At 47.0% G+C, this 109,990-nt stretch overlaps 1 protein-coding gene across 2 annotated transcripts; it reads right to left on the bottom strand.

Moving 5' to 3' along the window:
* Nucleotides 1–2,961: 2,961 nt before the first annotated feature.
* On the bottom strand, nt 2,962–97,165 carry SORT1 (sortilin 1). Of its 2 annotated transcripts, XM_038748945.1 has the most exons (20): nt 97,095–97,165; nt 44,124–44,183; nt 39,283–39,356; nt 32,751–32,853; nt 31,050–31,214; nt 30,464–30,537; nt 28,289–28,338; nt 27,330–27,460; nt 26,742–26,886; nt 25,737–25,892; nt 24,491–24,597; nt 21,111–21,213; nt 18,091–18,259; nt 17,321–17,511; nt 12,727–12,916; nt 11,152–11,268; nt 10,243–10,351; nt 9,376–9,482; nt 7,639–7,762; nt 2,962–4,152 (listed from the first exon to the last, which is right to left on the bottom strand). In XM_038748945.1, exons 3-20 carry the CDS (start codon nt 39,312–39,314, stop codon nt 4,138–4,140), a joined length of 2,088 nt encoding a protein of 695 aa, XP_038604873.1. In that variant the 5' UTR covers nt 39,315–39,356; nt 44,124–44,183; nt 97,095–97,165; the 3' UTR covers nt 2,962–4,137. The 2 variants fall into 2 exon arrangements, with proteins under 2 accessions (XP_038604873.1, XP_038604872.1); XM_038748944.1 differs by lacking the exon at nt 97,095–97,165 and having other exon boundaries at nt 27,330–27,457.
* Nucleotides 97,166–109,990: the final 12,825 nt, after the last annotated feature.

Raw genomic sequence — 109,990 nt, forward strand, 5'->3', positions numbered from 1 at the left:
CCAATTGCTAGTTAAGAGTGGCAGATGGGACAAAGCAGGTACTTAGAAAATACTATATATAAATCTTTATCTATACACATATATAGGTGTCCTTTGTACTCCACGATGCCACTGATGTCATGTATATGCAAGCCATCTTTGAGTACAAAGGATACCTCTATATGTGTATACAGAGGGATTTGTCTACACACATACAGATGGTGAAATTGGGTGTACGTGTGACCGACAAGGACAATATGGACCCTACAGTCTTGACTTCACTGTGTACACATTAAGATTACCCCTCACTCGGCTGTCACGTTTGCCTTCTGCAACACTCATCGGTGCTTCTGTGCGTTTCCTCATCCTCGATCCTCAAAAAGCTTCTCCTCTCAAACAGCTTTCCCCACTTTCTTGACTGCAGTCCACCAGACTGATGGAGCTGCAGCCTTCAGCCGGGATGCAACGCTGCCTGAGGCTTGGATGTGCTGGATCCTTAAAACTCTTCTTCCTCCGTTCTCTTTGAGGTTTCCTGCTTTCAGCTCTCTGCAGAGCAGCTGCCATCCTCGGTTCTCCTCATGCATCCCATCCAGCATAGCTGTGCTGTGGGGGGCCAGAGCTTCGGTGCAAAAATTAAAGGCTGAATCAAGTCGGGCAATTCTAATGAACACTTGGTGCCACACATATAGCAGGGGTGAAATCAACAGCATTTAATCCTAGTGGTTGAGTAATGCTACAGTCTAAAAGGTGCAACAGCTAAATCTTGGGGTGTCCATGGCATATTTCTCTTGTTCAGTAGTGGAAGGTGTGGGAAGTTGCAAGCTCCTGAGCTGGGACAGAACATTGCCACTTCGTTTTCCAATTCTGTGTGGCGTGGGATTTTTTTCCTCCACATTCCAGCAACACTGCCTACCCGTGTGTAGGAAAGGCCCTCGTCCCTACAGGCGTACAGATGTCGGCCCTCTGTTGAACATTCTGGATCCAGATCCTTGTAGAATTTTCTTTCTCCTCTGAGTATTCACCATGGCAGGAGCCCAGATACTGACAGATTGATGGTGATAGAGTCTTAGAGGGAAAGCACAGAGCTGTGAAATTCTCATCGATGTGTCCGAGCAAGTCTGGAAGCCTCGAGGCTAGTGACTGAAAAGCCAAGTCTGACGTGTGAGCGCCTTCACTCAGCGGGGACGCCTTCGCCCGGCGACAGAACCAAGTCATCCTTCCCACGAGCTGCCATCGTGGAGTCTTGTTTTACTCAGTGCCTCAATCTCACATCGCTGCATGCGGCTTGCTCGCCTGCCTCCAGAACCTCTTCCTTTCCTCTGCACAACCTTCGGTAGCACGGACTAGCCTGATGTTTCACGACACAACTGTTCATGTGCATTAAGCAGGTTATCTTTACTGGTCTTTGCACCAAGTTAAAGCTTACCAGGTGAAGACTATCTGAGAGCCTGATAATTTTCAGGGTGCCTATCCAAGCCTCTCCTCCTTTCAAGGTGAGCAGCATGTCCCTAAATAGGAAACCAGACATCTAGAGTACTGCAGAATGGTTCGGCTACTTCCTCATCAACCACATGACTAATATCCTGGGCCACCTACTTGCACAGGTTTTTGGTTCTTTTTTTTCTTAAACAGTATCATCCAATAGTGGTGATGGGCATTTCTCTCTCTCTCTCTCTCTCTCTCACACACACACACACACACACACACACACACGCACGCACATGCATGCTCTCTCTGTGTCACTAGGGCTACAGCACACATCACTGGATGGAAGGCCAAAGCTTGGGATGTAGTCTGTGGCCCTAGGACACAATTATCAGTCTTCCCTCCTCAACAACAGTCACCGCTCTGCCCTCATTTGCTTCATAATGCCTTTGTGGAGTGCTATCACCGCTATGATAACACTTGAGTGTTTCCTACTTATCATTTATAAGTATCAGGCACTACTAAGCACTTATATCCTGCTTTAACTACTCTATCAGCCTCCTCGCTGACCTCCTTCCCTCCTGTCTCTCCCCACTCTGGTCCATACTGCACTCTGCTCTTCAAGATCATTTTTATAAAAAGATGTTCAGTCCGTGTCTCCCCAATCCTCAAAAACCTCTAATGGTTGCCCATCCGTCGCCATATTAAACAAAAACTCCTCACCATAGGCTCACCATCTACTATCACTCAACCCACACACTCAGCTCCTCTAATGCCATTTTACCTTGATCTTGTCTATCCTGTCGCTGACCCCTTACCCACAACCTCGCTCTTGCCTGGAACTCTCCCCTCAATCAGGGCAGGTGCCCACAAGACCCCTCCCACATTTGTCCTTACGGCAGCCGCCTCTCAGGCCCACCCAAGCCCCCTGAGCTGTCCCCAGGGCAACAACTCTCCCCTCTTCTCCTCTCCCTCTGATAGGTTTCCTGGGCCACCAGATATATTAAATCTTGCCTCAGCTGTGGGAATCAGGGAGGGATGGGCCAGGGGACGGGAGGGGGAAGAGGCGTGACTCCTCTGTCTGCCTTCCCCAAACAACCAGCTCTCAGGACAGTCCTCCCTCATCCTGCAACCAGAGGCACAGTGGCATCCCAAAACATCAGTTCCTACAGTTCTACAAAAATTCATTTGGCACATTTCACCTCAACTGTCTCCTCAGGCCATGGTCCATCAGTTAACAGGCAGCACCCCAGACACCTGTGTCCCCTCAACTGAGAGACACTGAGGACAGTGAGCCCCTATGACAGGCACAATCCATCTAACTTTTAAATGTACTAGAATCATGAATATCAAGCATTTATGCTAAGCTAGAACTGGTAACTGCAGTTCCTATTACTGAAACTCCTAAATACACCCTAGTAGAGACTGTTGCAACACTTAATACGCAAGTGTCACAAAATGGGAAGAGCCCCTAGGTGCTTTCAAAATAACTGACCGCGCCCACAGTGTAACCGGTTAGCTAGAAGGCAGCAAACTTCCAAATGGAAAACATTATGTCCAACTTTCCCTGCCGGGCCACAAATTCTTTGGGAAAACGGAAGAAGAGCATTGGCAGGGGAGCTCCCAGAATAAAGCTGTGGTTTGGTTAAAGCCTAAAACACCCAGAAGCCTGGGAGTCCGGCTGAACCCAAACCAACCTAGGTGGTGAGTTTAGAGAATGCCAACAGGTTGATCAGAGCAATGTGCGGCGTCGGGAGACAAAGATACAGCTTGCCCGGCCTTGCCCCCTGCACTGTGCCCACTCCTCTCCTGCCAAATCAACTCACATACAAAGGAAGTCAATTGTTCTGCTCAGAGGATCTCATCAAGCACACAGACACACACACACACACACCATATCCTTGCACAAGAGGGTCATAGCCAACACACATATGCACACACACAACCTTGTATTTGCCTTGATTAGAAAAAGATTTTCATTTGTACCTCATCCTAACCCTACTCCTATCCCCACACAGATTGAGATTTGCTTAATTTGTTTTTCCTTTGAGAAGCTAAGATCCAGTTTTTGTAAGTTTGGGGTCCAGAAGTCAGAGGCTCACTTCAGCCCAGAGGGAGACACACACTACTTCTCTGCCGATGACATAGGGAGAAGTGAAAACCAATTTAGCCTGGGAACTCCGGGAGAGTCCCCCATCTCCCCCAAACTGGGAAGACTGGGAGCAGCCACCCAGTGGCACCGGAGGCTGTTCTTCCCCCTGCTGCACTTCAGTGGTGCTTGCTGCAGGCTGGACCCGGCTTAGGACACGGGGCAGAGAGTTGGCACCGGCACTCGCGGCAGCCTTAGGCAAGAGGGTGAAGCAACCAGAGTGACCCTAGCTTTAGCGAAACGTCCCCTTCACATTTTAGTCCATTTCCCTTTAAGAAACCCACCACACTCAGCAGGAGGACAGAAATTAAAATCAAGTTAAAATGAGTTAAGAAGAATGTTTTCTTTCACTTCTCTGAGCCTCTACATCTTGGCAGGGTGCCCCGGCTGCCGCCCGCACACCCTGTGGTTCTGTAGCATCTGGGTCCTCTCAGTCTCAGTGGAAGCGGCAGAAACAGAGCTGGGCCCCTCAAAATGGAAAAGGAGGAATGTATTTCTCCGTTTCAGAGGAGCAGGCACCAGGTGGGAGGCACTGGGTTCCGGTCATCAGTGCTCAGCCAGTCTGTCCCAGCTCCACTGCCCAGCTATTCCAGGAGATCCTGAAGTGGGGGGAGTTGGGGAAACAACAAAATAAAGATCACTTTCTGTCAAATCAACTGCTCCTTAAGACCTGGGCACTGTTCAGGGTGCTGAAGGAGTTATAAAAACCCCAGAGCCGGATCCTGTCCTTTTAGCATTCACAAGCAATCCATCATCAGTGGCATTTACTGGGCACTTACTGTGTGCAGAGCACCATACTAAGTGCTTGAGAGAGTACTGTACAATAGAGCCAGTAGATACGATCCCTGCCCAAAGGAAGCTCACAGCTTATAAGCTAAAGAGGTGCAGGGATACTAGATATAACAAGATTGTTAACCCCTTGAGGGGCAGGGTCCATGCCTAATTCCCACTTGCATACTCTGGGATAGATAGAAGTACTCTTTCTCACTAACATCATCATCAATCGTATTTATTGAATGCTTATCTTTAGTAGCTGCTGCTCTCCCTAACCAGGAACTGATTTTAGTGTCATCATCATCAATCGTATTTATTGAGCGCTTACTATGTGCAGAGCACTGTACTAAGTGCTTGGGAAGTACAAATTTGCAACATATACAGTCCCTACCCACCCAACAGTGGGCTCACAGTGTCCATCTCCCCCGCTAGACTGTCAGCTCCTTGAAGGCAGAGATCATGTCTACTCACTCTATCACACTCTCCCGAGCTCTTACGGTGCTCTGAACACAGTAGGTGCTCAGTAAATACTAATGACAGACTGACATCCTGAGTCAGAGCAGAGGAATCCAGGAAGGAAGGAGGCCCTGGAGGTAGGCACCAACCAAGGCGCGATGGAGGTAAGGGCTGAGCTAGGGACTGGGAGTCTCTCTTCCATTTCCTCCTCCTCCTCTTCCATCTCAACTCTGTCTTCGTTCCATGCTCTGGCCCCCTTCTCAGAGTTCATTCATTCAATCGTATTTATTGAGCGCTTACTGTGTGCAGAGCACTGTACTAAGTGCTTGGGAAGTACAAGTTGGCAACATATAGAGACGGTCCCTACCCAACAGTGGGCTCACAGTCAGAGTTGTACAGAAGCAGTGTGGCTCAGTGGAAAGAGCCCGGGCTTTGGAGTCAGAGGTCATGGGCTTGAATCCCAGCCCCACCAATTGTCAGCTGTGTGACTTTGGGCAAGTCACTTAACTTCTCTGGGCCTCAGTTATCTCATCTGTAAAATGGGGATGAGGACTGTGAGCCCCCCTTGGGACAATCTGATCACCCTGAAACCTCCCCAGCACTTAGAACAGTGCTTTGCACATAGTAAGCACTTAACAAATGCCATCATTATTATAAGCAGAGTTAGAGGAGGAGACGGCCTGTGGTCTCCGCTCCAGGGCTTGAATAATAATAATAACAATGATGGTATTTGCCTGTTTACTTGTTTTGATGTCTGACTCCCCTTCTAGACTGTGGCATTGTGGGCAGGGATTGTCTCTATCTGTTGTACTTCCCAAACACTTAGTACAGTGCCCTGCACACAGTAAGCACTCAATAAATACAATTAAATGAATGAATATTTGTTAAACACTTACTATGTACCAAACAGTGTTCTAAACACTGGGGGAGATACAAAGTTATCAGGCTTTCCCAGGTGGGGCTCGTAGTCTTAATCCCCATTTAACAGATGAGGTAACTGAGGCACAGAGAAGTTAAGTGACCTACCCAAAGTTTACACAGCTGACAAGTGGCAGAGCTGGGATTAGAATCCTTGACCCGACTCCCAAGCCCGGGCTCTTGCCACTAAGCCACCCTACTTTGCAGGGAGACTGTGACGGGCTGGCGGAGGCCTGAGGGAGGGGGTGCACTGCTCACGCCCCACCAACTCTGCACCTCTTGGCCGCTGCCACTTTGGGGTTCCCCTAGGAAAGTAACCACTGGTGGGAGATTCAGCAAGGGGATGGGGTCAAGCTAGGAGACCCCCATCCTGAACCAATGCCACCCGGCCCAAGTGACTTTCCCAAGCCTGCGGTGAGCCATGCAACCAGATGTTGAGAAGCAGTGTGGCCTAGTGAATAGAGAACGGGCCTGGAAGACCGAATGACCTGGGTCCTAATCCCGGCTCTACCACTTGTCTGCTGTGTGACCTTGGATAAGTCACTTATCTTCTCTGTGCCTCAGCTACCTCATCTGTAAAATGGGGATTGAGACTGGGAGCCCCACATGGGACATGGACTGTGTCTTCCTCCCTTAAAAGCCCTACTGAGAGCTCACCTCCTCCAGGAGGCTTTCCCAGACTGAGCCTCCATTTTCCTCTCCTCCTCCCCATCCCCGCCGCCCTACCTCCTTCCCCTCCCCACAGCACTTGTGTATATATATATGTATATATATTTGTACAGATTTATTACCCTATTTATTTTACTTGTACATATTTACTATTCTATTTTGTTAATGATGTGCATATGGCTTTAATTCTACTTGTTCTGATGACTTTGACACCTGTCTACATGTTTTGTTTTGTCTGTCTCCCCCTTCTAGACTGTGAGCCCACTGTTGGGTAGGGACCGTCTCTATCTGTTGCCGACTTGTACTTCCCAAGCGCTTAGTACAGTGCTCTGCACACAGTAAGCGCTCAATAAATACGATTGAATGAATGAATTAGCTTGTACTTGCCCCAGCACTTAGTACAGTTTCTGGCCCATAGTAAGCACTTAACAAATATATATATATATATAGGTATATACACCTATCTATCTATCTATAAAGTCAAATCCTCCCACCCCTCTTCTACCTATCCTTGTTTGCCTTCCATTTTTTAGAGGGCATGGAGAGGCGCAGAGAGGCAGGAAGTGGGAATTGCAGGATGCAGGGGACAGGAAAGAAAGGGGAGGCACAAGTATTTTTGGTTGGGGGGGGGGGGGTTTCTGCCCCTCCCTGTGCTAGAGTATGAAGACACCATCTCTACTGGCTTCTCTCGCTCCTTGCACTGGTAGCAGTCAGCTCCAGTGATAACAGCCCCATCTGTTGCTACTGAGAGGACAGATAGATACCAATGGGATAAAAAACAGCGAGGGCTGCATCAAAACCACCAGATCTCCCGTTTTTGAGCCTCCATGGTCACCACACAGGCTGCACCCCTCTAAAACCTGGAGGATTCCTGTAGTGCCCAGATTCAAGGGGTTACCCTCTCAGTAGTAACCACCCTGTCCCACTTTGCTCCTCTTCCTTTTCCCAGCTGACAGATAAATGTGAAGAGCAGCGTGGCCTGGTGGAAAGAGCCAGGATCCGGGAACCAGGAAACCTGGATTCTAATCCAGGCTTTGCCACTTGTCTGCTATGTGGCCTTGGGCATGTCCCTCAACCTTTCTGTGCCTCAGTTTCCTTATGTTTTCCCTCCTACTTCGACTGCAAGCCTCATGTGGGACAGGGACTGGGTCCAATCTGATTGTGTTTTACCTACTCCAGCACTTAATACAGTGCTTAGCACATAGTAAGCACTTAACAAATACCTCAATTATTACAATTTTTAGTCAAGCAATAAGAGCCGGCTTCACCTCATCCGAGTCATCGTGGTATCCGCTTTTACTGGTATGGGTGACTGAATCCAGCGTATCCACTCCCTCCACGCCATTGGCCTCAGCGTGCTGCTGCAGGACAGAATAGCGATGCACCAGGAACCTGCAGGGAGATAAACACCCACCTCGATCAGCACTCTTGAGCAGAGAGGCACATTAGGCCTTAGGAATTTTATCTCGAGAAAAACGCAGAGGGAGAAAGGGAGCAGGAGGGGGTTAAGTGCCTTGGAGGAGACCTGAGCTGAGGGGAAGCTTGTCACTGTGACAGTCAGTGCATCAAGCAAAAACTCCTCACTCTCGGCTTCAAAGCTGTCCATCACCTCGCCCCCTCCTACCTCACCTCCCTTCTCTCCTTCTCCAGCCCACCCCGCACCCTCGCTCCTCTGCTGCTAACCTCCTCACTATGCCTCGTTCTCGCCTGTCCCACCATTGACCCCCGGCCCACGTCCTCCCCCTAGCCTGGAATGCCCTCCCTCCGCACATTTGCCAAGCTAGCTCTCTTCCTCCCTTCAAAGCCTTACTGAGCGCTTACCTCCTCCAGGAGGCCTTCCCAGACTGAGCTCCCTTTTTCCTCTCCTCCTCCCCATCCCCCCTGCCCGACCTCCTTCCCCTCCCCACAGCACCTGTATATATGTTTGTACAGATTTATTCCTCTATTTATTTTACTTGTACATATTTACTATTCTATTTATTTTGTCAATGATGTGCATCTAGCTTTACTTCTATTTATTCTGATGACTTGACACCTGACCACATGTTTTGTTTTCTGTCTCCCCCTTCTAGACTGTGAGCCCATTGTTGGGTAGGGACTGTCTCTATATGTTCCCAACTTGTACTTCCCAAGCGCTTAGCACAGTGCTCTGCACACAGTAAGCGCTCAATAAATACGACTGAATGAATGAATGAGTCAGACCTCTCGGGAGTGGTGTGTACCATGGCTTCGTGGTACAATGACTGGGGCTGGCAGTAGAGATGACACCATCTCAAAGGCCAAGCTCTCTTTCCCTCCCTCTTCCCCTTCTCTGCCCTCTGGGTCCTTCTCCCAACCATTCTAGACTGTGAGCCCGTTGTTGGGTAGGGACCATCTCTATATGTTGCCGACTTGTACTTCCCAAGCGCTTAGTACAGTGCACTGCACACAGTAAGCGCTCAATAAATACAATTGAATGAATGAATGAATGAATTCTTCCCCCTTCCCTTTCTTCTCTCTGATATTCCTCAGGTCACTTCTCTCCCAGATGTTTTGGCCACTGTCTGCCTGGAGCACCCTGGCTGCTTGTTCCTCAGTAATGGTAAAGAGGACTCACTGGGAAATCATGCAGTCACGCAGGCTGGCCCTCCCCTCCCTCTACTTTTATCGGGTTTCCCACTACTGCAGGGGTGGGACGTCCACACCAGCAGCATGGATGCCCAGTCTAGGGCCACCCACCCACAACAACCTGGTCTTCTTGGCTATTATCCAGGTCTTGTAGGGACTGGGTTTTCCAAGAGCAGGGGTGGGATGGAAAGAGGGAAGAAGAGGTCCCAGCCCAGTTGCTTTTCTAGTGGGCGTGCATGTTCTCTAGGGGCTTTGGCCGCAGCAACTGCCAGCTTGTAATTTTCCAGGAAGACCTTGGATGGAGCGGTTTTGACGGCAGCCAGCTCAGGCAATCCTTCGCCCAAGTTCCCAAACCGCTTTCGGTGATGCGTTATAGGCAATACTTTCCCAATCCTCACCTGCCTCCACAGACATACTTCTTGATAACGAGAACGCCTGCTATGGTGGTGATCAGCATCAGCCCCACCACTGCCAGGATAATCGCGGCGGGGTTGGACGAGGCCTTCTTGAAAAATAGAGACATGCGTGTCATTCCTGACTCCGGGCCAAAGCTCCAACCCGCATCCACTTCCACCCCTTTCCTTCTGAACATTGCTCAGTCGGCGGACCCTTCACCAGAAGCAACTCCCCACCCAAGCTTTGGCTGATTCACTTCCATTCCTTTTGGTGCAAGAGTTAAATCATTTTCAGCTCAGTGAGTCCACCATGATTAAACCTTTAGTATATGCTTCCCCACCTTCCTTCAGAACTTTAGGGAAGACCCTCCTTCTTCAGGAAACCTTCCCAATTAGGCCTCACTTAGGACTGGAGACATCTGGCACGCCCCAAGATCTCCATCATTTATCTGTCAATGATGTCGATCACTGGTGCTCTGATGTATGGCACACTTTATTATTATCTTTGTTTCTTATGTGAGTATAATTAGTTGTATTTGCCTTTTCTCCCCCTTGAGACTATAAGCAATTCCAGGATCCAATACGGCCTGCCTCTTTGAGCAAATCACCTAATGCCAAACTCCTCAAGTCCAGCTGTTCACAAATTCCACTGGTCGATGTTTCCCAAATTGAAAGAGGACCAACGTCCATCTCAAACATCCAAAAGGCAGCCTTGGGGCAAGGATTCGGTGCAGAGGATGAGTTTTCTCAACAACTGGACCATTGAGCCTGGAGTTGCCAACAAGTGGCCTTTATGTATTCAATTTGTTTCCTGGCCCTGAATTTCCTGGTTGGCCAACAAAATCCCCCTCATCTTCAAGCTCAACAAACCTGCTTGTCTGGACTCAAGTAGTTGCTTCTACATTTCCTTTTCAGGTCCTTTTCCTCTCGATCCGGACTCATGCCCCCCTGGCACTTGTCACCTGGGATTTTCCGGTACCTGGGATTCCAGGGAAGAAGCCCAAATCAGAGGAAGTGTTCACAGATCTTTCCAGGAGCCAAATTCCTGATCAGGTCACTCCAAGGTTTTGAAACCTGGACCCAATCCCCTTGGGCTGATCCAATGTCTCCAACATTTGGGGATGAGGTTCACTGGAATCTGTCCATCAGAAAACTATGAATCCCCCTCCTGGAGCATCACTAGGCAGCTGTGTCCCCAGCCAGAAGACATGTGTTTGTCTGTCTCTGCCTTTCCGATCAGGGATACTATTCCAAAGCACCGTCAACTATCAAGCATGCTGAGAAGCAGCGTGGTTTAGTGGAAAGACCATGGGCTTGGGAGTCAGAGGTCATGGGTTCTAATCCCAGCTCTGCCACTTGTCAGCTGTGTGACTTTAGGCAAGTCACAACTTCTCTGTGCCTCAGTTACCTCAACTGTAAAATGGGGATTAAGACCGTGAGCCCCACCTGGGAAAACCTGATTACCTTTTATCTACCCTAGCGCTTAGAACAATACTTGGCACATAGTAAGCACTTAACAAATACCATCATTATTATTATTATTAAGTCTAGGAAGCTTCTAGAAAACCTTGAGGCAGACCTATAAACACACATAGCCTCTAGGAAAGTGTTAACCTCTCTAGAGGAAACTTGGGGAAGATGGATTCATCTTTTGGGGGACTTGAACAAGCACTTAGTACAGTGCTCCTCACATAGTAAGCGCTCAATAAATACCAATGATTGACTGATTTGACCATTTCCAACCCCCTATCATTCTCAAGACCAGGGACACTGCTTTACCCATTTGTGGTCAGATGCTCTTCTCTTCCATACAGGCAGAACTCCAGATCGTGGCCCTTCAGTTCTGGCTGCTCCACACATTTGGATTCGTTTTCTGGTCGGAAGTATCCAAAATCACTGCAAGAGACAGAAAATGAGGACCCTCCAAAGGTTGCTAGGAGTGGGGAAGAGTGGCAACAACATATGAAGGCTTAATAGGTTGCTAATGATGGAGATGATACATTCTTGGGCTACTTTCCTCAACCCCTCCCTACCAGCCCTGTCACTTTGGCAGAAGAAACAGGGCCATCTGGATGGACAAAAATGAAGATGGACTACAACTGACCACCACAACTCTACTTAAGAATCACAGAGAACTTAACCAAAGTCTGGAAGCAAGGTTCCCTGGTCCTCTTCAGGAAACTGACCCAACCTCTCTGGCAAACCTGGACAATCTCACTTCCCTCTCCCTGGGACTCTCAGTTCCCTGGGACTCTCAGTTTCTCCCTCAGGAAGCCAAGGAAGATAAGTAGCATGGCCTAGTGGATACAGCACAGGCCTGGGACTCAGAAGGACCTGGGATCTAATCCCAACTCCGTCACTTTACTGTTGTGTGACCCTGGGTAAGTCATTTAACTTCTCTGTCCCTCAGTTACCGCATTTGTAAAATGGGGACTGAGACTGTGAACCTAAGTGGAACAGGGACTGTGTTCAACCCAATTACCTTGAATCTCATATTTAAATTATATATGATAAATTACCCATTTTTTCATATTAATGTCTGCCTTCCCTTCTAGACTGTGAGCTTGTTATGGGCAGGGAGTGTGTCTGCTAATTTATTTTATGGTATTTGTTAAATGCTTATTATGTGCCAGGCGCTGTACTTAGCGCTGCGGTAGATACAAGGTTGGACACAGTCCATGTCCACATGGGGCTCCCACTCTTAACCTCCATTTTACAGATTAGGTAACTGAGGCACAGAAGAGTGAAATGACATGCTCACGGTCACAAAGTAGACAAGTGGAGTCGAAATTAGAACCCAGATCCTTCCGACTTCCAGGCCCACACTCTATCAGCTGGGCCACGCCGCTTCTCCTGCTACTTCTGTTGAACTGTAATCTCCCAAGTGCTCAGTACAGTGCTCTACACATAGTAAGTGCTCAATAAATACAACTGATTAGTTGACTTACCCCAACGCCTAGTACTGGGGTACTAGCACATAGAAAGCACTTTAACAAAGACCACAATTATTACTATTATTAATCATCCCTGCCCCCAGGTTGAAAAGCAGAACACCGCCCTGACATCTGCTAAGGGTTTGGGCTGGCTGGGTTTGGAGAGGATCCACACCAAACATGAAAGGCGAGGAGGGAGAAGGGGGCAGGAAAGCTGGACCCACGACAGACTCCTGGGCAAGTCACTTAACTTCTCTGTGCCTCAGTTGCCTCATCTGTAAAATGGGGATTAAGACTGTGAGCACCCCGTGGGACAACCTGATCACCTTGTAACCGCCCCAGTGCTTAGAACAGTGCTTTGCACATGGTAAGCGCTTAATAAATGCCATCATTATCATTCTTCTTATTATTACTCATATACCAGAGGAAGTCCTCCAGGGTACAGGTGCAGACTGCGGGCTGCCCAGTCAGCCTATAGTCTCGGCCATTCTGACAGACAGAGGACTTGCGCAGTCGCCGGTATTGCTCTTTGTAGCCCAGGATGCAGCCGTCGTTTTGTGCCCCGGGGTCGGTGGAGTGAGCCAGCCAGATGGTGTAATCCTTCTCTTCACCTAAAGATAATGGGGAGGAGGAACAGTGAATAACCTCACCGTGGCCCGCCCAGGCCCCCGGTCAGGCTGGGGGACCAGGACACCGCGCTGGGGAGACTGGACAGCGGGGAAAGTTCTCAGGCCTCGGTTCCCACTTTGGAGAAACAGACCAAAACAATTGGTCAAGTCTGCGCCTGGTTACACTTGGACTGTCATATTCATAACTCCATAAAAGGGACATGCAGAACCAATCAATCGATCAATCGTACTTATTGAGCGCTTACTGTGTGCAGAGCACTGTACTAAGCGCTTGGGAAGTACAAGTTAGCAACATATAGAGACAGTCCCTACCCAACAGTGGGCTCACAGTCTAAAAGGGGGAGAAAAAGAACAAAACCAAACATACTAACAAAATAAAATAAATAGAATAGATATGTACAAGTAAAATAGAGTAATAAATATGTACAAACATATATACATATATACAGGTGCTGTGGGGAAGGGAAGGAGGTAAGATGGGGGGATGGAGAGGGGGACGAGGGGGAGAGGAAGGAAGGGGCTCAGTCTGGGAAGGCCTCCTGGAGGAGGTGAGCTCTCAGTAGGGCCTTGAAGGGAGGAAGAGAGCTAGCTTGGCGGATGGGCAGAGGGAGGGCATTCCAGGCCAGGGGGATGATGTGGGCCGGGGGTCGATGGCGGGACAGGCGAGAACGAGGCACGGTGAGGAGATTAGCAGCAGAGGAGGATTTCACAAAGACGTCAGGTCTTGGTGTGGTTATGCGTTTCGGCTCCTAGTAGATCTGACACTAGATTGGGGTGATTCATTTTCTTGCTGCTAAACGACTTGCAAATTCTGGTCAAGCACAGCAGAAGGAAATCACACTTGAGGTGACAATGCCTGAGTCTAATACTAATACTACTACTAATAATGACAATATGGTACTTGTTAAATGCTTACTATGGGTCAAGCACTGTTTTAAGTGCTGAGGTAGATACACACTAATCGGGTTGGACACAGTCCCTGTCCCACATGGTTCTCACACTCAATCCCCATTTTATGGATGAGGTAACTGAGGCCCAGAGAAGTGAAGGGACTTGCCCAAGGTCACGCAGCAGACAAGTGGCAGAGCTAGGATTAGAACCCAGGTCCTTCTGAATCCCAGGTCCCTGCTCAATAATAATAATAATAATAATAATTATGGTATTTGTTAAGTGCTTACCATGTGTCAAGCACTGTTCTAAGCACTGGGGTAGATACAAGGTAATCAGGTTGTCCCACGTAGGGCTCACAGTCTTCATCCCCATTATACAGATGAGGTAACTGAGGCACAGAGAAGCTAAGTAACTTGCCCAAAGTCACACAGCTGACAAGTGGCGGAGCCGGGACTAGACCCATGATCTCTGGCTCCCAAGCCTGTGATTTTTCCACAATGCCACACTGCTTCTCCTGGGGAGTGCAGCATCGTGACATTTTAGTGAGTTCATTTACTATCTGGATTGACTAAAGTCAGTTCTACCTAACGGTATATCGACTGTCACAATTATCGTATACCGGTCATGGTTTTCTCTGAACTTATTCTTCAAATGGGAAACTTCTTAGTGCCTCGCGGGCCATGGGACTGAATAGGTTAGGTTCCTGCTCTGAAGTTGACTGGTAAGATTTCCTGAGCATGCCTGTGATGCTTAGGTCATTTCTGAAATAATTTTCTGGGCCTGCAACATATGCAGACCTCTTATCTGCAGATATCTTGAGAGTGTTACTGTGGAAATAAAACTACCCTGAAACAGCTACTCAGTAGGCTTTTAAATGTAGACTAAATCTATTCCTGTGGACTACCCTATTAGCTGGTATTTAAACCAGAATATTTTGCTTGGAAAAATATTCAAATAAAAATTTACTCCAAGTTACAAATGATGAATTAGAAATTTCATCCGGTTTCCTTTACTCTTCCCTTCCGAGCCCCATCTGTCTTCTCCAGTGAGGGAATGCATACCAAATTCCCATTCTTTCACAGGACTTGCTGAAAAACGCTCCACTGGAATTCCAGTCCAAACAGAAAGAGAGTCATGTGAAGGGCAATCTGCAACCTTAACTGAGGGAGAGACATCCAAAGTGGCTAATTCCACTCACCCATTGGGCCAAAGTTATTTTTCAAAGCTAAATGGCCCAGTGGGAAGAGCATGAGTGTCAGAGGACCTGGGTCCTAGTCCCAGCTCTGCCAACTGCTTGCTGTGTGACCTGGGGCAAATTACTTGGATTTTTCTATACCTCAGTTTCCTCATCTGTAAAACAGAAACTCAACAACAATAATAATGATGGCATTTGTTAAGTGCTTACTATGTACGAAGCATGTTCTAAGTGCTGGGGGGGATACAAGGTGATCAGGTTGTCCCACGTAGGGCTCACAGTCTTCATCCCCATTTTACAGATGATGTAACTGAGGCTCAGAGAAGTTAAGTGACTTGCCCAAGGTCACATAGCAGACATGTGGCAGAGCTGGGTTTAGAACCCATGACCTCTGACTCCCAAGCCTGGGCTCTTTCCACTGAGCCACTCTGCTTCTCTATGCCTATTCCTTCTCCTATTCAGACTGTAAGCCCCATGTGGGACAAGGAATGTGTCCAACCTCATAAACCTGTATCTACCCCAGCTCTTAGAACAGTGCTTGACACACAGTAAGTGCTTAATATGCAACAACAACAACAATAATAATAATAATTTCAAAAACCAGCAGGCAAATCCAGTTAAATGTCTGTGAAGCCTCTTCTAGTGTGAAGAGGCTAATCAATTTTTCTTCATCACTGGGAAGAAGCATGGCCCATCGGAGAGAGCCCGGATCTGGGATGCTGAGGCCCTGGGACTGAATCCTGGCTACGCCCTGTGCCTGCTGGGTGACGTTGGGCTGGTCGCAACCTCTCTAGGCCTCAGCATCCTCTCGGTCAAACAGTGATTCATGACCAGTTTTTGCTCCCCTTAAGACTGTAAGTCCCACTGGACAGGGACTATGTCCAATCTGATGATCTTGGATCAACCTCTGCACTTACTACAGTCCTTGACACAGAGTCAGCATTTAAACAAATACCACCAATATTAATACTGTCATCATCCAAGCTGAGAACATTTGTTAGAGCCTGGAATATGGCTCTCAGTGTCTGACAAGCTATGTTGAGGTTAAAGGCAAAACACCGCAGCTTTGCCATCAAGCCCATTTGCATTTCACAGCTCTCATTCCTGTGAAAGCTCTCTGCTTTTCTAGGGCCACCTTGACTCGACACAAGGGGATGGTCCCATGGAAGAAACATGGAACTCAGAGTCATGGGATCTGGTCCTACCTCTCAGCTCTGTTCACATCTTGTTGGAGAACCCTGGGTGTCTCCTTTACTCCCTTGGGCTTATTCCCAAACGTGCTTAGAGAAGCAGCGTGGCTCAGTGGAAAGAGCCTGGGCTTTGGAGTCAGAGGTCATGGGTTCAAATCCAGGCTCCCCCACTTGTCAGCTGTGTGACTTTGGGCAAGCCACTCAGCTTCTCTGGGCCTCAGTAACATCATCTGTAAAATGGGGATTAAGACTGTGAGCCCCATGTGGGACAACCTGACCCACTTTGTAACCTCCCAGCACTTAGAACAGTGCCTTGTGCTTAATAAATGCCATTATTATTATTATTACTATTATTATTATTATTATTCCCTCTTCTGGAGTTAATAATGCCAGCTTCCCCCTCCAACCCAGGTATGTTGGAGAGACAAATGAGATCATTAACGGAAAAGGGCTCCAGAAGGTAGAAATAAATGCTGATATTTTTAAAGAACGGCAGCACCGTCATGAAACAATCTCCTTGGTTACGCTGCCTCGTTTGCAGGTGGGGCGCAAGCTGGGACTTCTTGGGCCTCCTGTTTAGTCACAGAACATCATTTAGCTCCGTGACATCTCTCCTCCTTCTCCAAAACAGAACAGGTCATGCTTTGCTCTATTTATGGCTGTGGAGTCTCCCCTCCCCCCGCAGAGAACATGATCAGGTAGTTTCTGTTGAATGGAGAAGTTCCCATGGAAAGGCACTTCCCCAACTGGTTCCTTAATTCCAGGGAGCAGTGTGGCCTAGTGGAGAGAACACACTAATCCTGGCTCCACCACTTGTCTTCTGCTGTGCGACTGGGGGCATGTCACTTAACTTCTCTGGCTCTCAGTTGCCTCATCTGTAACTTGGGGATTACGACTGTGAGCCCCATGTGGGACAGGGACTGTGTCCAACCTGATTACATTTGTCTCAGCGCTTAGAACAGTGCCTGGCACAGAATAAGTACTCAACAAATATTATAAAAAAAAGGAAGACAGGGCTTGTAATTTCTGGCTGGAGGCAAGGAAGAGGAGGAGGAAGATGGGGAGGAAAAGGAGAGAGGTCAGTAGGAGGAGAGGAGGAGGAAAACTTACAGTTTCTGGAAAGGAGATCCTTAAAATCGATAGTATAGGAGACCCATTTCTGGGACGGGAAAGATTTTCGGAAACCCCAAATGCTGACGTTCATAGATCTGGCTCCGGGCTCGGAGGCCAGGCCGGTGAAGTAGATGGGCTCCTTGGAGAAGTTATACCGGTTCCAGCACTGTCCTTCATCCGTGGAGAACCTGAGCACGTGAAAGAATCCGGCTTACCAAAGTAGCTTGGGAGATAATGGCGACCCTAGCCTGGTAGAACTAATGCCACCAGGGTAACCCCAATTTAAGAGAAGGCTCATGCGTCATGCCACCTCACTTCATGTTCCAGACATTCTTTCAGCCCAGGGTTACTACGACGGAACTGGAGGAGGGAATCCCTTTCCCATTGCCAGGTTCAGCTCTCCACTCGAAGGGTGGGGAACCAGACCTGAAAACCAGTTTCCAATCCCCCTCGTCCCCAGTAGGAGTTGGAAAAGCACAATGGAGACTGGGGCACCTACAGTCAGTCGGTCCTAATAGAGGCTGACTGACCTGTGGAGGGGAGGAGAGAGAGGAGGAGGATATTTGGGAAAGTGGGCAGCAGGGAGGCACGGACGGGAAAACAAGCACAGCCTTCTCAATCCAAGGCACCTTCAGGCACTTTGCCAACAGCTCTCTGAGATGTGAGAGCTGAGATGGGCCTCCCAAACCTTACCCGTCTTTCCCACCCCAATATCCCACTTCTGCCCTGTTTGGGGACAGTATGAGGGTAGCGGAGCTCATGCATACTTAATCACATTGATTGGCTGGCTGCCATGCTCCACGGCTACGATGAGGCCCCCCGAATCCAAGATGGTGTAATAGTGGGGCCCTTCCAGCATCCGCACCCAGGAGTAGCCTCCGTCATCGGTGATGTAAACATCCGGGATCATCACCGAGATGGCATCCCCGACACTGCCTGCAACACAGACCGTCCGACACGTGAGCACAAGAGGCCAACTCCAACAAACTCCAACTTCACTCCTCCCTCACTGGACCACCTGTGGGACCCTGGGGCAGTAGAGTAGGAAGAGTTGGGGGTGAGGGGAGGGGGGCGGCAGCAAAATGAATGGAAAGGGCATCAGCCTGGGATTCAGGAGATGCAGGGGGGCCTCAACAGAGAGCAAAACTAAGTCACCTTTCTGACCGGAAGTCCTACCATTCCAAGCAAAGGAAGAAGAGCTGGCAACAGAATGAAAGTTCATTTTAAGGGGGTAGCGGAGTTATGGAAACAGGAGGAAAACTCGAGAAGCAACACTAGCTCTATGGGAAGGAAGGAAGAAATCGGGGGCGACTAGTTGTTTCTCGATGGGAGTTAGAAAACAACAACTCCATGCAAAAGATACAAAGGATGGGTAAAAGACAAGGGAAGACCACTCTTTCACAGCTAGCAGATGGGCCTGAAGAAAAGGGGGAAAAGAAAGGGAGACTTGAATTTAGGGAGGAGATGATTGTGCCGTGTGTGGCATAAGCATCCAGATCCAATGTGCCCCGGGCATCGTGAGAAGCAGCATGGCCTAGTGGACAGAGGATGGGCTTGGGAGTCAGAAGGTCACGGGTTCTAATCCCGGCTCCGTCACTTGTCTGCTGTGTGATCTTGGGCAAGTCACTTCACTTCTCTGTGTCCCAGTTCCCTCACCTGTAAAATGGGTTTAAGACTTTGAGCCTGAAGTGGGACAGGGACTGTGTCCAACCCGATTTGCTTGTATTCCCCCCCATCGCTTAGTAGTGCGTGGCACATAGTAAGTGCTAAAACCACCCAGGCGGAAGGGGCAGGAAAGGGCAGGATGAACTGGGGAGAAGCACTCGAGGGTGGCCTCCAGTGAGCCCTGGAAGGGGAGAGGAGCTGTGGGGACATCTCAAATCCAAAATCAAAAGCTCCTGGGGACTGTCCTACTGAAGGTATAGCAAGGGAAGAGATTAAGAGTTGGCATGGAGACCATGGGTGTCTACCTTTCAGTCAGTCAGTCAATCAATCGTATTTATTGAGCTCTTACTGTGTGCAGAGCACTGTACTAAGCTCTTGGGAGAGTACGATATAACAGTGTAACTGATACATTCCCTGCCCACAGTCAGCTGACAGTCTAGATGAGGAGACTGCCATTAATGCAAATAAATACATTACAGATATGTTCATAAGTACTGTGGGGAGGGGGGATGAATGACGGGAGCTGAAGGAAAGGAAAAGAGGGTTTAATTAGGGAAGGCATCTTGGAGGAGATAATAATAATGATGGCATTTGTTAAGCGCTTACTATGTGCCGAGCACTGTTCTAAGCGCTGGGGATGATACAAGGTCAACAGGTTGTACCACGTGGGGCTCACAGTCTTAATCCCCATTTTACAGATGAGGTAACAGGCACAGAGAAGTCAAGTGACTTGCCCAAAGTCACACAGCTGACCAATGGCGGAGCCGGGGTTAGAACCTACGATTTCTGACTCCCAAGCCCGGGCTCTTTCCACTGAGCCACTCTGCTTCTTCGCGCCTTGAAGGAGCATTGAAGGAGCACTGAAGAAGCATTGAAGGAGATGTGCCTGCAATATGACTTTGAAGTGGGGGGGAGAGTAACGAATTGTCTTTAGGATACGAGGAGGGAGGGAGTTCCAGGCCAGCGGCAGGACATGGGTGAGAGGCTGGCGGCGAGATCGAAGTACAGTGAGAAGTTTAGCATTAGAGGAGTGATATGCGCAGGCTGGGTTGGAGTAGGAGAGTAGCGAGGTGAGGTAGGAAGGGAGCAAGGTAACTGACTGCTTTAAATCCAGTGGTGATTTTAATAATAATAATAATAATAATAATAATAATAATAATGGCATTTGTTAAGCGCTTACTATGTGCAAACCACTGTTCTAAAGCACTGGGGTGGGGGGGAATACAATGGGATCAAGTTGTCCCACGTGGGGCTCACAGTCTTAATCCCCCTTTTACAGATGCGGTAACTGAGGCTCAGAGAAGTTAAGTGACTTGCCCAAGGTCATACAGCAGACATGTGGTGGAGTCGGGATTCGAACCCATGACCTCTGACTCCAAAGCCCGTGCTGAATGTGGGGGGGGGAGTAAATAGAGCAGGGCTTGGGGGGTGGGGACAGCAGGCAAACACTGAGAGCTGATGAGCCAGAAACACCTACTCAGCAGGAATTTGAGATCTGAGGTGAGCGAGATGGGGAGTCCTGCCCAGAAAGCTTTACTTCACCACCCCCCTAAAAAGCCATGGGGGCAATGGTCCCCTTCACTATCAGGAGGACACGTGACATAAGTGAATAAATACGATTGATTGATTGATTGATTGATGGTAGGCTGGGCTCAATCATTAGCAACATCAGTGTCAAGGGATTTACCTGTGAAGGCTTTAAAAAGCCAAGTAGACACTCAAAAAAAGTGCAAGAGGACCAAATGCCAGGCGGCAGTGACGGAGTAAGAGGAAAAACATTCTCACCACATAGAAGTGGAAGTCTGGACGGTTAATCTAGCTAAGCCTGTTGACCCAGATCCCATTTCACAGTTGTGTTTGGAAATGAATTGGAATGGAAATTGGTGAAAGACTGGAAAATGCAGGAATTTCCCCACAGAGAAAGGGAAGAGTGAAGCGGGGGAGGGAGAAGAGCAGAGGGCTTTAACTTGTGACTATGTTGCCCTGCACACAAGATCCTCTTGAAAAGACTTCACGGGGTTACTGACTGCAGTCACTTCTCCCCCCTAGAGAGGCGACCCCAGGGAACCGAGGGGAGCAGAAGCAGAGACAGACAGAAGGGCAGAGCAATCTTCTTCCTCACCGTGAGCGATGACGATTCCGACGGCGTTGGGTTCCGACAGCGGCACCATGGGGACATTCAGCTTCTGGGAGATGCTGTAGGAGGCATGAATGTGAAGGCTGCACTGTAAAACAGATCCAGAAGAACACAAAAATTAGACTGGGGCTAAAACTGTCCTGTCCCTTTCCTAGAATTTTTCAAAAAGGCTTTCAGTTTACCCCAGCCTTTGACAAGACCTCTGCAGGATTTAGGCTTTTCCTGTAACCAGCTTGCTGTCTCCGGGGGCCAAAAGGCTAGAAGCTCCCTATAACCACCTGCAGGATTACCAGCCTTATCCAAACACAGCAAAAGCAGCAGAAGGTAAAAGGAGACTTCTCTTTTCCCCACCCTGGGAGTTGGGGGCAGATGAGAAGCAGCATGGTGTAGTGGATACGGCATGGGCCTGGGAATCAGAAGGACCTGGGTTCTGATGCTGGCTCTGCCACTTGTCTTCTGTGTGACCTTGGTCAAGTCACTTAACTTCCTTGTGCCTCAGTTCCCTCATCTGTAAAATGGGGTTTAAGACTGTGAGCCCCATGTGGGACAAGGACTGTGTCCAACCTGATTATCTTGTACTTACTCCAGTGCTTAGTGCCTGGCACACAGTAAGCGCTTAACAAATGCCATTAAAAAAAATTGGACCAATCGCTTTCAATATCTTTACTAAACCATTCTCTAAATCGATCGATAACTTATCGAGCACTTACTGTCTGCAGAGCACTGTACTAAGCGCTTGGGAGAGGGCAATATGATAGAATTGACAGACACATTACTTGCCCACAACGAGTTTATAGTCTAGAGGGGGAAACAGACATGAATATAAATAAAATACAGATATGAATAAGTGCTGAGGGAGGGGTGAATAAAGGGTGCAAATCCAAGTGCAAGGGTGATGCAGAAGGAAGTGAGAGAAGAGGAAATGAGGGCCTAAACATGGAAGGCCTCTTGGAGAGGATTTAAAGGTGGGGGGAGTGATCGACTGTCGGATACGAAGAGGAAGGGCATTCCAGGCTAGGGGGAGGACGTGGGCGAAAGATTGGTGGCAAGATAGATGAGATCGAGGTACAGTGAGTAGGTTGCCATTAGGGGACTGAAGTGTGCAGGCTGCACAGTACCGGGAAAGCAGTGAGGAAAGAGAGGAAAGAGCAAGGTGACTGAGTGCTTTAAAGCAGATTTTAAGGTGTTTCTGTTTGATGAGGAGGTGGATGGGCAAACCATCGGAGGTTCTTAAGGAGTGGGGAAACCTGGACTGAATGGTTTTGTAGAAAAATGATCTGGGCAGCAGAGTGAAAAATGGACTGCAGTGGGGAGAAACAGGAGGCAGGGAGGTCAGTGAGGCGGCTGATACAGTAGTCAAGGCGGGGGATTAAGACTGTGAGCCCCACGTGGGACAACCTGATCTTGTATCCCCCCCAGCACTCAGAACAGTGCCCTGCACATAGTAAGTGCTTAACAAATGCCATCATTATTATTATTATCAAAACAAGTAAACAGGCATCAATAGCATCAATATAAACAAGTAGAATTATAGATATACACACATCATTAATAAAACAAATAGAATTATAAATACGTAAATATATACACACAGAAGTGATAGACTGTGATTTCTAGATTTCTAGACTGTGAGCCCACTGTTGGGTAGGGACCGTCTTATATGTTGCCAACTTCTACTTCCCAAGCGCTTAGTACAGTGCTCTGCACACAGTAAGCTCTCAGTATATATGATTGAATGAATGAAGTGCTGTGAGGCGGGGAGGGGGGCAGAGCAGAGGGAGCAAGTGGGGGCGATAGGGAGGGAGGGGGAAGCAGAGGAAAAGGGGGGCTTAGTCCGGGAAAGCCTCCTGGAGGAGGTGAGCTTTCAGTAGGGCTCTGAAGGGGGGAAAATGTGCAAGTTTGGCGGATTTGAGGAGGAAGGGAATTCCAGGCCAGAGGTAGGACGTGGGCCAGGGGTCGACGGCAGAACAGGTGAGAATGAGGCACAGTGAGAAGTTTAGCACCAGAGGAGCGGAGGGTGCGGGCTGGGCTGTAGGAGAGAAGGGAGGTGAGGTAGGAGGGGGTGAGGTGATGGCGAGCTTGAAGCCAGTAGTGAGGAGTTTTTGCTAGATATGGGGGTTGATAGGCAACCACTGGAGATTTTTGAGGAGACGGGTGACATGCCCAGAACATTTCTGTAGAAAGAGAATCCGGGCAGCAGAGTGAAGTATAGACTGAAGTGGGGAGAGACAAGAGGTTGGGAGATCAGAAAGGATGCTGATGCAGTAATCCAGTCGGGATAGGATGAGTGTACTAATGAGGTAGTGGTTTGGATGGAGAGGAGAGTGAAGATTTTAGTGATGTTGTGAATGCTGAACCGACAGGATCTGGGGACAGATTGAATATGTGGGCTGAATGAGAGCCATGTGTCAAGCATAACACCAAGGTTGTGAGATAGTGACGCTGTCCAGTGACAGAAAAGTCAGGGGAAGACACGGTTTGGATGGGAAGATAAGGAGTTCTGTTTTAGACATGATAAGTTTGAGATGTCACTGGGACATCCAGGTAGAGATGTGCTGAAGGCAGGAGGAAATGCAAGACTACAGAGAAGGAGAGCAGTCAGGGCTGGAGATGGAGAAAGGGGAATCATCCATGTAGAGAAGGTATTTGAAGCCCTGGGACAGAATGAGTTCTCCAAGGACATGGGTACAGATGGAGAACAGACGAGGACTCAGAACTGAGCTTTGAAGGAATCCCACATTAAGGGGGTGGGAAGCGGAGGAGGATCCCAAGAAAGAAACTGAGAATGAGTTGCCAGAGAGACAGGAGAAAAACCAGGAGAGGACAGCGTCAGTTAAGTCAAGAATGGATAATGTTTCCAGGAGGAGGAGTGATTGTCAGTGTCGAAGGCAACTGAGAGGTAGAAGAGGATTAGGATGGAGTACAAGCCATTGGATTTGGCAAGAAGGAGATCATTGGTGACCTCTGAGAGAACAGTTTCTGTGCTCTACACTTTCAGACTGAGGAAGAGAAGTTCTGAACTTCTCTTCCTCAATCTGAAAACCCCCAGGGTCTTTAACTTTTCTTCCCAAGGCTGAACCAATTTCCATCACATCTCTACAAACTGTCCACATCTGTGTTTTTTGTGGGTTTTTAAAAAAATGGTATTTGTTAAGTGCTTACTATGTATCAGGCAACCTACTAAGCACTGGGGTAGATTCAAGCTAATCATGTTGGACACAGTCCAGAGCCCACATGGGTCTCACAGTCCTTAATCCTTGTTTTACAGATGATGAAACTGAGGTGTTGAGCTGCTGAGTTCAGGGCTCTGATTAGAGGAGACAGGATGGAGCCCGGCCCCACAGTGGGATCTGGGGAACGCTGACCTCTTCCTTATTCTTGGCTGTGGAGTCGCATTTGCTGTTTTCAGGCTTCCTCAGGAGCTTCCACTTTCCTCCCTGGTCAAAAGTGATCACAGACTGGATCGAGTTATCTGTTTGGGGAAAGGCAAGTCTTAAATGCTGTGGCTTACAAGCAACCCCCCAGCCAGCCTGGGCCCCAGGGGCCCCTAGTTCCTTGGCTGTTCGGACAAGAAGATGCTACCTGTCTAAATTCAAAAACAGGAAAGGGGCCTTTAAGAGCCACTCCTCTAACTGGCTTATTCCATCATATGGGACATTTTCCTGTAAGAACAAATAATTTAAAACCAAGGCTTAGTCACCACACATTTCCTCAAGGGAATAATGCAGACATCAAGTGGGCCAGTCAGTCAGTCAACCATATTTATTGAGTCCTTACTATGTAAAAGCACTGTACTAAGCACTAGAGAGTACAATATAACAAACATTCCCTGCCCACAATGAGTTTACAGTCTAGAGGTCAAACGGAGACCTGCAAACAGCTGCTTGCCTGGATGGCCTAAGCCAAACTGGCCACCTGGGACTCTTGCTCCTTTGCTTAGGGCCTCGTGGTGACTCACGGACTCACTCTTCAAACCGTGGCGATCGTGGCAACTGGCTGCAGGAGGATGCCATTCCAGCCCCTTTTGCCCCGGCAGAGCCGCCCCCATCCCGTAGCCCTGGGACGAGTCCCTCGCCACCGCCCCTTGCTCTGGGTGACCAGATGTGGAGCACCCATGTGAGCAGGCATACCACCGCCCCACCCACGTCCCCACTGGGGAAGGACTCCTCGTTGCCTGCGCCTTTGGGCCACATTATGTCTTTAGTCACAAGGCACAGTCAGCCCTGACCTCAGAAAACCCGGTAGGAACCAAATGGGATCTGCCTTCCCTCCTTACTGCCTCAGCCCACTTCAGACAAGAGGAAATCAGGGCTCCCACTTCCCCTGAGGAGCCCTGCTCTATTTCTGAGATCACTACATGTCCCGGGAGAGCTGAGCAGGAGGGAAGCAACAGCTCGTGTTCCCTCTCAACCCCATCTCTGCAGACCAGAGCAGATAATGGGAAAAAATATGTTCCACAGACACTCAACCTGGAAGAAATCGAATTAGACTGCAGCAGCAAGAGAGTTCAGCTAGGTTTGAGGCTTACAGTTGACTCGAATGTCTTTTTCCCAAAACCCTCGCCCCCATCTTTCTCTGGTTGGTAAGGGAGGTGCCGGACTTAGCACCCACCTTCAGAAAGCACGCTGGTCATGTAGACCCCACGGAGAGAGGTCACGTTGGTGAAGTCCGTGTCCCCTCCGGTGGTGGTGTAGAGATGGCGGTCCAGGGACTTGGAGTAGACAATGCCCCGATCGTCGGAGGTATAGATTGTGCCAAATCCAGTGTCTGCAACACAGGAAACCAAGTCATGAAAAGGTAATCAGGTTGGACAGTTCCTGTACCACATGGGGCTCACAGTCTTAATCCCCATTTTACAGATGAGGTAACTGAGGCCCTGAGAAGTGAAGTGACTTGCTCAAGGTCACACAGCAGACAAGTGGCAGAGCTGGGATTACAACTCATGACTTTCTGTCATCTCCCAGGCCCGTGCTTTATCTACCACGCCATGCTGCTTCTCTGACCATAAGGACACGGGAATCCTTCCCCTTCAAACTGAGACTGCTTGAAGTGCAGCCCATAACTCCCCTTCAGAAGTTGTCATTCTTTTAATGGCGAAGGCTAACTGATGCATCTCTAAATGTGCATATTTTAAAAGACCACAACGAATGTCATTCTACCGACAGGCTGAGACATGAAAGCAATATCCAGCCATGATGCTGAGTACATAAGAGGACCTCCACCTCAGTCAATCCACTTTCCCTGCAATAGAACAGCCAGGGTGGAACTGAATTTGAAACCACATGAGGCAAAAGAGACTGGAGGTGGTTCTGTCATATGGCAGGAAACAACCAGAGGGAATCTTGAACAATTTCCCCCGGCACCAGGGATCCTGCATTGATCATTATCAATGATATGTATTAAGCACTTAGTGTGCACAGGGCACTCTACTAAGTGCTTGGGAGAGTACCCCTCAAAAGAGTTTGTAGACAGGTTTCCTGTTCCCTATGCACAGTGAGCTTTCAGACTAGAGGGGGAGACAGACATTAATATAAATAATTTTAAATAAATAATTTATAGATATGTAAGTGCCGTGGGGCTGAGGCAACCAGGGGCCAGTTCCCCACAGGCTCTTACCCCCGGGCTCATCGACGTGCATGAACACCATGTCATCGTTGGCTGCTAGGATGGAGTAGAATTGTTCCTGTCCCACTGACGGAAGCTGGGCCATACTCCATGTCTCTCCTTGGTCAGGGGATACGTGGATCCTTCTTGTTGTTCCCTGGAAGATGAAAAGAACCAGTTGGGCACTTGACTCCTTCAAAGTCCCTCACCATCTACGCCGGGGTACATCCCGTTCACCTGGGTGGAAGGCGACTAGAGGGGCGAACCGGCAGCCAATCAAGATGAGCATTTCAAGTTCTAACAGATCTCCAAGTGCAGTGGGGGCTTGGTGGGGAGGAGTGAAAGAGGTTAATAGGATGAACCACACTCTTCTGAGTCAAAATTACCACACTCTTCTGAGTCAAAATTTCTGTTTTGGGGGGTTATTCTGTTATTTAGGGTTTTTCCTACGACTTGGTATGGTCCCCGATAAGCCTGAGACCCCCACACTCACTCCAAGATTTTCATCAACTTGGATAGATCTACTGGGAAGGGCTTCTGCATCCTAAAACACTTGAAACCTTCGGGCTTCACGCTGTTGGAGGGGAAGGAAAAACACACCTTCTCGGTCATCACAGAAGCAAAAAGAAAACGTCCCCCAAGTCCGAAGGAGTAGATTTTGGCTCCGATGGTCTTAAAGCTCTTGCCGAGATCGAAGGTTCTCCTTAATTCCAGAACCCCAAGGTCAGCTTCTTAAAGACAGAAAATGTGAATTAACATTCCTGCTGGGCCATATCTGTCCAATATCTGTACAGAATTGAGGACTCCCCTCAGCTACACCCCAACAACCAGCTACCGGAGAATCCCAGTCCAGATGGCTCCTAGCCCATTGTTGGCAGTGGCCTTCCCACTGTCACTGGACTCCAGTCCACAGGGAGACAAAACGGGGAAGGAGGACTAATGTGCAAGACTGCAAGCTCTCCTTTTGGGTCTGTACTAGGGTGAGAAGATCTGAGAGACCACCTCTTTCCTTTCCTTTTGGATCATCACTTCATTTGACCCTCATGGCAACATCTCCCAACAGCCTCCTCTCCCAGTCGATTGCTGCTTATTAAGTTTCTTAGCAATGGGGGCCCAAGATGAGCCTGAGGGTCTGAGATAGCAGGCTAGGGCTCACTCACCTTTAAAAGCCCCCCCAACTTTCACAGCAAGTCCAGTTTTGTCCTGCTTGTGACTGGAACAATCTACACCTGTGGCAATTCTATACCAATGCAAGTCTAAGATCTTGTTTCACCCACGCGGTTCCACTTTGGGGAATGAATTCCTAATTCTTAGAAGCATTCACATGTGGGAGAAGAGGAAAAAAACCACAGCAAATAACTTCAAATCACATAGGTATGCCCAGTTCCAGAGTGATCCATTGCACTGTATTTGTTTTACTCTTCAGTGTGGGGAGATCTTAGGTCCTAGGAACCAATACAATATTCAACTTTTGGTAGGATAGAAGATCCTTTACTAAAATCTCTGCCTCTTCCATCCAGAGGCTCTTTATACCCTTTTCTGAATGAAAATGTACTTACTGCAAGAGCCATTCAGGTAAGTGGTGAAGAAGATGGTGCTCTCTGATCCCCTAGAATAAGGGAAGGCAGGAACACACATTAGTCAGACCCTTGTGCCAGTTCCATTGTATTGTACTCTCCCAAGCGCTTAGTACAGTGCTCTGCACACAGTAAGCGCTCAATAAATACGATTGAATGAATGAATGAATAATAGTATTTATTAGGTGCTTACTCAGCAGCTCTCCATAGGGATGCGCAGTTAGAGCTTTTCCCTGGGCAGTGACCTCCTTATTTATAATCGGCTGTGTGACTTTGGGCAAGTCACTTAACTTCTCTGTGCCTCAGTTACCTCATATGTAAAATGGGGATTAAGATTGTGAGCCCCACATGGGACAACCTGATCACCTTGTATCCCCCCAGCGCTTAGAACAGTGCTTTGCACATAGTAAGCGCTTAACAAATACCATCATCATTATTATTATTATTATAAGGAAAAGATGGGAGGCAAATGCAAAGCAGGATAGCCTAGTGGAAAGAGCATGGGCCTGGGGGCCAGAGGACCTAGGTCCTAATCCCAGCTCTGCGACTTGTCTGCTGTAGGACCCTGGGCCAGTCACTTAACTTCTCTTTGCCTCAGTTATATTGGGAATTAAGACTGCAAGCTCATGTGGGACATGGACTGTGTCCAACCTGATTATCTTGTAACTACCTCAGACCTTCGTACAGTGCCTGACACATAGAAGCACTTAAATACCATTAGGAAATTCAGCCTTAAGCCACTAAATCATTGGTTTTTCATTTTAAATGGACAGCCGATTCTGTTAACATGACATCAATTTATAAGGTGGTGAACTGGGATCACTTTTGCTTAGAGAGAAGTCCCTAGCAGCAGGTGCTGAATATATCCAAGAAACGTTTTGATTCTCTTTCCCATGGTATCTTGGAATTTGCAGTAAACTCCAAGATTCCATGGGTGAGAGCATAAAAATAGACTATGGTGAAGGGAACCTATAACACAGAAGTCAGGATTAAAAAAAATAATAGTATCTGTTAAACACTTACTATATGCTAAGCACCACAGTAAGCGCTGTGGGAGATACCAGATAGTCAAGTCAAACAGTCTTTGTCCCACATGGGACTTATGGTCTAAGAGTGAGAGAGGACATGAATTCCTGTTTTAAAAATGAGGAAATTGGGACCTAGGCAAGTGAAGTGATTTGCCCAAGGTCACACAACAGGCAAGTGTCAGGACTGGGATTAGAATGCAGGTCTTCTGACTCCCGGCCTGTACACCTGGAAAGAGCCCGGGCTTGGGAGTCAGAGATCATGAGTTCTAATTCCGGCTCCGCCACTTGTCAGCTGTGTGACTTTGGGCAAGTCACTTCACTTCTCTGTGCCTCAGTTACCTCATCTGTAAAATGAGGATGAAGACTGTGAGCCCCACTTGGGACAACCTGATCACCATGTACCTCCTCCCCAGCACTTAGAACAGTGCTCGGCACACAGTAAGTTCTTAACAAACGCCATTATTATTATTATTTGAATAACAATTCAAGATCAATCAATGGTATTTATTGAACATTTTCAGTGTGCAGAGCTCTGTACTAGGCATTTGGGAGACTACAACAGAGTTGGTAGACACGTTCCTCGCCCACAAGAAGCTTACAGACTACATGATTTCTCACATACAGAAACCTAGCCCTGAGAGAGTCATCGTAATAAGTGAAGAACTTCCAAACCCTGCTTAAGATCCCAAGGATGAAACAACGGCATATTTTCAAAAACATTAGCATTTTGATTTTAAAGATGAAGAATGATTAAGAGGATTGCAGGCTGGAGACAAGTAAGCTCAGTATACCCGATTCATCCTGGGAGAAGCAACACATTCCTTTCGGCAGATAACTGAACATATTTGCTTATCAGGTTTTTGAGACTGTGTTCTTTGGGATTCAAATCAGCCAAGGGTGAGAGCACCCAAGAAAGAGAACTCTTTAAAATGCACATTACAGATGTAGCAATGATTGGTCTCCTTAGAGAAAACATATACAAAAAATTAATAAAATACCAACTTTTAAAGCTAGATCTTTCACTGACCCTGGGGCCGCTGTTCTTAACCCGAGAACATTCAACACTGCCTCCCCTTCCCTGCCAGAAAAGGCAGAGGTCTGCCCAGAGTGGAAGTGCTCAGTTACTCACCATTTGGCCAAACACACCGCTTTATGGATTTCTTCCCATTTTCCCCCAAAGTCCTTGGATACCCACAGGCCATTCTGAAAGATTACAAATGACATGGTTACAAGGTTGGTTTTCTCCTGTGCTGTTGCCTCTGTTACCTCTCACGCTTCTAGCCCCATCATTCTGGGCCAAAAAAAATAAGGGCACATCGCCTTTGGCTGGAAAAGATCACCACTTCCTCTGTGAGTCGAGATAAATGTGTTAAGTTGTTTAAAAAGGGACCGATACATCCATCCACCCTGGTAAGAGGTGCTCACCGATCACGCTCTCAATCGAAAACAAGCGGGGCAGAAAGATGTCTTTCAGCTCATCGGGGTACTGGGGGAAAGTCCGGCACCAGATGAATGAATACTCAGGGATCAAGTCCGTTTGGCTTCATTCATTCATTCATTCAATCGTATTTATTGAGTGCTTACTGTGTGCAGAGCACTGTACTAAGCAATTGGGAGAGTAACAATACAACAATAAACAGGCACATTCCCTACCCGCAACGAGTTTACAGTCTAGGGACCACATTTTGATATCCTAAAGAGCAGAGGATACTTACTTCAGAGCTGAGGGCCAGCAGATAGTTTGCATTTTGGGGGTTATAGATCATCTGAATCAGAGGATGAAAAGGCAGGTCCGTCTGAACAAAATTCTTTGCAAAATCAGAAGACCTGAAGATCCTTCCTCCACGGCTTCCTCCAGACACATCCCCTGTCAAAATCACCTGGACGACAAGGGGAGGGGGCAGGGGTTAGGTGAGTGATTAGGATTTGGTAACAGTTCACTGAGCTGAAAGGGAGGTAAAAAGGGAGGAGTGAAGAGGAAGAAGGGAGGGAGGGTGAGGGGATGGGGAAGGAGCAGGGAGGAGAGGCAATAAGGTGATGGGAAACGAGGAAGGAGGAGGGAAAAGGAGAAGGCAACACTGGGGTTTGAGGTCTTTTTTATATGTAATGGCATTTGTTAAGCACTTACTGTGTGCCAGACACTGTACTAAGCACTGGGGTAAAAACAAGATTATCAGTTTGGACACAGTCGCTATCCTACAAAGGGCTCACAGCCTTAATCACAAGTTTACAGATGAGTTAACTGAGGCACGGAGAAATTAAGTGATTTATCCAAGCTCACACAGCAGACAAGTGGCAGAGCTAGGATTAGAAGCCCGGTCCTCTGATTCCCAGGCCCGCGATCTATCCACTAGGCCAAACTACTTCTTGAAACTTTTTTAAGTGTCTTGCAACATTTTTAAGTGGAACTCCTAGAGAAACACTCTTTGTGGGTCTCCACTTGGTTCCCACTTGAAATGGGAGTTGAGATACTGGAAATAAAAAAACTCTGTGACCTTTGTGGGCAGCTGGGACGGAAAAAGCTCGTGGAAGCAATGCCCATCTCAACTGCCCCAAGCCCTGCTCCCCCACCAGGCTGCTGTTTTCTCACAGATCCTGAACTCCTGAAGATTCATTCATTCAATCAATCATATTTACTGAGCACTTACTGTGTGCACAGCACTGTAATAAGAAGTCGGAAAAGTACAACAGAACAATAAACAGACACATTCCCTGCCCAAACGAGCTCTGCGGCCGCCAGAGCTGGTAAATCTGGCTTCTTTTGATCCTAGAATTACACTTTAAGAGGATTTCTGAGCCCTCCCTGGTCAATTGAGAAGCAGCATGGGCTACTGCAAAGCACACAGGCCTGAGTGCCAGAAGGATCTGGGTTCAAATCCCAGCTCTGCCACTTATATCTGTTGCCTGACTGAGGGCAAGTCATTTCACTTCTCTGTGCCTCAGTTCCCTCATCTGTAAAGTGGGGATTGATACTGTGAGCGCCTTGTGGGGGACAGACTTTGTCCAACCTGATGATCTTTTATCTACCCCAGCACTTAGTACATTCATTCACTTTAACTATATTTATTGAGCACTCGCTGTGTGCAAAGCACTGTATTAAGTGCTTGCGAGAGGACAATACAACAATAAATGGACATATTCCCCACTCACAACAAGCTTACAATTTAGTGGGTGAAACAGACAATATGACTAAGTAAATAAACAAATTATGTTCAGTGCCTGGCACATATTAAGCGCTTAACAAATACCATTTAAAAATGGAGACTGTTGGTTTGAGGACCTGCATTGTTCTTTGTTTAAAACCATCCACTTGTACATCTCTTAGCCAACATTTCCTAGCCCCCTTCCCCAGGGCTTAAAAGGTGCCCACCCAAAAGCAGTCTGGGGTGCCAGCGACAGAAAGACAAGGCGCTCACCTTCCCAGAGTTCTCGGGTCCAATGGCCATGCCAAACTCGGTCCGGATAAAGGTGTTGTTAATGAGGTTGGTTATGTCCTTAAAATTCTTGCCATAGTCCTCACTGTCAGAAGAGAAAACACAACATTCTTTAGATCCAGCCTATGGAAAAGAGTAAGAGCACTGAAGGTAGCCAAGCGTCACACGAAAGACTTCCATCTCGGCCCATGTCCAAATCATGATAGCAATGAAGAAGAGAGGGCAGAACACAGCTTTTCGCATCATCGTTATTTACTGAGCGCTAGTGAGCTGAGCACTGTACTGAACAGTAATCCTTAGAAGATGTCTATACTTCACTCTGCTGCCCAGATTATCTTTATACAGAAACGCTCTGGGCATGTTACTCCCCTCCTCAAAAATCTCCAGTGGCTGCCTGTCAACTTATGAATCAGGCAGAAACTCCTCACTCGGCTTCAAGGCTGTCCATCCCCTCGCCCCCTCCTACCTCACCGCTCTTCTCTCCTTCTGCAGCCCAACCTGCACTCTCCGCTCCTCTGCTGCTAACCTCCTCATTGTACCTCGTTCTCACCTGTCCCGCCTTCGACCCCCAGCCCGTGTCCTTCCCCTGGCCTGGAATGCCCTCCCTCCACACATCCCACAAGCTAGCTCTCTTCCTCCCTTCAAAGCCCTACTGAGAGCTCACCTCCTCCAGGAAGCCTTCCCAGACTGAGCCCCCCTTTTCCTCTCCTCCTCCCCCTCCCCCCCGCCCTACCTCCTTCCCCTCCCCACAGCACTTGTATACATTCGTACAGATTTATTACTCTATTTATTTTACCTGTACATATTTACTATTTTATTAATTTTGTTAATTATTATTATATAGCTATAATTCTATTTATTCTAACGATTTTGACACCTGTCTACATGTTTTGTTTGATGCCTGTCTCCCCCTTCTAGACTATGAGCCCGTTGTTGGGTAGGGACCATCTCTATATGTTGCCAACTTGTACTTCCCATGCGCTCAGTACAGTGCTTTGCACACAGTAAGCGCTCAATAAATATGATTGAATGAATGAATGTCCAGAATGTGATTCTTGAGGTGGTGACAGTGTGGTGAGGGTTATTCAGCCCCAGTTCCTTGGGTGAGAAAGCTGGAGCAAACAGGTGTGACAAGTAACAGCTGAACTGGCTTAGACTCTAATCCAACCACAAAGATCAATTAATCAAACAATCAATCAAATTCTCTGAGCACTTACTGTGTCCAGAGCTCTGCACTAAGCACTTGGAAGAATACACTATAACTGAGTTGGATGTGTTTTTTTTCCTGCAAAATTCAAGCCAGGATAGGAAAGAGTGAATTTCTGGTATTTTCAGGTTTAAGCTTCCCTTGGCAAGAAAAGGCTCTGTACCCCTTAAGCACTTCGATGCTCACCACAGTCCCACAATAATAATGATGGTATTTGTTAAGCACTTACTATGTGCTTAACACATTACTCTATTTATTTTACTTGTACATATTTACTAGTCTATTTATTTTGTCAATGATGTCCATCTACCTCTACTTCTATTTATTCTGATGACTCGACACCTGACCACATATTTTGATTTGTTGTCTGTCTCCCCCTTCTAGACTGTGAGCCCGTTGTTGGGTAGGGACCATCTCTGTATGTTGCCAACTTGTACTTCCCAAGCGCTTAGTACAGTGCTCTGCACACAGTAAGCGCTCAATAAATACGACTGAATGAATGAAATGCCAGACACTGTACTAAGCACTGGGGTGGATACAAACAAATCAGGTTGGAGACAGTCCCTGTCCCACATGGGGCTCACAGTCTTAATCTCCATTTTACAGATGAAGTAACTGAGGCCCAGAGAAGTGAAATGACCTGCCCAAAGTCACACAGCAGACAAGTGAGAGAATCGTGATTAGAAACCATGACCTTCTTACTCCCAGGCTGGTACTCTATCCACTACGCTGTTATGTAAAATATTTTATATTCTATTTCCCCTATCCTTAATCTATTTTAATGTCTATATCTCCCTGTAGACTGTACATTCTTCCTTGTGGGTAGGGATAGCATCTACCAACTCTGTTGTATTACACTTTTCCAAGAGCTTAGTACAGAGTTCTGCACACAGTAAGTGCTCAATAAATACCAATGATTGATTGATCATACTGAGGGAGTATTTTTGCTGACAAAATATTTTGAGCCCGGTGATTATTACGGAGTGAACACTGAGCTCACAGCTGCCAAAAATTATTCAGATAATCACAAAACAGAGTTTTGTCACTGGCTCTGGGAATGGGGCCAGGTCAGGCTAGTAAAACAGTTAGGAAAATCCCCGATTATGACCATGTCAGCCTGGAGTGGGAGGGAGAAGGAGGAAATGGGCACTGAAATGCATGTGTCAAGAAGGTGTAAGCACTATACCCCATAATAAAGACTAATTTTCAATGTCTCCGACTTTCTAGCTGACAGAAAAGGGACTGTGCTCTAAGTTGGCTAATGGCTTCAAATAACTGCACAAAATTCCATCGCAGGAAGGGGCTGACAGAGGTAAAACAGTCAATGATGTCAGATGTCAAGGACCACAACTTGGGAAGCAGAAGGACCTGGGTTCTAATCCCAGCTATCCCAGCATGTTTAATCCCAGCGTGTCTGCTGTGTGACCTTGGACAAGTCACTTTACTTCTCTAGGCCTCAGTTACCTCATCTGTAAAATGGGGGTTAAATGTGAGCCCCATGTAGGACAGAGACTGTGTCCAACCTGATTAACTTGTATCTACACCAGTATTTGGAACAGTGCTTGGCACATAGTAAGCGCTTAACAAGTATCAAAATTACTATTATTAGTAGTAGTATTATTTTCACAGTCTTCTTTTAAACATCCTAAAGTCTACCACTACTGGGCTGAAAGGGCTACCATTTCGACCCAGAATGGTATTTTTCAAGTTCTAATGAAAGAGGTGGTCATCTCGGGAGAGAACAGCCTGGGAGTCACTGGATCTGGGTTCTAATTCAGGCTCTGCCACTTGTCTGCTGTATGACCTCGGGCAAGTTGGATAAATTCTTTGGGCATCAGGTTCCTCATCTGTAAAAATGAGGCTCCCCTCTCCCCTCTTTAGACTGCAACTTGCATCCAATCCACTTATATCATCTCAGCCCCAGGGCATGATGCAGGAGTGGCACATGGCAAGCAGTTAACAAATATCCCACTTATTAACATTGCTTCAGTGAACTGAAGAACAGAAATCACAACTTCACTTCGTTAAGGACAAGGGCAGGGAGAAACACTTTGGCAAACATGAGATGGGAACATCACATCTGTGGGCGATAAGGCAGAAAAGATTTAAAGGGTAAGAGTGGATAACTAGCCACAGTTTGTGTATACTGTGAACATAAATGGAAGACCTGTTTATAGGAATTCCCAGGGCACATTCCGAATGCATTCTGTACTGGTCAGAGCTTTTCTACGAATTCTGTTTGATCCCCCAATTCATTCATTCATTCGATCGTATTTATTGAGCACTTACTGTGTGCAGAGCACTGTACTAACTGCTTGGGAAGTACAAGTTGGCAACATATAGAGACGGTCCCTACCCAACAACGGGCTCACAGTCTAGAAGGGGGAGACAGACAACAAGACAAAATATATTAACAAAATAAAATAAATAGAATAGTAAATACGTACAAGTAAAATAGAGTAATAAATCTGTACAAAAATATATACAGGTGCTGTGGCGGGGGAAGGAGGTAGGGCGGGGGGATGGGGAGGGGCAGGGGAAGGAGGGGGCTCAGTCTGGGAAGGCCTCCTGGAGGAGGTGAGCTCTTAGTAGGGCTTTGAAGGGAGAGAGCTAGTAGAATGGAACATGCAACTCAAAGTTGGTCAGAGATGATTTGCAAAGTCAGTAAAGGAGTTGAAAAGATCTTTGCAGTACACTGAAGACACTGAGATTATTTGGGCCAGAAGAAAGAAGACGGGCAAGTCATTTAATGGCCTTGAGGAGCTATTTCCCAGGGCAGGGTGGATCATCACATGAACGCTTAGTACAGTTCTCTGCACACAGTAAGTGATTGAATGATTGACTGCTGAATGCAGACTGACAAGAGGAAATGAACCACATGGAGGGCTCAAAGCCTGGGATCAGGTGGCCCATCCAAGACTGGGTGAAGCAAGGACCCAGCTTGTCTTGTCATTTTAATGTTAACTGGTCTGTCAAATTTCTGCATGTCGGATTACCCACAGAACTATATCACAATCGATCTGTGATGAGGGAAGGAAATTCCCTCCCCAACAATGAGCAGACAGGCTAATTTTAGCCCAGTAGCCATTCTGACATCAGGTAGCCAAACCTAGGTCAAATGAGATCAGAGTGACCACCTTCAAGAATGGCTATGGGCTAAAATTCACCTGAGCCCAGATGAACCTGCATCACTGTCTTCGATCCATTCTTGGAATTTGCCAATCTGCTCAAGTGGAGAAAATGCTTATTATTATTATAAATAATTATGATGATAATAGCAACAATAAATGTGGTATTTGTTAAGTGCTTAGTTTGTGCCAAGGACTATACTGAGCACTGAGATAGATGATACAGTATATGCAGTTTGGACACAATCCCTGTCCCCCATGGGGCTCACAAACTAGACAGGAGGAAGAACAGGTACTGAATCCCCACTTTACAGAAGAGGAAACTGAGGCCCAAAAGTTAAGTGGCTTGCCCAAGGTCATTCAGCAGGCAAGTAGTGGAATGGCATTTGAACCCAGGTCCTCGTATCCAGGCCCGTGCTCTTTCCACTAGGCCATGCTGCTCCTGCGATGGGGTGGGGGAACTTCAGGAGAGACAAAGAAAGAGTTACTGTGACTGCTGTGATGCAGACTCAATTCCAATCCGCACTGGGTATCTATGAGGTGCGAGCATTAGCCCGGCACGCTCTTCAATTTGTCATAATAATGTTGGTATTTGTTAAGCGCTTACTATGTGCAAAGCACTGTTCTAAGCGCTTGGGGGGATACAAAGTGATCAGGTTGTCCCACGTGGGGCTCACAGTCTTAATCCCCATTTTACAGACGAGGTAACTGAGGCTCAGAGAAGTTAAGTGACTTGCCCAAGGTCACACAGCAGACATGTGGTGGAGTCGGGATACGAACCCATGACCTCTGACTCCAAAGCCCGTGCTCTTTCCACTGAGCCACGGCTTTGTCATGACAGCAGTGAAGCCAACTCGGACATACAACAGAGATGAGGGAGGTGAGATGAGCCTAGCCTGTGAGCCCCATGAGGGACAGGGATTATGTCTGGCATGATCATTTTGTACCTAACCTAGTGCTTAGTACAGAGCTGGGCACAGAGTAGGCACTTATATACCATAATTAATTAATCAGTTCAGAGGGGCAACAAGGGGCAGCTTTGGAGGTGGGAGAAACTAAGGCACAAAAGGAACAGCCAAGGAGTTGGGGAGAGGGAACAAGAGGGAGGATAAAGATGGAAGGAATCTTGGAGGAAAAGTAATATATTAATAATACACATACAATGCATTCATAGTCATTCATTCATTCAATTGTATTTACTGAGCACTTACTGTGTGCACAGCATTATACTAAGCACTTGGAAAGTACAACTCGGCAACAGATACAGACAGTCCCTACCAAACAACGGGCTCACTGTCTAGAACAGGGAGATAGACAACAAAACAAGTAGACAGGTGTCAATACCATCAGAATAAGTAGAATTATAGATAGATACACATCATTAATAAAATAAATAGAGTAATAAATATGTACAAATATTCACAAGTGCTGTGGGGAGGTGAAGGGCAAAGGGAGGGAGTGGGGGCAATGGGGAGAGGAGGAGCAGAGGAAAAGGGGGGGCTCAGTCTGGGAAGGCCTCCTGGGGGAGGTGACCTCTCGGTAGGGCTTTGAAGGGAGGAACAGAGCAAGTTTAGCGGATGTATGGAGGGAGGGCATTCCAGGGGTAGGACTTGGTCTAGGGGTCGACGGTGGGACAGGCGAGAATGAGGCCCATTGAGGAGGTTAGTGGCGGCAGAAGAGCAGAGTGTGTGAGCCGGGCTGTAGAAGAAGAGAAGGGAGGTGAGGTAGGAGGAGGCAAGGTGATGGAGGGCTTTGAAGCCAATAGTGAGGAGTTTTTGCTTCATGCAAGGGTTGATAGGCAACCGCTGGAGACTTTTGAGGAGGGGAGTGACATGCCCAGAGCGTATAAACACAGTGGCCACCCACTGCGTTGGAGCAACATTAAGCAATATTCAATGTCAGGCATGGGTTGTAGTGTGAGCCTGACTTGGTCAATCCCTTCTCTCCTCTCTCCCCCAAATTCAGTTGGGTTCTCCGGGCAGGGTAGGGCACTCTGAGAAGATTAGCTTTATAACCCACGTCTGCCCCTTTGATAAAACTGCTGAAGCCATGTCGGTGAGTGACTATGTACGTGGCTGGCAGAGTAGGCTGCATTAGAATACATGAATGCTTTTACTGATTAAAGAGTTCCTCAATCAGAAAATCTGCAGAAGCATGGATGCCACCCCGCATGTCTCACCTTCGATAGAGCTTGGACTGTCCAAAGGTCATGATCACCAGAGGGATATGGAACGTGGTCAGGACTAGGATGACCTGGAGAGAAACAACATCCAGGAGTGAAGGCTTGGCTGACCCCTGCACTCTGCCCAAGCCCGCCCACACGTAACCCCGGTGCCAGCCCAGATCCTGTGGGACCAAATCCCCAGCCACCGTCCCCCTTCCTACCCGCCTCAATAAGTGCATTCTTTTCCACATGGCTCCCTGACTTTTAAGCATCTTGAATTCTCCCTCAAGGCATGATCCCACCTAACCCTTCTCACAGCTAAGCACCCTCCTACCTTGAGAAGACAGATATCAGACAGAAGCCCTCCCCATTTCCTCCATCCCAGCGCCAGTCAATCATTCAATCAATAGTATTTATCGAGCGTTTACTATGTGCAGAGCACTATACTACACGCTTGGGAGAGTACAATATTGTAGACACATTCCCTGCCCACAATAAGCTTACAGTCTTGGATTCTGAAGATAAAAGGAAGTCAAAAATCCACCCCACAACACAAACCCAGCACCCCCTTGCCTTGGGGTAACCAAGAGCCTTTCCCATTCCAACAGCTGAGTCCCCACAGAGTTTGTAATTGGTCAAATTTGTTTCTCACTCAAGTAGGATGATGGTGGGGGAAGAGGGAGAGTGGGAAGTTAAGCTGCTTTGCCCCTGGCTTCAGGAAAGTTTGAGGAGGAAGAGATGGAAGGATTAGAAATTGGGAGACGAATCCTGGCAAACCTGGGGAAAACTGGACCCCATCATTCAATCATTCATATTTATTGAGAGCTTATTGAGTGCAGAGCACTGTACTAAGCACTTGGGAGAGTACAATGTAACAGCTGATAGACACGTTCCCTGCCCATTACAAGCTTACAGTCCAGAGGGGGAGATGGACATTAATATACATAAATTACAAATATGCACATAAGTGTGGTGGGGCTGACGGAGGGGTGAATGAAGCTTCTACTTAGACTGTGAGCCCCATGTGGGACAGGGACTATGTCCGAACTGAATTATCTGTAATTTATTTATTCATATTAATGTCTGTCTCTCCCTCCAGACTGTGAGCTCACTGTTGGCAGGGAAAGCGTCTGTTTATTGTTGTATTCTCCCAAGCATTTAGTACGGTGCTCTACACAGGGTTAGCACTCAAAAAATACAGATGAACAAATAAAGGGTGAAAATTGAAGGGGAAGAGTAACACAGAAGGGAGGGGTAGAAGAGGAAAGGAGGACTTAGGGAAGGCAACTTGGAGATGAGCTTTTAATAAGGCCTTGAAGGTGGGGAGAGTGACATTCTGACAGCCCTGCTAGGCTCCCTTGGAGGAGATGGGAATTTGGATTGGGTCTTAGAGAGGGCCAGTCAGTCAGTAGAAGCAGCACGGCTTAGTGGAGAGAACGCGGGCTTGGGAGCCAGAGGTTATGGGTTCTAATCCTGGCTCCACCACTTGTCAGCTGTGTGACTTTGGGCAAATCACTTAACTCCTCTGTGCCTCCGTTACCTCATCTGTAAAATGGGGATTAAGACTGTGAGCCCCACGTGGGACAACCTGATCACCTCGTACCCCTCCCCCCCCCCCCCGCCCCGGCGCTTACAACAGTGCTTCGCACATAGTTAGCGCTTAACAAATGCCATCATTATCATTAAGACCAACGAGGTACAGGGGACAGTCTGGGAAAAGCATATAGATCTAGAAGTAGGAGCAAACCAAATAAAAAGCAGTGACAAGACAGAAGGAGTTGATGAGGGGTGAAGAAGTCAGGGACAGGGAGGTAAGTCATGGGCGGTTAACTTGGACTTCATAAGGCCAATAAAAGCCACAGTCTCAGCCACAGGCAAAAATAATGTTAGCAGTTGCCCTTGGGACTGATTAGCAGGAAGATGGGTTAAAGGCACAGAAGCTAAAAAGAAGTACGTAGCAGCAACTCAGCCCTGACATAGTCAAGTTCTGGGGTGGGACCTTCAAAGTATGTTGTCTGAAGGAAGAAGCAGCCGGACTCAGTGTCTGACTGGATACAGGCATGAATGATGAGACAGGAGTGGAAGGCTCAAGAACCAAACAGAGATGGGTGGGTGATTCCACGGGCCTCCCAACCAGACAGGGCCAACCCCTTAGCTTCTTGGCTGAGAACAGGCTGGAGAAGTCCAGGAGTAAGTTGGAGGCCAATTCTTTCCTGCCCCGTGGTCTTGGACAGGAGGGGAAATTGACCTGTAAAAGCCTAATCTGGAGGATGAGATTCAAAGTTTATTCAGAAAACGTTGGGCAATGATTACATTCAATTTGAGCAGCAAGATTAGCCAAGTAATAGCTTGCCCAACAAAGGACTCTCCATACCTTTGCCCGACAGCAAAGTCGGCCATGCCCTGCCCTGAGGAGGAAATGAAATATCTATATGGAGAAGCCAGGAAGAAGTGGATGAGGAAAGAGAATTTCTAGGAGCAGCATCAAAGCCACAAACATGGGTTAGTGGGGGTCTTACCCTTTCCTGACCTATCTCTTTCTCCCTCTCTCTTTCCCCTTCTCACCCTCTCACTCTCCTCCTCTCTATTCCCTCCTCCCCTAGCCCCCCCCATCCTTCTCTCTCCTTTTTGACACCTCCTCTAACATCTGTCCTCTCTGCTGGGCATCACACCACCCCTCAAACCTGGCACAAATCCCAGAAGTCGTGGCCTGAGCCAGGGAGTGGACAGGTGCACCAAAGTCTCCGGGGCAGAATGGTGGTGACCCAGAGTCAATCTGAGCACTGTAGGCACTAAAAGAACCAGCTAAAGAACCACCAAGCCATTGGTGAGCATGCAATGTTGAGGACTAAGGTCTGGACGATCCCAGCTTTATCCCCAAGGCATTGGCCCAAGGAACTAGTGGTGATTGGGTAGAACCTTAGAGCACAGTCCTAGGAGCCAGAAGGACACTTGTCTGCTGTGTGACCTTGGGCAAGTCACTTTACTTCTCTGTGCCTCAGTTACCTCATCTGTAAAGTGGGGCTGAAGACTGTGAGCCCCACAGCACCTGTATATATGTATATATGTTTGTACGTATTTATTACTCTATTTAGTTTATTTGTACATATTTATTCGATTTATTTTATTTTGTTAATATGTTGAGTTTTGTTGTCTGTCTCCCCCTTCTAGACTGTAAGCCCGCTGTTGGGTAGGGACTGTCTCTAGATGTTGCCAACTTGTACTTCCCAAGCACTTAGTACAGTGCTCTGCACACAGTAAGCACTCAATAAATACCATTGAATGAATGAATGAACAAGGGACTGTGCCCAACCTGATTAGCTTGTATCTACCCCAGTCCTCAGTACAGCGCCTTGCACAGAGTAAGCACTTAATGCCATAATTATTATTATTATTATTCCCTGCCTCCCACTCCCATTTTAAGGGAGAGAGCTCCAGAGGTTTTCTCCTGGACTTAACTGAGGGAGGGAGGAGGAGTGAGGTACACAACTCATGCAAATAGTTTCTTCTACGGGCTGGTCCAGCCCCGGAAGCCACTTTGACTTGCTCCTCTAGCTCTTGCAATGCAGAATTCTGCCAAGTCCCCTAAGGTCATGGAGGTGAAGCAGGGATGCCTTACTTCTTTCACCCCAACCCCTCAGGGGAAGCTGTGGAAATGTGAGCAGAGGAGTCTGAATGGCGGCCAGATCCTGCGACTGTCTCTTCCCCTCATCCCCCGCTGCTTCCTCTGCTATCCCCATCTCTTTCTCCTGTTCTTTCCAATTCCCAAAAGGCCACAGAGGCTAGGGAAACTAGTTCTGATCTTGGGGCTGCTGGGACGGGTGTGGGGGAAGTGCCTCTTCACCCCCCAACCCCCTCCGGGGTTAATTTCTACGTCACGATGACCTTGAAGTGTGCAGGCGGTAGGATCCCAGCCTCCTGAGACCACACAACTGGGGTAGGTGGCTGAGGGCCACCTTTTTTTTTTTAAATGGCATTTATTAAGCGCTTACTATTGCAAAGCACTCTTCTAAACGCTGGGGAGGTTACAAGGTGATCAGGTTGTCCCATGGGGGGGGGTCACAGTCTTCATCCCCATTTTACAGATGAGGTAACTGAGGCCCAGAGAAGTGAAGTGACTTGCCCAAAGTCACACAGCAGACAATTGGTGGAGCTGGGATTTGAACCTATGACCTCTGACTCCAAAGCCCGTGCTCTTTTCCACTGAGCCACGCTGCCTCTCTTTTGAACAATGCTACATACCTGGCTATTTGAGAGACAGGGACCACGTTTAATTCCAACTTATGGATTCTTTCTCAGAGCTAAGCACTGTGCTCTGCACATAGGAAGTGGTCAATATTCATTCGTTCATTCCAAAGTATATAATGAGTGTTTACTGTTCATCCATTCATTCAATCATATTTATTGAGCACTTACTGTATGCAAAGCACTGTACAAAGCACTTGGGAGAGAATACAACACAAACTGCCTGCACACATCGAGCTTACAGTCTAGAGGGGGAGACAAATATTAATATAAATAAATTACAGATATATACGTAAGTGCTGTGGAGCTGAGGAGGGGATGAATGAAAGGAGCAAGTAAATACTATGACTATGATTACTACTGGAGCCGTGGTTTCTGGAAGCAGAGGAACTTGATAATCTCTCTGAGGCTGCTCTCCAGCCTCTTCCGAGCTTCCTGAGCAATGGGTCCTAGAACTTTCCAGCTACCCTGCTCTCTAAAGCAGAGGAATTGTTCATATTCTGGGCTACGGCTGGAGACATGGCGTCACAGAGTGACATTTTTACTGAAACACCAGAAACCGAACGTGTCTTTTTGCCAAGCCACATTAACGGATGCAGAGTGTAACTTACCCCAGTGCTGTCTCCGACCCAGGAGAGGGAGACGGAGCCACTCAGATCATCAAACACATGCTGTAAAGAAGCAGAATGGGGGAGGGGGAGAGAAAGAGAGAACGATGAAATTGGTCTAAGGAGTTTTTACCAACTAAAACCCAGCACCCCGATTTTGTGTTGTCCCACCATTCATTCATAATAATAATAATAATGTGGTATTTTCTAAGCACTTACTATGTGCCACGCACTGTACTAAGAGCTGAGGTGGATACAAACAAATTGAGTTGGACACAGTCCCTGTCCCATGTGGGGCTCACAGTCTTAATTCGCATTTTACAGATGAGGTGACTGAGGCACAGAGAAGTTTGATGACTTGTCCAAGGTCACACAGCAGACAAGTGGGATTAGAACCCAGGTCCTTTAACTCCCGAGCCCGTGCTCTTCCCACTAGACCACCTGCTTCTCTTAGCTGTTAAGAACAGCCAGCTCACCTAGGAGGTGGCAGTTACATTCCTACATTCAACCTTCAGAAAAATTTGCAGTTCGGAGGAGCCTCACCCCACATCCGACACCACACTGCTCCAGCCCCAGAAAGACGTGTGCCGTTGGCAGAGGGTTCCCCAATTCTCTCACTGCGTTCGTAATGATAACAACAACAACTCTGGTATATGTTAAGTGCTTATTCTGTGCCAATCACTCTACTAAGCATTGGGGTAGATTCAAGATAATCAGGTCGAATACAGTCCCCATCAAACATGGGACTAACTGTCTAAGGATTTCATTCTCATTTTACATATGAAGAAACCTGGGGCCCAAAAAGGTAAATAATTTGCCCACGGTCACCCAGCAGGCAAATACCAGTCATCATCATCATCTTTTCCACTGGGCTACACTGTCAAGATGTGTACTGAAGACACAAAATGTGGCAACACAGTGTATACAGTGTTTCATGGACTCTGCTTATTTACTCAACTGTTTAACAGGTCATTCAGAGAAGCAGCGTGGCACAGTGGAAAGAGCCCGGGCTTTGGAGTCAGAAGCCATGGGTTCAAATCCCGGCTCCACCACTTGTCAGCTGTGTGACCATGGGCAAGTCGCTTCACTTCTCTGGGACTCAGTTCCCTCAACTGGAAAATGGGGATGAAGACTGTGAGCCCCCCGTGGGACTACCTGATCACCTTGTAACCTCCCCAGAGCTTAGAACAGTGCTTCGCACATAGTAAGCACTTAATAAATGCCATTATTATTATTATTATTATATTCATCGTCCCATATTACTCAGCTGTATGTCTACCTTCTCTACTTTCCCCTATCAGTAATCTATTTGAATATCTGCCTCTCCCTGTAGACTGTAAGCTCCTTTTTTTTTGATGGCATTTATTAAGCGCTTACTATATGCAAAGCACTGCTCTAAACACTGGGGAGGTTACAAGGTGATCAGGTTGTCCCATGGGGGGCTCACAGTCTTAATCCCCATTTTTACAGATGAGGTAACTGAGGCACAGAGAAGCTAAGTGACTTGCCCAAAGTCACAAAGCTGACAATTGGCAGAGCCGGGATCTGAACCCATGACCTCTGACTCCAAAGCCCGGGCTCTTTCCACTGAGCCACTCTGGATCATGTCTTTCAATTCTGTTGTACTGTACTTTCCCAAGCACTTACTACAGTATTCTGCAACAGTAAGTGCTCAATAATAGCACTGATTGATTGATTCCCTCTGCTTCCCTGTTTGCAATGAACTTGTGTCTGCAGGTTGCCCATATTGGACTGTAAGATTCTTGAAGGCAGGGACCAGGTCTCCCACTTCTATTCTTCTCTCCTATGCACTTAGCTCAGTGCTCAATAACCAACCAAAGGAATTTAGTGAGCCCTTATTGTGTGCTGAACACTGTACTAAGCACCAGAGAGAGTACAATATAATAGAGTTGGTAGACGCGATCCCTGCCTTCAAATTGTTTATAGTCTAGAGTGGGAGGCAGATATTAAAATGGCATCCTTTCCTTTATTAATAACAATAATGATAATAACAATAATAGAAGCAACTTGGCCTAGTGGATAGAGCAGGGGCCTTGGAATCAGGACCTGGGTTCTAATTTCTGCTCTGCCACTTGTCTGATGTGCGACCTTGGGCAAGTCACTTCACTTCTCTGTGCTTCAGTTACTTCATCAGGAAAACCGGGATTAAGCCTGTGAGCCCATGTGGAACAGACACTGCGTCCAACTCAATCTGTTTGTTTGTTCCTACCCGAGTGCTTAGAACAGTACCAGGCACAGGGTAACTGCTTAACAAATACCACAATTATCATTATCATTATTAATAATAAAATAAAATACAGACAGGCTATGTATATAAGTGCTGCAGGGATGGGGTTTCAAAATGCTTAGATTCTAATGATGACAGAAATGTCAACAAATCCCACTCAAGTGCATTTTCAGGGCAAGAGTTTCATTCAAAACTTTACTCTTTTCCTGTCTTCCCATTCAGGGTCAACTTCTCATACAACTGGTCTGAGCATCATTCAAGGCTGGGCTGGCCGGGTTCACTCTCTGAGGCTTGGAATGTATATGGGAACTAAACCACAGTGCGTCATTTGCAGTGATGGAATCTGAGAACCTTTCATAGCCTCCTGAAAACGGCAGAAATAAGGGGGCTATTTGACCGGTAGAAAACCGGGCAGGCTTCCACTGTTCTGAAGTTTCAAATGAACAACCTTGGTTACAAAGGAGTCTGGTTTCCAGAGAGTTCTTGTTGCTTCTTACCTGCCTGAAAATTACTTGAGATAGAAGGAAGAGTCCTTGGGGAGCTACAAAATACTTGCTAGGAGAACTTGCCTTGGTTCACACTAAATTCATTCCGGGGATTTGGATCTACATTTTTCTCCAACCCAAAATAGTCATTCCTAGGCAGGAGTTGTGGCAAGCTTCGAGGGGACTGCCAAATCAGCTATACTGTAAATAAAGATAAATAATTATGATATTTGTTAAATGCTTACTATGTGCCAGGCACTGTACTAAGCACTGAGGCACTAGATTAAGCACTTAGTACAGTGCTCTGCACATATTAAGCACTCAAATACCACTGACTGACTGACTGCAACTGTCCTTGCAGGCCACATTCACTCCCTAAACCCACCCCTTATATTTTTAATGGTATTTCTTTGGCACTTAGGGACAACCTGTTTACCTTCTATCTACCCCAGATCTTAGAACAGTGCTTGGCACATAGTAAGCGCTTAACAAATACCATCATTATTAAGATCATTATTATGTACCAGGCACTGAACTAAGCGCTGGGGAAAATACAAGCTAATCAGGTTGGACACAGTCCGTATTCCACAAGGGGCTCATAGTCTTAATCTCCATTTTACAGATAAGGTAACAGGCACAGAGAAGTGAAGTGACTTCCCCAAGGTTACACAGCAGACAGGTGGTGGAACCAGGGTTAGAACCCAGGTCCTCTGACTCCCGAGCTTGTGCTCTTTCCACGAGGCCATGCTTCTCCTCATGCTTATTTCCTTTCAACCCTTTTCCTCCACAGAGAGTAACCATTTCTCTGTGCATTTGAAGATAGACACGAGGGGGTAAACAGTGAGTTCCCTTGAATGTTAGCTGCCAAAAGGAAATTTTGATGCTAAATTATGTTACAACAAGGTGCTCCCCAACTTTTTCTCTCCTTAGCTCATCTCACAGTGGGGTCACCCACCAGTCATTGTGCTAAGGGCAGGAGCAATGTCCTCTTTGTGCCTAAAACTGTCCACAGTGCTTAACACCCTACCTAACCTGGCCCCATAATACCTGCTGGCTGTCCGGCCCCAGAAAGACGTGCGTCGTTGGCAGAGGGTTCCCCAATTCTTTCACTGCGTTCGTAATGATAATAACAACAACTCTGGTATATGTTAAGTGCTTATTCTGTGCCAATCACTCTACTAAGCATTGGGGTAGATTCAAGATAATCAGGTCAGATACAGTCTCCTTCACACTACTAAGCATTGGGGTAGATTCAAGATAATCAGGTCGGATACAGTCCCCGTCACACATGGGGCTAATTGTCTAAGGATTTCATTCTCATTTTACAAATGAAGAAACCTGGGGCCCGAAAAGGTAAATAATTTGCCTATGGTCACCCAGCAGGCAAATACCAGTCATCGTCATCATCTTTTCCACTGGGCTACACTGTCAAGATGTGTACTGAAGACACAAAATCTGGCAACACAGTGTATACAGTGTTTCACGGACTCTGCTTATTTACTCAATTGTGCAACAGGTCATTCATCATCCCATATTACTCCAGCTGTATGTCTACCTTCTCTACTTTCCCCTATCAGTAATCTATCTGAGTATCTGCCTCTCCCTGTAGACTGTAAACTCCTTTTTTTTGATGGCATTTATTAAGTGCTTACTATGTGCAAAGCACTGTTCTAAGCGCTGGAGAGGTTACAAGGTGATCAGGTTGGCAATAAACAAAGGAAGAGATGCCTTCGGTCACCCTGACCCAAAAGCTAGTAACAGTCATGGCAATATGTACCTTTTGCCAGAAATAGTACTTCCTACAGCCAAGTCACTGAGGACTGAAAGTCGCACAGGCTTTCACAGACCGTCCAGGGCCCAGAGGGGTCAATCGATCAATCACATTTATTCAGCACTTTCTATGTGCAAATAATGATAATACTAATAATAATAATGGCATTTGTTAAGTGCTTACTATCAATCAATCGTATTTATTGAGTGCTTACTATGTGCAGACCACTGTACTAAGCGCTTGGGAAGCACAAACTGGCAACATATAGAGACAGTCCCTACCCAACAGTGGGCTCACAGTCTAAAAGAACAAAGCTCTTACTACGAGCAAAGCTCTGTTCTAAGTGCTGGGGGGGATACAAGGTGATCAGGTTGTTCCGTGTGAGGCTCACAATCTTCATCCCCATTTTACAGATGAAGTAACTGAGGCCCAGAGAAGTGAAGTGACTTGCCCAAAGCCACACAGCTGACAAGTGGCAGAGCCGGGATTACAACCCATGAACGGAGCTCCCAAGCCCGGGCTCTTTCCACTAAGCCACATTGCTTCTCTAAGTGCTTTCTCAAAGCGCTTTACTAAGCGCTTAGGAGCATACATTAGAACAGAGCTGGTAGATGTGTTCCCTACCCACAATGACATTTTATTCTAGAGGGGAAGACAAACATTAATATAAATTACAGACATGTACACAAGTGCTGTGGGGCTGAGGGAGGGGTGAATAAAGGGTGCAAATCCAAGCGCAAGGGGGACAAAGAGGGAGTGGGAGAAAAGAAAGCGAGGGTTTAGTCAGGGAAGGCCTTTTGGAGGAGATGTGCTTTTAATAAGGTTTCGAAGATGGGGAGAGTGATCGTCTGTCTGATATGAAGCGGGAGGGCACCAGGCCAATGGCAGGATGTGAGTGAAAGGTCAGTGGCAAGATAGAAGAGATTGAGGCACAAAGAGAGAGGATGGCATTAAAAGGTGAAGTGTGCACACTGGGCTTTGGTAGGAAATCAGGGAGGGCACGCTGACTGAATGCTTTAAAACCTACGGTAAGGAGTTTCTGTTTGATGAGGAGGTGGGTGGGAAACTCAGGAAGCAGCATGGCATGGTGGATACAGCATGGGTTTGGGAGTCAGAAGCTCATGGGTTCTAATCTGGCTCCGCCACGTCTGCTATATGGCCTTGGGCAAGTCACTTAACTTCACCGTGCCTCAGTTACTTAATCGGTAAAATGGGGATTAAGACTGTGAGCCCAATGTGGTGCAGGAACTGCGTCTAACCCAGTTGGCTTGTATCCACCCCAGAGCTTGGAACAATGGCTGGCACATAGTAAGCGTTTAACAAATACCACAATTATTATTAATAAACTCCCAAAGTCTCTTGAGGATCAATTATTCAGTGGTATTTATTGAGAATTTACTGTGCACAGAGAGCACTGTACAAAGCGCTCGGGAGAGTACAACGTAACAGAACTGATAGATACATTCCCTGTCCACAATGAGCTCACAGTCTAGAGGAAGTGGGGAAACATGGACTGGATGGTTTGGTTTTGTAGAAAAATGACCTGGGCAGCAGAGTGTAGCAGGGAGACACAGCATAGTGTAGTGTATAGAACACGGGCCTGGGAATCAGAAGGTCATGGGTTCTAATCCCGCTCTGCCACTCATTCATTCACTCAATCGTATTTATTGAGCGCTTACTGTGTGCAGAACACTGTACTAAGCGCTTGGGAAGTACAAGTTGGCAACATATAGAGACGGCCCCTACCCAACAACAGGCTCACAGTTTAGGAGAGGGAGACAGACAACAAAACATGTGGACAGGTGTCAAGTCATCAGAATAAATAGAAGTAAAACTAGGTGCACATCATTAACAAAATAAATAGAATAGTAAATATGTACAAGTAAAATAAATAGAGCAATAAATCTGTACAAACATATATACAGGTGCTGTGGGGAGGGGAAGGAGGTAGGGTGGGGGGGATGGGGAGGAGGAGAGGAAAAGGGGGGCTCAGTGTGGGAAGGCCTCCTGGAGGAGGTGAGCTCTCAGTAGGGCTTTGAAGGGAGGAGGAGAGCTGACTTGGCAGATGTGCGGAGGGGGGGCATTCCAGGCCAGGGGGAGGATGTGGGCCGGGGGTCGACGGCGGGACAGGTGAGAACGAGGCCCAGTGAGGAGGTTAGAGGCAGAGGAGCGGAGGGTGCGGGCTGGGCTGGAGAAGGAGAGAAGGGAGGTGAGGTAGGAGGGGGCGAGGTGATGGACAGCCTTGAAGCCGAGAGTGAGGAGTTTTTCCTTGATGTGTAGGTTGACTGGTAGCCACTGGATATTTTTGAGGAGTGGAGTAACATGCCCAGAGAGTTTCTGCACAAAGATGATTCGGGCAGCAGTGTGAAGTTGTGTGACCACGGACAAGTCCGTGCACTTCTCTGTGCCTCAGTTCCCTCATCTGTAAAATGGGGACTAAGACTGTGAGCCCACGTGCAAAAGGGACTATATTCAACCCAATTTGCCTGTATCCACCCCAGTGCTTTGTACAGTGTATCACACACACTAAGAGCTTAACTAATGCCATAATTCTTCTTCTTATTATTAAACACGGACAGGAGTGGGGAGAGACAGGAGGGAGGGAGGTCGGTGAGGAAGCAGATGGGGTGGTCAAGGTGGGATAGGGTAAGTGCTTGGGTTAACACGGTAGCAGTTTGGAAGGAGAGAAAGGGGCAGATTTTAGCCATGTTGTGAAGGTTGAACTTTAACTTTAATATTAAGGCTATTATGCAATCGCAAACATCCTGAAGAACTGGTCAGGTAAGACCAGCAGACGGCATGAATTAGAACCAATTTCAGCTCCGCCTTTTTTTTGTCCCAAAGAAGGTTCCATAACAACTCACTGGGACGAGAAGCAGCTGGTTTAGTGGAAAGAGCCTGCGCCTGGGAGTCCGAGGACCTGGATTCTAATTGCAGTTCTTGCCTCTTGTCTGCTGTGTGCCCTTAGGCAAGTCACTTAACATTCCTGTGCCTCAGTTCCCTCATCAGTAAAATGGCCATTAAGACGGTGAGCTCTTTGTATGACATGGACTGTGACCAACTTCCATCCACCTCAGTGCTTAGTACAATGCCTGGCAATAGAGCAAGCGCTTAACAAATACCATTCAAAAACAAAAACCCATACTATCAGCCTTGTATGTGGGGTCCAGGCTGTCTTGGTTACGTGACGATATCATCAGTACATACATACATAACATTATGTATATATGTTTGTACATATTTATTACTCTATTTATTTTCTTTGTACATATCTATTCTATTTATTTTATTTTGTTAGTATGTTTGGTTTTGTTCTCTGTCTCCCCCTTTTAGACTGTGAGCCCACTGCTGGGTAGGGACTGTCTCTATATGTTACCAGTTTGTACTTCCCAAGCGCTTAGTACAGTGCTCTGCACATAGTAAGCGCTCAATAAATACGATTGATGATGATGATGATCAGTCTTGATTTTGCTGCTGTCAGCGGGGCCCCACACATAGTTAAATGCTCGATGAACACAACTGATTGCTTCAGTCAGGCAACACCTTCCAGTTCAACCCGTTCCTGCACATGCGGAAGTTGTCGAAGCGACTCCTCGGTGCACACAACGACGCTATTACACAACCGCGAACATGGAGGAGAGTTGGTCCGCTTGGATGAGTCACATTACAGAGTTCTATGGCCCAGTTCAACTTGGGAGTAGTGGATAGAGCCCTGGCCTGGGATTCGGAAGGTCGTGGGTTCTAATCCCGGCTCCACCACTTGTCTGCTGGGCAAGTCACTTCATTTCTCTGTGCCTGTTAACTCAACGGTAAAAAATGGGGATTAAGGGTGTGAGCCCACTGTGGGACAGGGACTGTGTCCAACCTGATTAACTTGTGTCTACACCAGTGAATAGAACAGTGCTTGGCACAAAGCATTTAATAAGTATCATAGTTATAATAAGAATAATTATGGCGTTGTGCCAAGCACCATTCTAAGCACTGGAGTAGATACAAGATAATCAGGTTGCCCCACATGGGGCTCACAGTCTTAATCCCCATTTTACAAATGAGGTAACTGAAGCACAGAGAAGTGAAGTGGCTTGCCCAAGGTAACACAGGGGCAGCACATAGTAAGCGCTTTACAAATACCATAAATATTATTGTTTCTTTATGGGAAAAGCAACAGTAGCACTGCAGTCGTGCAGCCTGGACAGATGAACAGTCATTCTGTTCTCCCTTTCCACCTACTCCCCCACAGGCCACGGTCTTTCTGACAAATTGTTGGGGAAATGAGGAGGGTAGTATCCCCCACAACTGGCTGGAGGTTGGACAAGATCACAGTCAAATATTTAATGAAGTACCCTGTGTCTACAGAGCTAGAGACTGCTACTCCCGAGTAAAATGGACCCCAGCTGCCAGTGGCTTATAAACCCAAAGGAGGAAGAGATGTATGTAGTTCAAACATAAAGAAAAGGACGCCATAAATAAGCACAAGGGTAATAAAACTGTGGCATTTGCTAAGCACTTACTATCTGCCATGCATTGTAATAATAATAATAATTACAGTATTTGTTGAGAACTTACTATGTGCCAAGCACAGTTCTAAGCACTGGGGTAGATACAAGGTAATCAGGTTGTCCCAAGTGGGGCTCACAGTCTTAATCCCCATTTTACAGATGAGGTAACTGAGGCACAGAGAAGTGATGTGCCCGAAGTCACACAACTGATAAGTGGCAGAGTCAGGATTAGAACCCATGACCTCTGACTCTCAAGCCCATGGTCTTTCCACTAAGCCATGCTAATTACAGTATTTGTTAAGTACTTACTATGTTCCAGGCACTGTAATAAGTGCTGGGGTGGATACCAGCAAATCAGGTTGGACACAGTCCCTGTCACACGTGGGGCTCACAGTCTCAATCCCCATTTTACAGATGAGGGAATTGAGGCACAGAGAAGCAAAGTGACTTGCCCAAGCTCACACAGCAGACAAGTGGTGGAGTCAAGATTAGAACTCATGACATTTTACTATAACCCATGACCTTTTTACTATGTGCTGGAGTACATACAAGATAATCAGGTCCCACATGGGGCTCACAGTCTAAATGGGAGGAAGAACAGTTACTGAATCCCCCATTTGGCCACTGAGAAAACTGAGGTGAAGAGCGGCTAAGTACTGTGCCCAAACAGCAGGCAAGTGGTGAAGCTAGGATTAGAACCCAGGTCCTCTGACTCACAGTCCCATCCCTTTTTTTTTTTTAAAGTATTTGTTAAGCCCTTACTATGTACCACTGTGAGCCCACTGTTGGGTAGGGACTGTCTCTATATGTTGCCAACTTGTACTTCCCAAGCGCTTAGTACAGTGCTCTGCACACAGTAAGCGCTCGATAAATACGATTGATTGATTGATGTACCAGGCACTATACCAAGTGCTGGGGTAGATATAAATTCATCAGGTTGGACACAGTCTATGTCCCTCATGGGACTCCCAGTCTTATTCCCCATTTTACAGAAGTGGTAACTGAGGCACAGAGAAGTGAGGTGACTGGCCCAAAATCACATAGCAGACTAGTGGCGAAGCCAGTGCTCTTCTCACTGGACCACGCCTGCATAATAATTATGGTATTTGTTGAGAGCTTACTATGTGCCAAACATTGTTCTAAGCACTGGTAGATACAAGGTAATCAGGTTGTCCCATGTGGGGCTCACAGTCTTAATCCCCATTTTACAGATGAGGGAACTGAGGCACAGAGAGGTTAAGTGGCTTGCTTAAAGTCACACAGCAGGTATGTGGTGGAGCCAGCCGGAATTAGAACCCATGTCCTCTGACTCCCAAGCCTCTCTTTCTACTAAGCCGCGCTGCATGCCTGGTGTCTCCAGTGACAGGCAACTACAGTAAAAATCAGTGCCAGGGAGAATGCCACAAAGCACCACAATTACCTGCCTCAACCCTAGGTGCCACTTTGTGTGTGTTTGGCAGGGGTGAGGGGACAGGGAGGGGGAAGATGGCCTGGGCCAGGAGCAGAGCACAGGAAAAGACTTTTGAAATTCCACTTTCCTGTCAGCAGACCTACAGGGTGAGATCATTTCTCGTTAAGCCTTCATTCGGGCCTTCGAGAAGCAGCATGGCGTAGTGGATAGAGCACGGGCCTGCGAGTCAAAAGGTTCTAATCCAGGCTCCGCCACTCGTCTGCTGGGTGGCCTTGGGCAAGTCACTTCATTTCTCTGGGCCTCAGTTACCTCATTTGTAAAATGGGGATAAAGACTATGAGCCCCATGTGGGACAGGGACTGTGTCCAACCCGATTTGCTTGTATCCACCCCAGTGCTTAATACAGTGCCTGGTACATAGTAAATGCTTAACAAATACCATAATTATTATAATGAATTTTATCAGGTCAGGGGCAGCAAATCCTGGGAATGCCTGGGGCTCTGGGCCCAGTCATCCGTTACACTTGTACCAACTTGTCACCGGAGCTGGTGGCGGCGGCGAGAGAGAGAAAGTCAGGCGCTAGGGTATTGTGGGCGAGTCCCACAATAGGAGATGATGTGGAGCCAGACAGGGAACCATTGTGAGGTTCTGACACAGCGATGGGGCCGGAGAACTGCTTACTGAAAATGGTTCCGGGGACCATGACTAAGGGTTGGGAGAGTGAAGCCGGCAGAGAGGAGGCCAGCAAGAAGATCACAACAGCCCAGCCGAGAGACAACCGTGACCTGGCAAAGGAAGGAGCAAATCAAGACAACAGCATGGAAATGAAAGTGACTGAATAATCATAATAGCATTTACGTAAGTGCTTAATATGTAATTATAATAACAAGCTCATTGTGGGCAGGGAATGTGTCTGTTTGCTGTTACAGTGTACTCTCCCAAGCACTTAGTACAGTGCTTTGCACACAGTAAGTGCTCAATAAATACGACTGAGTGAATGAAAGGTACTCTTTAAGCACTTACTATGTTCCAAGCACTGTTCTATGTCCTGGGGTAGCTAATCAAGTTGGACACAGTCCCTGTCCCACATGGGGCTCAGAGTCTTAATCCCCGTTTTGCAGATGAGGTAACTGAGGCCCAGAGAAGTGACGTGACTCATCCAAAGTCACACAGCAAACGTGGCAGAGCCAGGATTACAATTTAGGTCCTTCTCCCAGGTCTATGTTCTTTCCACTAAGCCTCGCTGCTTCCCTATATGTGTCAGGCACTGCACTACCCTGGAGTAGCTACAAGATAATCAGGTCAGACCCAAGCCCCTGTCCCTCATGAGGCTCACAGTTTAAAGTAGAAGGGAGAATTGGTAGGGAATCCCCATTTGACAGAGGCAGAAACTGAAGCCCAGAGATGTGAAGTGACTTGCCCAGGGTCACACAGCAGACAAGTGACAGAGCCAGGATTAGAACCCAAGTCCTCTGACTTCCAAGCCCATGGCACTAGGCCACAAAGCTTCTCTACATACATGTTCACTCTCCCCTTCTCTACATGGTTCATATGTGTGACTCCATATACGATTGCAAATTATAATCCTAGAGGACTGATTAAGCGATGGCCTGCCTAGAGTGATGGAGATGGTTTTGAAGAAGAGGTGGGCAGAATGGAGGAGATGGCAAACTCATTCTAATTCTCACCCATGTTTTACTTTGGATGGTGGCAATGACCTCGGGATGATAGAATCCAGGCCTGGAGGATGAGCTCTCCCAGCTAAAGGTATAGATCTGGAAAAGGTCCATTATCAGACTGTTCTTACATACAGGAGAATTGCTGAAATCCTTCAGCGAGTGAATGCATTCTATTTCCATTTTTCCAAAAGTCCAAGATCAAACTAGCTCCATCAGTTCTGGGTACTTACTGATGAAGTGTGTTTTGGGAAAAAAAACCCGCATAACCAGTTTGTAAAATACTTGAAGAGAAGAAGCAAGCACCAAAGATAAGGAAAAGGAAACACACCTCAATTGAATTCCAGCCCTGCAAATTTACATGGACCCATAGGCCAAGGGTCTGGAAAGTAGAAAAGCCCCAAATAAGTCAGAATTGGACTAAAGAAAGATTTCGAATCAAAAGCCAAAAATATAGCTGCATATTATCACATTAGGGATGCTCACAATGGAGCTTAAAATGTACGGTTGTCCCTGGAAACTGAAAACTCAGTTCAACTGTGCTCCCCTCTCCCTACCTCCCACCCAGATGGCTAAAACGAATTTCTACGGTTAGCTCAGTCACGGAGTCTCCAGTGCGCGCTGAAGAAATTCCTCTCGTGTTCCCGCAAGTGGGGTGGAACTTCATGCAAACTGATCAGTGGCTGGCAAGAGCATGTCTGACCTTAGCCACCCACTTCCAGATAATTAACTGTGGTATCTGTTAAGCATTTACTATGTGTCAGGCGCTGTACTAAGAGCTGGTGGAGATACAGGAAAATTGGGTTGGACACAGTCCCTATCCCACATGGAGCTCACAGTCTTCATCCCCATTTTACAGATGAGGTTACTGAGGCCCAGAAAAGTTAAGTGACTTGCCCAAGGTCACGCAGCCAACAAGTGGTGGAGCTGGGATTAGAACCCAAGTCCTTCTGACTCCCAAGCCAGTGATCAATCCACTCGGCCATGCTCCTTCTCTCTTCAGAGCCCCTGCCTCCAGGCTACCTTATTCATTCATTCATTCAATCGTATTTATTGAGCGCTTACTGTGTGCAGAGCACTATACTAAGTGCTTGGGAAGTACAAGTTGGCAACATATAGAGATGGTCCCTACCCAACAACGGGCTCACAGTCTAGAAGGGGAAGACAGACAACAAAACACGTGGACAGGTGTCAAGTCATCAGAATAAATAGAAGTAAAGCTAGATGCACATCATTAACAAAATAAGTAGAATAGTAAATATGTACATGCAAAATACACAGAGTAATAAATCTGTACAGACATATATACAGGTGCTGTGGGGAAGGGAAGGTGGTAGGGCAGGGGGATGGGGAGGAGGAGAGGAAAAAGGGGGCTCAGTCTGGGAAGGCCTTTTGGAGGAGGTGAGCTCTCAGTAGGGCTTTGAAGGGAGGAAGAGAGCTAGCTTGGCGGATGTGCAGAGGGAGGGCATTCCGGGCTAGGGGGAGGATGTGGGCCGGGGGTCGACGGCAGGACAGGTGAGAACGAGGCACAGCCAGGAGGTTAGTGGCAGAGGAGCAGAGGGTGTAGGCTGGGCTGTAGAAAGAGAGAAGGGAGGTGAGGAAGGAGGGGGCAAGGTGATGGACAGCCTTGAAGCCAAGAGTGAGGAGTTTTTGCTTGATGCATAGGTTGACTGGTAGCCACTGGAGATGTTTGAGAAGGGGAGTAACATGCCCAGAGCGTTTCTGCACAGAGATGATACGGGCAGCAGCCGTGAAGTATAGACTGAAGTGGGGAGAGACAGGAGGATGGGAGATCAGAGAGGAGGCTGTTGCAGTAATCCAGTTGGGATAGGATGAGAGATTGAACCAGCAGGGTAGCGGTTTGGATGGAGAGGAAAGGGCGGATCTTGGCGATGTTGCGGAGGTGAGACCGGCAGGTTTTGGTGAGGGATTGGATGTGAGGTGTGAACGAGAGTGCGAAGTCGAGGATGACAACAAGGTTGCGGGCTTGTGAGATGGGAAGGATGGTAATGCCATCTACCGTGACGGGAAAGTCAGGGAGAGGGCAGGGTTTGGGAGGGAAGATAAGGAGTTCAGTCTTGGACATACTGAGTTTTAGATGGCGGGCAGACATCCAGATGGAGATGTCCTGAAGGCAGGAGGAGACGCGAGCCTGAAGGGAGGGAGAGAGAGCAGGGGCAGAGATGTAGATTTGGGTGTTATCAGCGTAGAGATGATAGTTGAAGCCGTGGGAGAGAATGAGTTCACCAAGGGAGTGAGTGTAGATAGAGAACAGAAGGGGACCAAGAACTGACCCTTGAGGAACCCCTACAGAAAGGGGATGGGAGGGGGAGGAGGAGCCCGCAAAGGAGACTGAGAATGAACAGCTGGAGAGATAAGAGGAGAACCAGGAGAGGACAGAGTCTGTGAAGGCAAGGTTTTGGATAGTGTGTTGAGCAGGAGGGGGTGGGTCCACAGTGTCGAAGGCAGCTGAGAGGTCGAGGAGGATCAGGATAGAGTAGGAGCTGTTGGATTTGGCAAGAAGGAGGTCATTGGTGACCTTTGAGAGGGCAGTTTCGGTAGAGTTTAGGGGTCGGAAGCCAGATTGGAGGGGGTCGAGGAGAGAGCTGGCACTGAGGAATTTGAGGCAGCATGTGTAGACGACTTGTTCAAGGAGTTTGGAAAGGAATGGTAGGAGGGAAACAGGGTGATAACTAGAAGGGGAGGTGGGGTCAAGAGAAGGGTTTTTTTAGGATGGGGGAGACGTGGGCATGTTTGAAGGCAGAGGGGAAGGAACCAGTGGAGAGTGAGCAGTTGAAGATGGAAGTTAAGGAGGGGAGAAGGGAAAGGGCAAGAGATTTCATAAGAGTCAGTTGGAAGTTATCCAACTTCCCTGGCTTTGGGAGGGAGTGACCTGATCTGGCCCAGTTTAAAGTATCCTGGGTCCACCTGTCGGGGTGAAGGGAGAGGGTAGGAGGAGGGAGCAGGGAGCAGGGGAGAAGGACAATCAATCAATCGTATTTATTGAGCGCTTACTGTGTGCAGAGCACTGTACTAAGCGCTTGGGAAGTACAAGTTGGCAACATATAGAGACAGTCCCTACCCAACAGCGGGCTCACAGTCTAAAAGGGGGAGACGGAGAACAAAACCAAACATACTAACAAAATAAAATAAATCGAATAGATATGTACAAGTAAAATAAATAAATAGAGTAATAAATGTGTACAAACATATATACATATATACAGGTAGACAACTGACTAGATGGGGTGAGTTAATGATAATAATGGTACTTGTTAAGCGCTTACAATGTGCTAAGCACTGCTCTAAGAGCTGGAGGAGATACAAGGTAATCAGGTTATCCCATGTGGGTTCACAGTCTTAATCACCATTTTACAGATGAGGTCACTGAGGCCCAGAGAAGTTATGTGACTTGCCCAAAGTCACACAGCTGACAAGTGGTGGAGTCAGGATTAGAACCCACAACCTCTGACTCCCAAAGCCCATGCTCTTTCCACTAAGCCACGCTGTGGTATTTGTTAAGCACTTACTATGTGCCAGGCACTGTACTAAGTGCTGGGATGGATACAAGATAAGTCGGTCAGACGCAGTCCTTGTCCCACACAGGGCTCATGGTCTTAATCCCCATTTTACAGATGGGGTAACTGAGGCCCAGAGAAGTGACTTGCTCAAGGCCACACAGCAGACAAGTGGCGGAGCCGGGATTGGATCCCACAATCTTCTGACTCCCAGCCCGTGCTCTATCCAGAAATCCATGCTGCTTCTCCTTCAGTCACCACCTCAGCTTGCCACAATGCCCGAGTCCCTCCACCCTAGCCTTCCTAGCTGTCGGGGTCTGGCCCAGACCAGCAAGGTACTCTCTGCTCCAGGCCAACCCAACCCCCAGGCCAGCTGGGCTTGAGGCCCCGGGCAGATGTGAGTCACGGCACAGCTCGAGACAACTTCTGACTCCAGCTGGAGGCTAATAAATAGGTAGGCAGGGCCCAGCCTGGCACTCCTGGAGCTCCGAACCAGTGTCAGAAGGAGGCCCTAGGTTAAAAAGCAATGTCTGGCAGGCAACTCTACTCTCCACCCCTGCAAATTGAAAGTTTTGCGGTCAGGTAGCCATTCCGGCCAGATTTTGAGCCTATCTCCTGACCATCAGGTGTCACATTGCTGTGACACCGGCAAACAGGGAAGATACAGGAAAAGCGAATCCCAAGGGGGACAGGGACCATTTCCAAACTGATTACCTTGTATCTCTCCTGGGGCTTAGAAAAGTCCCTGGTAAGTGCTTAATACCCTTTTTTAAAGAAAAAAAGTGTTTGAGAGTGCCATCCATCTCATTAACCAATGATATGTATGAGCACTTACTATGCACAGCACTACAAAGTGCTTGGGGGAGTACGATGGAGCAGAATTAGCTGACATGTTCCCTTCCCAGAATGAGCTTACATTGTAGAGGAGCCTACTTAATAATAATGATGGTATTTGTTAAGTGCTTACTATGTGGGAAGCACTGTTCTAAGTGCTGGGGGCATACAAGGTGATCAGGTTGTCCCACATGGGGCTCACAGTCTTAACCCCCATTTTACAGATGAGGGAACTGAGGCACAGAGAAGTTAAGTGGCTTGCCCAAGGTCACACAGCTGACAAGCGGTGGAGCCGGGATTTGAACCCATGACCTCTGGCTCCCAAAACCGCGCTCTTTCCACTGAGCCATGCTGCTTTTCAACCTTTTTTTAACACTATTTAACAATAATGATGGTATTTGTTGAGCACTTACTATGTGCCAGGCACTGTGTTAAGCACTTACTACGTGCCAGGCACTGTATTAAAGCCCTGGGGTAGATACACGCTAATCAGGTTGGACACAGTCCATGTCCCATGTAGGGCACCCAATTTTAATCCCCATTTCACAGATGAAGTAACTGAGCCATAGAGAACTGAAGGGACTGACCCAAGGTCACATAGCTGACAAGTGGTGGAGCCAGGATTAGAACCTACGTCCTCCAACTCCCAGCCGGTGCTCTTTGACCTTGGGCAAGTCACTTAACTTCTCTGAGCCTCAGTTCCCTCATCTGTAAAAATGGGGATTAAGACTGTGAGCCCCACGTGGGACAACTTGATCACATTGTATCCCCCCCCAGCGCTTAGAACGGTGCTTTGCACATAGTAAGCGCTTAACAAATGCCATCATCATCATTATCATTATTATTATTATTATTATTTTCCCACATGCTTCTATCCCCACCTCACACAACAGCACAGGCAGAAGCCTACGTTTGCCCAGCTGGAGAATGAGGAGATTTCCAGCACCTCTCTCTTTGGGACACTGTGAGGGGCCACAATTGGAGGAACTTTGGTTTTGTATTGTAACACTTTAAAAAGCAAACTCTGTGCTGAAAAATCTAGTTCCCGAATAGAGAAAGAAATGAGTGCCGTCCTGGCTAGGCAGCTAACACCCCAACTACTCAATCATATTTATCCAGAGCTTACTGTGTGAAGAGCACTGTACTAAGCACTTGGGAGAGTGCAATATAACAATAAACACATTCCCTGCCCACGATGTTGATCTGGTGGCACCAGGGCATGGGGGCTCAAAGTTGAGGGAAGAGCAGAGGGGTTATGAGGCCTCGGTGTTTTGCCCAGCAAGAGAGATTCAAATGGGAGCAGAAATAGATTAGAGATCAGGCAAGGCAGGGTGGGGCAGGGAAGAAAGTGTGAACAAAGCACAGACATGCAAGGGGGTTGTTCCTAAATATAAAAAGATATGGGGAACAAAGTCTTCAAAATCCTTTAAGTGCACAGGTGGATGAAGGCATAGAGAGAAGAGGAAGGAAAAGCAGCATGTGAAAGAGACTGTAAAAGCACCACGTCCTAGTGGAAAGAGAGCGGGCCTGTGAGTCAGAGGACCTGGGTTCTAATCCCAGATTTGCCACTTGTCCGCTGCGTGACCTTGGACAAATCGCTTGACTTCTCTGTGCCTCAGTTCTGTCACCTGCAAAGTGGAGGTTCTTATCTGTTCTCCCTCCTCCTTAGACTATGAGCCCCATGTAAGATCTGATGATTTTCTTTCTACCCCAGCACTTAGTACAGTGCTTGGCACATAGTAAGCGCTTGACAAAAACCACAATTATTATTATTACTACTACTATTAGAAAATGATTCATTAGGTAGACAGGTCCAATGAGATTTGATGAAGAAAAGTTGTTTTAAACTAGACCCCGAAATGAATGAGGCTAAGTTTGCTGGCCAACAAGCTTATTTTTGTAAGCTGGAATCTCCAAGCTTTCAAACAATAATTTAATTGATTGATGTAAAATAACCTTGTTGAGACTCCTCATTCTACAGGTGGAGACACCAAAGCAGAGGATTTACCAGACTTCCAAGAAGCTCACCTAAGTGTCATCCCCTTGAATATCCCATCACTGTAGACAATACCACTATCCTCCTTATCTCACAAGCCCATAACCTGAGCATTATCCTTGATTCATCTCTTGCGTTCAACTGACATTAAATCTGTCACCACATCCTGTCAATTCTACCTTCATAGCATCGCTAAAATCCACCCTTTCCTCTCCAACCAAACTGCTACCACCCTGATCCCAACACATCTTGCCTTAACTATTGCATCTGCCTGCTTGCTTACCTCCCTATCTCCTGTTTCTCTCCAATCCATCCATACTTCACTCCGCTGTCTGGTTCATTTTTCTAGAAAAAGTTCAGTCCACGTCTCCCCACTCCTCAAGAACTTCCAGTGGTTGCACATCCCCACCTCTTCATCAAACAAAATCAGCACTCAATCACCTTGTCCCCTCTTACTTTATCTCATTAATCTGAAACTATAGCCCAGCCCACACATTTCTCTCACTATGTGCCAGGCACTGTTCTAAGTGTTGGGGAAGATGCAATCATTCATTCAATCATTCAATCATATTTATTGAGCACTTACTGTGTGCAGAGCACTGTACTAAGTGCTTACCACTGTATCAAGCGCTTAGCACTGTCCCTATCCCACACAGGGCTCAAAGTCTTAATCTCCATTTTACTGCTGAGGTATCTGAGGCCCAGAGAAGTGCAGTGACTTCCCCCAAGGTTACACAGCAGACAAGTGGTGGGAGCCAGGATTAGAACCCAGGTCTTTCTGACGCCCAGGCCCAGGCTCTATCCACTAGACCACACTGCTTCTCTACTGCAATAGCGTAGAATGGGCAATCTTTGTATGGCCATGACACCAAGGGGTCTGCCAGTCAGGCACACCCATGCTCACAGAGAAAAATCTCACCATCAGGACTGTCTCACACACAATGAGACAAACTGAAAAAAAATGATTTTGAATATCTTCACCTAATTGAAAAAACATCGTCTGCTCCCATCCATGATATCTCTAATAATATCAGCAGTTTGAGATGGACCTGCAACCAGCAATTACTAGGATTTATTGAGCCTCTACTGCGCTATGAACTTGGGAGAGTAGAATATAGTAGACATGACCCCACCCCTCAAGGAGATGACAATTTAGTATGGGAGTCAGTCACTACAGTAATATGGAGAAAGGAGGAAAATGAAAATCAATCGCATTTATTGAGCGCTTACTGTGTGCAGAGCACTGTACTAAGCGCTTGGGAAGTACAAGTTGGCAACATATAGAGACAGTCCCTACCCAACAGTGGGCTCACAGTCTAAAAGGGGGAGACAGAGAACAAAACCAAACTTACTAACAAAATAAAATAAATAGAATAGATATGTACAAGTAAAATAAATAAATAGAGTAATAACTATGTAACTGAGGGATTTATTGCTGAATTGTACTTTCCAAGTGCTTGGTACAGTGCTCTGCACACAGTAAGCGCTCAATAAATACAATTAAATGAATGAAAGATTATAAGATCTTGCTAGATTCTGAGTTCCTAGAAAGCAGGGTTCAGGTCTATCTACTCTAGTGGGCCCTCCCAAGTGTTGAAGTTCAGTGCTCTGCACATAGTAAGCACTCAGTAAATATCACTGACTGAGTGACAAAAAGGATATGCTTAATAGGGTAAGATATGTGGATAACTGCAAAGGGAGACCTCATGGGGGAGATGTGATTTCAGGGGGGCTTTGAAGACGAGGTGAGTTACAGTCTTTTGATTGGGGAAGGACTTCCAAGCATGGGGAAAGGCGTGAACAAGAGAGGGTGGACAGAGACCTGCACTTTGTGCAGTAAAAAGAACTCTGTGCTTTAGAAACACTTCACCCCAGGGGTGAAACTAGGATAGATTCAGATCTGACCTCTATACCAGCCCCTTAGCCACTACATCATTCTTCCTTCTTGGCTAACTGGGAGGCTGGAGGGTGGCAAGCAACAGCTTTCTGCATTCACAATACAGTCAAAATACCTTGACTTTTGTCTAGCGCTTTGATTCCCCAAAGCACTCTCTTATTACTTATCTCCTATTTATTTTGCCCTCACAACAACCCTCTTGAGGTAGGCAGAAAGGCTGGTATTATCACGCCTATTTCGTAGATGAGGAAATTGAGCTCCAGAGAAGTTAATGACTTGTTCACAGCCACCCAGCAGGCCAGTGGGCAACGCCCGAACTCGAACCCGGATCCTTCACCTTCCAGGCTGGCACTCTGCAACTCCTACAGAGTACACAACAGAGTACTCAAACTGGAAAAACAGGGAGTTTGGGAGATTGATCGATGGCATTTATTGAGTATTTACTGTATGCCGTGCACTGTAGTAAGTACTTGGGAAAGACTGTGAGTCCCCGGATGGTCAGGGACTGACTGTGCTCATCTCTCAACTGGGAATTCTCTCCCACTGTTTAGTACAGAGCTCTTCCCCTTAAAGAGCTTAATAAATACTATTACTACTGCAATACAACAGAGTTGGCAGTAATAATAATGGTACTTGTTACACGCTTATATGTGCCAAGCACTGTTCTAAGTGTGGGGGTACATACAAGTTAATCAGGTCGGACATAGTCCCTGTTCCACTTGGGGCTCACACTCTTAAATCCCCATTCTTTAGATGAGGGAAACTGAGGCACAGAGAAGTGAAGTGACTTGCCCAAGGTCACACAGCGGACAAGTAGCGGAGCCAGGATTAGAACCCAGGTCATTTTGTCTTCCAGGCCCATGCTCTATTCACTCAGCCACATTGTTTCTCATTTTCCCTGCCCACAGTGAGCGTACAGTGTAGATGGAGACTGCAAAAGGCAACTACTACTACTACCGCAGTAGCAACAGTATTTATTAAGCTCTTTAAGGGGAAGAGCTCTGTATTAAGCAGTGGGAGAGAATTCCCAGTTGAGAGATAAGCACAGTCAGTCCCTGACCGTCCGGGAACTCACAGTCTTTCCCAAGCACTTAGTACAGTGCACAGCATACAGTAAATACTCAATAAATGCCATCAATCAATCTCCCAAACTCCCTGTCTTTCCAGTTTGAGTACTCTGTTGTGTACTCTGTAGGAGTGGCAGAGTGCCACAAGAACTACAAGAGAAGCAGCGTGGCTCAATGGAAAGAGCACGGGCTTTGGAGTCAGAGGTCATGGGTTCAACTTCCGGCTCTGCCACTTGTCAGCTGTGTGACTTTGGGCAAGTCACTTCCCTTCTCTGGGCCTCAGTTCCCTCATCTGTAAAATGGGGATTAAGACTGTGAGCCCACTGTGGGACAACCTGATCACCTTGTATCTTCCTAATGCTTAGAACAGTGCTTTGCACATAGTAAATGCTTAACAAATACCATCATTATTATTTATTACAAAAGAGATAAAGTTCTCAATGAGGTAGGTGTTGGTGGGGGAGGTATGATTCCCACAGATTTAGGGTGAGGGCTTCATTTATGGCATGGGTTGTCTCCCCCCAAACTGCAAATTGGACTTTATGTATCCAGAATGTATCCAGTATAGCTCCAAGAGCCCTCAGATTTCTAGACTCTGGACATTGAATTTAGGCAGTTTTTACTGGGCCTTTCCTATCCCCCGTCTCAATAACAGATTCCAGAAGTACCTGTGGCTGCTCTCTGCACTGGCACCTCTAACATTCGCAGGGGTTGGTGATGGAAGTTTGCTCTGGACGGGCTCTGAGCAGCCCTAACTCTGCAGCAGGGATGAGGCTCTCCAATAGGTAAAATTGGATGGTTAGTGGATGCAGCGTGACTGTGGAGGTGGTGGAAGGTGAATATATTGGAATCGGAGAATTCCACGGCCAAATGGAGATCATCTTTGGAATAAGGATGGAAAGGCGGACTAAGACAGGAAAGAAAGAAGAGAGATGTGTTTGGGGAGGCATCTCTTGTGCAAGAAGAGTTCTGCTGCCCAGAACAGACATGAAGAAAGAGGAGATGAAGTCACTAGGTTACTCAATCAAGACCACAATATAGAAGAGAGACATCTAAATGCACACTTGAACATAATCAGCAAGTGGGTTAGGGCTCAAGAATCCTAATTAAGGATTCTAGAGGGATGGGAGGAAAATGCAAGTGGAGGAATGAAACGGAGATTTCCCAAGACACACTGAAAGGTCTGAGAGGTGCGTTCCCATCTCATTAAAAGGACCATCCGCTACTGAGCAGCCCATATTTCCAAAACACTGCTTCAGGTCAGGGAAAACGAGGAATCAGTTTGCAGTTTGTTATATGGGCCTGGGGAATTGGGCAGGGCAAGACTCGGGGGGGGGGGGCCGCTTGCTGGTAAGACTGGCCCTGAGTACTGCAAAGAATCCCCAATCTGAATGCTTGCCATGTTCACACAAGGGGATGCATGCAGACGACTGCTTAGTACAAAGAGTCACTTGGATACCTTCTTGGAAATCTAAGCTTCATCTCTGCCTGAATGAATACGTGAAAATCATTGGGTTCTCTGTGCCTCAGTTAACTCATCTGTAAAATGGGGATTAAGACTGTGAGCCCCATGTGGAACATGGACTGTATCCAATCCGATTAGTCTTCTAGACTGTCAGCCTGTTGTTGGGTAGGGACCGTCTCTATATGTTACCAACTTGTACTTCTCAAGCTCTTAGTACAGTGCTCTGCACATAGTAAGCGCTCAATAAATACGACTGAATGAATGATTAGCTTGTATCTACCCCAGCGTTAAATACAGTGCCTGGACAAGAGTACTGTAGGCACGTAAGCATGTAGTAATAATAATAATAATTGTGGTATTTGTTACGTGCTTACTACGTGCCAGGCACTGAACTAAGTGCTGGGGTGGATTCAAGCAAATTGGGTTGGACATAGTCCCTGTCCCACATGGGTCATAGTCTCAATCCCCATTTTACAGGTAACTGAGGCCCAGAGAAGTGAAGTGACTTGCCCAGGGCCACACAGCAGACAAGTGGCGGAGCCAAGATTAGAACCCATGACTTTCTGACTCTTTCCACTATGCTCTTTCCACTACTGAGAGGGCTTACGGGGTGAGGAGAGAGCAGGGGAACTTCTTTAATAAGGGAAAAAATGGAGGGGGCAGAAGTGTATGTTTCCCCAAGCACTCTGGAGAGAATGACGGAGTGACTGAAACGGACCCACGAGACATGTGCAGGCAGAGGGCAGCCAGAGGCCCATGAGGAGTCAGAAAACAAACCAGAGAAAAGGCATTAATGGCCAAAACTGCAAGGAGCAGGGCACTGTACCAAATCAAAGAACAGGGACAGGCCCAGGAGCCGCGATATTTACCTTGAGGGGCTGAAGGATAAGGAAATATTGTCCTGAAGGGCAAGTGGGGTGGTGAGAGGAAGATCTGGGAGTAGAGGTCGGATGAATGATTTAGAACACAAGCTGATTAAGGGCAGAAAGCAAGAAGAAATCCCTTTCCAACTGGCTAATCAGTAGTTTCATCACACTTGAAAAATTCTTGCACATCACCACCACCATGACCACCAGAGAGGATATCTTACCATTTAAGTAAGCAGCATCCACTCCAATGAATTAATTGGCTCTTACCTCGGTGGGCCAGAAGAACTAATGCAGCTACAGAAGGGGACCTACTTACCCACCAAGGGATTAGGCACCAGGAGAGCAAGCCCAAACTTGACTGAAATAAGAACTTCATTATTCCATGGGCAGTGTCTTTTTGACGTTCTTTTCACAGAATGTCCTGAACTGTACCTGACCGACAGTGGCCACTGGGCAGAAACTAACAATATTATCTCTTTCTGGATTCGCTTCTTTGTCTGAGAAGCTAAAGAATCATCCTCGAGGCCTCATTCAAGTGTGTCAAGCCATAATGGCTGGTGTCATCCATGCTTTGGAGCCTGACGAAGATCCACTGCATTGCACTTTTATTTCTTCCCTCCTCCCAACTTAAAATATTGCTAAGAATGGAAAAATACAAGCCCTCTCCCAAAGTCTAGGCAGTGTGCTTTCACATCAACTGGTTCAACTGGTTGGCGCAAGCTCACTGTCAGGTGGGAAGAAACGGCAGCCACGTAAAGGGGGTCGATTCCATGAACACGGAGGCGGGGCTAGTACCCCGTGGTCTCTGCTCTCCCTCACAGTTTTTAGGCTGGATTATCAGCTTTCCTCATCCCTTGTCTACAACAATAAATCAATCAGCAATATATATTGAAGTACAGAGCACTGTTCTAAGCACTCGTGAGAATACAATGAAAGAGAGGAGGTAGAAAAAGGAGCAGCTTGGCCTAGTGGAAAGAGCAAGGGCCTGGGAATCAGAGGTCCTAAATTCTAGTCCTCTCTCTGCCACCTGCCTGCTGTGTGACCCTGAGCAAGTCACTTGTCTTCTCTGTGCCTCAGTTTCCTCATCTGTAAAATGGGGATCCAAAGCCTGTTTTCCCTCCTACTTAGACTGTGAGCCTCTTGTGGGTCAGATACTGTGTCCAACCTGATTAACCTGCATCTACCCCAGTGCTTAGAACAGTGCTTGACACATAATGCTTAATATAATAATGATGATGATAATAATAATAATAGCTTTAGATGGGATCTCTGCCTAAATGGAGCATACTGAAAGCTTCCAAGTAGCACTGAAAAAGTCCAGGGTCATGTCTTCATGATCTACCTGCCACCTCCTACTTGTTTTCCCTTCCACCTCCACCCCAAAAAGCCCCACCACCCTTTCTCCCCTTCATCCAAAACTCAGAAACCGGCCTCTAGGGAGGCAGGCTAGTAGCAAAACAGATTAAAGCCCATCTTGACTCTCATACACATCAGTCAATCAACAGCATTTATTGAGTGCTTACTGTGTGCGGAGCTTTGTATTAAGCTCTTGGGAGAGTGCAAAATAACAGAATTGGTAGGCGCAATCCCTACCCACAACAAGCTTACAGCCTAGGAGGAGAGACAGACATTAAAATAGATTATGGATATGGTCATGCCCTTCCCACATGAGGATAAAAAAGCTGGAAGGAGACTGGAAGAGGAGACGATGAATACCTGAAACACCACTGGATGAATCTGAGATTGTACAATATTCATTCATTCACTCAATTGTATTTATTGAGCACTTACTGTGAGCAGAGCACTGTACTAAGCGCTTGGGAAGTACAAGTTGGCAACATATAGAGACAGTCCCTACCCAACAATGGGCTCACAGTCTAGAAGGGGGAGGCAGACAACAAAACAAAACACGTGGACAGGTGTCAAGCCACCAGAATAAATAAAAAATAAAGCTAGATACACATCATTAACAAAATAAATAGAATAATAAATATGTACAAGTAAAATAGAGTAATAAATCTGTACAAACATATATACAGGTGCTGTGGGGAGGGGAAGGAGGCAGGGCAGGGAGGATGGGGAGGAGGAGAGGAAAATTTTTTTTTTTAATCCAAGAACCACAATCCTCTCACCACCAAGAATTTCTACAGCTCAAAGCGCTTTCCCATTATTTATCCATCCCTCCCAACATTCCTGGGAAGTAGATAAGGACAGGGATCCAGCTCTCTCTGTAACAGACACAAAGGACAGCCAGCAAAGGGAGAAAACTACTGGTTTCCCTACGGAAGGCAGGTTTGGTTTGTGTAGTTTTAGGACAGAAGCATTATTTATTCTTTCATTTAATGGTATTTACTGAGTGCTTACTGTGTGCACAGCACCGTGCTAGGCACTTGGGAAAGTACAATACAACAATAAACAGACACATTCCCTGCCCACATCGAGCTTACACTATAGAGGATATGTGGGCAATTGTCATGGGGGCAGGAGACTCAACCCAAAAACTACTCTAAACCTTTCAGACCATGTGTGAATTTGTTTCACCTATCAATAGCTTTGTTGGTTATAATGTGCTGTAGAAGCAGTGTGCCCTACTGCAAAGAGCATGGGCCTGGGAATCAGAAGGACCTGGGTTCTAATCACGCTCTGCCACTTGTCTGCTGTGTGACCTTAGGCAAGTCACTTCACTGTGCCTCAGTTCCTCAGCTGTAAAGTGGGGATTAAGACTGTGAGCCCCATGTGAGGGAGACATGGACTGTGTCCAACCTGATTAGCGTGTATCATCCCCAGAACTTAGTACAGTGCCTGGCACATAGTAAGTGCTTAACAAATATCACCAAAAGAAACAGCAAACAATAAAATCATATGTGGTTCCCATCAGTGCTGAAGCAAAAGGACATACCAGCCACCAACCCAGCGTGGCTCAGTGGGAAGAGCCTGGGCTTGGGAGTCAGAGGTTGTGGGTTCTAATCCCGGCTCTGCCACTTGTCAGCTGAGTGACTTTGGGCAAGTCACTTCACTTCTCTGTACCTCAGTTACCTCATCTGTAAAATGGGGATTAAGACTGAGAGCCCCACCTGGGACAACCTGATAACCTTGTATCTCCCCCAGCACTTAGAACAGTGTTTATACAGTGCTTAACATATACCATTATTATTATTATTATATGCCATTATTATTATTTTTACCAACCCCAAAGAAAGGATCTGCCCCAAAACTGCTAATTTGTATCTGACCCCAAAATCTATTCATTCATTCAATCATATTTATTGAGCGCTTATTGTGTGCACAGCACTGTCCTAAACGCTTGTGAAGTACAAATCGGCAACATACAGAGATGGTCCCCTACCCAACAACGGGCTCACAGTCTAGAAGGGGGAGACAGACAACAAAACAAGTAGATAAAGTGTATTTACTGAGTGCTTACTGTGCCCTATACTAAGCATTAGGGAGAGTTCAGTATAACAGGGTGGATAGAAATGTTCTCTGCCCACAATGAGTTTACAGTCTAGTCTATTAATGTCAAGAACAGGAAAAGAAACAGGAACATTTTGTTCTGACAAATGAGTCCCCTTAGAGATGAGAAAACCTGGGAGAGAGAAGAGGAACCCTAGATAATCTAATCATACTGTTGAGAGGAACAGCCAGAAACCAGACGTTTGCAAATCGTCGGCAAAGCATCATTCTACCAGGAGCTTCTGAGCATTAAATAACCTCTAGTTCCAAAAGGACTCGTTACTCATATTCATTATGGGCGACATCCAGCTCTCCTCCTCCTCCTCTATCTTGGCCAGGTGCCTCTGCTTGAGAATTAAACACAGATGCCGAGGCTGCTTTGACACAAAATAACAAAAGTGATTCAGTTCCCTGGAGGTGCAGAGCTGACTTGGCTTGGCTCTGTCCCCCAACTTTCTTAGCTGTTCTTCCCTTGAGGTAGCTCCTCCCACTTCTGCCAAATATTCCCTGTGCTGTCTTCAGAGAGACCTAATGGAGCATATTCAGAGCTCAGTTGGGTGAGCAACGGGAAGGCGTTTTGTAAATGTGGTCATTCCCCTGCAGACTGTAAGCTCACTGTGGGCAGGGACACGCCCACCAAATCTGTTATATTGTTCCCTCCCAAGCACTTAGTACAGCGCTCTGTACACAGTAAGTGCTCAATAGATATGACTGATTAATGGATTCCTTGGGTTGGCCCTGGGAAATCAGTGGCAAGCCCAAATTAGGCCCTAAATGCCCAAGGCCTGGGCTTTTGTCCATTGAGACAGTCTGTTCTAATTTCAACAGATTTCACGGAGACTCGCCAAGCTGCCATTTTGGCACTGGAGACGCCAGGTTTTGCGGCTATGACTAGGGTCATCCATTTCTGCCGTGGCAGAGAATCGATCCACTCAGTAATGATATCGAGAGGCCGAGGGCTCCCCAAACCAGCGCGCTCCTTATGAAACACTTAGCAGCTGGGCTCACCTAATTAAACGAGAGGCTTAAATGAATACGTGTCACTGCAGCCGGGAGGACTCGGAAAGGAGACATTGGAGCCTACCGTCCCCTGTACACCTGAAACCTAAAAATATCACCCCGAAAGAAGAGCCCAGACTGGAGAGGAGTGTATCTGTTTTCACGGGTGGACGTCTGTCAAGGGTCTGGACACCACCACACCCACAGTGGAACTGGAACCATGTGTCTGACCAGTGACCTTGTATGGGAACTAAACTGTCATGAGCTTCCTTCCACAATCATATAAGCGGGGAGAACTGTGTAAGTCAGCAGGCTCCAAGGCATTTGATCTGAGCACATAACCAATAGGCCTGGATATTTCCATGGTGGAGAGAGGAGTGTCATGGGACCCAGAACAGACTGGTTTTCGAACTCTGCTTTGCTGCCCCGGGTTGGTGGGAGGAGGGCACATGCCCAGGGGGCAAGGCTGAAACTTCTTGTTTAAAGGCAGAAAGGAGGTGTTCTTCCTGGCAAAGCGAGCAGGGGGGAAAAAAAGCTACAAAGTTGCCTTTAATATTGGAACCCAGTACCAGGAAATGGCTTGGCCCTGTTAGGTTCCTGAAACATTAGCTAAAAATAAAACACCAGATTCTCTTCTACCCTTTATGGAAACTATTTTAGTAACAGAAAAGCTAAATAAAATTTTAAGTAGGAATTTAGATGGTGGGCTAGCTTCTCAAAACCGGTTTCATCATCTTTTTCCATCACTTCATTTTGCTTCTCCCTGACTGTCATATGGCAATATCTCCCAGCCCCTCCATCCTTTTGGGTTAAAACTGGCCTATATGGTCTGCAATCCAAGATCTTTCACCCTATGACCTTGAAGCGCGAATATGTGAACCCCATTTCACACGGAGGGAATCAGAGAGATCACCAAGTGTGTGGACAACTGCAGAGCTACTGGTGAGGATGTGATAGTAATAATAATAACAACAACAATAACAATAATAGCATTTATTAAGGCACTTACTATGTGCTAACAGCTGGGGTAGAAACAAGATTAATAGATCAGACATGGTCATCGTCCGACAATGGTCTCACACTCTATCTTATCCCCAATTTATACATGAGTGAACTGAAGCCTAGACTACAAAATACCTTTAGGCTGAAAACGTGTCTACCAACCCTGTGGTATTGTACTCTCCCAAGTGGTTAATAGAGCTCTGCACAGAGTAAGCACTTAATAAATACCACTGATAATGATGACTGATGACATGATTTGCTTAAGGTCACATGGCAGACCAGTGGGAAATGCTAAGGCTACAACCCAAGTCTCCCAATTCCCAGGCCCGTGCTCTTTTCTCTAGGCCATTCTGCCTTTCCAGGCCAGCTTACCACTCTTGGGCTCTTAGTGAAGCTTCTCAGATAGGAGCTACATGCAAAATAGGTTCCTGGAAGTTGAATTGAGGGAGTCTTGGCTGGTGAGTTCTAGGAGAAACCAGGTCCTCGGATCTCCAGAGAATGTCCCGTGGGTCCCTGATCTTTTCTTCTCCTTGTTGAGGGTCGCATGCTCTGTCAGAGCCCTGAGACCTTGTGCCCTCTTCCCCACGTCAGTCAATTGCTTTTACTGAGAGCTTACTGTGTGCACAGCACTGTACTAAGTGCTTGGGAGAATACAACAGACACAATCCCTGCCCAAAATGAGCTTCCTTTCCTTTGGTTGTACACCCGTCTCACCAACTCAGATTTCAGGCATTCTGGGATTCCTCCTCTTCCAAGTATTCCCTCCCTCTCCTCCACATTTCCCAGCAGTAGCCCTAAAGTCAAGGGCAATTTTTTTCACATTTTGGAAATAATTTTCTTCCTCATATTGTCAAGAATCACATAGAGAGACAGGAAGGTAATTTGTTAACTCTGACCCCTCCTGGTTTTCAGGAATCTAGCCATATTCACAAAGGGACAACTACTTTCAAGGGTCTTCTCGGTACCCAAAGGGTCAATCGTATTTTCTCTGACCAGTTCATTAAATCATTTTGGGTAGACAATTAGGTTCACAAGTCAATATTGCCTGGACCAGCTCTTCCTTGTGCTTTTTGTCTTCCAAAATTCTAGTTGTTCAATACTATCTAGTTTTATTTTCAGGTCTGGCAGTCTTTACAGCTCTATGCTTAACTATCCTTTCCCTAGGAGATTTAAATAATTCGTTCTTCCCCAAAGATCGCCCTTTCCTATTTCTCTCTCAGCTTCCTTTTGTGAAAGACTCCAGCACTGCGGGGGGCTGAAGTGGGTGTCTGAGAGGGGAAAGGAGAAAGAAAAGCAGAGTTTCAAGATGCAAAGAATTCATTCCTCTTTGCAAAAACTCCTTGCCGAGAGAGAAGCCGCTTCTACTTCTGAAGCATGAGCTCAAATTTATCCAACACCTTTTTTCCAAAATATTTCACACATTAGCTCATTATTCCTCACAGGTTGTTTTTTGTTTTGTTTTTAATTTAACTCCCTGTAGATGAACCAAGAGAAAAGAACTATGCCGAGTTTCTTTCTGGAGAAACTGAAGTCCTGAAAAGTGAAGGATTTTTGTCTAAGATCCTTTGTTGTGTAAGAGGTAGAAGCCCACCTACCAAATTTTTGGAAGCGGGTTTTTCTGGTCTAAACATTCCATCATGATCTGTATCAACCCAAGGAGTGTCCCCCACGGATATTAGTCCAACACTCAAGGAGAGAGCCCCGGGACCTGTGGCAGCAGCAAATCCATAGGAAACAAAGTTAGTCAGTTAATCATTTATTGAGTGCTTACTATGTGCAGAGCACTTACTAAGCGCTTGGGAGAGTACGACAGAACAATAAACAGGCACATTCCCTGCCCACATTGAGCTTACGGTCTAGAGAGGGAGACGGATATTAACTAAAAGCCACAGACTCTGAGGCTCAGATACTCCTTCAGGACTGCCTTTCCACCCCGCTGTCTGAGGGCCTGGGGATCCAAGAGCCTGGGAGTCAGAGGACCTGGATTCCAATCCCGGCTCCAATATTTGTCTGCCGTGACATTTTGGGCAAGCCACAACTTCTCTGGACCTCATTTACCTCATCTGTAAAATGGGGACTCAATTCCTCTTCTCCCTCCTACTCAGAGTGTGAGCCCCATGTGGGACTTGACGACCCTGCCTCTAACCCAGCACTTCCTACAGTTCTTTACACACAGTAAGTGCTTAGCAAATACCATGATTAGCAATACTATTATTCTTAGAATGAAGCCTAACAATCAGTGGTATTTACTGAGTGCTTACTGCATGCAGAGCACTGTACTAAGCACTTGGGAGAGTAGCAGTGGAAAATCACGGTGGCAGGACACAATGAAGTGAATCTATGGGCAGTTTCTGGGAGCGTCGCTTTCTTCTGCCACCTGTGGCCCTGGGTTCGGAAAGGCCCACCCGGGCATGGCTGGGATCGCCACCCACTGCCAACCTCAACTCAAGGGACTACGGGGCTGGCAGCCGCCTGTTCCACACCCAGTCCAAAGTGTTAGGACTGGCTGATGGCAGCTCAACCCTGACATAATTAATCGTACTGATTGAACACTTACCAGGTGCAGAGCACTGCAGTCAGCGCTAGGACAAGCCCCATATAACAGAGTTGGCTGTTGGATACATTCCCTCCCATAAAACTGTTGGGAAGAGCAACGGGGCAAGGCGGAGAGTGGCACCAGAGAAGGTCGTTGTAGGAACAGTGTCTACTGATGACCCGTTGGGTGCTATGTGCTTGGGAAAGTACAGCAGATATCGGAGACACTTTCCCTGTCCACAACAGGAGAGACAGACAGAGAAACATTTACAAAGAGAAATCCTCCATAACCTCTCTCCTGCTCCCAGCTCATCTCCTTACCACCTCATCTTTTCTCCTCTTAAGTCTGCCACCTCCTCTTTCTGGCCACTTTTTGCTCCCTGATCTGATCGTTTTAGGAAAAATATATATTAAGTGCTCGGCACATAGTAAATGCTCAATAAATATCATTAATACGTATATTTCTATATGTATCAATGGCATATATAAATCAATATTGAAAAGGCTGAAAATATTGAAAATATAGATACATATTAATGATATATATTACTACATATTAATGATCTATAATATATTACCTCATCTGTAAAATGGGGATTAAGACTGTGAGCCCCACATGGGACAACCTGGTCACCTTGTATCCGCCTCAGTGCTTAGAACAGTGCTTTGCACCTAGTAAGTGCTTAACAAATGCCATCATTATTATTATTATATATAGATGTACATCAATGAGATATATTGATGCATGAGTCAATTATATATATTGATATATCGATAATACATATTATGAACTCATTTTTTCCAGTAAAATTCTGCATTTTGGATTATTTAGAAAAATTAACGTTGGTTTTGCCTTTATTCTGAAATGGTCCTTCTCTCTTACTCCTTCCCCACGCATTCCACTAGCCAAAATTGCAGTTCTGTGCTCAGAAGCCTGCCATTCAATCCCTTAGTTGAGTCCTGTTCTGGTCTCCACAACTAAAGAGGAATGTTGAATCGCTGGAGTGGATTCAGAAGAAAAGAACCAGGTCAGTGAGTAAAGGATGGGCAATTAGGCCTACGAGGAAAAATGAATAGAACTACGACTACTCAGCCTGGAGAGAAAAGACTAAAGAATGGTTTAATACCGGACTTCCAAGTATATGAAAGGCTCTCATACAGAGACTGATCTCTATCTATTCCTAACGAGACCAGATGAAGAAGAAATAAAACTGCAGCCGGGAGTAGTTAAGTTAGATCTATGGAGGCTGTCTTGACACGCGTGCCATTAAGCACTGGAAAGAGTTACTGAGATGGGCTGCAGTAACCTCTTTTTTGGAGCTCTTCAGAACAGAAAATTCTCATATTTCTGGGATGATTTAGGTGTGAGCTTGGCAGCAGGCAGGGGGATAAACTAGATGACTTCTCAAAGTCCCTTTCAATTCCAGGATCCTGGCCATTTCCTTCAATTACGGGTTGCAAGAAAAGGGGAGAGAAGGGCCATTCATATGATGCAAAGTGGGCTGGGTCTTGTAATACAGAAAAGAAAAATAAACAGGACCGAAGACTGTCGACATTAGCAAGCAAATTGTACATACTGATGGTCAAGGTTCCTTCACAAACATTCCCACTCTGCCACACGACAACCTGTCCGGCCGGTAAAGTTTTAATAACCCGGCAATCTTAGAGGTTCAACGATTTGCTGACAGTTCTACAATGAGTCCCTGCCGGAGGCAGGAGAGCCAAGTTTCAATGCAATCCTTGTGTCGTTTCCACAGTAGCACTCCGCTCATGGGGAGGGTATCAAGTTGGGGGCGAGAGGAGGAAGTTGGCAGCATCTAGATGCCCGGTCCCACTAGCACTGCCCCAACCGGCTTCAGCCTTAGTGATTTCTGAAATCCTTCCGGGGCTGCCAGGGAGAGCCTGACTGTTCACAAATGTCAACGGGCCACTTGGGCAACACGATCTTGGCAGCCTATGACTTGTGGAGGCTGCTGAGCCAACCCAAGTCTGGCATTGCCCAACCACGCTTTCTATCTGACTGACGGGGTGGCCCTTGGACAGAGTGGAGGCTTCCTGGCTGGACTAGAATAAGGAACACCAACGTTATGAAACATTCACAACACTTTCTCCTAAATATTTCATTTCTCACCCTCATGTTTGTCTAAGGTAACCGATGACCTGCTTCTCACCAAATCTGACGGCTTCTATGAGAAGCAGCATGGCTAAGTGGAAAGAGCACGAGCTTGGGAGTCAGAGGCTGTGGGTTCTAATTCCGGCTCCGCCACTTGTCTGCTGTGTGACCTTGGGTAAGTCATTTCATTCATTCATTCAATTCATTCAATCGTATTTATTGAGCGCTTACTGTGTGCAGAGCACTGTACTGAGCGCTTGGGAAGTACAAGTTGGCAACATACAGAGACAGTCCCTCTGTGCCTCAGTGACCTCATCTGTCAAATGGGGATGAAGACTGTGAGCCCCACGTGGGACAACCTGATTACCTTGTATCTCTCCCAGCGCTTTGAACAGTGCTTGTCACATAGTAAGCACTTAAATACAAACATTATTGTTACTACTCCATTATTTATTATTAAGTGTCATCGAGTCGTTTCCAATTCATAGCGACTTCATGGCTATACTTTCTCCAAAAGTTCTTGTCCTCTTCCATAGTCTGCAACCTTTCTAAAGGTTCTTCCATTATCCTTGCTATGGTCTCTAACCATCTAGCTGCCGGTCTGACTCTTCCAAGTTTTCCCTGAACTTATCCTAGCATTAGTGTCTTCTCCAGAGAATTAGTCCTTCTGATTATGTGTCCAAAATATGCTAATCTAAGTCGAGTCATCTGGCCTTCCAAAGACCACTTTGGTTTAATTTGCTCTAAAATCTATTTGTTTTTTGGGCAGTCCATGGTATCTGCAAAAGCCTTCTACAACGTCACATTTCAAAAGAATCGATGTTATTTCCTACCCTGTTTTTTTACTGTCCAGCTTTCGGATCCATATGTTGTCAGTGTAAACTCCACAGAGTTGACAATTTGTATTTTTGTGGCAAATGTTACATCTTCTCACCGAATCTGACGGCCTCTATTACATCTTAATCGCCTTAGGTGTCTCGGCTGCCTTTGACACTGAGGATTACTCCCTTCTCCTTGAAACTATCCAACCTTGACACTTTCCTCCCTTGATTCTCCTCCTATCTCTCTGACCTTCTCAGTCTCCTTTGCAGGCTCCTTCTCTGCCTCCCATCCTCTGACAGCAGGAGTCCCCTGAGGCTCAGTTCTGGGTCCCCTACTATTTACCCTCCAAACCCTCTCCCTCAGAGAACTCATGTTCTCCCACGGCTTCAACTACCATCTCTATGTGGATGACTCCCAAATCTTCACCTCCGGCCCTGACCTCTCTTCTCTGCAGTCTTGCAATTCTTCCTGCCTTCAGGAAATCTCTACCTGTACATCCCGCTGCCACCTCAGACTTAACATGTCCAAAACACAGCTCTCAGTTCAAATTCAGAAACCTGGGCAATATCAACCTCAATATCTATATCAACCTCAAACAATTCTTTCTTCTTTACTAACATGAACACTGGAAAGCAAAGTTAGGTGAGAAGCTCCTCCACTAGACTAAAGGCTCCTTGTAGGCAGGGAACAGGTCTGCCAACTCTGTTTTACTGTACTCTGCCAAGTGCTTAGTGCAATGCTCTACAAACAGTAGGTGCTCAATAAATCCCACTGATTGACAGCAACTGTAGAAAGAAATCATCTTGGCCAAATACCACTTGTACTTGTAGAGAAGTAGTGAGGCCTAATGGAAAGAGCCAGGGCCTGGGTTCTCATGCCGGCTCCGTCATGCACCTCGCTGTGTGACCTTGGCCAAGTCACTTAAGTTCTCGGTGCCTCAGTTCCCTCAGCTGCAAAATGGGAATTCAATACCTGTTGTCTGTCTTAAGACTCGGAGCCCCATGTGGGGACCTAATTATCTTGTATTTCCCTCAGAGCTTAGTACAGTGCTTGGCACATAGTAACCGCTTAACAAATACCATTATTATTATTAATAATAATAGGCAAGGGTTTCATTTTCCCTGTGGGCTTCCTTACGGAGGAAAAAAAGCATAAAATCATTATGTGATTTACCTCTGAAATAGCACAAGACAGCATTAACCTAGTACACCCTATGAGTGGAAAACATCTAAGAAAAGACAGCGTTCGACCCCGTGCAAAGACACATTCTTTGCCAGTACCCAAATCTCCGAATGTGATGGATGACTGCTTTGTTCCCTTTGGTACGAGAACCTGGGGAAACTCGGCCCTTTCTTCCCTCTAGTACCCACCCACTGCCGAGCGGGACGTAGGTGGCAAAGAACGGTGGAGGGAAAATGCCACAGAAGCCAAAATGGAACAATTTGCACTGAAATAACAGAAAGGGAAAGAGCAGGATAGACTCTGCCTGCTTCATAATTGCGGCTTCTCACCACCGGCAGCTCGCTGGCAAGCCGGTTGCTGGTTGCTATCGTGAACGCCCTCAGACTCCCCGGTGCTGATGTCAGCGGGGCGAGGCGGGGACCTCTCCAGACAAAGCTGTTCCTATAATTACACAGGGAAGGAGTGTTTGCTCCCGGACTGACAACAGCCCTTGATCCTGCCAAGACCAGGCCAGGACCTCGCCTCCCTTAAAACGCGGCCCGGGCTACTGGGCTTTAAACAAAATAAAACAGATCGGCTGTGGGGAGAAGCTGTCTTTCTCATCTTGCTGACAGGCCATACCCCGTTCTGGGGGTGAGCGGCCAAACTGGGAACCAAGCTGGGCAGCCTAAAGCTTTTGCAGACATTCAGCTCCCATTGGCCCTGGGAAGGAGTGACTGATCACCTCTACTAACTTGAAATTCAGGTTCTCTCGGAGAACAGCTGGGGGAAGATTATCACTATACAGGGAACAGGATCACAGGTGGATAGTTGCCCTCTGAACAGGCGAATGCACTGACCAGAACCTTTCAACCTACCGGATGGATTCTCATGAAATGGCAGACACAAATAAAGCCCAGAAAGGACTTTCTGACTCAAAGAGCTGACAGCCCGATGTCTTACGAGAACCAGTGTGAAGTTGTTGATTCTAAACCTGTGTGTGGGCAACACAGGCAGTCAGCCTGGCCCTAATGCTTGGCCATCGGGAGAGGAAACTGTCTAACCCACACACTTCCTGACAGAGCCCCACACTGGGCTGGTCCTGGCCTGAGGCCCCGGGGATGGGCTAACCCACTCCCTCACCATCTTGGGCCAGCTGGAAATAGCAATTGCCCCATCACCAGCAGCCATTACACAAGGACACTCCTGTTCACTTACTGAGAGCACAAGTCCCAGAAGCTTTTGGGGACAATCACGCACAGGGACAGCATTTACATTTTGTCTGGGGGCAACTGCCTCAGAACCCTGAAGATTTTTAAGGGTCCATGTTGAGATCATTGGGGATCATTCCCCCCTCTAGACTATAAGCCCGCTGTGGGGAGAGAATCTCTTTCTATTGCTGCATTGTACTTTCCAGGCATTTAGTACACTGCTGTGCACACAGCAGGTGCTCAATAAACCCGATTGAACGATAGCCCCCTAAACCCACTTCAAAGCCTTAATAAAGGCACATCTCCTCCAAGAAGCCTTCCCAGCCTAAGCCCTCCTCTCCTTTTTTCCCCACTCCCCTCTGCGTCACCCTGACTTGCTCCCTTCATTCATCCTCCTTTCCATCCCCATGGCACATATGAATAAATCTCCAATTTATGTATATTAATGTCTGTCTCCCCCTCTAGAATGTGAGCTCGTTGTGGGCAGAGAATGTGTCTGTTTGTTGTTGTACTCTCCCAAGCACTCAGTACAGTGCTTCGCACACAGTAAGTGCTCAATAAATACGACTGAATGAATGAATGAATTGAAGCTGGGGACAGTAATGGTCAGTCTGTCGGATATGAAGCGGGAGAGAGTTCTAGGCTAGAGGGAGGGCATGGGCTAAATGAAGAATCATCTGATGAACAAGGCAAATCCCTATTTTTGAAGCAGGGAACATGTGTACCAATTCTGTTATACTGTACTCTCCCAAGCCTTTAGTACAGTGCAAAGCACACAGTAAGCTCTCAATAAATACCACTGATTGATTACAAGGGAGAATCCACCTCTTTCTGAAAATTCACCTGGAGAGCAAATAAGTGAATAAGAAAATGCATCTCGGTTCAAATTCAGAAACCTAGGCAATCGACTGCAAGTTCTTTATCAACCCCAAACAATTCTTTCCATAATAATAATAATAATAATAATAATAATAATAGCATTTATTAAGCACTTACTATGTGCAAAGCACTGTTCTAAGTTCTGGGGAGGTTACAATGTGATCAGGTTGTCCCACGGGGGGCTCACAGTCTTAATCCCCATTTTACAGGTGAGGTAAATGAGACACAGAGAAGTTAAATGACTGGCCCAAAGTCACACAGCTGACAATTGGCGGAGCCGGGATTTGAACCCATGACCTCTGACTCCAAAGCCCATGCTCTTTCCACTGAGCCACACTGTTTCTCTTTACTCTTTCCTGACAAGGAGACTGGAAAGGCAAAGTTGGTGAGAAGCTCCTCCACTAGACTGCAGGCTCCCTTTGGGCAGGGAACAGGTCTGCCAATTCTGTTGTATTCTCTCTCAAGTACCTGGAACAACGTCTACCTGGATAATGAACTGGCATTTTCAAAAACACTCACTCCAAGAAGCTCTGCAAATTCCTGGATTTCTGAGTTTGCCTCTTGGTGCATAAGTAATAGGAGAGCGGGTATGACCCAACACGAAAATGTCCAAGTCGTGGAAGTACCTACCCTAAAAGTTCCTGGCGATTTAAGGCCTTCCTTACACCTCACCCACTTTCACGTTATGTGAGAGCACACTATCAGCGAGGGAGAGAGGGTTCACTCTCCTCCCCACTGCCCACCCTCCTCCCATGGCAAATACCGCCCCAGAGGGCTGGCCAGCCTCTGACCACCTCCACATGCACCCTGTCCTTGGGAGCTCAAGCCCAGCCAGGTTTGGCCCTCAATTTTCAGCTCAAGCAAGGCTGTCCTATGAAACACTCTACGCTCACTCGTATACCCAACCCGCTCACTACAAGATCTGACCATCTAGAGAGAGCTTCTAACAATCAACAAGAAGCAGGATGGCCTAGTGGATAGAGCACAAGCCTAGGAGCCAGAAGGACCTGGGTTCTAATTCCAGCTCTGCCACTTGTCTGCTGTGGGATCTTGGGAAAGTCACTTCATTTCTCTGGACCTCAGTTACCTCACCTGTAAAACTGGGATTAAGACTGTGAGCCCCATGTGGGACCATGTCCAACCTTATTACCTTCTATCTTCCCCAGCACTCAGTACAGTGCCAAGCACTTAATAAGCTCTTACATACCATTTTAAAACATTAGGGCGAGCCTAGGAGCCTCTGCCTCCAGTTTCTCCTGTCCATATTTCATTCTGCTTCCAGACCATTTTTCTGAAACATCACTCTACACCTGTTTCCCTGCTCCTCAAAACTACCTCCAATAGTTGCTCTCTCCTTGTTGCAACAAGCAGAAACTATTTTAAAAGCACTCAACAGCTCTCTCTCCCCATTACTCATCCCTGCTCTTCTCCCTCTCTGCCCGTTTGTGAGCTTTGTTCCACTCAAGCCAAACTACTCTACTCGCCATGCCTCATTCTTATCTCTCCCACCATTAACCTCTTACTCTCACCCTCCCTTCTGCCCAAAACTCTCTCTTCACACCCAGCAGACCACCGCTTGCCCCATCTTCAAGGCCCTTCTGAAAACCCATCTCCTCCAAGAGGCCTTCCCTGATTCACCTCTCAACTCCCCAACCTCCATCCCTGCCCCTGAACACTATGGCTTCTGAACTTCCACAACAAAGAAACCCTTGGGTTCTCACTACCTCAGCATTTTGGCACATATCTTTATTCTCTATTACTTCAAGTAGGCACTCAGTTAAAACTACTGATTTACTAAGGGCCAAACTTCACCTTCATAAGATCCTAGTACTTATCCTAGACAACATTAAATCCACTGGTTCACTTTTTTTATTAATAACAAAGATAATAATAATAACAATGATGGTATTTGGCAAGCACTTACTATGTGCCAAGAACTGGCGTGGCTCAGTGGAAAGAGCACGGGCTTAGGAGTCAGAGGTCATGGGTTCTAATCCCTACTCCGCCACTTGCCAGCTGCATGACTTTAGGCAAGTCACTTAACTTCTCTGGGCCCCAGTTACCTCATCTGTAAAATGGGGATTAAGACTGTGAGCCCCATGTGGGACAACCTGATTACCATGTAACCTCCCAGCGCTTAGAACAGTGCTTTGCACATAGTAAGCGCTTAATACCATCATTATTATTATTATTACTGCACAAAGCACTGAGATAGATAGAACATAACGAGGTTGGACACAGTCCCTGTCCCACTTGAACTGCATTTTCCAAGCACTTAGTACAGTGCTCTGCACACAGTAAGCACTCAAAATATACGACTGAATAAATGAATGAACATGGCGTCTACAATCTACGTGGAAAGAACAGATAATGAATCCCCATTTTACAGATGAGGAAACTGAGGCACGGAGAAGTGAAGTGACTTGCCCAAGGTCACACAGCAGGCAAGGGGAGGGGTCAGGATTAGAATATTGGTCCTCTGACTCCCGGCCCACGCTCTTACCCCTACGCCATGCTGCTTCCCTAACGCACCACACGAGACATCACTTCCCAGATAGTAAATTCATTCATTCAATCACATTTATTGAGTGCTTACTGTGTGCAGAGCATTGTATTATGCGCTTGGGAGAGTATGATATACCAATAAACAGACCCGCTCCTTGTCCCTAAGTGACCAGCCAAAATCCCAGAGAGAAGTCCCGCAGGGATCCTGGCTATTTACCCACACAGCATCATTGGCCCATAGCAAAGACTTTAGAAGCCACACTGGCCTCCTGAACCAGAACTCCTTCACTCAACTAACAGAGTAGATCTGATAACTGGGCAGAAATTCCCGTTTCTCAGATAAAAGAAGGGGGACTGAGTCACATCTTATGAGAAAAAGCTTAGAGCATTCAGGAGAAGAACAACCTGGGCTGGTGGACATGCTTAACCCTAGAACAATAAGGGTAGGGAGGAGGTCCAAATGCACTTCAGAAGACAGTGGTGTTCCATCCCACAGAGGACCAGTGATCCATCCTCATAAAAATCAAAGGGCCACTGGTCCCCCAATCCTCCAAAAGGGACATTCAGTCCCTGACTGACTGGCTCTCTACCCTGCCAGCACCGGCAAACAATCACAAGCATTCTTCTCGGGGCTGGGACACCAAACACGGCTTCTCCGCAAGGCCTGTTTACTTTAGAAACCAAGGACTTTGATGGTTTTGGAGAAGTTCTTGTGTGTGAAAGAGGAGGAAGGAGCAGGGAGGGACGGAGAAAATCAGCAGTTGTTCAATGCTATAATTACATCTGGCAGGCTTTAAGAAGATGGTTCGATAGCCTGAGCACAAGACGGGAGTCTGGCTCTGCTACGACTGGGGCCTCGGGCGAGTCGTTGGTACCCCTACTTCCCTGTCAAATGGGGGTCGATACCTGCCCCAAGGGTGGGCGAAACGGAGCGCTGTCATGAACCAACCTACTTGGCTCCTGAAATAAACAATAAAAAACCGATGCCAGCTGACGACATGCTGGGCACGTAGTTGATGGTCAGAGTAGGCATTTGGGTGGGGAGGGAGAATCAGTTCCAAGCACTGGGGTAGTCCAAAGGAGAGATTGAGCCCAGGGGAGACAGTAAGAGGATGTGATCTTCACTACACTGACGGTCAACTGCTGGACTCACGGGAGCTGATTTTGGCATCTAGTAAGGTACTGGGCAGATTACTGCACTCTGTAGAGTTATAAAGGAACAATCAGGCATCTTCCCCTCTCTCAGCAAGTTTAGAATCTCTTAGACACTAACATACAGACACAAAAAGAAGTTCGAGGCACGAACAGCGTGGCTCAGTGGAAAGAGCGCGGGCTTTGGCATCAGAGGTCATGGGTTCAAATCCCGGCTCCGCCAACTGTCAGCTGTGTGACTTTGGGCAAGTCACTTCTCTGGGCCTCAGTTCCCTCATCTGTAAAATGGGGATTAAGACTGTGAGTCCCCCGTGGGACAACCGGATCACTTTGTAACCTCCCCAGTGCTTAGAACAGTGCTTGGCGCACATACTAAAGCGCTTAATGCCATTATTATTATTATTATTATAAACCCTCCCCAAAAAAGACATGGGCAAAATATATAAAGATGATTTTCAGAGCTTCTTTATGGGAATTACTGAAGTCCGCAGGGCCAGGGAAGGCTTCTTGGAAGAATAGGAGCTTTAGTACGATTCTGAAGAAGGGGGAGGGATGAGGTTTGAAGGAAGCAGTGGGGGAGGGGAATTCCAGGCTGAGCCAATGGCCCAATTAATTCCTCAGAGGTGGGAGGGATGCATTCAGGGGCAGGGAGCAAAGGCCATGAGGAAGGGGTAGCTGGAAGGAGGGTAGGTCTGATAGGGAATGGAGGGAGGAAGTAGGGGGAGGTTTTAAACACCAAATTGGCAGACCTTCAAAAACGGATCCCTTTTTGGAATTATCGGGGTTGTTTGGTTTTTGGGAATCACTTGTGGCTCTTTGCTCTCTACCATCATCACGGCTATTAGTTACATTAATGTAACTCCCTGGAAACTGGAGTCCTAAGATTCTCATTCCTTAGAGACATGACAGGATCTACCATGAGCTCAGGTCTCATAAATTTTATGAGTCACGAGGCGGCGGCTCGGGGCTGGAGAGTTTTTCTGTGGCACTTCTGGGGAAGAGACCTTCCCCAGTATTCCCCCGAAAACTGTTCAGTCTACAAGCCCACTTTCTTAATGTCTTTAAAACAAAACTCCAACTTAAGCCAACTAACCCAGGTTTCCACCCTTTCCCACTCTTTCCTCCTTTGATACACGTAACTCTAGAAAGCTTCCCCAAACTACCTAGACAGGAAAAAATAAACATAAGGGTCTCATTTCCACAAACAAGAGATTTTACAACCAATTGGAAAAGGTGATCAATAAATGACATAATGTTTGTACACACAGTAAAAGGAAAGAGTAAAAAGATCAAGAGAGGATAGGAAAGTTTTCTCCAGAAGGGAATCATGCCTATAAATCCACTTGATTTTAAGCTCCTTGAGGGCAGGGATCAGGTCAACTAAATCTATTGTACTCTCCCAAGTGCTTAGTATGGTGTACTACAGTAAGCCTTCAATTAATTAATTCATTCATTCATTTGTATTTACTGAGCGCTTACTGTGTGCAGAGCACTGTACTAAACCCTTGGGAAGTACAAATCAGCAACATATAGAAACGATCGCCACCCAACAATGGGCTCACAGTCTAAAAGGGGGAGACAGACAACAAAACAAAACAAGTAGACAGGTGTCAAAACCATCAAAATAAATAGAATTATAGCTATATATACATCATTAATAAAATAGAGTAATAAATATGTACAAATATACACAATAAATATCACTGATTGAGACTTGAAAACTCAGGGAAAATAATTGGGAGGTTTCATGAGACTCCTACGTGACACAGGGTAGGTCTTGATTCTTTAAAAAGCCCTGAAGATGTGATTTTTCGAACAGATTAAAAAATAACAATAATAATAAACAGTGTGGCTGAACAGATCTAATCCCGGCTCAGCCACTTATCTGCTATGTGGACTTGAGTAAGTCACTTCACTTCATCATCATCATCAATCGTATTTATTGAGCACTTACTGTGTGCAGAGCACTGTACTAAGCGCTTGGGAAGTACAAGTTGGCAACATATAGAGACAGTCCCTACCCAACAGTGGGCTCACAGTCTAAAAGTAATAATGATGGCATTTATTAAGTGCTTACTATGTGCAAAGCACTGTTCTAAGCGCTGGGGAGATAACAAGGTAATCAGGTTGTCCCACATGGGGCTCACAGTCTTAATCCCCATTTTACAGATGAGGTAACTGAGGCCCAGAGAAGTGAAGTGACTTGCCCACAGTCACACAGCTGACAACTGGCAGAGCCGGGATTTGAACCCATGACCTCTGACTCCAAAGCCCGGACTCTTTCCACTGAGCCACGCTTCACTTCTCTGTGCCTCAGTTACCTCATCTGTAAAATGGGTTTTAAGACTGTGAGCCCTATGTGGGACAGGGACTGTTATCTACCCCAGTGCTTGGAACAGTGCTTGACACGTAATAAGTGCTAAACAAATACCATTATTATTATTATCTGCAAAATGGGGATTAAGACTGTGAGCCCCAAGTGATACATAGACTATGTCCAACCTGATTAGTTTGCATCTACTCCAAAGCTCAGTACAGTGCTTGGCACATAGTAAGTGCTCAATACAAAACAAAAACACAGCAGCTAACACGTTAAATCTCTGGGAAATAAACACCTTAATGGGTGTTTACCTCATTTTCCAAGTTTCAGATCATTTTGTTTTTGCTCATGGCAGATAAGTCACAAGATGTCCCGATCCAGGTTGGAGAAGACAGCCTGACGCTCTGGGTTCAATCCTCCTGAGCCATTAAATCAATGGACTCCTGGGTAAGAACCTTCTCTCCGGATAGCATTTGTTCCCCCTCTGACTACAGAAGTGGGCATATTACTTAGCTGCAAAGCATTTGGGATTTCAGATGAGAAGCTGCTCTCCTGCAGCCCTGCTATTATTCCGCACCTGCTGCCGCCCGAGCACCAAAGAACCGACGCACTTCAGTTCCATTTAATTCAATATTCTCCATCTTCAAACGTTGAAAAGCAGAACGGGCAAGTCCATCACACATCAACTCTTGGCTAGAAGCCAGACAAAATTTCCACCCATGTATTCTTTCCCAGCATTTAGTCCAGTGCCCTTCGCACGGTGAACACTTTGAAAATACAATGAAAATCAAACCACTACGAGGACCCTACCTAACCAGTCCTGAAAGTCGGCCTGAAGGAGAATTAGGTTTAACGATATCATCTCTACTTTTCAAAAGGCCACCCGGAATGGCCTCAATTTCCAGGGAAATTCCTTGGCAGAGGAAAAGCAACGTGGCCTGGTGGTGACGGCACAGGCCTGGGAATCAGAACGATCTGGGTTCTAATCCCAGCTCTGCCACTTGTCTGCTGCATCATCATCAATCGTATTTACTGAGCGCTTACTATGTGCAGAGCACTGTACTAAGCGCTTGGGAAGTACAAATTGGCAACATACAGAGACAGTCCCTACCCAACAGTGGGCTCACAGTCCTGCATGATCTGGGTCAAGTCACTTCTCTATTCCTCGGTTCCCTATCGGTAAAATGGGGACTAAGACTGAGAGCCCCACGTGGGACAAGGACTGGGTCCAACCTGATTAGCTTGTATCTTCCCCAGAGCTTAGTACAGTGTGTGACACACAGTAAGTGCTCAAATATCATTAAAAAATAAAATAGAAAGAGAACAAGGATGCTTATTAAATGGCAAAACAATGGAAGCAGTGAAAAGGAAAAAAAAACCCACCACCAACCATCTGGCCTGAAAAACACACTGTTAAATGCCAAAGGGCCCAGTGATGTTTTAAAGAAGATGCACTAGCTGGAGGAGGGATAGGACGCTCAGCAGCAGACTCCTAAAATCAGCTGCCCGATGGCTGGCGCTGAAAGTATTGCTCCAATAGTCACCGCTTGTCTGCTGTGTGACCTTGGGCAAGTCGCTTTACTTCTCTGTACCTCAGTTACCTCATCTGTTAAATGGGGATTAAGACTGGGAGCCCCATGTGGGATGGGGACTGTGTCCAACCTAATTATCTTGTACCGTCCCCAGCTCTTGGTACTATGCCTGGCACATGGTAAACACTTACCAAATCCCCCCCCACCACCAAAAAAAGAAATGAAAAAGGAATGTTCTGTGGCAGGCATGAGGGTGTTAGAAGATCAGCAGGGACTCAGTATTTATGGGTCTCAACGTGTTTTCTGCTCGAGAGCCACTGCAGTGTCTCCTGGCTTCCTACTGAATTTGTGAAGTGCTGTGCGACCGCACTGGGAGGGGGAGATCATAGTTCTTAATTATTTAACCTCCAAATTTATTTTGGAAACAAATAGCTGCTTGGAACAATCATTTGCCCAAATGGTACTGAAAATGGGGGATGGGAAAAGGAAATATTCTTTGTGGTTTTGGTTAGGGAGGCTAGGGAGTCCCTGCCAGTGGAGGAAACTAGCTAGCAAGGTTTGATGTTGGAATGGTCAGCTGGGAAAGACGCCACTGGAGGCTGATCTAAAATGAGGCAAAATTCAGGGATATAAAGCCATTCTCAGCAGCAGCCCTCAACTGAAAGGAGGATTTGAAATTGGTCCCTGGGGACTGCTCAAAGCTCCCTAGCTGTCTACCCTACATCCTGGGACTTACTGCCTCCCTGCTCTAATAATAACAATAACGACAGTAGTGGTATCTAAGCACTTACCTGTCCCAAGCACTGTATTTAACAGTGGAGTGGATACAAGTTAATCAGGTCAGACAGTCCCCGTCCTTCATGGGGCTCAGAGTAAGCAGGAGGTAGAACATGTACTGAATCCCCTTTTTACAGATGAGGAAACTGAGGCAAAGAAAGGTTAAGTGACTTGCCCAAGGTCACACGGCAGGCAGGTGTCAGAGCAGGGATTAAAAGCCAGCTCCTCTAACTCCTAGACCCAGGCCTCTTTCCAATAGGCCACATAGTTTCTCCCCTGCTGAGTCCCGATTTGGCACTCAGGAAGTTGGCGACATTGGAAAAGCCATCTGTGGTGCCATAAATTGCACCTGGCCACCCCTGAGGGTGTGGGATTTCAATCCCACCCACATATCATTTCTAGTTGGCACCGCTGCCCCTCCTTCACTTCTTGTTGGAGTGCCCTGAGCGTTCAGAGGAAGGGAGAGACACAAGGTTTAGGAATAGGTCAATTCTCCCTCAGTTCAATCATCACAACCCATCACAACAACACAACAGTTACTTGCCCTGGCTACTGAGGGGGCTCACCTGGTCCACATATACCACCCAAATGCTGCAGGTCACCCCATGCATTATCCAGGCAGGATGGAGCCAATTGCAGGGCAAAGGATAGGTATGAAATGAGGAGAGAGAGAGAGAGAGAGGGATGATTATTTGGGGTTACCTGGGTTTAGGGTTTGCGGGTTACGGAATCCCCCCCCCAACCAGCTCTCACCAGACTGTAAGCTCATAGTGGGCAGGAAATGTGCCTGTTTATGGTTATATTGTATTCTCCCAAGCGCTTAGTACAATGCTCTGCACACAGTAAGTACTCAATAAATGCAACTGAATTAATGAATGAATAAAAAATGGGAGCACTAACTACTCAGAAAACTTGTTCTGTCTGTGGACACAGGTCTGCCTGCCTGCCTCAGGGATATGAGGAAGGGGAATGGACAAGAAGGGATTCTGAGGGGAAATCCTGTAGAAATGAAATCTGAAGTGTACAGAGCGATTCATAAGACTTGCAGGCTATGGCATCTCTTCAGTGGCTACCAATCAGCCTACACATCAGGCAAAAATTCCTCACTCTAGGCTTCAAGGCTGTCCATCACCTCGCCCCCTCCTACCTCACCTCCCTTCTTTCCTTCTACAACCCAGCCCGCACCCTCCGCTCCTCTGCCGCTAACCTCCTCACTGTGCCTCGTTCTCGCCCGTCCCACCGTTGACCCCCGGCCCACGTCCTCCCCCTGGCCCGGAATGCCCTCCCTCTGCACATCCGCCAAGCTAGCTCTCTTCCTCCCCTCAAAGCCCTACTGAGAGCTCACCTCCTCCAGGAGGCCTTCCCAGACTGAGCCCCCCATTCCTCTCCCCCTCCCCCCGCCCTACCTCCTTCCCCTCCCCACAGCACCTGTATATATGTTTGTACAGATTTATTACTCTATTTATTTTACTTGTACATATTTACTATTCTATTTATTTTACTTTGTTAGTATGTTTTGTTTTGTTGTCTGTCTCCCCCTTCTAGACTGTGAGCCCACTGTTGGGTAGGGACCGTCTCTATATGTTGCCAACTTGTACTTCCCAAGCACTTAGTCCAGTGCTCTGCACACAGTAAGCGCTCAATAAATACGACTGAATGAATGAATGAATCTGAAATAAACAGACTCTGTGTTACTGGTTTGGGCCTGCTCTTACTCAGGATGAAAAAACTGTGGGCAAAGAAACTGGACAACCTAAGGAGTCTTTGTAGATTTTTAAGTTGAGCTAATGGATCCCCAAAGAATTCCCAAGCACCACCTTCCATTTCAGGTTGCCAGGTTTCATGGTTAAGTCCAGAAATCCTACTGGAGCCGAGGGCAGTCCAGGCCCCTGCCAAACAATCATTGGTATCTGTTGAGTGCTTACTTCATACAGAGCATGGTATTAAGCCGTTGGGAGAGTACAAAAGAACAGAGTTGGAAGACACCTTTCCTGCCCACAAGGACCTTACAACCTAGAGTGGAAGACAGACATTAAAAAACATTTTAATGCTGTGAGGCTGAGGGTGAGGTGAATAAAGACCGTGAGCCCATGTGGGACATGGACTGTGTCCAACCTGATTAACTTGTATCAACCCCAGTGCTTGGTACCGTGCCTGACAGTTAGAAAGAATTTAATACCATTAAAAATTAAAAAAAAAATAAAAATAAAAAGGAGGGTGAACTGCTGGCAGGGCTTGAGGGAGAGTCTCCATTGCCTCGGGTCCCTCCCCACAATCTGCCGCTCCACCGCAGCAAAGCTTAAAGTCCCGTGCTCCACTGGAGCAGAGAGCAAGTGAAGAGATGACAGTGGCCTTCTCCACTGTTTGAACGCTAGAAAAATGGTAATGGTTTGTACCAAGGATAAGCCTACCTGAAGTGGTAACTCAGAATCTAAGCACTCCTCCCTCCCGGGAGCAATGCACTGCTGCTTTTGTTGTTGCTATTGAGCTTTATTTACTCCGAAATTCTTTCCCTAGGTGGCTGTCCCCCTCCCGCTCTCGAAATTTGAAGTCCCCTGTGAGTTAAGGGCCATGTCTAAATCAGGACAACACCCGACTCTCAAGCCACCCTGACTCTCAAGCTCACGATCTTGGCAATTTCCTCAACTCATCTTTCTCCGTCAACCCACGTATTCAATCTGTCACCAGATCCTGCAGCTTCTTCTACCTTTGCAACACCTCTAAAATCTGCCCTTTCCTCTCCATCCAAACTGCTACCATGCTGATCCAAGCACTTGTCACTGCACACCTTCACTATTGCATGGGGCTTCCCGCTGACCTCCCTGCCTCCTGTCCATAGTTCATTCCGCTGGCTGGATCATTTTTCTAAAAAACTGTTGAGTCGACATCTCCCGACTCCTCAAGAAACCTCCATTGTTTGCTCATCCACCTCCACATTAAACGGAAAGTCCTTACCATTGGCTTTAAAGCAATCAGCTCTCTCTCTCCTTCCTTACCTAGCTGATTTCCTATTACAATCAGCCCACTTACTTCACTCCTCTAACACCAACCTACTCACTGTACCTCTAATTCATCTACCTCACCACCAACCCCTTGCCCAGGTCCTCTCTCTGGCCCAGAACTCCCCCCCCTCACCATCCTTCATAACCAACAGATCACCACTCTCCCCATCTTCAAAACCTTATTAAAATCACATCTCCAAGAGGTCTTCCCTAAGTCCCCATTTCCCCTACTCTCTCTCCCATCTGCATCACCTATGCACTGTAAGTACTCTATATTCACAGTAAGCACTCAGTAAATATCACCGATTGATGTTTATCGAGCTCCTATTAGGCACCAGGCACTGTGCAAAGCACCTGGGAAGATACAACAGGAGCCCTGCTGTGAGCCCTTTGGAACAAGGGATGCGTCTAATTCATTTATTCTTTCAATCGTATTTATTGAGCACTTATTGTGTGCAGACCACTGTACTAAGCACTTGGGAAGTACAAGTCGGCAGCATATAGAGATGGTCCCTACCCAACAATGGGCTCACAGTCTAGAAGGGAGAGACAGAAAACAAAACATGTAGACAGGTGTCAAAACCGTTAGAATAAATAGAATTATAGCTATATGCACATCATTAATAAAATAGAGTAGTAAATATGTACAAGTAAAATAGAGTAATAAATACGTACAAATATATACAAGTGCTGTGGGGAGGGGAAGGAGGTAGGGCGCGGGGGCGATGGGGATGAGGAGAGGAAAAAGGGGGCTCAGTCTGGGAAGGCCTCCTGGAGGAGGTGAGCTCTCAGTAGGGCTAATTCTCACTTCTGCCCAGCACTTGGCTCAGTGCTTTGAACACAACAAGCACCTAATAGTACTATGATCACTTCTTATACAGTAACAGGGGAGACAGATGTCGAAAGTATTTACTGTGTGGAGAGCAGTGTACTACGTGATTGGAGAAGTGCAATAAAATTAGGCCATATGATTTCTGCCCTCAGGGAGTTTACAATCTAGCAGGATAAAAATATTTACGGGGAAGTCAGAAAAACCAGAATGCTCACTCAAAACATACATTATGTACTTAGACGCTGAGGATGGGTATCTACTTGTAAGTGCAAGAGGCAGCTGTTGGGTTGATAAGCCTTGGGGTGTAGATACGTTAGCGAGGGAAGGCTTGTTGGTGGATGTGGGAATCGGGTTTCTTTCCCAGGTTCAGCACAGTGCCCTGCATATTGTAATAATAATAATAATAATGGTACTTGTTAAGCGCTTACTATGTGCAAAGCACTGTAGGCACTCAATAAATGGAATAGCAAGCAAGCAAACAACAGGATTTTTGGCACGGAAGTCAAGACCTCCAGGATCTCAAGGGAGGCTCCGATGAAGATGAATGGTGCCATGGGTACCATCATCATAACAGAAAGAAGCTTTTCTCTCTCCAACTTCTAAAAATAGGCTTAAAAGCTACTACAAACAATGAGCAGATGCATACTTAAAAGCTCTCTGGGCACTTAGGCAGGCAGAAGAAGTAACTTTTCTTTTTTTTTTCTTTTTAACAAGAAGCACTGCAAGGTACGAACAGAGGCCATTGAACTCTGCAACTCTGACAGCTATTTTCATTCGAGATTCCATTCCTCGCAACTTTCCATTAGCCCCCGCCCGGCTTCTGCCAGGAAAGGGGTGAGAGCAGATGCAAGAAGGAAGGCGAAGAGTGCAGTCTAAAAAATAAGGTGAACTAGAAAAAAGGAGAGAGAGCGAGCCACAAGGTAAAATAGAAAGTCCCACAGACACAGTCTGATGATGAAATACAAAGCGTTAAAGCCCCACCATCTTGGGCTGTTAATAATAATAATGATGGTATTTGTTAAGCGCTTACTATGTGCCGAGTACTGTTCTAAGCGCTGGGGGCGGGGGGAATACAAGGTAATCAAGGGACACCACGTGGGGCTCACAAGTCTTAATCCCCATTTTACAGATGAGGGAACTGAGGCCCAGAGAAGTGAAGTGACTTGCCCAAAGTCATTCATCTTACAAGTGGCAGAACCGGGATTAGGACCCCTGACTCCCAAGCCTTTTTTCTTTCTACTGAGCCATGCTGTTGCCATCACCTCTTTCTCCACCAGAGATACATTCTTTGATAGGGGCTATTAGGAAGAGCAAACAGCAGAGGGGTGAAAACAAGTGTTGGGGGGAAGGCAAGGTGGCTTGGTTAAGGAATTTGGTATCTGCTACTGAACGCTACCATCTAGGTCTCCAGTGGACTGCAGGAGCTCTTTTCCCTGGAAGCCAAAATGTGAGAGTAACTAGTGTGTGTTGGGATGGGAGGGCGGTGAAGGGAGAGAGTAGGAGGAGGATTGAGTATGGGGGAGAAAGGGAAGGAAGAACGAGTGTGGGGGAGGAGGAAAGGAGAAGGAAAGGGGGTGGGGACAATAGGAATGGGGTGGGGAAAGCCCCTTGGACCCAGGGATGGAGAAGCGTGAGTGTGATGGCTTGGAAAAGGAGTAGACAAGGGAGTCGAGGGAAGGGCAGCGAAATCGTTAAGGGTTCAGGGACTGGAGAAGAACAAGGCCGTAATGGATGATTTCCCCAAGGAAGGTGTTGCCAGCGAGGCCGGGGGCTGATGGGGGATGAGCGGGGAATTGGATGGGTAAAGGGGGAGAGGAGGGAAGAGAGGTGTGGGGGGAGGGAGAGGGAAGGAGAGGGGGGTGAAGAAAAGGAAGGGGAGGGGAGGGAGAGGAGGGAGGGGAGGGAAGAGAAGAGAAGGGAGAAAAAGGGAGGGGGGAAGAAAAGCGGAAGAAGGAAGGGAAGAGAAGGGAGAGAAGGAAAGGGAGGGAAGAGAAGGAAGAGGAAGGAAGGGAGAGAAAAGAGGGGAGGAAAGAGAAGGGAGAGAAAAGAGGGGAGGAAAGAGAAGGGAGAGAAAGAAGGGGAGGGAAGGGAGAGAAAGAAGGGGAGGGGATGGTAAGGGAAGGGAGAAAAATAAGCGGAGGGGATGGTAAGGGAAGGGAGAGAAATAAGGGGAGGGGAAGTAAGGGAAGGGAGAGAAAGAAGGGAAGGGGAGGGAAAAGAAGGGAAGGGGGAAGAATAGGGAAAGAAGGAAGGGGAGGTGAGAGAAGGGAGAGAAGGAAGGGGAGGGAAGGGGAGGGAAGAGGAGGAAGGAGAGGGAAGGGGAGGGGAGAGAAGGAAGGGGAGGGGAGAGAAGGAAGGGGAGGGAAGAGAAGGAAGGAGAGGGAAGGGAAGAGAAGGGAGAGAGAAAGGGGGAGGGGAGGTAAAGGAAGGGGAGCAGAGGGAAGAAAAGGGAAAGAAGGGAGGGAGGAAGAGAAGGGAGAGAAAGATGGGGAGGGAAGAGAAGGGAGAGAAAGAAGGGGGGGAAGAGAAGGGAGAGTAGGGGAGCAGAGGGAAGAAAGGGGAAGGAAGGGAAGAGAAGGAAGGGGAGAAAAGAGAAGGTTAGTGAGGGGAGGGGGTAGAAGGGGAGGGAAGGAAGAGAGGGAACACGGAGAAGGAAAAGGAGGGAAAGGAAAAAAAGGGAGAAAGACAGGGAAAGGAAAGGAGAAAGTGAGGGAAGGGAAAAGGGAGAAAGAATGGAGGGCAATGATGGAGAAAGAAAAGGGAGAGAGGGGAGAGAAAGAAGGGGGGGAGAAAGGAAGGGGGGGATAAGGGAAGGAGGGAAGGGGGGAGGGAGGGGCTCCCCGCCCTTCTCCGTCCGGGGAGAAGGCGCCCGTCCCCGGGGTCCGGGAGCGCGGGTCCGGTTTGCGTTTTGTGTTTCGTCGGTCGGGGCCCGGCGGCGCTCACCTGGTGCGTGTTGTTGAGCAGGCCGGACTCGAAGCCCCGCAGCGGGCCGCAGCCCTCCCCCGACGCCTCCCCCGACGCCGCCTCCCCCGCCGCCGCCGCCCAGCCGCCGCCGCCGCCGCTGCTCCGCCGCCGCCGCCGCCAGCGCTCCACGCCCGCCGGCGGGGCCGCGAGACCCGGGGGGCGCGGCGCGTCCAGAAGGTCCGGGACCGCGGGGACCGCGGGGACGGGGACCCCGGGGGCAGGCCGGTCCCCCGCGAACGGCGGCGGCAGCAGCAGCAGCAGCCCCAGGGCCAGGACGCAGGTCCAGCGGGGGGCGCCCCCGGCCCCCCGAGCCCGCTCCATCCCCGCGCGCGCCCACACCTGCGCACCCCGACGCCGCGGACCCCCGCCCCGCCCCCGCCGACACGTCACGGACGGCCACGCCCCCCGCTCGCCCGGGCGCCGCTCCCATTGGCCGGCTCCCGCCGAGCCCCTCCGCTCCCATTGGCGCGGCCCGCTGCCCTTCACCCTGGCCACGCCCCCCCAGCCTCCCCTGTCGCCTCGGGCTCTGGAACCCCTTGGAATCTCACGCGGAGGCGCGGCGCGGCGCCTTCTCTCCCCTCTGATTGGTGGGAAGCGGGTGACGTCATCTGTCACTCAATCGTATTGATTGAGCGCTCACTGTGCGCGGAGCACTGCACTAAACGCTTGGGGAGTACAAGTTTTTTTTCAATCAATCAATCAATCAATCAAACGTATTTATTGAGCGCTTAGTCCTGTGCAGAGCACTGGACTAAGCGCTTGGGAAGTCCAAGTTGGCAACATCTAGAGACAGTCCCTACCCAACAGCGGGCATTTATCTGATCCGGGGCAGCCACCACAAATCATTTATTGAGCGCTCACTGTGTGCGGAGCACTGCGCTAAGCGCTTGGGAAGGACAAGCTTTTTTTTTCAATCATGTATTGAGCGCTTAAGTGTGCAGAGCACTGGACTGAGCGCTTGGAAAGTACAAGTTTTTTTTCAACCGTATATTGAGCACTCACTGTGTGCGGAGCACTGGACTAAGCGCTTGGGAAGTACAAGTTTTTTTTTCAATCGTATTTATTGAGCGCTTAATGTGTGCAGAGCACTGGACTAAGCGTTTGAGAAGTACAAGTTTTTTTTTTCAACCGTATTGAGCACTTATTGTGTGCAGAGCACTGCACTAAGCGCTTGGGAAGTACAAGTTTTTTTTTCAACCGTATTGAGCACTTACTGTGTGCGGAGCACTGGACTAAGCGCTTGGGAAGGACAAGTTTTTTTTTCAATCGTATTTATTGAGCGCTTAATGTGTGCAGAGCACTGGACTAAGCGTTTGAGAAGTGCAAGTTTTTTTTTCAACCGTATTGAGCACTTACTGTGTGCAGAGCACTGGACTAAGCGCTTGGGAAGTACAAGTTTTTTTTTCAACCGTATTGAGCACTTACTGTGTGCAGAGCACTGGACTAAGCGCTTGGGAAGTACAAGTTTTTTTTTCAACCGTATTGAGCACTTACTGTGTGCAGAGCACTGGACTAAGCGCTTGGGAAGGACAAGTTTTTTTTTCAATCGTATTTATTGAGCGCTTAATGTGTGCAGAGCACTGGACTAAGCGTTTGAGAAGTGCAAGTTTTTTTTTCAACCGTATTGAGCACTTACTGTGTGCAGAGCACTGGACTAAGCGCTTGGGAAGTACAAGTTTTTTTTTCAACCGTATTGAGCACTTACTGTGTGCAGAGCACTGGACTAAGCGCTTGGGAAGTACAAGTTTTTTTTTTCAACCGTATTGAGCACTTACTGTGTGCAGAGCACTGGACTAAGCGCTTGGGAAGGACAAGTTTTTTTTTCAATCGTATTTATTGAGCGCTTAATGTGTGCAGAGCACTGGACTAAGCGTTTGAGAAGTGCAAGTTTTTTTTTCAACCGTATTGAGCACTTACTGTGTGCAGAGCACTGGACTAAGCGTTTGAGAAGTGCAAGTTTTTTTTTCAACCGTATTGAGCACTTACTGTGTGCAGAGCACTGGACTAAGCGCTTGGGAAGTACAAGTTTTTTTTTCAACCGTATTGAGCATTTACTGTGTGCAGAGCACTGGACTAAGCGCTTGGGAAGTACAAGGTTTTTTTTCAATCGTATTTATTGAGCGCTTAATGTGTGCAGAGCACTGGACTAAGCGTTTGAGAAGTGCAAGTTTTTTTTTCAACCGTATTGAGCACTTACTGTGTGCAGAGCACTGGACTAAGCGCTTGGGAAGTACAAGTTTTTTTTTTCAACCGTATTGAGCACTTACTGTGTGCAGAGCACTGGACTAAGCGCTTGGGAAGTACAAGTTTTTTTTTCAATCGTATTTATTGAGCGCTTAATGTGTGCAGAGCTCTGGACTAAGCGCTTGGGAAGTACAAGTTTTTTTTTACAACCGTATTCAGCGCTTACTGTGTGCAGAGCACTGGACTAAGCGCTTGGGAAGGACAAGTTTTTTTTCAATCGTATTTATTGAGCGCTCACTGTGTGCAGAGCACTGGACTAAGCGCTTGGAGAGTACAAGGCTTTTTTTTCAATCGTATTTATTGAGCGCTCACTGTGTGCAGAGCACTGGACTAAGCGCTTGGAGAGTACAAGGCTTTTTTTTCAATCGTATTTATTGAGCGCTCACTGTGTGCAGAGCACTGGACTAAGCGCTTGGAGAGTACAAGGCTTTTTTTTTCAATCGTATTTATTGAGCGCTCACTGTGTGCAGAGCACTGGACTAAGCGCTTGGAGAGTACAAGGCTTTTTTTTCAATCGTATTTATTGAGCGCTTACTGTGTGCAGAGCACTGGACTAAGCGCTTGGGAAGTACAAGTTTTTTTAGCAATCATTTATTGAGCGCCCACTGTGTGCAGACCACTGGACTAACCGCTTGGAAAGTACAAGTTTTTTAATCGTATTTACTGAGCGGTCACTGTGTTCAGAGCACTGAACTGAGCGCTTGGGAAGTACAATTTTTTTTTCAATCGTATTGAGCGCTCACTGTGTGCAGAGCACTGGACTAAGCGCTCGGGAAGTACAAGTTTTTTTCAATCATTTATTCAGAGTTCACTGCGTGCAGAGCACTGGACTAAGCGCTCGGGAAGTACAAGTTTTTTTCAATCATTTATTCAGAGTTCACTGCGTGCAGAGCACTGGACTAAGCGCTCGGGAAGTGCAAGCTTTTTTCAATCGTATTGAGCGTTTACTGTGTGCAGAGCACTGGACGAAGCGCTTGGGAAATACAAGTGTTTTTTTCAATCATTTATTGAGCGCTCCCCGGGTGCAGAGCACTGGACTAAGCGCTTGGGAAGTACAAGGTTTTTTTTCCAATCAGATTTATTGAGCGCTCACTGTGTGCAGAGCTCTGGACTAAGCGCTTGGGAAGTTCAAGGTTTTTTTTTCAATCAGATTTATTGAACGCTCACTGTGTGCAGCGCCCTGGACTAAGCGCTTGGGAAGTACAAGTTTTTTTTTCAATCATTTATTGAGCGCTCACTGTGTGCAGAGCACTGGACTAAGCGCTTGGGAAGTGCAAGCTTTTTTCAATCATTTATTGAGCGCTCACTGTGTGCAGAGCACTGGACTAAGCGTTTGGGAAGTACAAGGGTTTTTTTTCAATCGTATTTATTGAGCGCTTACTGTGTGCAGAGCTCTGGACGAAGCGCTTGGGAAGGACAAGTTTTTTTTCAACCGTATTCAGCGCTTACTGTGTGCAGAGCACTGGACTAAGCGCTTGGGAAGTACAAGTTCTTTTATCAATCATTTATTGACCGCTCACTGTGTGCAGACCACTGGATTAACCGCTTGAGAAGTACCAGTTTTTTTAATCGTATTTATTGAGCGGTCACTGTGTGCAGAGCTCTGGACTAAGCGCTTGGGAAGTACAAGTTTTTTTTTCAATCGTATCTATTGAAAGCTTACTGTGTGCAGAGCACTGGACTAAGCGCTTGGGAAGTACAAGCTTTTTTTCCATCATTTATTGAGCGCTTACTGTGTGCAGAGCAGTGGACTAAGCGCTTGGGAAGTACAAGCTTTTTTTCCATCATTTATTGAGCGCTTACTGTGTGCAGAGCACTGGACTAAGCGCTTGGGAAGTACAAGCTTTTTTTCCATCATTTATTGAGCGCTTACTGTGTGCAGAGCACTGGACTAAGCGCTTGGGAAGTACAAGCTTTTTTTCCATCATTTATTGAGCGCTTACTGTGTGCAGAGCACTGGACTAAGCGCTTGGGAAGTACAAGTTTTTTTTCAATCATTTATTGAGCGCTTACTGTGTGTAGAGCACTGGATAAGCGCTTGGGAAGTACACTTTTTTTCAATCATTTATTGAGCGATTGCTGTGTGCACAGCACTGGACTAAGCGCTTGGGAAGTACAAGTTTTTTTTCAATCATTTATTGAGCTCTTACTGTGTGCAGAGCACTGGACTAAGCGCTTGGGAAGTACAAGTTGGCAACGTAGAGAGACGGTCCCTACCCAACAGCGGGCTCACAGTCTAGAAGGGGGGAGACAGACAACAAAACCAAACATATTAACAAAATAAAATAAATAGAATAGTAAATATGTACAAGTAAAATAAATTGGGTAATAAATCTGTACAAACATCTATACAGGTGCTGTGGGGAGGGGAAGGAGGTAAGGCGAGGACTCATCGACTTAGAACAGTCGCTTAGAACAGTGCTCTGCACATAGTAAGCGCTTCATAAATGCCATTATTATTATTATTATTATCGACTTCGGCCCCGCCCTCCCGCCGGAGGCTCGTGGAGTTAACGCTGACTGCGCCGCTCCTCATCAGGAGACATAATAATAAAAATAATAATAATAATAGTAATAATATCTGTTAAGCGCTTACTATGTGCCAAGCACTGTTCTAAGCGCTGGGGGTTACAAAGTGATCAGGTTGTCCCACGTGGGGCTCACAGTCATCATCTCCGTTTGACAGATGAGGGAACTGAGGCCCAGAGAATTATAATAATAATAATAATAATGGAATTTATTAAGCGCTTATTATGTGCAAAGCACTGGAGAGGTTACAAGGTGATCAGGTTGTCCCACAGGGACAGTTTTCATCTCCATTTTACAGATGAGGGAACTGAGGCCCAGAGAATAATAATAATAATGGCATTTATTAAGCGCTTACTATGTGCAAAGCACGGCTCTAAGCACTGGAGAGGTTACAAGGTGATCAGGTTGTCCCACAGGGGGCTCACAGTTTTCATCGCCATTTTACAGATGAGGGAACTGAGGCCCAGAGAATAACAATAATAATAATAATGGCATTTATTAAGCATGTACTATGTGCAAAGCACTGTTCTAAGCACTGGAGAGGTTACAAGGTGATCAGGTTGTCCCACAGGGGGCTCACAGTTTTCATCCCCATTTTACAGATGAGGTACCTGAGGCCCAGAGAATAATAATAATAATAATAATAATGGCATTTATTAAGCACTTACCATGTGCAAAGCACTGCTGTAAGCACTGGAGAGGGTACAAGGTGATCAGGTTGTCCCACAGGGGGCTCACAGTTTTCATCCCCATTTTACAGATAAGGTAACTGAGGCCCAGAGAATAATAATAATAATGGCATTTATTAAGCGCTTACTATGTGCAAAGCACTGCTCTAAGCACTGGAGAAGTTACAAAGTGATCAGGCTGTCCCACAGGGGGCTCACAGTTTTCATCCCCATTTTACAGATGAGGTAACTGAGGCCCAGAGAATAATAATAATAATGGCATTTATTAAGTGCTTACTATGTGCAAAGCACTGCTCTAAGCACTGGAGAAGTTACAAAGTGATCAGGTTGTCCCACAGGGGGCTCACAGTTTTCATCCCCATTTTACAGATGAGGTAACTGAGGCCCAGAGAAGCAAAGTGACTTGCCCAAAGTCACACAGCTGACAATTAGCAGAGCGGGGATTTGAACCCACGACCTCTGCCTGCAAAGCCCGTGCTCTTTTCCAATGAGCCACGCTGCTTCTCTATGCTGAAGTGGATAAGGACAGTGCTTTGCACATAGTAAGCGCTTTACAAATACCATCATTATTATAAGGACAACATTATTATAAGGACAAATCGGGTTGAACACAGTTTCCCTGTCCCCCATGGGACAACTGTGTGACTTTGGGCAAGTCACTTAACTTCTCTGCGCCTCAGTTCCCTCATCTGTAAAATGGGGATGAAGACTGTGAGCCCCCCGTGGGACAACCTGATCACCTTATATCCTCCCCAGCGCTTAGAACAGTACTTTGCACAAAGTAAGCGCCTAACATTATTCAGCGTGGCTCAGTGGAAAGAGCCCGGGCTTCGGAGTCAGAGTTTACGGGTTCAAATCCCTGCTCCGCCGCTTGTCAGCTGTGTGACTTTGGGCAAGTCACTTAACTTCTCTGTGCCTCAGTTACCTCATCCGGAAAATGGGGATTAAGTCTGTGAGCCCCACGTGGGACAACTTGATTACCCTGTATCTACCCCAGTGCTTAGAACAGTGTTTTGCATATTGTAAGTGCTTAATAAATGCCATCATCATTATTATTATTATTATTATTATTATTATTATTATTATGGGGCTCACAGTCTCAATCCCCATCTTAAGGATGAGGGAACTGAGGCGCAAAGAAGTGAAGTGACTTACCCACGGTCACACAGCAGGTAAGTGGTGGAGCCGGGATTAGAACCCATGACCTCCTGAGTTCCAGGCCCGTGCTCAGAAGCAGCGTGGCTCAGTGGGAAAGAGCCTGGGCTTTGGAGTCAGAGGTCATGGGTTCAAATCCCGGCTCTGCCACTTGTCAGCTGTGTGACTTTGGGCCAGTCACTTCACTTCTCTGGGCCTCAGTTACCTCATCTGTAAAATGGGGATTAAAACTGTGAGCCCCCCGTGGGGCAACCTGATCACCTTGTAACCTCCCCAGTGCTTAGAACAGTGCTTTGCACATAGTAAGCGCTTAATAAACGCCATTATTATTATTATTACCCGGTGTTGCAGGTTTTACCACCACCATTTGTCGCCGTCGGAACCAGTCACCTAGGCCCAACCCTTCGCTTTTTTGTTTTTTTTAATGGTATATCAAGCGCTTAGTCCAATGCTCTGCACACAGTAGGCGCTCAATAAATACGACTGAGTGAATATGAAGTGCTTACTATGTGCCAGGCACTGTACTAAGCGCCGGGGTGGATAGGAACAAATCAGGTTGGACACAGTCCCTGTCCCACGTGGGTCCCATTTTACAGATGAGGCAACCGAGGCACGGAGAATTCAAGTGACTTGCCCACAGTCACACAGCAGATAAGTGCTCGTACACTCAGTGAGGCATGTGTCTGACTGACGGGAGGGTCTCAACTTAGTTTAGTGAATCCTGGGTACTTGGTTGATTTGTTTTGTTGTCTGTCTCCCCCTTCTAGACTGTGAGCCCGTTGTTGGGTAGGGACCGTCTCTCTATGTTGCCGACTTGTACTTCCCAAGCGCTTAGTACAGTGCCCTGCACGTAGTAAGCGCTCAATAAATACGATTGAATGAATGAATGAATGGTGGAGCCGGGATTAGAACCCATGACCTCCTGACTCCGAGGCCCTTTTCTAGCCACTGCAGCGTGCTGCTTAGATCAGCTCCCGCCGGACTCGCAACAGCCTGTGGAAAACCTTCAATTAATATACGGCCTAACACCCTCACAAGGGGGACGGGAAACTTGAGGCACCGGCCTTTAATGTTGCGGCTGAAAAAGGGCCTGGAAAACTGAAGAAGCTCAGTCTAGCCCTTTGACCCTCACCCCCGTCCTTTTGCCACCTAGCATCCTCTTGAAAGTTTGGTTTCTTAAATAGTCGTCATCAAGTAGGGAAGAGAATACTCCTATTTTAAAACCTATAAACTGGCCGAGCAGAACCCGTAGCCCCGGCCTGTGAGTACCGGGAAACTGCGTGGCTCAGTGGAAAGAGCCCGGGCTTTGGAGTCAGAGGTCAACGGTTCAAATCCCGGCTGCGCCACTTGTCAGCTGTGTGACTTTGGGCAAGTCACTTCTCTGGGCCTCAGTTCCCTCATCTGTAAAATGGGGATTAATCAATCAATCAATCAATCGTATTTATTGAGCGCTTACTGTGTGCAGAGCACTGGACTAAGCGCTTGGGAAGTCCAAGTTGGCAACACGTAGAGACGGTCCCTACCCAACAGCGGGCTCACAGTCTAAAAGGGGGAGACAGAGAACAAAACCAAACATACTAACAAAATGAAATAGAATAGATACGTACAAGTAAAATAAATAGAGTAATAAATATGTACAAACATATATGCATATATACAGGTGCTGTGGGGAAGGGAAGGAGGTAAGATGGGGGGATGGAGAGGGGGGCGAGGGGGAGAGGAAGGAAAGGGCTCAGTCTGGGAAGGCTTCCTGGAGGAGGTGAGCTCTCAGTAGGGCCTTGGATTAAGACTGTGAGCCCCCTGTGGGACAACCTGATCACCTTGTAAACTCCCCAGTGCTTAGAACAGTGCTTTGCACATAGTAAGTGCTTAATAAATGCCATTATTATTATTATTATTATTATTACTGCTCCAGCCTGAGACAGTTTCACAGTAGAGCCTTAGGAAAGCCCCCAAAGGCGGCTCATTCCAGCCAAGACCAAGGCAGGAAACAAACCAGAAACAATACTTAGACTGTGTGCCTCCACGTGGGACAGGGATTGCATCCGGTCTAATTAGCTTGTATCTATCTCAGCCCTTAAAACAGTGCTTGACGTATAGTCAGCAGTTAACAAATACCATAAAAACAAACAAAACGAAGAGGAAGCTGGATCGCAAGTGGACACCAAGTCCACAGATTGAGTATGCTTTCTGGTGGCTGCCCCGGATCTGAAATTTGCACCTAAATCCTTTGAGAGAAGGATTAAAGCAGAAGTCGCGACTCCAAGCCATCTAAGCAACTTCCCCACTGGAGATCACCCTGTCCAGATCTTTTGTGACATTTTCGGGGATGAAAGGCTGGATCGAGGCCCTTGAGGCCCTGTTAAGAATAAGCCCTGGTCCTTTTTCTCCAGGAGAACACTGTTAGGGGAGGCAAGATGAACACAGAATCCAGAAAGAAGCACAGAAGTGCAGTGTATTATGAGAATAATCTGAGATGAAGGAGTGGGTTTGCGGGATGTTAGAATGGCCAGGATTGATCACAGAAGGCTTTGAGGAGGTGGGCCTAACCCACAGTGTGAAATGGATAATGATAGTATTTCCTAAGCACTTAGGACGGGTCAAGCACTGTGCTAACGCTGGGGTAGATACAAGATGATCAGATCGGGCACAATCCCTGTCCCAGGCTGGGCTCACAATCTTAAGGAACCAGTATTTTATCCCAGGCCTGGGATAGAGGAGTTACAGAAGCAGAGTGTTTATTCCATACTTTAGGTACAGCTTGGGTAAAGGCTTGAGGAAATCTAGAGGCAGAAATTTACAAAGAAAGCGGCGTGGCTATGGGAGAAGCAGCATGGTTTAGTGGAAAGAGCATGGGCTTGGGAGTCGGAGGACGTGGGTTCTAATCCCAACTCTGCCACTTGCCTTCTGTGCGACCTTGGGCAACCTCTCTGTGCCTCAGTTACCTCATCTGTAAAATGGGGGTTAAGATTGTGAGCCCCACGTGGGACAACCTGATTACCTTGTACCTACCCCAGTGCTTAGAAAAGTGCTTGGCACATAATAAGTGCTTAACAAATACCATAATTATTGTTAAAATAAAGGAAAGCTTGGTTGGAACCAAGGAATTGAGCCAAGTTGAAGCAGAAGATGAAGCAGATAGAGTAGGGCCAGGCAGTGAAGACCTCAGTTGAGAATTTTCAGAGGAAAGCCTTGATTCAAAACCCTGAGCATGGTAAAATTGATTTCTCAAAGAGACCGTCTCCCCGAAAGACGGGCGAGCAATTTGTTCTGTTTCATAGTCAGCACGTGAAATAACTTCGGTTGAAAGTTTATCCGTTTTCACCTGCTTAAACTGGACAGTTGATCAGGAGGTATGTGATATTAATCAGGTGATTACTGAAGGATTTAAAGATTATTTCTTTGTTGGGGTGATTGATGCTCAAAGATGAATGAATGGTCTATTGTCTTGTCTCGGGAGCACGCTATGGAACAGCGCCACCTGGCGGACAATCATAAGCATGCACAGATAAAGTTCGGCTGAATAATTCTAAAAGAATCCGTTGATTTCCGTACAAATTTATCCCAGGGAAGATATTCATTTTAAAAAAATCATCATCATCATCATCAATCGTATTTATTGAGCGCTTACTATGTGCAGAGCACTGTACTAAGCGCTTGGGAAGTACAAATTGGCAACATCTAGAGACAGTCCCTACCCAACAGTGGGCTCACAGTCTAAAAGGGGGAGACAGAGAACAAAGCCAAACATACTAACAAAATAAAATAAATAGAATAGATATGTACAAATAAAATAGAGTAATAAATATGTACAAACATATATACATATATACAGGTGCTGTGGGGAAGGGAAGGAGGTAAGATGGGGGGATGGAGATGGGGACGAGGGGGAGAGGAAGGAAGGGGCTCAGTCTGGGAAGGCCTCCTGGAGGAGGTGAGCTCTCAGCAGGGCCTTGAAGGGAGGAAGAGAGCTAGCTTGGCGGATGGGCAGAGGGAGGGCATTCCAGGCCCGGGGGATGACGTGGGCCGGGAACATCAAAATCTTCTTGTCATCTAATTTTTATTCAACAGCCCAGACAAAATATTAAAGTGTCTGTCAAAGGTCCATCAAACCTTCACAACAATCACACCCTCGAGAGATTTACAAACATTTCTCATAAAAACCAAAGATAAAGTCATGGTCAGGCCTTTGGATTAAAAAAAAACACTCCATTAAATGAAGCCCACTGCACCCCAAGTCAATTCTTCAGTGCCGTCTCAGACCGCCACCGAAGAACAAGTAGAATAGTGAATCAACGAAAATACTTTTTAAAGTAGAAAAGTTATTTGGACCTTGATGGCTGCAATTCTTACTCTTACAACAGTGTTAGGTCAAAAGTTAGCTACACTTTGAGATGTGAACCCAGTGCTAGTCCTTGCCAAAGGCTCTCTTTGTTCCGGACTTGGTACACACAGACCCCAGACAATCTCTCACCTATCTCTAATACAATAAGCCATTGGTATCTATGTTGAGTTTCACTCTCAACCATCAATTAACTGACTTAAAAGTACTAATAGGAAAAAGAAAGGAAGGCAGTACGACCTGATGGGAAGAGCGTGGGCCTGAGTCAGGATTCTAATCCCAGCCCTGCCTATTGCTTAATTTGGGCAGATCAATTAACCACAGTTGAAGAGATAGGGGTTAAAATACCAGCTCTCCTTTTCTTTTAGACTGGGCACCCCATTTGAAACAGGGACTATGTCTGACCCGATTCTCTTAGTTTTACATCCACCTTGGCCCAGGACTTGCCACAGAGTAACGACAGCATAGCCTTGTGAAAAAGAACCCCAATCTCAGTCAGAGGACCTGAGTTCTAATCCCTGCTCCACCACTTGCCTACTGGGTGACCTTAGGCAAGTCACTTCTCTGGGCCTCAATCAGTCAATCCATGATCTTGATTGAGCATTTACTGTGTGCACAACATCGTACTAAGCGCTTGAAAGAGTACAATACAGCTGGAAGACATGATCCCTTTCCTCAAGGAGTTTACAATCTAGTAGGGGAGACGGACAGTAAAGGAAGCAGCTTGTTATGGGCAGGGAATGTGTCTCCCAACTTGGATTGTACCTTCCCAAGCGCTCGGCACACAGTTAGTGCTCAATAAACACGACTGATTATAAAGATAGATGTGTAAGTTTTGTGGGGCAGGAGGTGGGGTGAGAAACAAAATGTTTAAGGGATTACAGACCCAAGTTCATAGGACAGTCAGAGGGAGGGTGTACAGGGTGGGGAAAAGAGATGTCAGTCAGGGGAGGCTTCCTGGAGAAGATATGATTTTAGTAGGGCTTTGAAGATGGGGAGAGCGGTGGTCTGTCCCATAAGAAGCGGGAGGGAGTTCCAGGCTAGAGTGAAGACGTGAGCAAGGGGTTTGCAACCAGAGATGGAATTGAAGCATAGTGAGTAGGTCATCATGATCATCATCAATCGTATTTATTGAGCACTTACTGTGTGCAGAGCACTGTACTAAGCGCTTGGGAAGTACAAGTTGGCAACATATAGAGACATTAGGTCGACATTAAGAGGAGCAAAGCATGCAGGCTGGGTTTTAGTGGGACACTAGTGAGGTTAAGCAGGAGGGGGGCGAGCTGATTGAGTTTCCTTATCTGTAAAATGAGGATTCAGTATCTGTTCTTCCTCCTACTTCCACTGTGCATAACCTATGTAAGACAGGAACTGTGTCCAACCTGATAAACTTGTATCTACTCCAAGGCTTAGTGCAGGGCTTGGCACAAAGCCCCAACCACAATACTTCTCAGGAAGCAGTAATGAAAAAAGAAAAACCAAGAGATCATTTATTAACAAGAGAAGCAGCGTGGCTCAGTGGAAAGAGCACAGGCTTTGGAGTCAGAGGGTTCAAATCCCAGCTCCGCCAATTGTCAGCTGTGTGACTTTGGGCAAGTCATTTTACTTTTCTGTGCCTCAGTTACCTCATCTGTAAAACTGAAGACTGTGAGCCCCCTCGTTGGACAACCTGATTACCTTGTAACTTCCCCAGCGCTTAGAACAGTGCTTTGCACATAGTAAGCGCTTATTACAGTAAAACTCTACATGAGTTTGCAAAAAGAAAAACTTTGCATGTTGGTTTCCCAGTTCAATTCCCAATGAAGTGTGAGCCTCTAAAAATGCTACTGATATTTGTGAAGCAGCATGGCCTATTGGATAGAGTACGTGCCATGGAGTCGGAGGGGCCTGGGTTCTAATCTTGGATTCTGCCACTT

The sequence above is a fragment of the Tachyglossus aculeatus genome, chromosome 7 (assembly GCF_015852505.1).
Source record: "Tachyglossus aculeatus isolate mTacAcu1 chromosome 7, mTacAcu1.pri, whole genome shotgun sequence".
Lineage (NCBI taxonomy): Eukaryota > Metazoa > Chordata > Mammalia > Monotremata > Tachyglossidae > Tachyglossus > Tachyglossus aculeatus.

What these genes read in the sequence shown, in the direction of transcription:
- SORT1 (XM_038748945.1), bottom strand. Translation starts at nt 39,314, where the DNA reads ATGACCTTTGGACAGTCCAAGCTCTATCGAAG. An exon ending in GACCCGAGAACTCTGGGAAG is followed by an intron (nt 31,215 to 32,750) that starts GTGAGCGCCTTG and finishes CTTGTCGTCCAG; the next exon opens with GTGATTTTGACAGGGGATGT. An exon ending in CAGCCAATCAATGTGATTAA is followed by an intron (nt 17,512 to 18,090) that starts GTATGCATGAGC and finishes TCACGTGCTCAG; the next exon opens with GTTCTCCACGGATGAAGGAC.